A 144,179-nucleotide genomic window follows, 5' to 3' on the forward strand; every position below is an offset into this window, starting at 1 on the left:
TTTGATATACAAATATCCAACATATGAAACAATTGACATTTTGAGGGTGATTATCACTTTGAAAAATAATTGATCATTTTACAAAATAATGCACTGCTGTTTCTCTCTTTTTTGCTTTTACACGGACGGTCCCCCGACTAAAGTTACTACACATTTATTTACAAAGCTATTCGCGGGAACGCAACCGCCACAAACAGTGAGGTACATCCGTACAGCATTCCTTCCTGTCAGTGGGCTTTTCCACATACATCGGTGGTAAATGAAGGGCTTCGACTTTACGTCAGTGCTGTTAAAATTAAACCGCATCTTCTGGACAGTCCTGCACCCAACCCTGGCGACGATGGATCAATGAATGCGGTGAGCACCAGGAACACGGCGCAGACAAAGGCGTGCGCCGGAACCCGGCGGTGTGCGGGGCGGTCTGTTGACAGGAAAGCCCCAATCACCCGCTGAAAGACCCCAAAACATCAGCCCCTCGCTTGCAGTGCTGCCGCTGTTCTGCACTGTCTTAGTTTTTCCCTCCTGCTCATCTTCCTCGACGCTACCTGAGACCACTCGTGTTTCGAACGATATTTGATGCTGGAGCATCTGGTACCAACAACACCCAGCACTTTGTCTAACTTCATGAATGCGCCTGTCCGGGCATCTGAGGGGTGTTAGAAGCCATCTTTCCTGTCCACACACAGGAGATACTAAGAACAGCAGCCAGGTCAGAGCGCCGTTCTGAGCAGTGCGTGTATTCACACGCACGCATAGCTCGTGAAACTGGCTGGCACCGTTCCTGCTGCTCTTCCCTACTTTTAAGGTATTATAAGCAGAAACTGGGTTTTTCAATACTACGTGACTTTTGGGTAATGCTAAACCATATACGATATGTCTGCTCCGTGGACCTGTTACTAATTTTGGAAGTCAAATGAACTCAGCCTTTTTCTACTGATTTGAATTACATGCTGCTGGCGTGCAGTGAGGAGACGGTGGCTTCGACAGATGCCAGTGACACTGTAAACTTTAAAACGTTCCAGCACCTCAGGGGGAAGCACTCCCCTCCAGCAGTTCCGTGAAGGAGGGGAATCCAGCTAAATTACCTTGAAAACAACAAAGAAACAAGCAATTAAGAATGTCCTCTCTACAGGGAAGAGTATATGTTTGTATCTACTGCTAAAATCAATCTATTTTCAGAAAGGTTTAATTGCCCCCAAAATATGTAAGTCACTGGAGGAAAGACGAGGAATCTGCTAGGTTTCTGACCATCTTTTGAATCGACAACGTTATCATCGCACTGATTAAAAATAGAATTTTATTTTGCTTAGATATAAGAGTGTTAGAATTAACATTCATCCCGATATTACGAGCACGCCATCCACCACCTTGCTCTGTTCAAGGTTCTTAAGCCATTTCGGCTGATCAGGATTCTTTTCTGACATTCAGAACATTTGCTGCCTTTCAGACATTCAGTTCTATTCATAAGGCCTCATATTTACACTGAGCAATTTAACCTGGAAAAGGCCATTAAAACACACACGCGCGCGCACACACACACACACACACACACAAACTTGAAGTGACACGTTTTTCTGGCGAAATGTTAAAAACCATCAGCCATCCAAATGGACTAGGACCAACACCTCTTTCCTTTCTGAAGGGAAGCCTGGGCGAACTGCGGCTCTGCCGCGCACCCAGCCCTGGTCCTAAGAAAGAGTTCGATCGTGACCCCACGAGAAGCTTCCTCGCGTTAACTGTGCACTACAATTATGTAGATGTTCTTAAGAAATCATTTGCTAATATTTGTGTTTTAAAGCGAAACTGTAGGGCTCTGTGAAAAGTCCTCAATGAGTACCCACCTCTAGGGACCCTAAAAATGTAAGAAAAGCACTAATATTTCAGCTATGTTAATTTTTGCATATAAAAATATCTACTGTTGGAGTCCACTACCACATGAAGTGAGTTGCACTGATTTTCCTTGAAAAAGGTAGCGACAAATATCTTGTGGGTTATTGCAACAGTACAAGAATACAAGGTGAATTTATTTATTAACCAAAAAAGATTGTCAAACAAATTGTGAAAGCAAAAGCAGGCTACAAAGCCAGGGGTTTTTGTCTTTCGGACAGCTTTTGCTTTAAAGATGTTACAGGTTATGGTGCCGCAGTTGATAAATGCTATACAGTGTAAGTTAACATTTGCTAATTTACTTCGAGACACCGGCCCCCAGCTCCGTGCCCTGCGGAAAATACGTATGACGCACGCCCCTCCTCCAAGCGTCACAACCTGGTGGTCACGTAATCTTCGCGGGCGACAGTGTCGGAGAGGGCGGCGTCGTAGTCTGAGCTGGAGTCCTCCCCCCGGCTGCGCCTCTCCTTGGGAATGATGGGCACGGTGTCCTCCACCACCGCCTTCTCGGACTTGAAGGGGCAGATCCGCCTGCCCACCTGCACGGGCAGGCTGTCCGTGCTCCGCTCGCGGTGGTCCACCAGGACGCACTGTTCGCTGAGCCCGGGGATGCCGCGCTCGCCCCGGGCGGCCAGCCCCCGAGCTTCCAGCTGGCCGGTTCTCTCCAGGGACCCCTCGGCCTGCAGACGGGCCACCTCCTCGGAAACAGATGCGATCTGGTTTGTGTGCTGTTGCTCGGCAGCGCTGTGTTTGGATCGTCTGTGAAATAAGCCGAAGTGCTTGATGTCGGTCACGAAATTCATTTTCCTCTGCTTCTCCCGCGGAGGGAGCTCCTGCCCCAGCAGGGCGGAGCCGTTGCTCACAGTGTGCCTTTCGGCCGTGATGGCCGCGGAGCGCGGGTGGATCAGGGTGGTCAGGTCGAAGAGGCTGAAGTTCTTCTTCTTGTCTCTGCCGGCGCCTTCGTCACTCCTGTCCTCCGAGTCCGCGGAATAGGAACAGCCCTTTGGGGCTGGATCGGGCTGGACCGGAGACAGTTTGCTTCCTCTTAGCAACCCCAGGACTTCGAAGCGGAAACTGGAGATGTCCTGCTTCAGTTCCTAAGTGAAATCGGAGGTGATGGCGTTAGTGGGCACCAGGAAACATCCCCGGCTCCTTTCCTACCATATACGGGTTTGACGGGTTCTCCGCATTTTTAAGAGCCACGACTCTGCTGTGGTTCTGTCTAGAATTTCCCATTCCCCCCGGCACGGCGTCACGGTTGATGTCCGTGAACGTCCCTGTGTGAACTCGGCACAAACAAGGAGGCGTCCTAAGGTCGGCACGAACGGAAACGGAGTGTTTTCTTTCCCACCACCGAGGAGTCGGTATCTCGGTTTGGGGGGGCTACGCTTTCCAATACTTGCCCTTCAAACAGTCGCCTGCTTTCACATCACCGCACACTCTCCCAGGGACACCTCCGGTAAAGGGTTCTCGCTCGGGCACACTTAGCCGTCCAAAGAGGCACATAAAACAGCACGAAGTGCAGCTGCCCTTCCCGGGGTTGGCGGTGGCGAAGTGGACTTTCGCCCCACGACTGGGACAGCCACTACGCCTCGCCAGTGGCTGCATTCTGCCAGACAGCCTTTCTGAGAGTCGTCCTTTTTCCTCTTTTTGGACGTGTGACTCCTCGGCACTCACCTGACGGGGCCCTTTGGGGTGAACCCCTCTAGGGTCCCCCCAAAGCACCAATTTCACTAAAAATTTCAATGTTGTGCCTGCGAAGGGTATCTCGGGCACTCACTGGCCAACGTTCAGAGGGCTTTAAGCTTTGCAGTTCGCCCATCTCCCCACCTGACCGGCTGCTTACCTTCGCTCTCCATCACAGTCGCTGCTTTTCTCTCTTAAAGGACCCTGGGGGGGTGATTTCTTTGTTTTTGCCTATAAGCTGTTATTGACTTTAACCGTTCCCCTACAATCTCTAAAAACTCAGGCAGAATAAGCGGTATTTTACACACATGAGTACCTATGTGTGTATATATATATAATAATTATATTATATATGATTAACTATATATAATATAGCATGTGATTATATATTATATATTATACTATGTATTCATTGTATATATATGTGTGTGTATATAAATATATATGTATATATACATATATACATATATATGTATATATGTATAGATGTATACATACGCCCCCTTTATATATGTGTGTATATATTTATATATTATATATGTATATGTATATATATGTATATGTATATATATGTATACACACACACACACACACACACACCTATATTTATACTTACTTATGTATTTCCCGTATCCCATCTCCTCTGGTTGAATAAAAATAAAACTCAGGGACAAACACAAAGTTTGTAAGTTATACTGAAGGTCAAGCCTAAAATCTCCCATCACCAAAGGCACACAAATCACAGAGGTCTCTGTGGCTGAGTTTAGCACGTTGGTTACTAACGGTTCAGGATCAGAAATCAGACTGAAGCTTCGAAAAGCGAAGCCTCAGCGAGTGTAGTTGGGACCACGAGCAGAGGCCCCAGGTCGCCCCCCCCGCCTCTGAACAAGACCTCTGGACATCCCAGGCTCATTGTGTCTGAGAGCAATGCATTCTAAGAGGAAATGTCACCATTTTTTTTGGATAAGTCAGTAGCATTTTAACTTAAAAACCAGGACGCCCACGGTCTCGCAGGCACTGGCCGTTTCATTTTGGCTCTGATCCCGACTGCACAGCGCAGGGCTCCGTGCTCTGCAGACCCCACTGCCGGGCGACAGCCCCGTAACCAGGACAGCCGGCATCACCTTGAAGTTCTCCTCGGTCAGACCCTCCTCCGTGCGGGCGTCTCGGATCATCGCGGCCACGTACCGCTTCACCAGGCTCCTCATCACCTCCTGGGGGTGTCAGACAAGGGGACCCACAGTCAGTGCACGGGCGCGGCTTCTTCCTCAGTCGGCCCAGAAGAGGGGACTGGACTTGACCTCAATGCACAGGTCAAGGTACGGGATAAGAATAACTTACTTGATACTGGTGGTGTCGTCTCAAATTATCAGCCGCTCGCCTCTGAAAAAGAAAAGGACGTGTGCTTTTCAGCTGCATTGATCTGGTTATGATTCTGGAGACTACGGAGTTTGTTCTTTCATCAAGAATATGTTCCCTCGTTTCTTCAAAGTCCACACAAAAGAGACAAGGGACAAAGGCTAGAGGGAGCATCAAGTGAATCCAAAAAGTGAGCGAGCCAAAGCTGCCAAGTGCAAGGTCGTAATCTGTATGGAACTCCATGTATGAAATGAGTTGAAAACTGTGGGGAAAACTCTGGCTGGCGTGGCTCAGTGGATTGAGTGTTGGCCTGTGAACCAAAGGGTCGCTGGTTTGAGTCCCAGTCAGGGCACATGCCTGGCCAAGTCCCCCAGCAGGGGGTACACGAGAGGCAACCACACATTGACGTTTCTCTCCCTTTCTCTCTCCCTCCCTTCCCCTCTCTCTAAAAATAAATAAATAAAATCTTTAAAAATGGTGGAATTGTTGCATTTCTAATATAAAGCTATGGAGAATTAGGCAATTCCAGTTCCCACATACCCCAAATCACTTGAAATGATACTAAGAGACACAAACAGGACATATCAATAAAGAACAAAATAGCAAAGAAAAATAAAAACTTGAGACTAAAAAGCTAGCATTATAATAACATAAAAGTCTTCATCAGTATCAACAGAGCGAGATGACGCATTTAACCGTGGTAGGTAACGCGACCGGAGCCTTGTAACAGACGGCCCGGCGCTGGTCTCAGCTGGACGGACATGAGGGAGGCCGCTAGTTTACTGTGGGGCCGGATTTAACGAAAATGAGTCAGAGATGCTGTCCAACGCAGACACAGGAAATACGCTTATTCGTGAAACCGACACAGCCCTGGGCGTCACCGGGAAGAGACCAGAGTGGTTTGGGAGCAGAGCGAGGACAAGCAGCCTGCGAAGGGAAAATGCTTAACGACCAAAAAGCCACTATAAACGGAGTTAAATACTAAGGGACACCAAAGTTATGTATTTGCAGGTTCCGCAAGTGTTCTAGAGGTTTGAGGGGAAAAGCTGCCATAACCCCAATTTTACAGATGCCATGTAAATATCAACATTGATTCCTAAAGAAGGAAACCAGCCAAAGTACCTTAAAATAAAAATATGTCTGAAATAAAGGCATGGATTCAGTAAACTGGGAGAAAGCAAAAGAATTAACATACCTTAGGTTTAAATAAGTCTTTCGATCTTGCTCTTTACTAAATATTTAATCGTAGGTTGATAGAACTGAATTTTGAGAAGATTTATGCATTCACCTGTGTGAAATGGTACTAGGGAAAATCGCACAACTCGAGAAGACACTTTTCATCCTGAGAGCTGGGGGATAATGGCATTTTTAGTGGCCCAGAGATGGATACACGTTCCCCGACTGCGAGACGCTTTCCGGAGCAGACGCCACAAGGCGTCCACCTCCTGAAGGCTGCTAATTACCTCAATGCCATTGGCTCTAACCCCAACCTTAAGAAACAAATTTTCACTATGATCATGGCATTCATTAACAGCTGGAGATTTGGAAACAATGCACAATTAGAACCCCATGAGAAAATGTTCTATGACTGGGCCACCGGAGGGAGGTCTGTGACTCTTCTTTGTCCCTAAACGCGCTCCGAGTGAGCGAACTCGGGTGCTGACACGAGCCGTGTGCCGCCTTCTCTAACACGCTCACCGTGAGCGTTGCACACGAGACTGGAGTCCCGGGATTCAGACCGAGACTCTGAATTTCTTACAGATTTAGTCGCCCCACATTTTATTAACTTAGGGTTCTACAGCATCTCACCATTCCGCTTTAGTCTTTAAAAAACCCATGAAAGTCAACAAAGAGCAGTTTGAAGTCAGAGTTTAACTTTAAATTTCCTTACTGTGAAACTAACAACGAGGATGACAGAATCAGAAACTTAGGAGTAAGAAGTGAAAATGATCAGAGTGTATTCTTATTAGAACCTTACTCATAGACAAATTTTAAATCTTTAAGACAAACATACAGAGATCAAAGATCCCACTCTAAGAAATAATTTCAGGTTCATTTTTATGAGGAAACTTTTTCCAAAGCACAATAGTCTGGCAGAAAGAGAGCATGGAAGTTGACTAGGTCAGCCTTCAGGAGCCGTTCAGTAGCCCCGGCCCAGGAGAAGACTATAAATAGTTCACTGCTTTTGCCCACCAACTATTTCCCAATTTATGTGATTAGACTATAAAATAAGTTTTAGTCTTCAAGATTACATCAGCCAACTGAACTTCGGTATCCCAGGAAAATAAGAATGAACGAAGTTCATCACCTTCTGAGTATTGAAAATCAAAATCAATCGCTTTACCAAACAGTGGTCACTTAAGCTCGGCTGTCCCTCATGTCCACACAATCTGTCCCCAACGAGATGGCGGGATCGATTCCTGTCTCGTCGACTGCGGTCGTGTCCACTTCCCTGCTTCCCGGAACATCGTGGGCGGGTGCGGGAGGGGCGCCCCGGGGCTGAGCCCAAATGAGGACTTGACCTCTGAGGCTCTCTCCCTTCCCCTCCTTGTACTTTGCAAGGTGAGGAAAGACAGGTCGGGAGATTCTGAAGATTAAATGAGATAATAAGTTTGAGGCTTCCATCGCTAACTCACGTTAGTTCCTATCATCTGTCCACTTTTTTTTTCTGATTAGTAACATGATTTAATAGCTTTAAAAAATATTCTTAAACCAAAGAAGCTGTGGGTAGTTTGACACACAGCGGGGTCACCTGGGAGGCACCTGGGAACCAAAGGAAACCATCACGGACAATAAAATCACGGATAAACTGTGCCCATATCTGTTAGGCGTGCACAAAACGACCCTCTTCTTTTTACGTTGCCTTTCTTAGGCGAACAGGAAAGCCAAGTTCATTCACTAGCCTCCCAGGATCTACCCAAGGTCAAGAAAAACAGGCTGGGACTTAATTCCAATGCGTGACAGTCGGCACCGAGGCATTTGGAACAGACACCTGGTGTATCAGAACCAAACAGCTGTCCCGTCTCTCTGCCTCATTCACACACAAGGAAACTGAGGCCCGCAGAGCCGAGTGACAGGCTGGATGCCCCGATGCTCCCCAGGCAGGGCCAGGGCCAGAACCCTCTGTCCAGAAGACACTGTGAGACGTCTCCCCTCCAAATTTAACCCCCACACCCTTAGGGTGAGAGCCAAACCCCTACCAGACTGGGTCCATATTTATCGTGACAAAAATCAGCGACCGCAGGACGGCCTGCTGCGTGCCGTATTTGTTCCTCACGCTGCCGCGCCACAGCACCCCCGCTGGGTGGCGTCCAACAGCAGAAATTATTGTCTTGTCCTTCTGGAGCCCAGAAGTTCCCATCGAGAGTCAGAGACACGTCTACTCTGTGAGTCGGCGGGGCCCTCCCTTCTGCCTCCCCGGCCCCTGGAGGCGGCGCTCAGTCCTTGGCATCTCTGGGCCGGCAGCTGCGGAATTCCGGCCTCTGCATCCGCCTTCCTCTGTGCTCTCTTCTCTCTGTGTCTCTGTGTCTCTTCGCACGGCCGTGTCCCCATGAGGACTCTACCCCGGTAAGGTCCCACCTTAACTAAGTGTGTCTGCAATGAGCTTACTGCCAAACAGGGTCACATTCTGAGATCCGGGTGAGGGCTTCAACATTCCTCTCTGGGGAGGTCATTCAACCCGCAGTATGTACTTTTTGCCATAAACACAATGATCATTTTTGACCAATAGTGACAACAGTAAATGTTATCTTCTAGAACTATGGTAATATGTTTGCCACATTTTTGTTGTCGAAAGACCACCTGAGGGACTTACCCTCAGATGGGAAGGCATTTAATTATCACCAGAAGTAACTGAGAACAGAATTGACTGATTTGTTTTTTATGAAAGCAACATAATAAAGGACATTTCTTTAAAAATTACCTAAGTGGGTAAGGGTTATTTAATTCTTTCAGGCCATTCCCAGGTTAAATTTGGACTGCTACAGGAATCGGCAAAGGTTAGGTGTTCTGTATGGTTACTGAAAAATAATAAACTAAGGAGAATGAAAGCATGGGAGACCTCGGTTAGCAATCACTTCTCCTGTGAATGAGTTCCGCAGCACGACTGAGAAATTTGTGGGGTCGCATTTTGCAGCTTTTAAAAAAATCAGACTGGTTGTCAATTATGTTTAAGACAAAAAAAAAAAAAGGACCTCACAGCCAGTGAAGGACTTTCCTTCCCTAACTCGGTGTCTCGGGAGAATATTTTGCAGGAGTCGTGCCCTGCAGTCGGCAGTTCTATTTGTAACGCAGTTCAGACCCCGGCACAGCCTGCAGAACCGTCCTCGGCAGGGCGGCTCCCCAGGAGCCGAGGACGCACACACCTCTCCGTGGGCAGGTGCCTCCTGATTTGCTGGCACAGGAAGACGGCAGTATCCGGATCACTGAACTAATGATCAAGGAAAATAGCAACCAACCAGCGAGGAGCCTTTCAATGGACTGTCAGGCTGCTTTAGAGCAGAAGGGGCTCTGTGACCGGGAAAGAAAGGGCCCCAGGGGAGCAGCCGTGGCACTTTCCGCACTGTTGTCTCGGTCTCAGCAGGTCCCGCGACCTGGGACGCCAGGCTGTCTTTACCGAGCCGGCTCCCTGCAGGCGGCTGTCAGAGCCTCTGCCTCTCCTTCCCACCCTGGGCTGGCTGATGGCGGCTTGGAAGCCCGTGAATTAGGCCTTTTATTCTCTGCTTGGCTCAGAAAGTCCCATAAGGGACGCGGCTTGCTGTGTTCTTCTTTTAACAACAGGGGAAAGGGCGAGGGGCCGTTCGGGGTGAGGCCCCGCCGTAAAAACGGCAGTTTTGTGACATGCTCTCCTTGACTACGCTCTTTAAACACACGGAAACAAAATAAAATACATGGGTGTCGCCTTGTTAAACCAAGTGTTCAGAATCTCACTCTTGAGACGCCAAGAATATGAAACAATTTATTCCTCCCTACCCCCACCGGGGACAGAAAATGTAATTAAAAGGCCCCGGCAGCAAATCTTTCGCCTGTGAACGAGGCCAGGAGCTGCTCGCAGATCGATGCTGCCGTCTCCGCAGGGCCTGCAGGTGGGCCTGCTGAGCGTGATGAAGACTCAGGCACAGTTTGATAAATTATCCTCGAAAGGACACTGGGAAGGCTCACACTATCAGCATTTGTCCCTGCAGCGGTGACAGCTGGCGCTCACCTGCACAATTTCTAATTCTTCTGCCAGGACCCTGGCTGAGCCCTTTTGTGGGCACTCTGCGGGTGTGAGTCCCCCTCGGCCCCAGAGCTGAGGGTCCTGAAGGGCCCTCATCAAGTGGAAAACATTCACTTAAAGAAGTAACAATCATTTTTAACGATCTTTTGAAAAGTCATCATCTTTTTTTGGTTCAGCACCCTATTAGCTTAAGCACCTCACTCAGAAACCCAGTCTATGGCATGAAACTCGCTTCACGTCGAGAGGGACCCACGGTGGCGGTGCGGTAGGTGGAAGCCACCCTCACCCCGGCAGCAAACCGGATGTGCCACTCGGCCACAGAGCGGTCCATCTGAGTCACCAGCTGACCACCTGCTGGACAGAAGTACACAGCAGACCGCCTCCTACACCATACTCAAGAATAAACTCAAAGTAGATTAAAGACTTAAAAGTAAGACTCAAAACCATAAAATTCCTAGAAGAAAACAGGCAGTAAAAGCTCGGACACTTTTCCTAAGAATATTTTTTCTGACCTTACCTCCTCGGGTGAGGGAAGGGAAAAATAAACAAAGGGGACCACATCAAACTAAAATGGTTTTGCACAGCAAAGGACACCACCAACGCAGCGAAAGGACAGCCCACTGACCGGGAGAACGCATCCGCCGATGATACATCTGATAAGGGGTTAACAGCCTGATTGTAAAGAACTCAGACAAGTTAATGCCAGAAACACAAACAGAAGTGGACAGAGGATCTGAACAGACACTTCTCCAAAGAGGACACACAGACGGCCAACACTCGACATCACCACCGAGATGCCACCCCACACCTGTCAGAACGGCCATCATCAGCAAGTCCACAAACCGCAAGTGCGGTGAGGACGTGGAGAAAGGGGACCCCCGTGCGCTGCTGGTGGGGATGCGGACTGGGGCAGCCACTGCGGAAAGCAGTGTTGGGTCACTCAAAAAATTAACAATGAAACTTCCTTACAGCCCAGGGTTTCCACTATGGCGGGGAAGGTTAGCCGGCCCATTAAACGAGAACTTGGAGACTCGGGAATGTAAGGGGAGCTGCAAACAGCGACGGGATCTGCAAAAGCTGTTGAGAAAACTGGCCTGGGAAGATGTCACTGCAGGGACAGGAGAAGGAACGAAAGGCACGTCTGATACAAAACAGAGACCTGGGCTGTGTCCCAGCTCCGCCACCAGGAGGCGCTGGCAAGGTGAGCGAGGTCTCTTCCAAAGGCAGCGGTTGAACTAAATGATTTCTAAGGTCCCTTTGAAGTGGAACAAGACAGTCCCAGCCATGTCTCGACTTTACAGAGTGACTGTGGCCTTTTTATTAATGGATATGCACAGGTCTCCTAGTCTTCACGTCTATGCAAGTAACTGTCAGGAAATTATCCCAACTGAAAGGAATTCGCAGCAAAGCCGATTATTTCTGACATTAGTCTCTCTTTCAGCTCCTCTATTAATGTCAGGATCATCTTAATTCACTTTTGACTGGGAGATAGATTTTTACAATTGATATACATTATTTATCTCCATCTAAAATATAACTGGACGGAGCTCAACCAGGAGTGTGCAAACTGAACTATTCTGCCCCTTCTGTCCTGGAAGTGCAGCCCAGATTAAGGGTGAATCCACGGCAGTGAGTTCGATGAGCCAGGTCCCTCCCCGACCCCCAGCAGGGAAGAGGCGGAGCCGAGGGTGGGCCGAGTGTGGAGCAGACAGACGGGCGTCCTCCCAGAGTTGCTGCAGGTCCCTGTGAGTCCCCAGAGCACCAGAATTCCCGAAGGTTAGTAAAACGGACAGGACTGAGGAGAGGAATGGCTTGACATCACGATTAACTGTGAAGTCCCTTTCTGTGCACCACCTGGGGTCAAAATATTTACATTTAGAGAGAGACACACACAAAAATGAAGTGTTTTCAAGCCCGGCCACATACAGAAAACAAAGCTAAACTTGACCTTTTCCCTCTGAAAGGGGGGAGTACTTGCTCTCACAAAAAAGTGAAGGTTAAGCCCCTCTCTGTGTCTGAGAAATGAGAACATATTCCCACCACCAGCAGTGGGCTGGTTCTACGGGGGGCGGTTGGGGGGGAGCAGAGTTAAAAGTCACATCCTGAGAGCGGTTGGTTCTCCAAATTCTGGGGACAGAACTCACAGATTTCTTACACTCCCAGAACAGACCCTCACGGCTTCCTAGGAGGTCATGGTGCCCGCAAGCCCAAGGGCCCCATGGCCATGGCCTACAATGAAAATATTGAAGAATTTCTTTTTGTGTGTGGCCTTTATTTGGGGGCCCAGAACCTCTTTTTAAATAAAAAAACTCCTATGACAGATAGCGTAAGATGGTATTATTCCCTAATATCTTTTTAGGGGTTCAGTAAATTTCATATGACTTTCAGAAAAAGATGAGGGCAAGGACCAGTATTTCGACGTGGAAAGGAGGAAGCCAGAGTGTGGCTTCTTTGAAACCGGCGCCCGTTCATTTGTCTCAAGGTAAACTTTGTCTTGCACTGTTTTCAAAGAACGGAACTCTGTGATAATGTTAACTATACTACATAAGATGAATTATAGGGATACATTCTCTCGGCTGCCGTTCCCGTATCAGAAACGTGAAGGCCTCCCCTTTGGAAGCCCCTGCCCCAGTTCCGAGCTCAGCCGCTAACACGCAGAACACCTGCGGTAATTAACTGCCTATGAAACGGACATAACTGACATTTACTTTACAACCCTATTTTTAAAAATAATTTGAACTTATTTTTTTTTAAAAGAGAAATTAAACAATTGGAGTAAACCCACTTCACTCTTCCTAGGACCAGCGCTCGGGCCTGTAAACCAGCGTGCAGACCGCAGCCCGAGACCCCACCCCCGTGGTAACTGCGTCTCTGAGCACGGAGACGCGCCCCGACCGCAGCGAGGGTGACATGGAGACAGAGCCCTCCCCTCACCGGCAGAGAGGAACACGAGACACAAATAACCGCGGTCACAACTCGGCTGCATCTAGTAATTAACCAGTGGGTCGGGAAGAGGCCCGGGTGACACGTGTGTGTTAAACGGGGACGGTCCCCAAGGTGCAGAACGGGTGTGGGAAAAGGCCAGGGGTTCACGCGGTGTCTTAGGTACGGGAGCTGTTCGCCAGAGGAAACACTGGGAAGAGGGTGGCCGAGAAGGCACAGGCGCCCACGCCAAACGCCAGCTCACGTCCGCTGCCGGACGGGCCAGGGAGGTGACGCGCCGGGCCCTTACCCCTATCGTCCCGAAGCTCTCGGGCTTTCTTCGCATCTTTTTCTTGCACAGGTGTGTCCAGATCCACTTGACCAGGTACCAGAGGGACTTGGGGCTGGGGATGACGTTGAAGGGCGTGGGCAGGGTGCCACCTTCTTCAAAGTAGCTCATCCAGAGCTTCGTTCGAGCGAACTTCCACTCGATGTCTGCGTGGTCCTGCGGAGGAGAACAGGGCAGCTGCTGACGGGCCCCCGGGTGTGGGTCGGGTGAGCCCGCCTGCCTGCCACCTGGGAACACGTCACTCGGGACACCCCACTGAGCCCCGGAGAGAGGCCTCTGGACGTCCCGGATGATGGCTTCCTCTGGGGAGGAGCCACGGTTCCCTCGTCACCATCACCTCGTCACCATCACCTCCCCTCTTCCTCATCTAAACAGACATCTGAAATCAAATCTACAGGGTAAAGAGGTGCGGTGACGGCTGCGCCTGGCGGAGGAAGCTTCCTGCCCTGTGCTATGGGGTTGCACTAGCTCAGCATCATTAGATTCTGGCCCCCAACTAGCCTTGAGCCACCCGTCCCCCGCCTCTGTGTCACCCTCTGGGTGCTCACAGCTTAGCCTCCCGCTGTTCCCAGGAAAAGCCCAACTTGCTACACTTCCCTGGGAATCACCACTGTCCCCTGCAGGCAACAGACATTAACTCAGAGACGCGTTCCCGTGACCGAGGCACAGTGGGGGCTCGGATATGACATTGAACCTTGACATCGCCCTGGCCTGATGGCACCAGATTGGGGTCTGGCTGGTGGTCCTACAAGCCGGAGGTTATCCCCACAGTCATCAGTTCCGTTTGTCTCCAGGGAAAACTGCGGGAGACACGTGTCCATCAGGGAGAGAGCGGCCGGTCTCCTCTTACCTTAGCCATGAGCTGATTTAAGCAGAAAATCTGGGAAGTGGGAAGTGCCAGCAACCAGGCGCACACACAGTGGAAGAATTCAGAGGACTTCATTTCAACCCGTGACGATTGAAAGAACTCAGGCTTAGAGGGGGTAATATTGGACCGCGTGGCATTCTGAGATTCCCCAACTGCGCGTGCCAGTAAAGGCGCAGGTTGTGTGTACATTTCTACTGAGGGCAACAGAGGGCCGGGTCCTGGCCCGGGGCGCACTGTGCTTTCAACGGGGACCACCGTACCCTGGCCGCCGCTGCTGCGTGGGCCGTCACAATACACTTATTCAACTCACAGCAATAAGTTGGTAGGAGTTGTTCATCATGGCTATCAACATGTTGAGCAGGACAACCAGAGAGATGACATTGTACGTCCCGAACATGGTGGCGCCCACGAACTCCGTGAACTCGTGCTGGGCCTTCACGTTGGTCACATACAAGTTGATGAGCCCGAATATGGACCAGAACAGGGACTGGAGCGTCTCAAAGAGCCTGGAACACAGACACGGTGACACCCACAGCTCTATCAACACAACCAGGACACAAGTAAGATGCAACAATATAGGACCTGAACGCTGTTGTGTATGTTTCATTAAAAAATGTAGGTCCTGTTCTGGGTGCCCACCCGAAATATTTGAAAACGTTTATTCACAAAGATTTATGCGCCCCTGTGCTCACTGCAGTGTTATCTGCGGTGGCAGAGGCAAGGAGACAACCGAAGTGTCCTCTGTACGGGGTTGGACAGAGAGGACAGGCGCACACAGACACCGTGGAAAACCACGTCCTGACGAGAGGCCGGAGAAGAGAAGCAACACTGCCATTTGCGACAGCAGCACAGACGGACCTTGAGAGTGTTATGCGAATGAAATAAGAAAAAGTCAAGAACCACGCGATTTCGAGACTTGCATGTGGGATACACAACTGAAAGCAACACGTGAACAAAGACAAACAAACAGAACCTCACAGACGCAGACAACAGTGTGGCGGTGACCAGAGGGAGGGGGCGGGGATGGAGCAGGGCAGAGGGGGCAGATACACGGGGACGGAAAGTGGTCTGACTTTGGGTGGCGGGCCCGCGATGCCACGTACGTGTCGTAGGAATGTGCGCTGGGAACCTACATGATCTTTGTCACCGACGCCACCCCTACAAACTCAATAATAAAAACAGTGTATGTAGCTCTCCCTTTGTCGGATCATTTTAACAGAAATGACCCTTTTACTGAAACTTAAAATAAATGTACTGGATTTTTCTCCTTCACGAAGGAGCCTCACATTCTGAGGCCTGCTGACTCTGTGTTCTGCGTTAAGCATAACTGTCTTTGCACCATTCGTCATGGATTTTTCAAATTCCTAATGTGCCACCCGGTAACTCCTGCACCACGTCACCGGCGGGAATGCCAGCTCGACTCACGTTGAAAACGCGTTGTTCTGCTTCTCACAGCGGATGCCCTTGCAGCTCAGCCCCTTCGTCTCTTCGTAGTAGAAGTACAGCTGATTGAGGCCGTTGGCAAAGGCCAGCAGCACGAGGCAGTAGATGAACAGGAACTTCAGGATGTCCAGCAGCATCCGGCCCAGCGAGATCTGCAGGGGCCCCAGGTGCGAGTTGGCGGTGAACAGCGAGATGAGGCGCAGCGAGCTGAAGATGTTGGCGATGGCGAACAGCGCCTCGGCCACCAGGGTCGGGTGCCACATGTCCCAGGACTCTCGGGGGTTGAGGGCGCTGTACTGGGGGCGAGAAAGGCACAGAGGGAAAGTGAGACAAAGCCATCCCCGTGCCAAGGTCAAGTCCAGGCCAGGGCGCTTTTTCAGGCAGGTCTAGCACAACAGCCTCTTGTCAGGAAGCCGAGGCCCTTCGTGAAAATGGCAGCGAGATGAGTTTGCACGGAAACAGAAGTTTATTAAGGTCGTTCGTAATGTATGAACTTCAATGCAAGTGCCTTCCTGACCTGTCCTTGTCACCTGTAGTATTTGTTCACATGGGAGTGACATCTGTTCTTGCCCTCCCCAACAGAATTTCAAAAAAAAGAAAAGCATGCCACAGGGGAAAAAAATCTGCTTTTCTATTGGGAAAATACAGCAATATCATTAGAACAAAGAAATCCACATCTCAAATGAAAGGCACTAAATTTTGAACACAATAACCAATGGCTTGACTTACCATATCTGACACACGTGCCCGGTCTAAAGGAATGCGTGTACGATACAAATCACGTGTAGGTGAGTGGAAGCAGCGGCTGCTGCCTTGGAAACAGGCAGGAAAACACGGGCGTAATGGGTCATTACACCCTAAATGTAGAAGGGGCTCAGTGCGGAGACCAGCCAGGGGGCCAACGAACCGCTCGTTTTTCATGTTTGATGTGTCATGTGATATTTATCTGAACGTTCCTTAATTATATAAAATGCAATTTGAGAAAAATATTTGCTATGTTAAAATTTGAGCAGCAATTATTTTAAGAATTAAAAAAGTCAGCTTTGAATTATCTCCATATTGAGCTATATAAAATTTGATTTTTATTGAGGACAATAAAATTGATTCTTTATAAAAAAAAAAGATTCCTTGTAGTATTGAAGTAAACTTGTTTTTTTTTTAAAAAAGGGTCAAATATGTTTGAAATATTGCATTATAAAAATCTGTATTTATATTTGTATGAGGAGTGAACAGGAAATTTACTTCTCTTCTTCATACCCATCACTAAAAATATGCCCAGTGATTGCACCATTTTTCCTGTCAGAACAAACATTTTACTTCCGTCTGAGTCTGTGCAAGGGCCGTCTTTCTCGTTATATAGTATTTTACACCAAAGACCTTTGCAGCTGTTAATTCATTTGAAACTAATTGATAGTAGCTTTTAATCTCCCTGGAAAAAGTACGGCACAAGCACCCCATGTTGTTGCACGACCAGACCCTTTCCTGCCCGAGTGACAATTCCCAGCGACCACGTTCACTGCAGCGGTGGCGCCAGCCTGCCTCCCGCCAAGGGCTCGTCCTCACCAGCACCTGTTCGTTGATTTACAGAAGAGAGGAGTTCCCTCAAAAAATTAAAAATGGAACGGCTTTATGACTCAGCGATTCCACTTCTGGAAATTTATCCAAAGAAACCTGAAACACTGATTCGAAAGAATATATGCACAAAAGAATATGAAAGAATGACAGCATCACTGCAGTGTTACTTACAATAGTCAAGTAATAGCATCACTGCAGTGTTATTCACAATAGTCAAGATCTGGAAGCAGCCCAAGTGCCCAGCAGTGGAGGAGTGGACAAAACCGCTGTGGTACCTCTACACAATGGGATACTACTGGGCCACAAAAAAGAAAGAGATCTCACCTTTTGTGACGGCGTGGATGGGCCGGGAGGACCTTAGAAGTGAAATGAGCCCGTCAGAGAAAGACAAATACGACACAATATATATGTGGAATCTCATGAACCAAATAAACTAACACAGAAAATAGGAACAGACTCATAAATACAGAGAACAGCTTTCAGAGGGGAGGGGGTGGAAGGCCGGGTGAGAACGGCCTGGGATTAAGCTAAAATCAAAGCAAGCCAACTCACAGTGACAGACAACAGCGAGGGGAGGACCAGAGAGACAGGGGGTGGGGGAGGCAGGGGAGGGCGAAGGGGGATAAAGGGTGATGGAAGACTTGACTTTGGGGTGGTGAACACACAACACGGTATACAGATGATGTATGATCAGCTTGTGCCCCTGAAACCTGTATCACTTATTATCCAAAGTCACCCCCAATAATTCAACCAACATTAAAAAATTAAGTGAAAAACTGAGAAAAAAAAACCCACTGAATTTGAGCCAGGGGGATATTATATTCTATTTCTGAATCCCCACAACTGTTCTCGGGTGTCCCCACACACGGCTTCGGCATAAAGCAGCCAATGGCTGAAGACAGAAAAATGACACACTGGAGATTTGATACATGTGCTGTCACCGGAGGAAGGGTCTGCGGCTCTCTGCACGTGGTCCCTGTATGTTGTCATCGTTGTCTTCCAAGACTGAGGCCACGGTCGCCTCCTTTTCTCACTGTTCTTGGAAGACACACGTGTTTCAGCAGAGAACGTCGCTGACCCCCACCATCGATGGCTAACTTCACATTTCTGTCTGTCTCTCTGTCTGTCTGTCTCACCAGTGTGGCTGACGACCACATCTCAAAATGCACCGAAAAGGAAGGAACCAGCAAGCGCTTGTGAGGGCAGGATCCAGTGGTCGGGACTTCTCACCACACGGAACGCAGTGCCCGCGAGCCCTGGCCGCAGGAGAACCGTGCTCTCCCGGCAAGAGTTCACGGTCCCGGGAGGCCGCGAGCGCTGCGGGAACGCCGAGCAGAAAGGGGCGCTCGGCCGGGGTCTTTCTCCCTCGAATGCTCACGTGTGGTCACGAGCGAGACAGCGGCCCAGGCCCCCCGTGCCCTGTGTAATGCAGCCAGGTCGAGGTCCTTCCCGACAGTGCAGGAGCCTCCAATGCAGACCTCCCGTGCGGAATCCCGGCTGATGGGCCCTTCTCTGTCCTCTGCCCGACGGTGAGCAGCTGGAAGGAGCAGGCACGGTCTCCGGCCACTCCGGTTCTCAGCGGCCAGATGGACCGCCGGTACCCCACGGCCCGGCACCCTGGGAATTCTTACTGACTGGTGCATGTCACAGCTGCTCCGCTTACGGAGGGCAGGGTCACAAATAAGCCACCCTCTCCAGAAGCGGTGAGTTGTAAGTAATTTAAAGTTAGTAGGAAAAATGGAACGACAGACCAGGAGACGGTAAGAACGGGGGCGTCCAGGCCCTGCCCGGAGAGCTCCGTGGACACAACGTACGGTGCGTAAACCGCGTGTCTCAGTATCAACATCGCATGTCAGAAATCTGATCCCCTTGGGGTCAGTGCCGTGGCCCTGAGCGTGGAGGGACCCGCTCAGCCCAGTGTTCGTCAAGGGGTCTCCGCAGACCAGCTACACCGGCGCCAGCCGGTGACTTTGCTAGAAACGCACACGTAGGCCCCTCCCTAACACTCCTCCGTAGAATTTCTGGGGGTGAAGAAAAGGCTGCTGGTTTTTCACGCCCTCCAGGTGATTTTAGGCACCTGGAGGTGTGAGAAAAGCTGCTAGAGTCATATAATACCAGAATCTCCTAACTGCATGGGGCCGCCAAGACCAGTCACACGGTGCTTCAGCAGGGATGCCAAACACAAGTTCACACATTTGCTCACGTAAGGACCCTCGCGGGGAGACGAGGAACTGCACAGAGAGGCGTCAGAGAGAGACTGCCCCCTCGACAAGAGCCACAGCCCCCTGGGCTCAGACGGCACCTTCTGCCATCCCCACACGGCCTCCAGGGCATCGACCTCAGTGCTACCGAGAAAATGACCAAATTACGTTGTCCTTAAAACATGGCTCGCTGTCCAAGAAGGAGGGAGAAAATGCTCTTTCTTAATGTTTTGATGAGTGCTGGAAACGTAATTGAACAAATTCTAGAAACCGTGGTCTTTCCAACAGGGGGCGACGTGGACCCTGTTTGCGTTGCCCCCCAACACACACACAGAAAAACTGGGGCTGCTATTCTGAAAACTCTGGTAAAGGAATTTGTTCACCTAGATGTCAGCGTTTTCTAGTTCAGATCACACTAAATTGCATGAACCATTCCTGTAGAACTCGACATTCTTCATTTTTTACTGACTATTATTTTGAAACACGTTTTTTAAAATGTGTTTCACATTTTAAAGGGGGACGAAGGCAGGTAGGAGGAGACGACAGGCTGTGCTCGGAGTGACACCCCCCGACGTGCGAAGCAGCCCCAACTGTCACTGCAGAACAAACCCGTGTCACGTACGTCGTGCGCCCCGGGGTGAGACCGACCCGTGTGCGTTCTGGGGAGCAGCGGGTGTGGGCGGCTTCAGGCTCTGTCACGTTGGATCGGATGGAAGAGGAGAAAAATTGCACTCTGCTAAAACACTGCCAAACGACACTCATTTAAACGGAAGTACTAATTTCCATGCCTTGGAAAAATAATATTTTGATCTACGTAATTTCATCAGTTAGTTATAACTCATAAAAATAGATTTTTTTTGCCAGAATTGGAAGTGTTTGAGGTAGAATTTCATTAGAAAGCAAAAGAATGAGAAACACAAGGAGCCGATATGAATAATTCTGAGGCATCTTTCAATTTAGATAAAAGAAAATTGGGTGAGGGCTTCAAATTGTTTCTTAAATTGGTTTTATGATTCTAAATTGTGTATCAACCCATGCATTTTATACCTAGCAATAGGTCACGAGCTGGTGACTGTCACACACAGATGAAGAATAAGTAGCCAGATTAACGACATTGGTAGCAACGGGAGGTGTATCGGTGTTTATCGGAAGTTAGGCTGTACCAGAAGCGAAAACGATAGATAGCTACCTTCACAAACGCCACGATTTTCAAGGAGATTGTCGCCAGATACAAGGAGTTCATCACGAAGTCCATCAGGTTCCACCAGTCGTGGACGTAATCCTGAAGGCCACCGTCCCACATCTGCTTGATTTCCCCCCAGATGAAACCTGCAACGATAGAAAGACTCCCTGTCAGGGCGATTTTCAATCCAGTTGCTCAAAATGGGTTCACCGTCCCAGCACCACAGCATCTTGGGGCCGTGAGAGACCACAAACCGTATTTTGCTGCGTATAACGCACCCCCGTTTTTTGGCCCAAACTTTGAGGATAAAAAAACATTTCGTTTTAATTTCTTAATTCAGTTTTGTATTTAGTTATATTTAGACACTTGTTTTTTGTATTATGAAGGGATTTTAGCGTATATGTTTGAACATGGCACGGTGCAAGAAATTTTATGAGACAGACAATTACAAAACATAAGGGCAGATACCCGGTATTTCAAGTACCGCCCATGGATGTTATCGCACATCCTTATCTTTCCCTCGAACATTTGGGTAAAGGCACGTGCACCACACACGGCAAAATACGGTCGCTGCAGCACTGGGTGCCACCCCCTTACGGCGGTCGGGACACCGGGCAGCGCTCACTGTCTTAAACACAACGTATCTGAGAAATTCAGACGAATGTGTCATTTTGAATCAAACTGTAATTCCTCTTTAACTACATATTTTTTCATGACAAATACCATAACATTCACTCGTAAACAAATACTTAAAGACATTCTTCATCCCCAGTCGAAGCAGCGTGTCCGGTGCGCACTGCTGGCCTCGCCCGGGGCTCCGGCACTTCGCATGCGTTCGGGAGCCACCGGCACCTGTGGGGCTCTGACTCCGGCTGCGGCCAGCACACGGCGACCACGTCCACAGCACCTGATTCGAGATCAGCAATGGCTTTAAAAGCCGCGTCCAGAGAAAATGAAAGCCCTGTTCTTCATGACGACTATGTTTTCAATAGGAAGTGTTTTATTTTTAAATTCTAGAAAGCACTTGTAAAATATCACTGTGTACCATTGCTCTATTTTCATAGTCTCATTACAATTTTATAATTCTGTTTTTGGAGCCTAGTGATGAGGAGGGTATACCAAAGCATCTAGAATCAGGAAATACTGAAAGAATAAATATGATTTTGTAAGTGCCGTAATAGAAGCAAACAGGAAGAGTCTTGTAAGGAAAATGGTAGCCTGGGAAATCAAATGGGGGCCCTGAGCTTCAAACGTGTCTGACACCAAAGGCAAGACAAAGTCAGATGAGCTAGCCAATCATGACTTCCCGTGAACCCGTGAGAGTGACCAAGGACGTCCCCCCTCCTGCCCTGATGGCCCCGCCTCCAAACCCCTGCACACTGGGGGTTAGGATTTCAGCGTGTGACTCCGGGAGCACACAGACACGCTGGCCACACCGCCGGCCACGCCACTGCCCCACGCAGAGTGTGCACCCACTCAGCTCCTGACCACGGCCCTGAGTCCCTGCGCTCACGTCCCGGCAGAAGCCATGCATGGGTTTCGGGCACCCAAGCCGTGGGCTCTGCCGAGTCTCCTGCATGGGCAGAGCCGATACCCTCATGACCTGAGTTCATGCTGTTTTTAAAGAGATGAGAAGCGCTGCAGGCATCAGGGTGGCCGGGGCAGGGAGCTCAAGGAAGGAGGCGTATCCCTGAAGGAGGCGTATCGGGGACTGTCCCTTGCATCTGAAACTCCGTCAGACCAGGTGGTGACAACGTGCTGAGAGGGAAAGGCCATCAGAATCCCACGCACAGGATGGGGAGTTCTCACAAGTGAAAGTGGACAAGAGCCGTGTCCGGGACCGTCAGAAACCCAGAGAGCTTACTGCCACGAGATCCATGCCAGAGGATGTTAAACAGAAACTTAGGCTTTATAAAAGGAAATAAAAATCTCTATATCCAGAAATGGCTAAATTAAAAATAAATGGAAAAGATTTTTTTAAGTTGAATTTCTCTAACATATTATTGACTGCCTAAAGAAAAACTAATAGCCATTTATTGTGGTGTAACATGTATGCAGTATATGTAAACATAAAATCTGTAACAGCATCAGACGGAAGTTGAGGGAGTAGAATTTGAAACACACGGTCAGAAGGTTCTGATATTACATGTGAGACAAAATAATATTTGAAGTTAGACTGTGATAAATTAAAAATTCATACTGTTAATCCTAGGAAAGCCTCTTAAAATATTTGAGTGTATTAATAAAGACTAGAAGTGTACAAAGACATGAAGTTATAAAAACACTCAATCCATGAAAATGGATTATGAAGAATGAAAAAACACAACGAGGAACAGATGGAGCAAACAGGAAGAACAATAGTAGCGGGTGGATTTTAAATCTTCTCGCATCAGGAATTACACTGAATGAAATATATGGTCTAAACACCATAATCAAGCGATGAAAATGCATAATACCACCACATCACAACTCATCGATAGGTTAAATGTAAGGATATGCTAAAAGTACCATGAAACACTCATGGAAAGAACCCTCCAGGGGCTGGGCGCGGTCGGAAGAAGAAATGTTGCCAGGTGTGTCGAGGGAGTAACAGAAGGGGTAACAAGTTCAACTCACTGAGAAGACGGACGTGAGCGACCAAACGACTTTACGGTGCAAGATGCCATGATGACGGGGACTGGAAAAAAATGGGGGTGCAGTTACAGTCAGAGGTTTCCTTTCTCCCTGTAACCAGTGGAAGCGGCAGGCAGAAATGGAGGAAGTTACAGTACTGGACACCTGACAGCTGCAGAATACACCCTTTTTTGACTACAAGTGGAACAGTTACTGAGACAGACCATGTTACGGGCTGCAACACAGACCTCAGATCCGCACACAAGGTGACATCTTACCAAGTGGCTTCTATGACAAGGTGATAAGCAATAGATCAGTAATGATTTCTGGGAAATTCCCAAGTGTTTTGCAGTTCATCAATATACTTCTTATAACACTCGATCAAAGAGAAATTTACAGAGTAGTTAGACAGCATTTTGAGTTGATCGAAAGTAAAAATACAACCAAAAACTCTGTGATCCAGCTAACACGGCGCTGAAAGTGGCACTTACGGCCTAAATGCTTTGCCAGGACAGGGGCCCGACCGCTGATCTCCACGCAAACAGCAGGGGATTAGGCCCAAAACGAGCAGAAGGGAGAAATCAGCAACAAGCAGTCATCGATGATTCTTAAAGCATAAAACTTGAGCAAAAAAAATCAATGAAAACCAAATGTAGATATTTGAAATAGTCAAAGTTGATAAAACTACCGAGAATGATGGGCAGGAGATAAACAGAGAAGATATTCATGGCCAATATCAGGAATGAAAGAAGGGCCATCGATACAGATTATAGTGATTTGGGAGGGATAACAAGTAAATCAAATGAACAACTTGGTCCTCGCAAATTTCACAATTTAAATGGATTGCACATTTTCCCTGAAAAACACAAACTTCTCAAGTGATTCAACAACACAGAGTAACCTGCATGGTCTTATACTTATTTAAGAAGGTGAATTTATAGTTAAAAATCTGACAAAGACAGCTTCAGGTAGAGCTGCTTCATGGTGAGTTCTACCATACATTCAAGGAAGAAATAATAACTGTGTGAATCAAACACTTCCAAAAATACAGGAGAAAGAAACATTTAAGAGGGAGGTATTATTCTGATAATTTCAGACAAAAATAACACACACTCAAGTACACACATATAATCCTTAAGAATATGCACCCCCAAATCCTCAACAAACAACAAATATTAGTCAATTAACCACAGTAATATGTAAATTAATAATAAATCATGACCAGTGCTGGCTTCCCTAGGAATGCAAGGTGGTGTCAACAATGAAGAATCAATTTAATATATAGCGTTAGCACATTACTGAAAAATGGAAAGATCGTCACAGTAGATGCAGTAAATATATTTGAAAAAATGTAAGGTGTATTCGTGGTTAAACAACTTTCAGCCAAGCACACACAGAGGGCAATCTGTCGACTTGGCAGAGCACACCCATTCACATCTGCGACGAACATCACGCCTGCGCTGCACAGCCCAAGAACAAGCAACTTCGGGTGGGCCACTTGTGACTGGGTGTGGCTGCCACAGTGGGACCATTCAAAGGAGCCACCGAAGGTCCAGACACCACTCCAGGCCACCGTTTGCCACCCCCTGGTCCCACATCTTGACTGTGGTGATGCTCACAGGGCAGTAACTGTTTTATCAACATCTTAGATATCTGTACACTGAAAAAAAATAGTGCTACCCCTTCATTTGAAGGCAGCAAAGTTTATGAGAGATTGACGTGGATGGATGCAGGGATGTAGGGACAGTTTAAAAATAGAGAAACAGCCTTGGTTGGTGTGGCTCAGTGGACTGAGTGCTGCCCTAAGAACCAAAGGGATCGCAGGTTCGATTCCCAGTCAGTGCATATGCCTCGGTTGCTGGCCTGGTCCCCAGTAGGGGGCGCATGAGAGCAACCACACATTGATGTTTCTCTCCCTCTCTTTGTCCCTTCCTTCCCCTCTCTCTAAAAATAAACAACTTTTTTTAAAAAAGAAAACCCTACTGTTTTAAACAACAAAGAAATAAAATATCAACTGTAACACACTGGTGACAGGTAACACAGCATTCACACACACGTCCCTACACTTTCCGTATGTTGGGAAAGTCCACAAACTGAAAGAAATAAAAGTACATTAGACATGAAGGTCTGTCTTTAATTGTAGGAAAGTGACAATAGCTATTTAATGTTTTAAATAGAGTTTTATTAACTTTCTGTGTTTTAATTAATAACAAAGGAAGACGGACTCGGCTGAACCATCGCAGTGTGTATTGTAGAGTCCGCGGCAGACCCTGCGGTAGTTCGGATGCGGGGCTTCCACCCTAGCTTCCCCTTCAAGGTCACTGCCACCAACAACTCTCGTTTGCCCGCTTCCCTGAGACTGGGGGGCTGACAGTAGCCACCACCTCCCTTTGAAGGAAGGACGCGAACAGAACTGAATAAAACACATGCAGGCACTGGAGCTGAGCTTGTGGTCAATTTAGAATTTCTTTACCCGACGAGAAACTTCTGCGGCCCTTCTGGCCCCGGGTGCGGGCTCAGCACCTGGCACAGCACAGCACACGAGAGACAAGCAGGCCCACGGAGGCAGCGGGACCGGTGCCATCGCTGGTGAACAGCCGGAGCAGGGTGGGCCCTCAGCACTTCCTCCTCGAGGTTTCACACACAGCTTGTTTCGCGTGACACTCTGCCAGTTCCCGGAGACCGGAAGATGTGTCACTGATTGGACACGGGATGTCAGACTGCCCGTCCTCAGAAGGCCCAGTGGCAGGCACGGGCCGCCAGGGGTGCCAGGTGGCAGGCTCGGTTCCACCGGTGACCGGCTTTGCATCCCCGGCCGGAGGGCTCACCTTCCCAGGCTCCTGTTACCTCGTTTCGAAGGCGGGGAGGTTCGGAATACACACAGAATCCTGTATATAGAACCACGCGGGACGATCCCTCCACCCCATGACATAAACAGCTGGCCACGGCTTCTTCCTGTTTGGATTATCAGAATCGCTCTACAATCAGTCATCGCCGTAGCTGCCACGAGAGGAGGAAAACCGCCCGAGGCTGAGATGCCGACTGGCTGTGTCCTGCCTCCGAGAGCAGAAGCTGGACCTCTGACACGAAAACCACAGAAGGGAACCTTCACGCCCAAGGTGAGCAAGGCAATCTGAGCTGTTCCCAGACCACACCTGGAGGGTCTCCCACCGGTCACCGTCCGGAGAAACTCCCTGGACGCCTGGAAACCGGGTCCCTGTGACCTCTAAAGGTCATGCTGACTCAGCATCTGTGGTTCTGATGTTTCCGAATTTGCATGATTCATAAAAGGGGATGCATTTTCCATACCTGTCTAGCCGACCAGAGGGTTGGTAGTTTATTTTCCTCCACAGGTAAAGCGCAACTCTCTTTCTGCTCCCACCAAACTGGAATTATTAACCAAATGTGATTATTAAGAGTCACCAAAGTAGAGGATGCCAAGGATTTTGTGGGTGATCATGCAGAGGAAAAAGACATCGGAGGGCAGGGTGAGGGCCACGGGGAGGAGGTACAGAGAGGCAGCGCTGAACCGACCGCTCCTTCGGGTCTGAGGGGACTCTGTTCTCAGCAGACGGGTTCAAGGGCAGGCAGGACGCTTCAGGCAGAGTCTGGGCCAGAGGCCTGTGGGTGTCCTACAGAGCAGAATGGCAAAAACTCACAATTCAGACACATTCCAGCCCCTCTGAAGTCCAAAGAGGAGACTTTAAACATGACTTTTCTGACAACATAAAAACAGTTTCACTTCCGACCTTTGGGAGGCCCCATCCTACAGGAAAAACAGAGACTCTGATCAAATTGAGAACTCACGTCGTCATTTTTGTTTTAAATGTGAGCTGTAAACAGGACTGTAGACCAGTGACACTGAGCTAACGGTGCAGGGGTCTCCTGTCTTCGAAGCACAGATTAGATGCTCACTCCACATGGCTCTCGTCCCCACACATCTGTCTGAGGACGGACAGTGTCTGTTTGCTCCGAGCATGTTCGTGAAATACCGAGTGTCCTGTCTTCTGGCCACGTGCTGTGACGTTTTTGAAGAAACGAGCCTTTAGGAAAAAAAATGCAGAAAATCGACTGTTCCTGGTAACTAGAGTCTGCAGAGAACAAAACGGGAGGGAGCTTCTGTCTCCAAGTGTTCGCCCTGTTCCCACAGCGGGGACCTTTCCAAACGGCTCTCTGCGGTCTGCGAAAGGACGTCAGGCTTTCTCGGAACCCTCTCATCACAGGCAGCAATGACAAGCCTGTGTGACCCAGCCGGGGCAGATCACGGCCCAGATGAGTCAGAAAACTTCCTTTCGGAACTACACGTGGCTGCCAGGAAGTCTTTACTCCATTTTCCCAGCTTTCCCACGGGGGTTGTGGCCAGGGCTGGGGGGGGCGGTGACGGCCACCCTGTGGAGCTGGCCCCACGTGAGGACGAGGGGAGGCGGCCCCCCTCACCAGGCCCACTGAGCACCTCCCGCCCTAGAAATGTGTAACTGCAGGAGGAACACCTCTGGTCTGGTCCCTTCTTGCTGCCGGGACTCACAAGGAGCAAATAATCCCAAACAAAGGGGGAGTTGCCTTTGGACCAAGGGCCTGTTCTGGACCCCAAAAGCTCACTGAGGGGTCTGACCCTGGGGGTCTCGTAACAACACCCAGCCCCACGCCATGGCACCAAGTCGGTGAAGACGAAGAGAGAACGGAAGGGATTCCTCCTTGCTGTAGTCCTCCCCCGAAATCAGGGAACAAGAGCGTAGTCAGAACCCAGCCTCCGCCCCAGGAGATGGGCGAGTGTGGCCGTTCTCCCCGGGAAGCCCCCCGAACGCGGCTGCAGGAAGCACTGAGTGAAGGGGCGCCTCGTCGCTGTTCTACCTGAAACTCAGCGGTGAAGACAAGAGCCCCCTGGCTGCTTTCTGAAGACGGCTCCCAGGAAATCTCAGCCGCCTCAGCTTCTAGGGCTGACCCGGGGCACGAGGACACACCTGTCCCCCGCCACCTGCGCCCCAGCCCTGCGGTTCGCACGGGGAGCAGCTGGGCAGAGGCGACAGGAGAGCCTCGGGCTCGGAGGACGTCCTGTGGCAGGGGGGCTACTCCCCAGCACCGCCACCTCCCCAGTGAGGGAGGGACAGTCCACAGAAACCGAGTTCCACCAGGAGAAGCGGGCCCCCCATCCCAGCTTGGGCCTTGGCTTGAGCAGTTGTCCCGCCCACCCCGCCGTCTCCCCGTGGGTCCGGCTCATCGGGGACGACAGAAGAACCAAGGGGCCTGGCGGCGGGCGGCCTGACCCCCTGCCGTACAGGGCTTCGAGGTTCTGTCAGTGTTTGTGGAGTGACCGCCTATCACAGGAAGAAGCTAGGACTGAGCCGTCTTGCCTGTCTGTGCGTGCGGGGTCACCGGACCCCCAAAAGGGTCCAGCTGCTGAAGACGAGAGCGGAGGAGCAGGAAGGTGTCAGGCGAGCGGATTCCAAGAGCCATGTAGTGCGGAGGCACAGGGGGCCCCTGAAGGACACCCGCCTAGGCACCCATCGGGGGAGTGGGCGGGTCTCGACCCGTCGCCCAGGCAGCCAGTGACGCAGACGACCAGTAAGGCGAGAGCTGGGACCAGGGTCCCCGTAAATACAGCAGACGCTGGGCTCTTCCTGCAGCCAAGGAAAGGGGAGCACAGGGCCTGGGTCCCTCTCTCCTCTGCTCCAGCGTTGGGTTGAAGGACGAGAGAAAGACGATGGCGTGTCTTTGAAGCCGTGCACCAGGGCTTTGGGACGAAGAGAGCTTTAAACTGGTAACACGCTCCAAGTTTTCATCTGATCTGGGACTACTTCTTAATAACGCCGAATTTCAGGACCTGTCGATGCCCGCCAGACGGACCGTGAGAGACAGGGAGAGTCCAGGGCCGTGGGGAGCGGGGTCGGAGGAGGCAAACCGCTCCACCTGCAGATTCTAGCTGAGACTCCGTGACAAAGTCCCCACGTGAACACAAAACTGGGCTCCCAGGGTTGTGTCTCAGTCTAATGTTCAAAGACCTGGGGTTTAGGAGTCAGTCAACAGGGGAGAAAACTCAAAATCTAAATTTTTTTATAAAACTCCACAATAATTATGACTTTATTTAGCAGACGATGCCTCAAAAAACACTGACTTACAGGGGCAGTGAATAGTTAAATATGCTTAATTTGACTTCTGAAAACCCTTAATTACTATGGTTCTGATATCATCATATTAACATTTAGAGAAAAAAATTAGGAATGTACAATTAAGGAAGTAAGGATTTTCAAAGTATGTCAGGAAAGGCTATCATGATAGTTTTGGATTAAGACGCAGGATGTAGAACTTAGAATTCTGGGTCCTCTGACAGCTTGTGACCAAAATACAGTAACTAAGAAACCAACTAAGTTCCTATCAACCCCATGACATACTTTTTATAAGATGTCTGTTTAAATATTTCCATAAAAACCAAGGCATGGAGTGTTTATGAAGACAGGACAACAATGAATGAATCCTCCCCCAAATCTTTGCCCACGGCAACTCTTCGACAAGAGGCAAAGGCTCCTCAATATGTGGAGTGACTATTAATGTATTCATTATGAAAATTCCATTTTTTCACCAAATACAAACCTCTAACGATTTTTAAAATATTTGCCTACAAAGAAAACATATTTACCCCTACCCTTTCCTAAGGATGTCCTACACATCTGCATACCAATGAAAATTTTAAAAAATAATGACATCCTCCGAAGCAAGGAAATTGAACTTTGGGTCTTAGTATGTGATCACGAAAACAACACTAACGACAAAAGCCTGGGGAGGGCCGAGTCAGAGGACTTTACTCCTTCTTTGCTGGAACAGACGGCTCCTCCCAGCCTTAGGCGGCCACAAGTACCACACTCGGTTTAGACTGGAGTCGGGGTGGTGGCGGGGGTGGCGATGGGGGCGACGGTGGTGTGGTGGGCGGTCGTGATGAACTTGGCACATTAGCCAACGTGATAGTCAACCGTAATTTACAGCAAGTGTGCGTGTTGAAGTGTGCTGCATCCTTAGTGAATATTAAGCACAGTCCATCCCAACCTGACCTGGGTGAAGATCAGCGTTGGCAAAGAGGCAGAGAAGAGAGGAACCGTATTCACGTTTGGAGACCCGAGTTCCGGGGCTGTCTTGGCCTCCTCCGCTTTTGCTCCGCACCTTCCAGGGCAGGATTTGTGGAGGACGGAGGCTCTGGCTCTGCGGTCACACCGCCTGGAGTGTGAATCTAGTACCTCGCACGTGCTGCCTCACTGATCCTGGGCGAGGGGTCTCATCTGTCCAAGCCTCTTTCTTCTCTGGAAAACGAGATGCTAGCATCATGGAAGGCAGCTGTGCTCACCACTATACCACCAACGCCGCACCGAGCACCATGCATTAGGGTCCAATGAGAGGGAGTCGTCCCTGTGCAGTTCCAGCGAGAGCACACATCCACATCCCTCAGCACAGAGCTCAGCTTCTCCACTTCCGCCACTGTTACCTCCCTCACCCTGCTGCCCTGCGGCTGCGACTATGATTCCACGGTGATTTGGTGATTCGCAGCTCCCAGCGACCACATCCGCTCCCCCCGTCCCCCCCCCCCCCCCCCACCCCCCCCCCTCTTTCGCTTTGACCCCTCCTCCTTCCTCCTTTGCCTTCTACTCTTCTGCCCTGTCTCTGCCCCCTTCCCCCAACCACCTGAACACCAGGCACTCTCTCATGGCCTGTAGATTTGACTTGCGGTGCATCAGAGGTGTTACCGCGTTGTCGTGACCGAAGAGACTTAATTTCCTCTCCAGAAAAAAGTCATTTGATCAGCAACAGAATGTGCACAGCCAACCACTAAATCTCTATAAATATTTTGTTGTGTGAGATTATAATGCTTCAGTCTTGATACATCTGTAAAAGTGACCTTAAAAAAGTTATTCCATACAGATAAACAGGAAAGTGAGGGAGATATGTCATACTGTAATAATTACCTGGTTTTCTGAAAATTAAAATACCCCTTTACATTAATAAACAATGTTCTGCAGCGGTATGTGAGTGGCTGCGGGTGCCTTCGGCTGGTTTGCTGCGGAGGCGGGAGCACCTTGCCGAGTGAGAGAGCGGGGGGCCACCACGGGCTTGTTTCTCATCGCCGTGAGAATAACTTCGGGGATGTTGGGGAGGGAGTTCATTCAGGGGCAATGCAGGAAGCATGCGACGACCTGAAGCCGTATGCTCTTAATGCCTATCAGGCAAAAGATGAATAAATTGTCACAAAAAGGAAGAATATATACATGTATATGTATAGACACACACATATATAAAATCTGGATGAAAATGTGGTCACCCTTTTCTATTTTACACTTTCAGTTTGGCAGGCCTTGTGAACATTTTCAGATTTGTTAACATCAACCTTTTACAAGATAAAAATACACAATAAATACGGAAACAAGAGGCAAGTTTTGTTACAGAAACACTGTTAAATAAGCATGTGCTATAGGAAAGATGTATAATCCGGATATTATGAGCATTTCTTGGCTTACGCCTAGGAATTCACTAGAGGTTATTTTTAACAGCACTTAGATGTCTCCGATGGTGCATCTCTGCCTCGGTTCACCCCTCCCATCACGCTCAGTGCGCCCAGATTCGTACACACTCAGTAATCACTGAGTGCAGGGTCAGGCCCCAGGACACGGCAAGTCGCTACAGACACCACTGCCCATTTTCATTAAGAACAAAGTGTTCCTGCCTCACTAATATAATAGGCTTCATCATTATTCTACTTACTGTACATACAGTGTTATCAATTTCATAACTCAGGCTAAACTGCTATGTCTACATCCAGACATTTCATATGTGTGCACACTTTTCTGATGGAAAGAAGCTCTGATGCAAATGTCATGGTCGCCGCGGAGTTATGCTGACGTCTGTGGAAAAATAAAAACCGGTTTTTGGAAGGCCTTAGAAGTTAGCACCCCAAAGTTTTAGTTTTCCGTATTTTACTCCACATTCTCTCCAGAAACGAACAACATCTACCTGAGATGAAATTGCTACTGTAATTCAGATGAGTTTTCATATGATACACACACACATGCTACTTAGTTTGCATGTACATTTTATGTAAAAAGGGAATTATTCGAGTGACCATTTTAGTCATTTTGGAGCCCCAGCATATATGTTAAAACTCAACCCCTGAATTAAACCCCACCCCGTGGCAGGGCCACAGCCAACAGGAGGCAGAAGCAACAAGGTCTCCAGTCTGGCCCCAGGGTCCTTTTACTCCATCATTTAGTCTTTCTAGTGACTCTTTTTTTAAAGAAGATTTTATTTATTTTATTATTTATTTTTAGAGAGAAGGGAGGGAGGGAGAAAGAGAGGGAGAGAAACATCCATGTGTGGTTGCTTCTCACGTGGCCCCCACTGGGGACCTGGCCCACAACCCAGGCATGTGTCCTGACTGGGAATCGAACCGACGATCCCTTGGTTCGCAGCCCGTGTGCAATCCACTGAGCTACACCAGCGAGGGCCCAATGACTGTTGATAGACACTTAAAAAGTACAGCTCTGTTGCCAGGCCCATGCGCATGCTGGACACAGCTACTGCTTCCGTTTTCATCCCAGTTTAAAGGGTAAACTGACAGTCTGAGAGGTGCACTGGTGTCTGTCTGTGTAGTGTCTGCCTATCTGTTGCGAGAGTTATAACCTAATCACCTCCAGTCTGTTTTTCTGCTAGTTATCTTAAGATGACCAAAATCATGAGTTGGATTCCTGTGTGAGGCTTTCAGGTTCCTTTGCTTATTTGCTTCAGTTCGTCCTGACAGCAAACACCTGCAAGATGAGAACGGCTGCTTGATGGGACAGAGGAAGAGTCAACAACCTTCAATACACGGCGGGAAAAAGGCAGGGCGACAGCTGTTCCGTGAAAATCAGCACAATAAGGGCAGATCAGAACTCCAGAAAAAGAACGAGACAAAATGAAGAAAAGCAACCTATCACATGCAGAGTTCAAAACACTGGTTATAAGGATGCTCAAGGAACTTGGAGGGGGCCTCATAGCATACAAAAGACCCAGTCAGAAACAAGAGATACACTGACTGAAATAAAGAACAATTTACAGGAAGTCAACAGTAGCGTGGATGAAGCCAAGAACCAGATCAATGATTTGGAACATAAGGAAGCAAAAAACAACCAATCAGAACAGCAAGAAGAAAAAGGAATTAAAGAAAAAAAACCACCAAGGACAGTGTAAGCAGCCTACGGGACAAGTTCAAGGGTCTCAACATTTGCACCATAGGGGTGCCAGATGGAGAAGAGAGAGAGCAAGAAATTGGAAATCTAATTGAAAAAACAATGAAAGAAAACTTCCCTAATTTGGTGAAGGAAATAGACAGGCAAGTCCAAGAAGAACGCAGAGTCCCAAACAAGACGGGTGTGTAAAGGTCCACTCAAAGACACGTTATCGTTAAAATGCCAAAAGTGAAAGATAAGGAGAGAATCTTAAAAGCATCGAGAGAAAAGATGTTTGTTACCTACAGGGGAGTCCCCTAAGCCTGTCAGCTGATTTCTCGAAAGAACCTTTGCAGGCTGGAAGGGACTGGCAAGAAATATTCAAAGTCACAAAAAGCAGGGACCTACAGCCAAGGTTGCTCTACCCAGCAAAGCTGTCATTTAGAATCAAAGGGCAGATAAAGAGCTTCCCAGACAAGAAAAAAACTAAAGGAGCTCATCATCACCAAACCATTATGACATGAAATCTTAAAGGGACTTATTTAAGAAAATGAAGATCAAAATACGAACACTAAAATGGCAGTAAATACATACCTATCGACAGTTGAATCTAATAAACTAAGCAAACAAGAAGAACAGGGAGGCCCATGGACACAGGGGGGTTTAGATGAGAGGGGTGAGGGGGGAAGTACAAACAGGTGGTCGCAGGGCGGCCTGGGGGGTGTGGAGTGCAGTGTGGGAAAGGGAGAAGCCATGGAACTCGTACACGTGACCCATGACATGAACAGGGGGGGGGGCCTGAGGGAGTGGGGGGTGATGACTGGAGGGGGGCAAAGGAGGAAAAATTGGGAAACTGTAATAGTATAATCAATGAAATACAATTTTTAAAAAAGGAATTCAGGAAAAACACAATAATTAATCAATAGTAATACAGGAATAAACTCTGTACTTTGTCCTCACAACTGGAAACCTACTTTTGCCCCACCCTGTATAAGAAAGTCTGAAGAAAAAATAATTTAAAAAGGTTTGCAATATTATTGACTATATTCTCTATGCTGTACACCTAAAACTAATATAAAATAATATTGAATGTCAACTGTAATAGGAAATACGTTTTTTAATTGAAAACATAAACGAAAAGTTCTGTTGGAGCCGAGTCCAAGTCACCAATGACAGCGGAAGGATATAAAAGCCGTTACGGATTCGAGGATATAAAGCTCAATAGACTTGAGTTTAAATACTCAACGAGATGTTGAACTTCAGCAGGAAAGATAGTAAAATTAACACAGAAACAAGATATTTGGATTTGTAAGGCTGAGTCTGTTCTTACTGTTGAAACACAGAGAAGTGCATAAAAAACAAATTCCCAAGGGAAACTGTACTTCTTCAGGAGATGAAGGGACTGATCTCAGAGGACAGGTGGTAAAGAGAGAAAACTCACAACGTGAGCACGTAAAACAAACAGGTCTTTTTCCAGGATAAACAGATGGGAGGTCTAAAAGTAATCATTTTTCATAAATCCTGGTATCACAGGCCCAGGAAGCACCCTCTGAATACAGAGAACAGCACATTTAGCAGGAATAAAGGAAAATATTTCTTTCCACCACAAGAACTGCATGGTTGTGGCAGTAGCTGAAGATCGAAGGTGGTTCGAGAAGCCTTGGGAGAAGCCCTGAGCTTCTATGTCTCAGTAAAATGAGCAGAGGGGGGACACGCGGACAAGCCACGCTCTTCTCTGTAAGGTGTTCAGTCCTGCGGTTACAAACCTGAGTGCGTAAAGGGGGGCACCACCGACTCCACCAGGCAGGAGGAAGGGAGACACGGAACAGGCTCCGGAGCACCGGCACCCAGTGAGACCACCCCTTTTGTCTCCATCACACGTTCGGGAAGAGTCTGAGTCACCGCTACCCATCGCCTTTAATCCTCCTGCTCAGTCCCTCCTTTAAAATTAAATTGAACTAATTTAATTTTTTTTAAATGACCAATTTTCTCTCCACTGACAAAGACAGCTGCCCGGCAGTCCATGAACGGACACACAAACACTGAAGGATGCCCTACTGTTCAATCTCCTATTATTCTGACTTACTGTGTAATTCAAAAGAGAAAGGGTTGAGTGTTAGAGAATGTTCACCGTCACTTGGTGTCCAGAATGACTAATTCTGACGAGGCGTTTCTACTTATCTTCCAGGAGGTCTATCTATTACAAAATCGGACCGGTGACTCCTGCACGGCCCGCAGCCCACGCTGAACGCCTTTAAAAGTTAAACGCACAAGCAAACACCCAGAGAAGCACTCTCGGGACCTCGGGTCCCCTTCCCTAGACCGCATGCAGGCGCGGGCCCGACCAGCTGGGGAAGCATTACTTCGCGGTGGGGCCTCGCCTCGGAGCTGGGGCGGAGGGAGCTGCGGGGGGCGCCCCGAGCCCCAAGGCGTGTTCTTCGCTGAGCGACGCGGTTTCGCGGCAGGATCACGCGCTTATATGTTCTATGGGAGCACATTTACCCAGGACCCACGGTAATATCATCCACTCGACGACGGTTGGTGGCGGCCCTTGCCGGTTCAAGTCTGACCTGTCGATGTGCTGGGAAGCCAGCAACAGCAGAAACAAAAACGTCAGATAGGACGCAGTGTGGCAGATGAACTTGATGAATGGCTTTCGGATGAACAGTCCCAGGGGGCTCTTAGGAGCGATCAGGTAGCACACGGAGAAGACGGGGAAGAGCAGGCCTATGATGAAGCAGGTCACCATCTTCACGGCCCAGTGTCTCCGCCTCCACCCGGGGAACTCGTCGTACCAGCGGGAGGCCAGCAGCTGTTGGCAGTTGGGCTGGGCCACGAACTAAACGGGAAAAGGAAGAGGAGTCAGAGCTGCGTGGAGCTGCGGTTCGCAGAAATCTGATCGTGCGTTGGGTCAACGCTGCGCACGACCACGGTGGCATCTACAGATCTATGCGCTCTGACACGGACGTGTGGGCACACTCGGACGTCCATCTACACACCTGCACAATCACAGTTGCACACCCAACATAAAACGCCTTTCCCTTTCAGCATATTACAGAGTATTGTAACCATGCCATCTTATAAATATTTACGGATTATGTAACCTAAGCTTAGTTAAAATAGTGTCACAAAGTTGGGGATTAATTTTCAAAGATTTCTGTAAGAAATGTGCATTCAAAAGATAATACTTCAAGCCAAGGGAAGAACAATAAAATAAGGAGTGAACTAATTAAGTTCTCATCAGCCTTATTAAAAGGTTCAAAAGTAATTAAGATGTAACCATATCTGAGAATACACGGGCTGAAAAGCTTAAGATCGGTCACGAAGACGGATTGGTGCCCTTCAGATTCCGTCTTCCACGGACTGTCCTGACCCACCACCCCAGCCCCAAGTTCAAAGAATCTTCTATCCAGTCATCGAATCCCCTGACTACTGTCCCTGGACATGTATGTCACATTCAGATTTGCAGACTGGAGGTCAAGGCATGTATCACTAGGGCACCAACCACTCTTCAGATGTCTACCAACCCAGAAGGGGCGATGACAAATTCCATCTGGCAGTGCCGGTGAGGCGGGGGCAGGATCCAACTTCTTAAATCATTTCTGGGCCTGGATTCAAAATCGGTTTGGCAACCGAGCCGGAATGATGAGTGGGCAGTAATGGGAAGTGGAAAACACAAAGGCAAAGGAAATAAGGTGGGCGGTGAAAAAGCAACATTGCATACATTAAACCATTGAACTTGGCAAACAAGCAAAACCCAAATTAGGTGGTGGGAAGGGAAAGTCAATCGATGTTGTGAGTTCTCTGAACATGACAAAGGGCAGCAGCTGGTAGAAATTCCGCATCCACTCACCAGTGTTCCTCCTCAGGGAGCCTGTGAAGAATGATTTAAACTATCAGGAAATAACAGAGGAAAGAAGCTGCCAACCATTGCTAGGTGGCCACCCAGAGGCCTTCTTAAAAAGGAAGACAGATGTGAAAGCAGCAGGTCACACAGTCTTTAAGGTGCCACCATGTGACTGCTGGCCGTCGGTGAACAGAGGGGAGGACGGTAGCTGGAAAACTGCACAAGGCTTGGTCTTAATCTTGACCCCGCCACCCCCACAATGCGCTGGTTCCCCTGAAGAGCCGCCAACGCTTTCGGCACTGGGAGGGGCGTGTTCAGAAGGGGCGCCCACTCCCACCCAGAGCCTCCTGGTCTGGAGGGCTAGGCTCTGCTGCGCCATCTCCCATTGGGACAAAGACCCAGGGGAGGACAAAAAGACAGACTGGAGCGAACACTACCTCCTCCTACAAGGTGGAAGGATGTAGTTGCTCTTCCCAGAATGTCAAGACCACTTATTTCTGAGGACATTAAACTGTACAAGACCCGGTAAAACACGGTCTGCCTCGTACGTGCGTTTCCGAACCAGCAGCCGATGCCACCGGCAGAGTCTTGCCTCTGCCCGGCTGACTCACACACACACGATCGAAGGGAAGAGTCCGTCTGTCCCAGGCACGCCAATCGCACGGAGCGGTCAGTGTTTGGGGTCAGGAGACCGCCCTCTCTCACGCTCCCTAAACTCTCCGCTTCCCTGACAGCAACTCCTCAGACCCTGGGCTCACACATCTCCGAGGCTAAAAAAACAATACTCAGTTGTTCCTTATCTAGGGAACGAGGTTGGGACAAAACCAACCAGTCCATGAGGAGTGAGAAACGTCGCGTTTGGGGAGAGCCGAGCCCACGCTGCCACCGCCGGCAGTGCGGGCAGCAGAGGGCAGCAGAGGGCAGCAGCGGACACAGGAGCAGGAGGCACAGCCCAGAGGGTTCCGAGCACTGGCCCCGCTCCGGGTGGAGGAGCGTGAGACAGGAAGGGCCTGTCAGAGGGACTGTCCCTGCGGCCGGGCCTTCTCTCCCTCCGCCGTGCCCCAATGTCTCCCAAAGATTACCGAATAGTGGGCTTCCCTCTTCCTCTCTCTTTAAAAAACTTTTTATTGATTTGAAAAAGAGAGAGATTTGTTCTTTCATTTACTGATGCACTCATTGGTTAACACTCGGATGTGCCCTGACTAGGGATTGAACCCATGGCCTTGACATACTGGGACAACTCTCTCTCTCTCAAATGACCTACACGATGTTCTTCAGAAGCAGAGATGTGTCACTTCCTCTCTCCCCATCAGTGGCAGGATTTCTGTTTGCCTCGAGTTCAGGGTCCTCTGTTCCCGTCCAGCTGGGTCTACCCCTAGGATGGCCGCCTGAGCTAACGCGCATCTCAGTGGGAAAGGCCAGCTCACGACGAAGCCTGTGTGGAAAATGCCTTACAAACAAGGACCGGGCCAGGCACATGGGGGCCTGTGCGAGAGAAGCAGGAGCTGCGTCCCGGGCGGGAATCCCCAGCAGAACGAGCCTGCAGCCCAGGCAGCGGCCGCTGCCCCCACCCAGCCCCGGGCGCTGCTGTCCAGTGCGCGGGGAAGGGTTTAGTGCACGCGCTGCACCTCCACTTGGCCCCTGAGTTTCCATGGAAAGACAGAGGCTGGTCGTGTTGGGGTCCCGGGGTCCCGGGGCCCCCGTACCGAGTGCCGCGCACCCGGCGGCAGAAAACAGCAGACACTTAGTGTCTCCTTATTACCTTTGGACTGGAGGCTTCCAGTCCAAAATCAAGGAGTGGGCAGCGTCGCGCCCCCTCCGGGACCCTGGATGGAGCCCCCGACCCGTGCGAACCTCTGGCCAGATGCCCCTCGGCTGGCAGCTGCGTCCTTTCACCTCCTTCTCTGCTGTCACTCGCTCTCTCCCCACGCGGCTCCTGTCACATGCGTTCTGTCATCCGGCAAGGACACGGGTCACACTGGATCAGGAGCCTGTCCCGCTCCAGGGTGACCTCGCCTAAACTACTTTGATCGGTGTGACCTGTGACCCTGTTTCCAAATGCAGCAGAATTCTGAGTTTCTGGGGTGAGGAGCTGAAGGCTTCGTTCTGGGGGGCACATAACTCACACACGGCACGGACAGTCACCCGTGTTCCGGTGGCTCCCCAGGGGACGGGTCGGGGTTCCACGGTTTTCATAAACATCGCTATTTCAAATGCATTACACGTATTTCAAGTCCGTAAATACTTTCCTTCCATGTTTAATTTCCTTCCCTCTATTCTATTTTTTTATTTCCTTATTTTCTCATGAGGACTGATGATAAATGATGCACCTTTAAGATTCTCTGAGACGAGAAGGTCCTCTACATAAAACCTTCTCCCATACCAGTCTGCTACTGTGATTAAATCTTCTTCCTAAGGGCTTCCTGGGAAAGGGTATATTTGAACTGACATAAATTATTCAGCTGCTGAGGGAAGCAAGGCATTAAAAATCTACACAACTGTTACCTAGTTAAACTACAGCTTTCGTGTGATGGAATTTAAAAAGTGAAGTTTGGGGGCTGGAAAAAACGAGAGGCATGAAACCTTGATCGGACTGCGGGCTAAACCCCGAGGGAAGGACTCGCAGGGCTCAGGGAACTCGCAGGTGCCGACCTGAGGAAGCGCACCTGGGCTGCGGTAGGTGACAGGAAGTGCCGACATAAGAGGAACTGTGACTACCCAGGGATGTGCCTGGTTTGACCACATTCCTGAGTTTACATTATCAGACCATGTTTTCTTCTATCAGAAAATGATCACTTGAAAGTCATAGAGGCACAAAAAGCGAGAGTCCCTGGGCTCCAAAACACTCTGTTGCTCGACCCTAACTCCCTCTGACCATGTGTACGTCAACCATCCAAACACCAGAACGAGAAAACGACTCAGATGTTTAGAAATGGACTCAAGGTTTGAACAGACACCTGTGCTGAACAAGCACATGAAAGACGCTCAGTGTCCCTTGTCCCTGGGGACGTGCGGGTGAAAACCACAAGCAGGTGCCATCACACACCCACGGGAAGGGCTGGAATAAACAGACGGTGACATGTGTCGGTGGGAATTCAGAGAACCGAACCCTCACCCATTGCCCATGGGGAGGTCAATGGCCAATCAGTCTGTGAACAGTTTTCAGGGGTTTTTTTAAGTTAAACCTGCACTCACCATAAAATGGCCTCGTTTTGATCCCAGGCATTTACAGTGATTTGCATGGAAAGTGGTACAATAGTTAATAAATAATAATGCAGAAAAAGAGAAAACAAGGTGTATGTCTCTTCTTCAAAGACGTTCACATAAAGGTCACGGCAGGTTGGAGGCGACAGCTGAAAACAAGGACCAATCCAAACACCCAACGCACAGCAAACGGAGAAACAAAACGTGGTGTGTTCACACCGTGAGTGACTCAACCATTCAACACAGAGAGAAGGGATGACGGACGGACGGACACACACACGGCAGATTCGCGGAGTCATTATGAGTGAAGCAGGCAGAGTCGAAAGAGCACCTGCTGGGTGAGTCCATTCATACGGACTCGAGACTGCGAGGTGGCCCACGGTGACAGCGGCAGGGCGCCAGGGGCCGGGGGAGGGGCGGGTGTGCAAAGAGATCATTACAGGGCAGAGGAAGCTGTGGGGGCAAGAGGTACGCACCTCTGTTCACTGGGTGGGAAGTGCCCACGGATTCACTGCAAATACGTCCGGTTTGTGCTGTGCCCCCTGTGCCTCAACAAAGTTGCTGAAAAACGTCCCAGACTTGCCGGTATCACAAGCACGTTCAGGATGACTTATCTGCCTCGACCTGTTACCACGTGGGCCTCCTCACCTTGTGTTCGTCTCTTTATTTCGTGGCCAGACCCCTCCTGGTTCAGACTGGCCCGAGACACTGCCGACACCTCAGAGGTCGTCATCACAGGGCTAAGCTCGGAAAGCAGGTCTCCTTTCTGCCCCAGCCGTTAGCCTCCCAGCCTTGCTCCCCCCACCCCCGATCCCCCTCCCCCTCCCGACCCCTGAACCACAAGCTGAGAGACTGGGCCTTGACGGATGCAAATCTAACTGTGTCTCTTTCCGCTGTTTCCCAGTCCTCAGGCAGAGGCCCAGGTGGCAGGCGAGACCTCCAAGGCCCCGAGACCCCTCCCCAGGCCCTTCCTTTCCCAGCCGGCAGCGCTGTCCTCCAGGTTCCCACACTTTGCAGGAGGCTCCGACCAAGGCTGGGCCTTGGCTACTGTTGTCGGTTTGAGTTTGTCCACAACTTTGCCTGCAATCACCCGCCTCTTGTCTTCTGGTGGGGAGTCAATCCCCCTGCCCTCGGACGCGGCCTCTGCCGGCACGCCCAGGGCCTCCGGTTCTTTTTCTCCAGGCGTCCTCTGAACGCACCTTACAATTCCCGATTCCCCTTTTCTCCCACATTTCAGTTACGTGCTACGTGGGCCGTTGTGCACGGGTCTGCCTGCCCTCCCCAGGCCCGCCACGGGCGTGTCCACGCGTGTCCACGCGTGTTCACGCAGTCGAACTAACGGTTGGACATTCTCCAGGCTAGGGGCCCGTTTAATCAGGAACTAATCACTCCTGTGAGTGCCACGGAAAAGCCCCTGTTGAAGTCATTAACGTCAGCGATGAGAAGGACACTTAACATTCTTGTCCTTATTTCCAGAAATTACAAAATTAGCTGCTTGTGTTTCTTCCTAACAAAGAGATTTTCCACCTCTCCCATCTCATGGCACATAAACTAATTACTAAATTCTGTGGCACAACGAAAATACATTTTTTGCTGATCTGACAAAAAATAGATATAATTTTTATTCATTCACACTGATGGCTCTTGTTGGGTTGGCTGGTGTCATTTTTTAATTTGACGATCCGAGGGAACGAGGTCAGTGCCCCTGACTAAATGCAACTCAGGAGTTGCATGTCTGAAAGATGCTTTCGGGTTGACAATCGCTGTCTTAACGCCACATGAAACAGCCCAGGCGGTCCCGCGACCCTCACGGTGTTGTCTGAGTGGGGGTGGAGAACCCTGTCTCAGCCCAGACCTGCCCTCAGTGCTCGGAAATTATTCAAGACCAAGTTGGTCTTGGAAAATCCATCGTCACGCAAGGAGCACCGAGACAGAGTATCTCAAACAGTTGCCAAGGAAAAGCAGTTCAGAGAAATGCAGTCCAATTCCACTGGAATCCGTGAAAGGGGGACGAGGGAAGGGCAGATACGGGGTGGACTGCTCTCTGATCCTCGCAAGATCGCTCTGAAGGAAGAGGGTGAAGACATTCCTCCCTCTAGCTTATTCTTCTGTGCAATCAGAGACGTTCAAGTCTGATGGAGAACGTAAGAAACGATAAATCGATCTCCAGGAACTTGTTTCCTTGATAAAACTACTGATGATTTCCAAAACTGGGAAGAAAATGTTGGACTCACCCAAGAAAATGCTGGTGTTCAAGTACATACGTATAAAATACTCATCTTTTAAAAAATCACTTTGAGTCTCTACACAGAGGATAAGTATCATTCACTACTTATATCAAATTGAAACAGTTTAAAAGCAGACTCGAAGTTTTGTTCTCTACGCCGCTGTGAACAGGTGGAATATCCCCGACGACACAGGCTGATCTTACATGTTTTGGCTTGAATTCTCAATACTTAGTACCACTCTGTTCCAAGATACCCAAACTGCATTTTATCAATCTATAAATTTCTGTAATACAATCTGTTTGGAGATTAGGGATTGTCTCAATTTTTTTTCATTACTTATCTTTAAATATCAGGAGATGTGAACATAATGTTCAGGACTTGGTTGTGCATATATAATCTGATTACAAAGCCCAAGGCCAATTCTATAATAAGCCTAGTATTTGAACATTCCCAGAGTTCAATTCCTATTCGTTTTCCAGGCCCGCACTAGTAACCATTCTTGTCCCCATCCCGCCCCACGCCCACCCCACAGCACCAAGTCCACCACGGCATGACCCAGGCGGTCCGGGGCCCAGAAACCAGCAACGCGGGCCTCCAGCTCCCCGGCATCGAGGCCGCCGCGTGCCTGCTTCCTCGGCGGCAGAACCTGGACCAGAGCTGCTTGCATTTCCCTGGGAATGGCTGGTGACGAGATGGAAACCATTCGTTAAGAAATCGCAGCCAACTGGATTCGCCATACTCTTTCACGTGAGTTTAAGAAATGAAGACGTGATGGGAGTCGGTGAACGACAGAGGTTCGGGGCCAGATGTGAAGGACCTTTGCCTTTCCCCGCCGGTGCTCCCCGGGGCTCTGGTCCTCGGGCTGCTTCTCCTGGTCAGAGAGCAGGAAGGTCAAGCCCTCGTCCTGTTCACCTTCAAAGCAATGGCCGTCCACCTCCCAGCAGGGTTTCCGTGTTTGGGTTCAGACAGGAGGCTGCTAGTCTTGACAGTAAACAAAGCCACAACCTTAGCATAACAAAGATCACGGTGATTATACAGAATTGCCTTTCTTTAGTGCCTAGACTCTCAGTGCAGACAAATGAAAGCGGCCAGGATGTTCACAAAGGCTCAAAAAAGGCTCAACTCTCCCCTCGGGTGGAAAGCCCTTCTGAGAGCAAACAGACCCCACCTGCTTTGGCTCACCCAGACACACCACGGCCAACTCTGAGTAACTGTCTAACCGCCTCCAAACATTCATAACGCGGCTTTTGGTCCATCACCTGTATGAGGAATAGAGTCAAAATATTTACTTCTGTTCCAGTCGGGATAATGTTACCTCCCCCAGAACACTGTTGAAAGCCGGAGACAGTCTGAACTTTTATCTGTGACTAAATTCAGCCAGACCATAATATCCTGGGCACTGGTGTAGGTGTCTGGCTCCCCAGAGTAACCCAACACCGTGACAGGAGTCCAGAAGGGGGTACTTTCATCTCTGGTCCCAGAATTCGATACCAGGAAGGTTCACGGGAAGTCCTGACTCCCAACGCCGCATTGCATGTATTAAGTTAGCTGAACGTTAAAAAGCTCAAGGTCCAAACAGTGGCAAAGGAACTTCTTCTTCTTCTTTCTCTGCATAAATAAATGGCCACCAAGTAACCTCTGCCTCCTCAGCAAACTGAAAATAGCTCATTTAGCGACAGGTTGGGAAACTTTTATATTAAAATTTCTTGGGATTGACGTATTCTCTCAATTTCGTTCTCACCACAACCACCTTCTGTCACATCTGCACAAGTCACGAGTCCCCGTCCAGCACGACATGTCCTCCCCCAACCGCAGCCACAGCCGAGAGGAGATGGCCGGCCCCGGACGCTGCGGCGGCAGGGAGCGCTGGGCGGGGAAGCGTGGGGAGTCTCTCCTGCAACCTTGACCTCAACGCGTCGCCAACTGTTTAAAGACTGAGAATCCTGGGCTGAGGACTTGGAACATCCGTCACCCGTTGTCTCAGAGGCGAGAGAACCTTCTGGTGTAAACATCGCCGACCAGATGCTGCCCGGACGCCCAGATGGGAAGAGAGTCCGAAACACCCCGGGAGCTGTCAGCCTTCACTGCGGAGACGTCAAGCACAGGAAGTACGGGTAACCTTGTCTGGTAAGAGTCCAGAATTAATACTCAAAGTAACATCCTAACTAGTCAGCGATCGCTAGGACTCCTGAGTAACTGAGGAAGGCCAACCCTCACCCGTGCAGCAGCTAGAAAATGCAGCCTCATTTCCTCTCCCTCCTTGCACACGTCTGAGCCCCTGCAGCCGGGTCCCGGCGCGGCGCCCCCCACACCAAGCCTCCCCGGTCACCACTTTCCACAGCTGCTGGTACAAAGAAGATTCTGGAAAGTACTTTTAGAATGAACAAATAAGATAGGAATAACAACATCAGAAACACACACTTCATCCACTACCTTTAAAACCGGGCCTCTGTGTCCGCGTGGCTGTGACGGCCACCCAGCAGCGGGAAGAGGCCAAGCCTAAACAGATGGCCGAAAGCTAAGGCGAGAGTGCGAACAGTGAGATGTTCTCACTGAGGGAGTCACAGACGCCTCCCGCTTCCCCACCTCGTCCTGAGAACGAGGAAGGAAACGGTTTCCTCCACGCATAAGCAGGGCCGATGTGTGTGCTAAAAGACTAGTTCATTTTGCTACAGATTAATGCTGACTTCTTACTCTTGTTGGATTATTAGACTCTACTCCCCTGGTGTGTGTAAATATTGAGATAAAATACTAATCCCTGTCTAAAATACGTATGAGACTTGGGGTCACAACAAACTGAGTATTGATTATGATGTGCTTTAAAGGACAAAGTACAAACAACAAAATCCATAAACAATGCACAAAACCTTTTCACTTGGTAACTGGTTTTAGTTTTAAAAGCAGCTGCTTGTTTATCTTTCTCAGATTTCGAGAGGATATGTTACGACTCTGACTCCCAAGAAAACGCCGTTCATAAATATCTTCACTTCTGTATCTTAACTGCGGTAAGTTAATTTTATAGCTTTGGTGTGGTAATTATTCTTTTTACATCAGAGAGAAAGACACAGCTTAGAACTATGACTATCGGGTGATTTCGTTGCCCTAAACATGCTACAAAAGTGTACATCCTGCTACGTACGTATCAGCCAATGGCTAACCCTCCTCATGGGTCTTGAACTTCTCTCATCTGCAAGGTAAGCATGTGTACGACAGATACATGTGGCTCTGGATATCATCACTTATAGGTTTTCTTTTAAAAATTGTTGTTGGATTTACTGTGTTCATTGGTTAATAAAATCATGTAGGTTTCTAGTGTAAGTGACGGATTCTTCAATCAGTGAGGAAACGCCTTGTTCATCCGGCCACTGTAACCGAACGCCACAGGCAGCGCGGACGATAAACCACGAGCCCTACTCGTCACGATTCTGGAAGCTGTGACGCCCACGATGAAGATGCCCACAGGCCCCAGGCCCCCGTTTCTGACTCAGACGGACCTCTGCGCCCCGAAGCCCCCCAGGGCAGAAGGGGTCTTCGCATCGGGCACTGACCCCCTTCCCCAGGGCTGCAGCCTCCTGGGCTGGCGCCTCCCAGAGGCCCCACCACCGACGCACCACACCGGGTCTCCACGTGGGGACAGCCGGGTGGGGAGGGGCAAAATATCCAGTCCGGGGGGGGGGTGCAGGGGAAAGGCAAAGGAGTTCTGAAGGGAAAGACAGACTGTGACTTTCCCGTCGAGGTCACGGAGTGAGAAGTGACTACAAATGGTTTGCTCTGAAACACTAAGTGGCTGTTGTCTCTCTCACACCGAGCGAAGGTGGATGTTATACTCCACTGACCTGAGGTTTTATTTAAAAATGCCACTCGCAAAATAACCCTAAAACAGTCTCTTGTGAATAAAAGAATTCTGAAGTCCGTGTTCTAGAACATCCCACGGAATCGAGGGAGATAAAAGGACACTACCCACCCTTCGGTTGAAAGCTGTGCGCGTCTCACTGGAAGTTCGGTTCCTGTTGTTCAACCTCCAACCCTTGTTTTGTGCAAACGCACGAGCAGCGAGGATGTGTGTCATCAGTCACTGGCCTAGCGGACGGCTGACCGCAGGAACAGGCATTTCCAGGGAGAGAACTCCTGGGCGGCGTCTCCTAAGAGCCCAGAGCGCCGGCCACCGGAATCTTAGACCCGACCCGAACGCTGGGGAGACAATCAGATCGTAACTTCACTCAATTCAAGTTCATTAATTAGCTGCGGGAACAAGCACCCCATCCTAAAGATGACTAACTTCTGTAACATTTCCCCCGAGGACCACGTAGACCAGAAGAAGTAGATCACTCCACTGCTGATAAACTCGATTTTCGCTTCTTTCCCCTGCGGTCCCAGACGTGTGTCTCCCTTGGCGCTGTAACGCACACGCTTCGGAAAGAAACCGGTGGAGTGTCGCGAGATTCGAACGAAGCAACTGCCTGTGTGTCCTCACACGGGTCCCACCCTCAACGCTTGGCTCACTGCTGCTGCCGCCGACTTTTGACAGAAGCCACTTTCCTCGGTCCCGGGTGCTGCTGCCCTTATCAACACAACGTGCACCGTACATGTAATTTAGTATTAAAAAGGGGCCAAACCGGCGAAATCGATCTTTGCAGATGTCATCTGACCGAAGGACTCTGCCATCTAATTTTGAGATGTAAGCGATCTAAAATTTATGGGCGACACATTCCTCGTCTTCTTTGTGCCGAGCCTTGGAGAGCGGGCGGCATCCGACACCGCAGTCGGGCCCATGGCGTTTCAACGGCTTCACGCGGCCGGCGGCTGCTGCCCACAGCGCAGCTCGCGAGTTTTTCAGATTATAGACTACAGATACCTTCTGAAATCCCTAAAGAATCTCTAAGCAAGTCACCGAGTGCTGACTGTGGAGAGGAGTAATTTTGTCGTTTCAGCGGCTGTTAAATCAAACGTCTGTTCCGGGAAGAGGTGACTGTGCCTACTTCCCTGTCCGCCCTGGTCTTTGACTGGTGACAAGCGGACGGGCCATCACGTTGAACGATCCCCACACGTCTGCCTCCGCTCCCGCCCCCAGGGCCACTCAGCGCTCGCTCCGCATCCTCTGGCCCCTGTGCGTCCCCCCTTCCTTGTGACACTGTGAGAGGTGACGGGGCAGGGGCGGCCGTCAGATTTCGGAAGGGCAGGTCCAGTCACACCATCTCCATCGGGGATGTACCCTGGAGGCAGGTGTCCCGGTCTGGACAATGGGACCTGCTCCCGTACGTTCCTTCCGTGACCCAATCCGGACGCAGCGCTCTGGGGTGAGCAGCTCCCATTTTAAAGTGTGAATAACACGGGTGGTTGAGTCCATCAGTGGTGACACTTTTGCACACGATACTTCACACAGGAAATCGGATCCTCGCCTCCTCAATCAGACGCCCTTCAGGAGCGTGGGTGGGCTGTTCGGCTTTGACTGGGGGGCGCCTCATCGTCTCAGGGGTCACCAGGAGAGAGACCTGGGGCGCGAACCGCCCTGGCCGAGGTGAGGGAAGACGTGGGCGAGGGGCGAAGTGCGTGAGGGAGGCTGAGGGATGTGGCCTGAGTGCTAGCAAACCGCTCAGACGCTTAGGGTCTTAAAATGCCAAATGCCTGGGTTGTTGTTTACCTGTTTTCATTCCCCCCCCGGAGAAAGAAAGAAAGGATGTTTTCTTCTAACACCTGTGATGCACATGATTGAAAAAAAGTGAATTAAAAAAACACCACCACACCCCCACTTCGACCTGACACTGCGTCAGACTCACCGAAGAGTTGCCTTTGTTAGAAATTAAGGCGGAGGCGGGGGCGGTGCTCCAAAGACCATCCGGCCTCACCTCTTTGCTTTACAACCAGGAAGGTGAGGTCCCTGGGGGTCGGATGGGTTTCTAGCAAACAGCAGGGACAGAGTTAGGTTCCCATCAGATGTGGTGTGGATCGGGGTCAGCGGGCTGAGAGCTGGGGGCTCAGGACTGAAGTCAACCCCCGAATGAAATCCGAGTGTCCAGCTGTGGTTCCCAACTCAGCCGTGACAAGTTCTGGGTGCTGGCATCAGCAAGCACCATTTCATGCCATCTGGAAGCTTCCATGTAGACAGTGAAAGACATAAACTCAAGGATGCTAGTTTAACCAAGCTCTGAGATCTAGAGGCACAAAAAGCTAAGCATTCAGTGCCACATCCTGACTTCAAGGTCAGAGAATTTTCCCTTCCCTCCTGATTCCCTGCGTCCCTTGAGATGGTGAGACTGTGCTCCTCACCATCTGGGCACTAACAGTCTTACAGGACAGGACAGTCCTCCAAAAAGGTGTTCACACGACGTGTCCTCTAAGACGCCCTGGGTGTCCCTAAAGGAGGTTGGAAGGATGTCTCAAGCTCAAAGGGCTGCGGAAGAAGAGCAGCTTCATGTGGGATGAGACGCAGTGCTTTGGGGAAAAGAGAAGCCAGACAGAAAAAAAAAGCGAATGTTTGGGTGCTTTGTTTTGCAGTTTTGCTTTTCTTGAACTTTCCGGACAGAGCACAGTTCCCGGGGGTTAAGCAGAGGAACCCCTTATAGATCTGAGGGTCACGGGGCAACCTCGTCTCTGAGGAAGAGACGGGCTCCAGGCGGGGAGGAAAATGCGCTCTCTGCGCAGCGGCCGTGGAAGAACCGGCGCGTCTCCTGCTCCAGTTTCTCCTCTCCCGCCACAAGCGTCTGGGTGTGTCCCTGGTGTCCTTTCTGCTCACCGAGGGGCAGGACTTCCCTGCACCTTTCCTCTCTCGCTCTCGGTCATCGTCCTTCCACCCCAAGGTGTTCTCATTTCTCACCAAAATGCGTCGGTTACTTTCTCGCCTCCAAACTCAGCACCAAAACACGGGTTCAGTGATGACAATCTCCTGCGTGGGGCCTTTTATTTTAACTGTTTTATGTCCTTAATTTTAAAATTTTATTTTTCAGTTGCCGTTGACGTTCCATATCACCTTGTGTCAGTTTCAGGTGTACGGCACAGTGGGTAGACGGTGACACACTTTACAAAGTGACCCCTCGATACCTCCGGTGCCCACCTGGCACCGTGCGCAGTTAGTGGAATGTTATCGACTCTCTCCTCTACGCTGCGCTTCAATGCCTGTGACTGCTTTGTGACGACCAATTTTTAGTTCTTAATCCCTTCACCACAAAGCCTTTTAATAGCTCCTCGAAGACTTTGGGACGAACCTAGCTTTCTTAATGAGGACGTGCCCGCTCTGATCCTCCCCACCCTCTCCAGCTTCTCCTGTCCTCGGTGACCCAGGCACCCTGGTGGCTCCCACCCCAGAACTGCACACAGGACACCTCCTTCTTTGAAAGGCCCCTCAGCACGCCCCCTTCCCAGCCCACTCTGCATTGCTCTACCTGGAACACCTGGACAGGCTCGTGGGGTCTCCGGCCACACTCTCCCTCACTACCCTCTTCCCAGACCACGCTAATACAATATGAGTGTGCACTTCTGACATCATCTTCTCCCCCTGACACTGTCACACCCGGACAGGGCGGCCCTCCCTCTCCCCTCCTCTGACCCCCGGTGCCTCACACTGCCTGGCACGCACGGGGGAGCAAAGGCCATGTGTTTGATGAGTAAGTACATGTGAGGATGCTTGCAGAAATAAATGAACACAAGCAAAAGGGTGACTCTTATCTCTCTTTTCCTAAAACACTTCTCAGTGTGCCAAGGATGGGCAGGCACCCCCTGGTCAGACCTGGAGGGGCTCGTCCACGTTGAACTTCCAGACTGTCCAGCTCTGTCCTGGAATCTCAGCGGGAACCGGGTGGGGCCCCCCCAACGTTCCCGAGGTGGACGGGCACGTCATTTGCAGGCTACTGTGCATATTGTCTGCGCCAGTGTACAGACCTCCAAGGACACTGACTTTTTACCTGAGGTTGAATAGTAGCCAATAAATACAGAAATTTTCTGTTTCACGCAGAAAATAACATTGCGTGACATGAAAGGTGTAGGCTCCAGACCCAGAAAGACCTGCCTTTAAAAATGAAGATTATACAAATAGCTGCCCCTTTCTTCTGAAGAATGAAATAAAATAAGAAGTACTGGGTAGATCCCAGTCAGTCAGTCGGGAAAAGTTAAGAACCATACGATTTCAGCCCCGGGGTAGGATACGAAACTGAAACTCTCAGACACAGGCCACGGCGTGGCGGTCACCCAGGGAAGGGAGGGATCGCCCGTGTGGTGCTGGGAGATGGTGCGACGGGGGGGCAGGCACACAGTGCAACAGGCCGGTCACGCGTCACAGGGACGTACACGTGAAGCCTATGTGGTCTCATTCACCAATGTCACCCCCCCAAATTTTCTTAAATGCCAATAGTACGTTTCACAGAACTAGAAAAAATAGTTTAAAAATTTACGTGAAACTACAGATAACCCCAAAATGCCACAGCAATCCTCAGAAAGAAGAACAAAGTTAGACGTCTCATGTTACCTGGTATCAGACTATACTATAAGGCCACAGTAATCAAAACAGCATGGTACTGGCATAAACACGGACACCTAGATCAATGGAGCAGAATAATGAGCCCTGAAATAAACCCACGCCTAGATGGTCAATTAATATTTCACAGAGGAGGCAAGAATATACAATGAGGTAAAAACTTAAATGTGAGATTTGGTTCCATAAAAAATCCTAGAAGAAAACATAGGCAGTAAAGCAAGACATTTAGTAATTTTTTCCTAATATATCTTCTCAAACAAAAGAAATAAAAAATAAATGGGACTACAGCAAACCAGACATTTTTTTGCACAGAAAAAGAAACCATCAATAAAATGAAGACCACCCTTTGAATGGGAGAACATAGTCACCAATGATATATCTCATAAGGGGTTAATATCCAAAGTTTATAAAGGACTTCTACAACTCAACATGAAAAACAAACAAATAGCCTAATCAAAAACTGGGCAGAGGACCCGAGCTTCGCTCAAGTTAAATATCTTGTTTTTGTGCATATTTTAAAGACCAAGAGGAACATCATAACTTTTCTTCTCTTCCAGCTGCAGATCAAAAGCAGAGAACAGAAACTGTTGGGGTAGATTGTAATTTCTTCCCCCCTCCCCCCGGAGAAAGGACCCTCCGTGGTTGCCGAGACACCCTGCAGAGTCTCTCAGACCAAGTAACACCCGGGTCACCACCACCTTGACCTCAAGGTTTGCAGAAGTTAACAAGTTCCTGAAAGACTGGGTGGTCCCCAGCATAGGAGAAAAATAACTGGAAAACCTTTAAATTGGTGAGTATGTTTGATGAGGCAGAAGTGTAGAGATACATCTCTCTCTTACTACTAAAAATTCCTAGTAAAGCCTAATCAAAACGAAAGCCTAATTATTAAATTAAAATTAAATTTTAAATGAAAAGTGTGAATCATAAAGTTACACGTCAATTAAGCTTAAGACTGTTCATGTAAATGTTCACATCTATTTTACACCAACATTTCGTGAGCAAGGACTGCTTTCCCAGACTTTCGTAACGGGTAGTTTAGGCCTCCAGCTCTGGCTTTGCATTCCTAGTTGAGGGTTTTACAGAGAACCTTCTACACCGAGTTGTTCTTTTTCCAGACGAAGCTGAACTCCAGACCCCCCAACCGTTCAGGAAGTGGCTAGTGCTGTGTGTGCACGGGAGGGAAGGAGACTGATTCACTCCAAGGACTTGTAAGAAATTACTGATGAAATGTAAACTTTGATTCTTAAATATTTTTGACATAAAGTCTCAGATAAACAGATCTTAAAAAAACATAATCTCTCCACTGAAGTCTATTTTTAATCATTACAAGTTTCAACAAGCAGGGTATTTTTAAACTAGGAAGCTGGAAAAATTTATTTTTAAACTGTCCTCTGTGAGTTTACTTTCCTCATAGCTGCTTCTCTTGGGTTCTGTGGGTTTGTGGGGGTTTTTTTAAAGAGGTTCATATGGAAGAATTCGGGGAGAGAGAATGGCACGGTGGCCCGGATGACTGCACGCTTAAGTTCACACACGTGCAGTTGGTTAACCCCTCGATGTGCAGACCGATGGGTGAGGGAGGAAAAGTACAACATCACCCCAAGGCTGCCTGGGAGGTAACAGCTTATTTCCATGGCAACGGTTCATGGTCCCAGCATTTTACAGGGAGCAGTAAGAGGAAGCAATAGGTTCAGACACAATTTTCCCAATTGATAATAGCATCTACTTGTCATCAGCAAATTGCCACGACCTAGAGAGATTTAGGGTGGTTTACGCTGCAGTGCCCCACAAAAAGTGACTGCTAACAGAGGAAGATTCTAGAAAACAGTTTTGGAGCAGAGAACTGCTTCCGTCTGACAGCCTGAAAGCATTTCAATCTACATTTTAAGTACTGGTGGTGCATTAATATTATGTTAAAAATGCCAAAATAGTTCAGAGTTAAAATGTTGCCGGTAAGCCTGGACTATAAAGCAGCGTCACTAATATCGAGGCTCACGAATGCTTTTCAAAGGGCTTTCTACACATGCGATTAGTGGTCTTTGAAAAATCACTAGTGTTTTCTGTGTTTCGTTTGAGCTGCTGTTCCTCAACAACACCACGCCAGTCAGAGGAGACTGTTGGGAAAGCTAAGCCACGCGCTTGCTGAGGTGAAGTTCACAGATATGACACCTGTCAAGTTCCACGTTGTGTTTCCGAGTCTCAGATTTTGCAACGAACAGAAAAGACCTGTCTCGGTGTAGTTTATTTTCCGTTGTGGGGGGGAGAGGCCGCAGTGCCAGATAAAGCAACACATAACGGTACCTGAGTGCACGATAGCGCTAATAAAAAATAGTGTGACTAGAGCACAGTAGGGTTTGGGCCCCAATCCAGGAGAAATCAAGAGCCGAGGGGGCACTGTGAACACAGCACAGTGAGCAATGGCAGTACGGAGGGGAGGCCTCAGTTCAGAGGCCGGACGGACCCAGGCAACACTGTGAAGATCCATTCAACGGAAGTCGGTCATTGGACACGAGGCATAATGGAGAGAATACGCTCGTGTTTGTGATACTGGTATTTACTGAGGGTAGATTGCATTTAGGCAGCAATATGGACTTAATTTAGACACTGGCCTTGCACTTGACCTTGTAGATATTGTTGGTGTCCAGGAACAGGGGTGGGAAATGTCTGTCATCTTGCAGGCCAGCCTGAGCTTATTGGTGACGGTCCCTCCGGCCACGCATGGAAGAGGAAGCTGAGACTAACTCAGAATTCAGGGGAAGGAGGGACCCTGTCCAAGGTCTCTCACCGTCATGGCTTGACTGTCCGTGTGGGGTGGCTCTGCATTGCCTTAGGTGCTGTTTGGGCTGAACCGTGTTCTCTCAAGATTCGTAGGGTGAAGCCCTCACCCCTGGTATCTCAAATGTGATTGTGCTTGTGGGTAAGGGCTTTTGAAGAGGTAATAAAGTTAACTTGGGAATAGAGGGCAGACCATGTGAAGGAGGAGGAAGAGGACAGTTGTCTACAGGCTGAGGACACTGGTCTAAGGAAAACAAAACAAAACCAATCCTGTTGACGCTTTGCTGTCAGAGTTCTAGCCTCCAGCATCGAGGGAAGTCAAAGTTATGTTTTTGCACAATTCATGGTGCGTTGGCAGCCACAGCCAATGAATAAACAGATCAAATCTCTTGAAAAGAACAACTATACCTTGATATAAAACAAAAAAACTATTATATAAATCTTAAAAGGGAAAAACAATTTATGGGCAGATTGTGGAAGAGAGAGGAAAGTTGGGAAGAAAGACCGGGAGAGTAAGCTTACCCATCTACCTACCTCCCCAATCCATCCATCCATCTCTCCTGTATTATAATATGCAGTGGTACAGACTCTGAAGACTCTACGTAACTGGTCTGCAGGAACAGGTGACCATTTAGGGCCGCCAGAGCTGGCGGAAGTGGAGAGAGAATCCCAAAGGGGTGGGGCCAAAGGCCAGGGCTCCCGCGTTGTGTGTAGAATCCGAAACCAGGCGACTGTAGGGCAGGTGGCCCTCCCGAGTGGGGCCTGGGGGGGGACTGAACTGAGATCTTAAGTAAACTGGCCTCAGCTTTAACAAAGGAAGAAGCTTGAGATGATCATCTAGGGTCTCTACATCACCATTTTTACAATATGCAGGTTATAATGCAAAATCTCTTCATACAGAAAGAACCAGAGAAATGGGAGCCATTCTCAGAAGAGAATGTGGTCAGTGAGGGCTGAGCCCCGGATGATTCTGGTGGTAAACGCGGTGGACAAGGACTCACAACCCTGCTGAAGAAGACGGGGGGACAGGTGAGGATGATAAATAAAAACATTAGGTGTCTCAGCACAGAAACAGAAACTACAGGGAAAACAAATGGAAAATCTAGAACTGAAAGTAAAGTATCTAAATTTAAAATATTACTATGAAAAAGAACAGGATGTATTCAATGAGTGTTGATTGCAAAAAAATTACTGGATGAACTTCACAGGATAATGGAAATAGCAGAGGAAAGTATGAGTCAACTTGAAGATAGATCAATAAAAATTATTCTATCTGGAGAAAGAAGTAATATGACTGAAATAAATTAATAGGACCTCAAATTCTGTGCAACAAGATGTGTAACTGGAATCTCAGGAAAATGAGAGAAAAAGAATGAGTCAGAAAAAATATTTGAAAAAATAATAGCCTAAATTTTTCCCAAACCGTTGAAGAAAATAAATTGATAGATTCAAGAAGCTCAGAAAACTCCAAAAAGGATAAAAATGAGGAAAACCAAGTGTTAAGACACATAATAGTCAAATTTCTGAAAACCTAAGAATGAAGAAAAAATCTTAAAAGCAGTCTGATAAAAATGATATATTAAATAGAGGGAAATGATGATTAAAATTATTGCTGCCTTTTCATCAGAAATTATAAAATCCAGAAGAGAGTGAGATAATATCTTAAAAGGCTGAAAAAGAAAAGAAAAGAAAAGAACAGTCAACCCAGAATTCTATACCTAGCAAAAACATTCTTTAAGAATAAAGGTGAACCAGAGACATTTTCAGATAAAAGAAAACTAAGAAATGTGTTGCCAAAAGACTCTAGTCAAGAGGAAATGGTGCCAGAGGAAAACCCAAATGATCCAGAAGGAACAAAAAAACATCAGTAAAAGCAAATACTCAGATGCACCCACAATTTGAGGGACATCTTTTATATGTGTAAATACGTGTATAATCAAATGCTACATCAAGTTCATTAATGCATAGGAACATATATAATCGAATGTTAATAATGAATAGTAAGTCCTTTGAGGAAACCTAAGCTCAGCGATCTGTGGGAATCTCTATAAAGGAGATTTTATAAAGGACAGAACTTACAAAGGACAGAACCAGAGTGCTCAGTCTGAAAATTCTAAAATTCATTCGTTTTTTTTTTCATTGTGCCAAAGTAAACGTCTCCATTTTAACAGATACCAAAGCTATCACCGAGAATGAAACTACTTACCACTTTTCGGAGCATTTCATAGCTATCAATCTGACAAATAAACAGACATCGAACAATAAACGCCATCCACGTCCAGCTACCCAGCAAACGCTCCCGCCCGACTCCAGAGTGGGTGAAGCCTGGCGACACTCACCTCTTTCTGGCGGTACTTAATGGCCAGTTTGAGTCTGGCCAGGTCATTTCCACTCTGCTCTTCTATGAGGCTATTGTCATCTCGGTAATTGAGGATGATCTCTAGCTCCTTGGAGCTCCTCGTCTGATCCAGGAGGTCTTTAGCAAATTGTTTGCACTGCCGAGACAGCTCTTCGTACTCAGACTTGAACTCGTTCTCCACCTTGCTCAGCTCCTGGAGCTCCCAGCTCAGCTGGAAGGCGGTGAGGAAGGGGTCCTCGCTGGACAGCGCGATGAGGGAGGGGCTGGCCAGCGCCTTGTAGATGTTGAGCCTGGAGCGCGAGTGGCGGAGGCTGTCCACGTCGGAACTGGACACACACTCCACACAGTTGCAGCGGACCTCGTGGGGTCTGGGCACCGAGACTCCTTTCTGAACCAACAGTTTTATTATCTCGTAATTATTTGTGTGGGCTGCCAGAATGATCGGCGTGATGTCCGGAGTGAATTCGGAGAACTGCTTATCGAGGAGTATGGGGGGCACCTAGGAAAGAGGAACGCACAGGTGGTGAGCACCTCTCCCTTCGTCCGCACCTGGGCGTCTCAGACAGCGTGCTCTGCCGATGCTCAGCGGGGCCCATAAATCTTTTGCCACTTTTATGCGGGAGATATATGGCTCTTTGTCCCAGAAAGACAAGAGGAAATCACAAGAAAAAAAAAAAACCTTTCCAATACACTGACTCGTTATTCTTTCTTTACTCTGAATTACATTTTATGAAATCTTCGAATAAGTGGCTACGGAAACTCTCTTTTTGATTATCACCTTCCTTGCTCCCAACTTATTTTCTGGCTGACAATCTTGGAATTTCTTTCCCAGAGTCCTTGACTCCCTAAATAGTGAAGAAATGTATTTGGGAAATAGTTATTGACTCATTTTAAAACCAAGTTTTCCTCTGTAATCCAAGTACCTTAATTCTCAGTGTGTTTGTTTTTATGTTTTATCTTCTGCACCGCTAACAGCCTACTAACGGTCAAATTCGGCAGCAGAGAGGGAGGGTGCCAGCTTCACACCCGCTGTTTTCTTCTGTCCCTCTGCGGCACATTTTCCGGGTGACAAGAGGTGCTAATGTCATTGCTTTATCAGAACTAGACAAATGCTCCCTCGTGAGTAGGTCACTAGTGTGTTTATGAATAACTTCCTTTGGGTTATGCTCTAGGAATGGGAATGATAAAAGCAATGAACAGGCACTACCGGGTAAGCAGGTGCTAGGCGCCCTCACTGTTCATTGTCCCCGAGTTACCGGCGTGCACCCCGGCAAGCAGGTGGACGGGCGGCTGCTCCCTGAGCCAGGCCCACCTGGCGGCAGCTGGGCTTGTGCATCCCACCCTACCCCACGCTGCTCTGCAGTTGGGGTTTAATAGTTCCTCCTGCTGATCAAAAGTCACAGTGGCATCTGTGAAAACCAGAGCCACATGAGAGAGGTCAGCACACACGGCAGAAAAAATAATGGCATGTCCCGCAAAAATAGGCTGCTTGCGAAATGTGATGGAAATGACAACAGGATCTGCAGGGAAAAACGGCCAGGAGGAGAAAGCGGTGCTGACGGCAAGTTCAAGGGCCCTGCTTTCAAGTGGAGGACAGGCTTGCTGTGGGGATAAGGAAACCCGCGTGTGCGTAACGCAGCCCAGGTGTCCGATACCGGGCTCTAGATGAGGATGAAGAGAAGGAAAGGTCTATTTGACACACATGCAATCCGTTGACAAAAAGGACAGTAGCCACACGATTCCTAAAATGTGCTTGTCAGGGAAACCACACTGCCTTCGGAGAGAGTGGGGTGGACACCTACTTCGTGATTTCTTCAGTTATCTGTGACGACCCGGACGAAAGATTGATTTTAGTCCTACGTATGAGTCACACCGGAACCCAACACACAAGGATCTGGCAAAAGTCATCTCATCCCATTGACACTGTCAATAATACCAGCAGGCTCTGGTCCTGATGACGGTGACACAGACAACAGCTACAGGGACGTGGCCCTTAGCCGCTGCCGGGCCCGTGGCAGGGGCTTGAAGCGCCCCAGTTCCCCCTCCGGCTCAGCTCAGTCAATCCTCAGAATCGTTTCTGGCAGTGGGTGTTATTATTACCCCCCTTTTTACAAGTGGGGAGAGTGCGGTGTCTGAAATAGCCCCAGCTGGTGTGGCTCAAGTAGATTGAGTCTGACCTTGAACCAAAGTGTTGCGGTTGGATTCCCAGCACAGGCCTGGGTTTCCGGCCAGGTCCCCAGTAGGGGGCGCATGAGAGGCAACCACACATTGATGTTTCTCTCCCTTTCTCCCTTCTTCCTCTCTCTCTAAAAATAAATAAATAAAATCTTTTTAAAAAATCAAATTCTGAATTAATAGATTGTGTCTTGTGTGGACATAGTTCAGCATGAAGAGTAAGGAGACACAGAGTAAACCCTGCCCAAACCATCTGTATTTGTGTGAAAATGGCAAAGCCCATTCACTTTCCTGCTTTTCCATTTTCCCATTGCGTAACGTAGACATTTATTCAAGATACTTCTCACTGTGGAATAAGAACTGGAGAACCATCTACCACAGGCTCCTCAAGGCTAATTCTCCCAGGATTTCGAAGATTAAATGTAAAAGCGTGTTGGACTCTTTAAATGATGACATCACAGGAAGGCTCTGTGACGACCTCAGATGGCTGGGAGACGGAGCCGAGACCTGTCTGACTCGGTTCTGCCGATTCACCTGTCTCTTCTCACACCGACACTGTCCCCATTTTAGCGCTTGTTCCATCTGACGGGAACTAGAATTTCCCGGCAGGGCCGGTTTGGCGAGTGTAGGTGTCAAGTTTGGACCTGTCCTTCCCGTTCCTGAACATTTAACTGCCTGTGCTCTTCACCCTGCTCTGCGGTGGGCACGTCACGAGGAACAGCTGTGCACTGATTCGCATCTGCACACACCACTGGAAACACCTTTGCCGATGCCCCCGGAGACATCAAACGAACGGCAGCTTTAAGCCACCAGCTGCTCGGGTGAGTTTCCGCACGAACGTAAGCACAGGGTTACCATCCCAGCCCCAGGCTGTGTGGTTCATGGACATGGCTTTTATTTTTAAAGCTAGCTCTCTTCATATCTGTCACATCGAAGGAAAATCTACTCAATGGCATCTAAGCAACACCTTTTTTTTTGTTGGAACGCAGCTAACAGGCCAGGTTTTTAGTTAATTTTGTAAGAATTAAATATTAATTCTGATAGACGATTCTGCTTTCAGTCTGACTCGCTGGTGTTTATCACCGTCTCCTTTTTAAAGCCCAGCCCTTGAACTTGCCGACTGCGTCCTGTGGCGGACGCTGCGTGGGCTCCACTCTCGGCAGACACGCCACCCACGCGCAGCTTCAGAACACTCCTCACTCCCCACCCCTCCCCAAACTTCAATGGTCTCATCTGTAACTGGGAGAGACTGACAGCCTTTGCCTCACAGGGTTCTCTTACGGAGTAAAAGTAACGATGAACGCAAGGGCCGTGCACCTATTTGCTAAAACATAATCTGCCCGATTATGACCGTTGTCTTCCTCACAGTGGTCGTCACTCTCTCTCTCCCCACCCCCCAGCCCCTGCTCCTGTTCACACTCACCTCGAACACTGCTCTGTCCCAGGGATCAAACCCAAGCCCAGTGTCCCTCTTGTTCTACATAAAGACTAGTTCACACTAGTTTTTCTCTTCAGGTTAATTAGTGTCTATGTGCGCTCATTTTTATTCTTTTTATTCCACGCATCCAATAACACTTCAGAGCACAGACTTCGTGGCAGTCACTCCTCGGGGCTGGGGAATCTAACAACGAGCAAAACAGACACAGTCCCCGCCTCTGTCCCCCTCAGTGGTCACGTCCATCCGTCCTCCACCCAACATCGCCCGGTGTGGCCGAAGTACCGGTTCCCCAACACAGGCCCCTGGTCTGGGAGAAAGAACGTCAGGCCTCTCGGGGGGGTTTACAGACCGAATATCCGCCTGACTTGCCAGCTCAGAAAGTCTTGTCCACGTGCAAAGCCGCAGCTCTGGGAAGAGACCTGGTACTCACATCGTTGAAGTTAATGACCGTGTTATTTATGTCATCCATGTGGAATTCAGTTATTTCATATTTATTTACCCCTTGAGAGATTTTAAGTCTTATCATCGTGGTGCTTGTGTGATATTTTAATTAAAAATTATACTGTAATTTACTTAATCGCCTCTATTTGAATATAAGAAAGAAGGAATGATTAAATATGAATGCCTTTTCCCTTTGGTTTCGTTTTTGCTCAACATTGCTAAATTACTTTTCCAAAAGGATTCAATTCCAACAAAAACAAAGAGCGCTGGTTCCCTGTACTGATGGAATACAATATAACACCGTGTCATTTGTTGATTTATCGTCATTCACTGTTAAAAAGAATTGTTTTTATCAAATTTTTCATGTTTTATAAATTCTTTCTATATCCTTTTGACTTTATGATTTTATTTAGAACACACAAAGGAATACATATTATTAAATCATGACAGAGAGAATCTTGAAATAAATTTTTCCAAGGTTAAAAATACAAGTTTAATCTTCATCTTCTTCTGTCTTACAGTTTTCTTCATTAGGTGTGATTAGAATGAGCTGCATGTCAATGAATGTAGGTTTTCATGGAGGAATAAAAGAGAATTTAATTATGTCAAGTCCTATGATTTCAGGTTCCAGTCAAGGCTCCATCAAGTTCAACATCTTAGTTTACGTTAAATTTAAAGAACGTTACCGAGTGTGGCGGCTGCGGTTTTCAGGTGGCCCGTGACTCTGGCAACGGTAGGAGATCGAGTCTAGGGTCTGTGCCCCGCACCAGATGGAGCCTCGGTGGCGGGAACATGGGGACAAGGGACATGAATCCCCACCTCTGAATCCACTTTGCTTGAAGGACACTCAGAATGCGGGCCACGCAAGTACAGGAACAGCCCTGATGGCTCTAATTGGGCAACGGGCTTTTACGCACTGGTGCTCACACTGAACCTCCCGCTGAAGCCCCTCGTTACCGTGGGCGTCTCCCTCCCAGAGCTCTCTCGGCCACAGCCCAGCTGACACAGGTGCGATGACCAACAGCTTCGTGGGGGCCCTTTGTCGCAGTGAGAGAAGCAGCAGATTCACACTGACGGTGTGTCCTCAGGACCAACAGGTCCCCAATGTCCCCGAAGCGAGGTGAGGCCGAGTGAAGGGACGGTGACAAGAGGACATAAATGAAGGGCTGCAAGCGGGGGCGGGGGGGAGTCTGGCCCGCCACCCGTCCCAATGGCCACCCGTCCCAATGGCCTGGCACTGGGCCTGCGATTGGCTCGGTCACCTGTGATGGAGCAGAGGTCCCGCCGAGGACACAGGTGACCCTGGCTCATCCGCCAGCTACCAGCCTGGCCTCCTCCCGCACATCGGTCCCCAGCCTCACTGTCAGCAGTGACAGCACCGCCGGTCTGCTCACCGGTCAAATGTCAGATGACCTTGACCCCAGGGAAGCGCTGTGACAGAGCTGGAGCGGCTTATAAATAAACGGGAGGGGGAGGTGCACTTCCCGGACACGATGTTGAAAAGGAAGACATGGATAATTATTACAATGACAGTGTCCGCTTTTCTGGGGGTAATGGGGACGTAAGTTAAAGTGACTAGTCACCAGTGCCACCCCCATAAATACAATAAAAATAAATAATAAAAATACGAAAGAAGTTTGGACCTAATTTCTCAATACTAAAAAAACTGGCCTATGGAGGCGTGGTATCTCTGAACTTTGTCTCTTTGACTGACCGCCATGATGGCACAGTTAAAGACTTCCAAAGAACCAACTCCAGCTCGGTATCTAAGCCTGATCCACCCTCCGTTTGGCGGTTCCCTCCTCACCCACCGACTTTCACACAAACACTACAACCTTTCAGACAAGTGCTGGCTTTTCCTGTGCGAGGCTACACACTCTTGTTGCCTAAGGACACTTTAAATGTCACAAGTACAGGAGGAGAAAAATGTTACCCCACATCCCACCATCCAGAGATGCATGTTGTCTTTATACATACATGTACACATGTGTGTACCTCATATAAAATATCTGAACGGTGCTTTATATTTTTTAAGCCGTTACGGGCTTTTACAGAAATACTGCAACAGCTCCGCAGAAGTCCGCTCGCTTTGATGTCATGAGGCCCCTCACGCACCATCCTGGCAGCAGAGCAGTGACACTGAGGACACACTTGAAACGCGGGCACACCCCCAGAATGCTTCATAGCAGAGATGAGACTACTCTTGCTCACACTCTGACAGTGATCTGAGTCAGAATCGGACGCTCTCTGACGCTTGATGTTTTCATGCCAGCTTGTTCTTCCTGTGATTTGTTTTGATGAGCGACAGCAGGAGTTTTTAATCTGCCACATTCGCCCATCTACCTTCTACTCAACAAATTTACTCAATACCCAGGACGTACGTAGCATTATGTAGAAAGAAACAAGGCTGAGATCTCATTTGCTTTCAAGAGTAATTTATGCCTAAGGAACAGACTGGCATTCGGAAGCTGGAGAGGAAAGAGAACAACCTACCATCACAGTAGGACAGACTGAAAAACTATCTACGTCTCACGAAGGAACAACTTAAAGGGACTAAAAGCTTCATGGAAAAGAATTAGAGGATTAAAGTCCATGAGGAGGGTGGTATGTATGGTCTATCAATAGCACCGGCGTCCTCTACTGGTGAGCATGTCGGAGAGGCCACCGAAACCTCATCATTCGGAATTAAAAACACAGCTCCGACTCGAAGGAGTGCTACTGAAATAACTTGTTTTCTAAACTTCTCTGAGATTGCATCAAAATAACGGAGGTAACCCTTGGAGACATTCTAGGAATGGACACGTGAAGCTAATGAGAAAAGATGGGGCTAGTCACGCCTTCCACACAGGGCTGGCGGGCGAGAGACAAGTGGGGGGCACCCACCCCTCCTCCGGGAGCGGCGGCGGCTTTATTCTGGCTCCAGCTGATGAAATCATCACCCCGGTTGTTTAGGGGAAGCTGAGGGATGCACGTGGGAGGGGAAAGAATCCCTTTTCTTCTCCTCCCTTTTGTCTCTTTAGTAGTGAACTTGAATCTTTAGGTACAACGTGAACGACGTCAGCCATTCAAGTTCTGAAGCCACCCACCAAGAGACTTCACGACCTTGATGTTAATGTGTCAGGTACACTGCAGGACGGTGGAGGGCGACCTTCTGCTACAAGGAAACACGGGAGGTTAATCCCTCCTCTTTCCTGCCCCACGTAAAATGCACGGAAGGAGCCAAGTCCCACGAGACAGCAGGCCTGACTCCCACCAGCTCTGAGAAGTGACTCGCCCCTGCACTCTGCTTTGTAGGGAATGAATGGAATGTATTAGCATTACAGTAATCTTAAAATGCCATTTTTGTCATTTTGCTCTACAATTAAGTAAAGAAGAAATACAAAGAAGTTTCGATTATGGTGGTGCAAAAATTTTTATTGGTTTTGGGGGTAACTTTCCATCTGAATTAGGTCACCTATAAATGATGTGCTTGTACCGATTAATAAAATCAAGTACAAACGGAAAAACTTCACGAAAACTTGTGATTATAAGGCACCTTAACAAAACCTCTGCTAATATTGTGGAGTGCAAAAACCAAACCAACTCAAAACTAATATAAGGTGTATGACCATTATTTTAAGCTCATGCCAGATGTGTAAAACTAACACATGAATTTTCTTAAAGGCCTGAAATATTCACCAGGTGGCAGTCTTTTCCTTAAGTGTGGTCAGAACAAAGATCTGCTCCACTTCGTCTATTAAAAGAGACGGTGAGTTCAGCGGGCAGATCTCCCGCAGTGACTCTGACAACGGACTTGAACGTTGTCTCCTCTGAAACCACGAGCCCTAAGATGCCCCAAGGGGGTGTGCTTGTGCTTCACTGAGATCACCTTCACTCTGCTTCATCCGAATTTCTCCTCTTTTCCTCTCTGTTCAGAGTGAAGCTACGTCTCACTGGATAGTTAATGGCACGCTTAGGTTCGATCACTGAGATGTCCTGGAGCCCCATTGCCTGGTCCATTTTCTCCTTCTGGACTTTTCACGCTGAGGCACCAGTGGTCAAGCTCCCAGGCTCCATCCAACATCTCACAGATTCCCCACCCTCCCCCCCAGGACTCGGGTGAGTGGGAAGCCTGTCCTCTGATGTTTCGTCACCAAATTCAACTACTTGGCCTCCTGCGTTCTTCGCCGGCATATCGGAAAGCCAGTCGTAACAAGTTGGAAGCACAATGCAAATGGGAGTCTTCAGGCGCAGATCCAATCATCATGCAGGGTTCTGAAGCGAAGGGTGATAATGATGACGATGATGATGATGGTAACCGTGTGAAATCAACTGTGAACGCACTAGGCGCCTTATGTAAAAGATTCTACTTTCCTAATTCTCATGATAATGGGGAGAGCTGGCTGTGACCTCTCTCTGCTTCAAGTTGAAAAATGTCACCATTGGGTCACAACAGCAGTGTCACGGTGGAGCTGGGCGGGACGCAAATCCTGACCTGTCTGATTCAGAGGCTGACCCTGGACCACCAGGAAGCATTTTCTCTTCCTCGAAACTAAGACTTCACCATTTATTTATTTACATATTGTCATTACAGCTGGAATTATGGTGATATTTAGGGGAAATATGTCTCTTTGATTTTAGACAAAAACTGAATTCCAAGCCTGGCTCCAGAAGAAATCACCTCCACCCCCGGGGCCAGGTTCCCGAACTTCTCCAAGCTTCCTTTCCTGGTGGCCCTAAGGAGACAGTCCCCGGGGCGACAGCGCGTGCGGGAGGCGGTAACAAAAGGCTCCTGAGTGCTCTCTGACACCCGAGTTACACGATGAAACTCTGCCTTTTGCTGTTGTTGTTTGTTTTGGGCTTTTTCAGGTTTTATTTATTTATCTGTCAATGACAGTGCACCCTCCATATTATTGTGTTGGTCTCGGGTGCACAGTGTCACGCGCTTCCCGAGGTGTCCCCGACCCACACCTCCCGCAGCCCCCAGAGCCACACACGTGCTCCAGACACTGGCTGTGCCCCCCTGCGTTACCCCACCCCTGCGACTGTGTTCTGATGGCCATTTGCGCTTCTTAAACTGTCCACCATTTCTCCACCCGGCCCTTTGCTTTTTAATTGGGTGCTTGAGCAAAACAGGCAGCCGAGGTCGGGGCTAAGCTGCACATGGTATGATGATGCAAAAGTCACCCGAAATAGGTCGTCCTAGCAAATAAGATTTAATGAACACTGCCTGTGAGTCAGGAGCTCAATCCAGGCTGAGAAATCACTGAACAGCATATACTCGAAGCGTCCGCTCCTAAAGCTGCTAGTTTCAAGTCAGGACAGGGAATCAAAATGACTCCTCAGATGATGAAGGATTAACAAGCTCCGATACTCTAGGATAAAGTCTGCAAGAAAGGTACGAATTAGCAACATCTAGTATGTATTGAATTTATCGTGCATAACATTTTTATAACTAGAGCTATGAGTTATACATGTGTAAAGCAAAAGTATTTCATGTGGATTCCACTACAGTGAAGAGTGCATACATATTATTATCCACATGATATGTAGTCCCCTCCCCTCTCCCGAACCCCCCCCACACACAGGACACTGAGGGAGACAAGGAAACACTGGGCTGCTGTGTCTGTAACCTGAGCACCAGCGGTAAGTGTGCCCGGGGCCCGGAAGCGGCCGATGAGCAAACTTTTCCGAAAGGGACGGAGAGGCGCACGGAAGTTTCACGAAGTCACATCTGTGCCTTTGCCAGTGCATATGTGAGCAGGGCACGCACGTGTGTGCACATGTGTGCGTGTGTGTGCACATCCCAAGGGCCACAGAAGAGGATGGTGGCAAAGGGGAGGGGCATTTAATTCCATAGGGGTTTCATAATTTATCTCGCACTGAAGTGAGGAAAAGGACTGGTGTTGTTCACAAACCACCCTCCTCCAGTCGGGGAGGCGGGGCCTGGCCCTGCAGGCTGCCGGCCGCCAGGTCTGAGTTCAGAGCCAAGTTTCTCTCCGAGTCCCTCAACCAGGGAGGTCAGGCCCGAACACAGGAAGATGCTGAAATGTGGTTGCACCCAGTTCACGTGCTCGGCTCCCCTCCCTGTCACTAGCCAGGTCTCAACACGGCCGAGCGCGTCCTTCGTACCGCCGTGCTCTGCCTGCTGCAGGCTAGGGGGACCTGAGGGCGTAGAAGGCCAGTGTGGTTAAATCAGCCATCTTAAAGCACTTGAGCTCTGGCCCACCAGTTGCTCCGGCTGCAGGAACATCCGATGCTGCTGGAGAGTCAAGGAATGTTGATGTGGCAGCAGGGAACGGTGACCCACCCACTCCCTCTGACCTTGCTTCTGTACCCGCCGACTCTGACTAACCTGTAGCCTGTGCATACACAGCATGTTTGTATAAGGGTCCCAGGAACGAGTTTCAAAAGGTGTAAGTTCTGACCATAAGGCATCCCCGGCTCTGGGAGCTTTGCCGACCCTTAACTGTGGGGCCAGAATGGCACAAAGTCGGGGTGACGAGAAGCCGGGGTGACATGAAGCCAGGATGACACGGGACCCTCACTTGTCTTACTGGGATGGACTGTGCTCACCTGCACATAGAGAACTTTTCAACTCCCCCTCCTCGATCTCTTTGTTCTGCTTTCCCTCCCTCTCCCTCCTTAAAAACCCCTCTGCCCCCACCGAGAGGTGGGGGTGGGCTCTGGGACAAGAGTCCTCCCTCTCCTCAGGTGGCCAGGGCTTGAGTGGACCCCCTTCCTCCTCACCAGCACCTGCCTCCCGGGTGGCTTCCGTTGCGGCAGCCGGGCCTGCACTCAGTCACACCGAGACCTCTCTCTGCGGCTCCCGGACCAAGTTCACTGGCAACTTGCAGCCTGTTCTGAAGGATGGAGATTGCTTGGCACCTGGCGGCCAAAGAACCAGGGAATCTGGCAGAGGACAGCGAAGGCCGAGAACACCGAGAACGCAGCTGTGCCCTCTGGGGCAGCTGGTCCGCTTTCCTGGCTCTCAGCTCCTTCTCCACGATCAGGAGTAACTGGGAGGGGTCCGTGAAATAAATATAAAAATACATACTGCACATCAAATGTTAAAAAGTGGTGTATTCCCTGCTAATGTACTCATGTATGTTTATTCCTCACCGAACCCCTAGAACGTAGGAGTGACCGCTGAGACAAATGTTAAACAAGGATTTACGGCTGCATTTTAGCTCGATGAAGAACTCTGCAATTCCCGGGTAGTGCCCACGGGGGCTGCTGGAGGGCAGAAAGGCAAGTTCAGGCCTTCCTTATCAGTGATGGGTTTGGGCAAGTTAACAGGAAAGAACTACCACAAAGGTTGTCATGAGGTTTAAATGAGACAATGGCGACTGTCTCCAGAAAAGACCTGGTACAGTGTAACGCTCAATCGCTGTTAATGATTTTTATTGTCCTCCCTTGATCTACAACCACACTATGGTAAATGTAACGGAAATTTGCAATGCACACCAACCTATTTATTTCTCTCAAATTACATATTGTTTTTGAGGAAAATTATGCAGTATACTGCTCAGTGAGAATTTTTTGATATTTTGGATAGTGGGAAATACACTTAAAGTCTCAATAAGTGTCTACATAGTTATTTCTAATTTCTACTTTATTCATCAATTCTTGTATTAAAAATTCACATTTGTATCTGATGGTGCTAGTGCTGCTTAACAATTGATCCTCCTCCAGTTCAAACAAATCTACAGACTTCCCCTCGGAGGCTCCGGAAACCAAGCAGGAACCGAACAGTGAGCGGGTGGAGACAAGGCAAAGTGAAACCCACTGCACTCACCCATCGTGATCTCACTTGAGGGGAGAACGGTTAAGCATCCTGTTGATAAACTGGCAACTACAATATCCTCTTACCCTCCCCAAACCACCCACTCCTGGGCAGGGTGAACACTCACTCTCTCAGAAGGGCGCATTCTATGTGGGCTTAAAACTCAGTGTGGAAATGTTAAGTGTTTCCAGCACATGATTCAAACAAGAACAACTTGGAACACTGGCATATCTACAAGTTAATTGGTCCAGAGAATTATTTTTAAGTATATTTTATTGACTATGCTATTACAGTTGTCCCAATTTCCCCCTCTGCACCCCTCTGCCCAGTACCCCCTTCCCTCCAGCAGTCCCCCCTTAGTTCATGTCCATGGGTCATGCATGTAAGTTCTTTGTTTTCTCCATTTCCTGTAGTATTCTTAACATCCCCTTGTCTATTTTGTACCTACCACTTATGCTTCTTAATCCCTGCACCTCTTCCCCCATTCTCCCCCTGCCACCTCCCAGCTGCTAACCCCCAAATGCTCTCCATGTCTATAATTCTGTTCCTGTTCTGGTTGTTTGCTTAGCTTGCTTTTGTTTTTTAGATTCAGTTGTTGATAGTTATGAATTTGTTGCCTTTTTAAAGGTCATAGTTTTGATCTTCTTTTTCTTAAATAAGACTCTTTAACATTTCATATAATAAGGGCTTGGTGGTGATGAACTCCTTTAGCTTTACCTTGTCTGGGAAGCACTTTATCTGCCCTTTCATTCTGAATGAATAACTTTGCTGGAGAGAGTCATCTAGGATGTAGGTCCTTGCCTTTCATCACATTGAATACTTCTTTCCAGTCCCTTCTTGCCTGCAAGGTTTCTTTTGAGAAATCAGCTGACAGCCTTATGGGGACTCCTTTGTAGATATCTCTCTGCTTTTCTCTTGCTGCTCTGAAGTTTCTCTCTTTATCTCTCACCTTTGGCATTTTAATTATGATGTGTCTTGGTGTGGTCCTCTTTGGGCCCAACTTGTTTGGGACTCTCTGTGCTTCCTGGACTTGTATGTCTATTTCCTTGGGTAAATTAGGGAGGTCTTCTTTCACTATTTTTCAAATAAGTTTTCGATTTCTTGCTCTTCCTCTTCCCCTTCTGGCATTCCTGTGGTTCGGATGTTGGCACATTTGGAAATGTCGCAGAGTCTTCCTATACTAGCCTCTTTTTTTTAACTCTTGTCTCTTCTTTCTGTTCTGCTTAAATGTTTGTTCCTTCCTTATGTTCCAAATCATTAATCTGAATCCATCCTGGCTTTCTTCCCTTCACTATTGGTTCTCGGTCAATTTTTCTTCATTTCACTTAGTGTAGACTTCCTGTGTTCCTGGGTCTTTTTTATGCTGTTGCCAAACTCAGTGAGGTATTTGAGCATCCTGATCACCAGTGTTTTGAACTCTGCATCTGATAGGTTGCTTGCCTCCATTTTGTTTAGTTCTTTTTCTGGGGCTTTCTTCTGTTCTCTCCTTTGGGCCATGTTTCTTTGTCTCCTCAACTTGGCGGCCTCCCTGTGTTTGTTTCTGAGTATTAGGTAGAGCTGCTTTGACTCCCTGCAAAAGGCACCTGTAAACTGAGTGGGGCGGAGCCTCAGGTAATCACCAGGGTGGGGCACCCGCACCACTGCTTTGTGCCCCTGTTGGGGGGGGCGCTCAGAGAGGAGACTGTGCTGCTGCCTGGCTTCTGGGGGTTGGCCTGGCACGCTCCCCATTTCCAGTCGTCTCACCTACTCCCCGTGTGTGACTGGTGCTCTTCCAGCTGTTTCTCTGGTGTTGAATCCCAGACTGGGTGGGTTTGCCTATGTTTTAAGACTGTGCGGGCCCTTTAAGTGAAGCTTCCTGAATCCTGCAGTCTCTTCTGCCATCCCACCCCTCCTGGTCTTTACAGCCAGAAGTTATGGAGATTTCTCCTCCTGGTGCTGGAACCCTGGGCTCTACAGTCTGGCCTGGGGCTGGGAACACTTGCTTCCCAGGTCTCCCCCCCCAGTTTTTGTCCACCACACGTGAATGTGGGGTAGCCCACACCCATTCCGCCACTGCTGCTGCCTCTCCGTCCTGTCTCTGCCTCTCCTTCCTACCCATCTGGAGGAGTGTGGCTGTTTTAAATCCTTGGTTCTTGGACTTCCAGACAGTCTGGTTTTCTGACAGGTCTGGGTGTTGTTTTGAGATTTAGTAGTAATTCGTTTTGTGGTTGTGCAAGGAGGTAAAGCCTGTCTCCCTGTACCTCCATCTTGACTAGAAGTCCCAGAAAATTATTGCAGAAAGATAAATGAGAGAGCTCTTTCTTTCTAAACGCTTGCAAAATGGGTTTTCAAAATACTTAAAATGCTATACTTCATAAATCCTTATTTTCTTGTGGTCAGAAGCAATAAAACTTTCCTTATTTCGCCTCTAATCAGAGAATAAGTAAATATTGTAAGCTAATAGAAGAGGGCATTTTTTATTTTCTAAAACTGTTACTTAATTTATTGGGCTGGTCTTGGTTAATAAAATTATACGGGTTTCAAGCATACGATTCTGGAATACATCACCTGTACACTGTGTGTCCACCACCCAAGGTCAAGTCTCCTGCCACCAGCATTTATCCCCTTCACCCTCTTCTACCTCTGCCATGGTTATGAGACATTCTAATTATAATACATATGCTTTAATATTCCCAGTTATATTAACACCTTACCTGTTCTATTAATTACAATGATAAAATGACTCATTGTTACTTCTTAATGATTATTTCAGTACTATATTTAAGGAAGTCCGATTGGTTTATTATTTACCAACATGTTATTTTCAGATTTAATCCCAACATTTATGATGGAGTGGGGGGATTTTAATAAATATAACCACCCCAAAAGACTTCACCGAAGCTCATATTTGAAAGGTTAGTTTTACTCTTTTTTTACATAAACTCACGCTTCAAAATAACATATATCACAATGCATTTGTTTTAAGAAATATTTAGCCTCTTCAAAGCACATGTGCATTTTAAATTAAATTAAAACTAATAAATGTGACATGTTCCGATGGGATCGAGGTGGCGGGACTTCCAGAAACAGCTTTCTTCACTCCAGGCACTTGAGTTTGTGAACCACTTCACCTTGAACGTCCCTGGTGAGCAGGGACTGTGATCCACTCTTATTTATGAGAAAGTCAAGGCTCAAAAGACCGAGATTATAAGACAAAACAAGACTTACATTCTCAAATCTCTCTCTCTCGGCCTTCTTCATTATACCTTTTCCTTCAGTCTAACCTACATGTGTTGCCCTGGCCGGGTGGCTCAGTTGGCTGGAGCGCTGTCCCGTACACCTGGATCCTGGTCACAGCTGGATCCCCAGTCCCTGGGAATGTGGCCAGGGCACAGTCCTGGGCTGTGGGTCTGATCCCTGGTTGGGGTGGTGCAGAGGCAACGATGGCTGTTTCTCTCTCCCTGCCTCCGTCCTTTCCTCTCTCTCTAAGGTCAATGAACAGATCCTCCAGTGAAGACTGAAAAAAAGAAAACCTATGTGCCTCAGTTTCTCTGTCCGAGAGTGGAGAACAGGCTCCTGCCACGCATTTCCTGACTGAGGGATGAAAGTGACTGAGCGCTTAGAGCTTCTGTCTTCTTGCTTTTTTTTTTTCATTTGATTTTCAGAAGAGATTAATAACCTTTTATTCTTACAGGTTCGGAACATGTTTAGTGATGTACTTTTAAAATTACATAGTAAGTGTGGTAAGCTGAGAGGAAAGAGCAAGAGAACATGTTCCAGAGGAATTACTATTTTTTCCATAATTTGTTGGTCTTTGAGAAGAATAAAAGATTAGAGAACACCTAGTTCTGCCCCCCACACCTACAGGAACATTTGATCCAAAAGTCCTGGAAATTTGGCCTCCAAAATATCCACGAGCAGGTTGGCCCCATGCCAAACGCTCCTTTGGCCCCGTCAGAGCATTTCCCGGGGCTGACGCAGCCCATTATCTACAAGTGAACTCACACGCAGGGGTTGCAGAATCAGTGCATACAAAACACTGTTTTATTGGCCCGATAACTGTGCTGCGGCTGTATCACCGACAGTAACCCTTCTCGCATCCCAAGCACTGCCACTCATGGCACGTGGGACGAGGCAAACGAGTCAGCGTGGACCCTGGGTGTTTTGGACCCACGATGAGGGACCATTTGGTGGGGGCCAGACGTCTCTGTGGACATTTCTGACAGGACCAAATGTCCTGCAAGGGAATGAAATGTCAAAGTGACCAAGGAGATAAAATAGTGCATTATTTTATGAGTCAGATTGGCCACTTTATTATTTAAATGGTGCGACACAGTTCACCTTTTAAAACTTTCTCATTTAGGCCAGAATTATTCAGAATCTCTAATGACTGCCATTTTCATGCTAACTAAATCCAGTCTACGTTATATGATAATAGCTTTTAAACTCCCTGTTGTGACATTGGGAGAAGATTCCATTTCAGCACATTCAAAGAACTTTTTAATCAGAGTATTTTACATTGGTTACCACTCTGTGCTATAAAGATCACACGTGTGGGTGATTTTCAGCTTTCTCATAGGAAAGGTGACCTTAGACAATATTGTAAACCACTCCCCTATGATAGTTTATGTGAAAAGTGTAAAGAAACCGTAACTGATCATTTATCTAGTTATGTCTTACAATTGATGTCCATTCTGGGGGACGAACACCTTTAATGCTTTACTGTAATGCCCCACCCCTCTCTCTCCCACCTGTTCTCTCTCAATTTTTATGGCCCCTAGGGTGGCGATCACCCACGCATTTAGGGTCCTGCACTGTGACTACCCCAGAGGCAACAAAAACAAACGGAAAGGGGTAACCCCAGCTGGCTACGCGCTAAGGAGGAGGAAGCATTTTCAGCCTGCAAAGGGCAGCTCCAAAGCCGGGAGCACGCTGGCGGTCTCCGCCGACAGTCCTGCCGGGCCACCGCGGCCCTCAGGGTTCCAGGAAGCAAACCGCTCTTCAGAAGGCCGGTGAGAAAAACCAGAGGAATGCCAGAGTTTGGAGTAAATGGGGGGTGGGGTAGATATGAGTATTAGAGCACAAGGTCATTGGATTCAACCTGAAAATTTCAGACTGTCCAAAGAACACAGTTATGTGCCGGCAGCCGGAGCAGAAGAGCTGTACGCATTAGCACCCAGAGCAGTGAAATGACCTCCTCATCTCAGTCGGCAGGGCCCACGCTGGGCTGGAAGCTCGTTCGCATTAGCTGGCTGGTGCCAGCCCCTGCGTTGGGCTCCAGGACAGTCTGATCACCTAACAGGTGCCGTTTCGAGAGCCGCAAACTGTGTCAGCAAATGCACTGAAACTATTTCTTAGATCCCCTATGGGCACTGAAATTTTAAAAAAGCAGAGTAAACTGAATTAAATTCTCCTGAATGCTCTAAGATCTTTGCAAGGTTTCTATTGCCAAGGATTGTATTTTTCAGATAAAACATAAAAATGTTTACGCACTGTAGCGGGTAAATTGCCAAGGCTTAACCTTATCTTGTCGTCCTATATTATGTTCTTAGTGTATTTGTTTGTCAACAGAAGGACAGCTATGGTAGCATAATGAGTGATAATAGCATATTGAGCTGTTAATCACATTTCTTTATAAAGCACGATTACAGAATCTGACCACCAGGAGACTTTAAAAAGCAAGTCTATTAATACCATAATCCTAACTGACTGCCAAGACTCCCAGGCTGTGAGCGACTCCGAGACTGTCCTGTTAGGAAATAAATGGCCGACGGGCTGGAGTCGGGATGTCTCCGCCCCCCTCCCAACGTTAAGCTCTGCCTTCGTGTTTATTGAGCAACAAAACTGTAAGTGGCCTCATCGCGCTCCGCACAGAGACACAGCCTGACATAGGCACCTACAGACTCTTCTACGTCGACCTACCTGGCACCCTAAATGAGGATGATTAACCAACGGTGCACATGACTCCCGTCTGCGTGGGGCCGACAGCAGCCACGCGGCCCTACAACTCACAGCACCCTCGAAGGTAGCTGGTCTCAGCATGCTGTCTCCTGACCAGCGCTTCCCGGGGGTGGGGGGGGCGGTGCAGGGCGAGGGAGGGCTCGTTGGAAATGCAAACAGGGTCCTGCCCCAGACCTACTGTGCCAGGCTCTCTGGGTGGGACGGAGCATCCGAGTTTCCACCAGCCCACTGGGGACTCAGATGGAGGAGGAGGAGAAAGTTCTGTCTCTGATAAGCGTCCACCGAAGCAGCTGAAACTGGAATCGACTTGGCTTCAGAAGACCTCAAAGAGAAAGGTCTGCTGGAAAGAACGACAAGTCAAGTAGCCACTCAGCAGACTAGGGGAAAAAAGGGCTCAAAAGCCACTCAATTATTTCCTGCCTAGACAGAAGGTGTGAAAAATGTTAAAGAAAGGCTCAGTAAAATTATCAGAGATTCTCAGAGTAATGAGCCTGGCAAGGAAGTCGTCCCAGTAAAAACACACAAGGTTTCCTTTTCCTGACTTGTGTTCAGAAACACCCGTTCTCCACCTGTCTCCTACATGAACCAAATTAATTACTTCTTTCTCCATTTTTCGATAATAAAAATAAAAAGGCTTTGATCTGAGGGTCTACATTAAATATGGAAGGAAAGATTTAAGGTTCTAGGCCCAACAGGCAAAGCCCAAATATCTTCATTAAATCCTCCACTGAGAACATCTTTTAAGATACTACCAACCACAAACATTTAAACAATATACGAGGGAAAGGAGAGAGAATGTCGGAATGACAGGAAGACGCCGGTTTTGTGTGCTTCGATGTCCTCACTCTCACTGATGCATGGACCCCAGACCCATTTCTTAAGTCCCAAGGGTCTGATTTCCTCCTGCTGCAGTTCAGTGCATCGACACGTGAGTAGTTCCAGTCGGGTCCTTGACCCCTCTCACACAGCATCTGTGCCAGTCACCGGCGTCACCGTTCCCAGGTGGAAGCCCTCCTTCCTCTCTTTTCCTCGGGCCCTTCTCCTTGTGTCCCCGCGGGCCCCTCCCCTGGGTCCCAGGTGGTATTCGCCAGGTCCGGTTTGTTCAAATCCACAATCACCCGAGAACGCACTTCACTCTCACCTTTCCCGGTGTGACCACAAAGGTGACCCTACTCCCACGGTATTTTCCTGTCTGTCCACAACCGGACGGGAAGACTCCGGAGAACTGGGACGACACCTCCGCACCCAGAGCCCAGCACCTGGCCGGCCCCGTGGGGGGGCCCGGATGTTCCCCGGGCCAATGCGACCACACGGCCACTGACACCTCAGGCCACACCCGTGCTGTCAGGCCACCATCAAACCTGAACCTTCTTCCAGAGAAAGACATTCCTACGTGACAGATTTAGAAAGGAAGAACAACCTAATCTACAGTTGTCACACTCTAAACTCTAGGTGTCTAATAGTCACACTGGCATGGTTTTTCTGTGAGATCCTCTGTCCTGAGTCATTCTGTGATGAGTTATGTGTGTTTTGTCCACTGGGATATTATTGCCCTCAGGTTTCAACACCCGGCTTAGCGACCTCTCCAAATCAATGGCTGCATGTCCCGGGGTCCTCGGGGGATGCCCACGGGACTGAGAACTAGGCAATTATATTAATAGGCAAAATGACTTTCAAGGAGCAGTTGATGAGAGGAAAGATTCCTGTCCGGAGCAGAGCTGGCAACTGCACAGCGGCGATTTATGGAGGCCTGTTCCAGAAGAGGCCGGCTGTGCTCGGGGCCGCGCCGCCTACGTAAATCACAGGCCTGCAGCCGGGCTCCCATGCAGCGGGCCCCTCCAGGTCCAAGGACACGTTCTGTGTGCCGTGCACCGTCTGCCTGGTGCGCTGTGTCAGCCGCACGCTCACCGTGCGACATACCAGGTCTCAGAGGTGGGTAGACTGGATTTGCTCTTGCAAAAGCATAAAGCTCAAACAAAAAGACACCATTTTTTGTGCATTTCCAGTGCCTTCCCGGGAGAGGACTGGATTCTAAAATGTACCAATAGAAAAGGAACATCTTTGGCCAGCCCCTGAGACAAGAGACATCTTCCAGAAACACATGGCCTGCAGTATTTCTGGCTCTTGGCAGATTTCAAACCTGTCCTGCCTTTTATTAATAAGCACAGTTTAGATCAAGTGCCTCGAAGGAGCCAGGGCTCACTTGCAAGATGAGAGCTGAGCTCGAAAGTTTAACGTCTTCTAACAAACACCCTGTAACGACAGACGCCCTCCCCAGGCACCAGGTCGCTCTGGCCAGCACAAATGTCGCCGCCGAGAGACACACTGAAATGCATGGCCAGTGCGCTGTCCAGACCGCCACCACGGAGGCTACTTTGTAATTAACGAGAAGTACAGATTTAATAGCAATTGTTTGGCAGACTTACTGCAATCTAAAATAGACCCTCATCACAACGTCTGTCTTACAGTGGCCTCTGCAGACACACGAAGACAGGGTGTACAATGCGAGGCCATCGTCGCTGGAAAACGCAGTTACTTCAGGGGTGGGACTGTGGGAGGAACTCCAAAAGCCCCAGGGCACTGCGGGGCTGCACCTGAACTTCCACAGATAAAGACGGACGCCTGGTCACTCCTAAGTGCCCCACATCCCCGTGGTGGACACCTGGGGTAGGATGTCACATACGTCATTAGAATTACAATCCCCTATTCACAATAGCCAAGTGCTGGAAGCAACCTAGGTGCCCATCAGTAAATGAATGGATCCAAAAACTATGGTACATTTACACAGTGGAATTCTATGCAGCAGAAAGAAAGAAGGAGCTCCTACCCTTTGTGACAGCATGGATGGAACTGGAGAGCATTATGCTGAGTGAAATAAGCCAGGCAGTGAAAGACAAATACCATATGATCTCACCTTTGACAGGAACCTAAACAACAAAACAAACAAACAAGCAAAATATAACCAAGACACTGAAAGAGAAAACAGGCTGACAGTGACCAGAGGGGAGGGGGGAGGGAGTTTCAGGGGGAAAGGGGAAGGGTTTGCAGAAACAAATATAAAGGACACATGGACAATGACAAGGGTGGGGGTAGCAATGGGAGGGAGGTGGGGAGGGTTGGGGGGGGGGCTGGGATGGGGGTAAAAGGCAGAAAACTGTACTCGAACAACAATAAAAATAAAAATAAACATAAACATAAAAGAATTACAACCACCTGTGTACCCCACCCAGGTTCATACAACTTTGAAAGGACGGATCGGACAAGGACGTTTTTCTATCGGTAAAGCTCAGCAATGCGACAGGAAGGTCACACGCAGACACCTGGACAGGAATCAAACAACAGAAAGCCAGCGAAGCAGCAGCACAGAGGCGCTGTCACTGTGGACTGCTGTTCGGTCACAGGCGGGGGTCAGGGAGGCGGAAGGGGTGAGTGGAGGCAACCGGTGAACCGGGGAAGGCGGGCTTCTGAGAAACGGCGGCAGTTCTCCAGGAGACACGGGCCAGAGTCCCTCTCCTGAGAACAGCGAGGAGTCCGGTGCGAGGCTCCGGGGAAGGCGAGACCACAGTGGCTGCGGCAGAGCCTGCTTTACGTCGGTGGTCTTCGACCCCTCCCTCTCATGGCACACACAAACTCATTACTGAAATTCTGCAGCACACCCAAAAATATATTTTTTGTTCATCTAACAACAAAAAAAGACCAAACAGGTATCATTTTGATTGACTTACAAAAAAAATAATAGTAATTGCCTACCCATTTTGCTTCTAAGTGGCATTTTAAAAAGCCAGGTGCCTACACTTGTATATAAGGATTTCTGCTACCAAGAATTAACCAATGAGATGCAACCTTATTACGCAACATGACCAATAAGAGGCAACACTATTATATGACCCACACATTTGTGGTTCAAGGGCATTCACACCAGACAGTTCCTGTTGTGTTGGCTGGTGTCATTTTTTTAAATTTGACAGTTTAAGGGAAAAGAGGTCAGTGCCCCTGACTAAGTAGTCAGGTACTGCCTGTTTTCAAAACTTTTTCGGCACACTGCCTGAAAATCACTGCTTAAAAAGAACGTGTCTCCTAAGAGTGTATCACTTTCAGAAACAGAGATTTGTGCATCGCCAAAGAGGGCAGAAATGGAGAGAGCCGTAACGACACTCACCTTCACTAAGATTTTACTTTAAAAGGCAAATTGTGAGCCCCTGCAGGACAGTCAATGTCTCTGCAATTAGTGAGACGGGCCTGATGCAGGGAAGCGAGGGGCGCGGGGTGGAAGGAGAGGGGGTGACACAGGGCGGAAGCCGAGGGAAGGATCCGGAAAGACAAGAGCAGGTTCCCTAGTCACTGCTGACTAGGATTCCTCTACTTCCTTAGGGGCAAAAACGGGGAGATTACCAAGGGGAAAAAATCACAGTGTGGGACATTTTAGTTTATTTTCTACTAATGATAAGATGTAACTTACCATTTCGTCCTTAATACATCTGATATTAAGTTTGCAGTCGAGTTCAGTTATTTTCCAGTCATCTTTTTAAACATTTAAAATATCAGAGGCTCCCCTGGGGTGGGCTAAAAAGATCGGCACCAAAATCCGACACACTCTCCAGATCGGCAAACAGTTTAAACAGAAACATACCGAGAGAATTTGGCCGGCGCCCGCAGCCTGTGAGCCGGTGACAGGCAGGAGGAAAACAGCCACAGACACACAGAAGGGTCCCGAACACCGTCTGTGCTGCGCGTCACACAGAAATGCTTCCGGGGTGAAGGAGCCAACCTGGGGCACCCTGCTTCGGTCCGTCCTCACTCGCGGTCTCATCTGCCCGGGGAGAGGTGCCGGCGGCGCCGGCAGCCGGTGTGGGAGGGTATGAACTTGCACTTCACAGTTTTCCACCACAATGGTCCTGATTTCAGTGCTTCTACTAATACCTGCAGGGGGTCCAACCTGCAGCCCGGCGGCCGCACGCGGCCCAGGACGGCTGTGATATGTGGCCCAACACAAAATCATAAACGTACGTAAAACACAATGAGGTTTTTTGTGATTACATGTGACAATGCATTTAACATGTGGCCCGAGACAACTCTTCTTCAGTGTGGCCCAGAGACACCACAAGGTTGGACACCCCTGATCGGGGGAGGTGAAGCTCTCTAGGAGCCTTCTGCAGGGAACAATGAGTGAAAACCCGTATTTTCGCACGTACCTGTTTTTCCCCGCTGGGCTTCTTGTGGTTCAGCAGCAGCTCGACGGCGCCCACGACTTCTTTCCTGATGGCGTGGAGCAGGGCGTCCCCCACGTGGACGTTGAAACTCAAGAGCAATTCGATGAGCTCCAAGTTCTCATTCTCTATCGCAATCAGCAGAGCAGTTCTTCCGAGAGGATCGATGCAGTTGATATTGATTTTGAAATAAATTTCCGCTTCCTCCAGGGACTTCTTGACACTGGCATAATCCCCCTTTTCCACGGCGTTCAAATAGGCCTTTTCGGACGGCGAGAGCTCCGACTCCGCCCGGACGATGCGCAGAGGGATGCGGTCTCGGTAGGGGGCATTGGCGTTTCTTTTGTAGTAAAACTGAGCCATGCTTCATGCCACGCGCTTTCCTTCTGTCTCTGAAAGCACAAACAGACCAACAGAAAAGCCCACAAAGATTAGTGTTAGTGCACTTTTTAACTATTAAGCATCATGCGACTCACAATTACCTCAGTAACAATGACGATGCCATTATGATTTAGTAATACTAGTGAAGTTTTTTTTTCCCCCTTCAACAAAGGAAATGGATTTATCATTTTCCAGGTATCTGCAAACACAAGGTACAACGTCCATATCTAAGAGGAATAAAAAGAGGTTAGTATTTGCACGTTATTTTCAAAAGTTACTTTGCAAATGACATGGCTACCTCGGTTCAACAGTAACTTCAGTTAGGAAGCAGTTTGGTTACTTGCCCTTTGATGTCCAGGTTATTTGTCATGACTTCTCCATGCCTAAGTTCAGGAGCTGCTATTCAGAACTGCTGATTAAACTCATTCGGTCTCACGTGTCACTCAAGCTAAGGTTTTCCCGCTGATTTTCTCTCGGGAACCCCTACCCATTCACAGAAACGAAGTGACAGCCCCTTCGACGGCCGTGTTACTGTCTGTCTCTCCCTTTAAGTTCTCAACGATACTTACTTTGCACGTCTTGCTGCACCTCGGTTTTGCGCACAAATGTTTATGAGATTTGTACCTTCTCGTTAGAGTCACGCCTTCACCAGTTGTCACCATGGAGTGTCCTTCTTTGTGTCTCATGCCAGCCTTCATTTTAGAGTCTATTTTGTCTGGTATCAGTATTGCTCCTCAGCCTTTTCCTTCCTGGACATAAAATGTCCCCGGCCCTTCCCTTTCAGTCCGAGTGACTTCTAACCTGCAGCAGGTCTCCTTGTAGGCAGCACACACACGGGGTCTTGCTTTCTTATCCATCAGCCTCACTGTGCATTCTGATCGGAACATTAAATTCATTTACACTTCAAGTGATTATTGAAGGGTATGTAGTTATTGCCAGTTTGAATCATACTTATATCTCTTTTTTTTCTTTTCTTCTTCTTGAAGAAAGTTGCTTTAACCTTTCCTATAATCATGGTTTGGTGACGATGAACTACCTCAGCTTTCTGGAAAGCTCTTTATTTCTCCTTCAGTTTTTAAAAAGATTTCATTTATTTATTTTTAGAGGGGAAGGGAAGGAGAGAGGGAGAGAATATCAATGTGTGGTTGCCTCTCGTGTGTCTTCCACTGGGAACTGGCCCGCAATCCAGGCATGTGCCCTGACTGGGAATTGAACCACCATACTCTGGTTCGTAGGCCCACACTCAATCCACTGAGCTACACCAGGCAGGGCTCTCCTTCAAATTTAAATGACTGCTTTGCTGGGTAGAGTCATCGAGGTTGAAGGTCCTTGTTTTTTATCACTTTGAATATTTTTGTCAATCCCTCGTGCCCTGGGAAGTTTCTGTTGAGATACCGGCTGTTCATCTTCTAGAAGCTCCCTTATAACTAATTAACTGCTTTTCTCTTGCTACTCTTAAGAGTCTGTCTTTGTCTTTAATCTTTGCCATTTTATTATTTTTTTAAGATTTTATTTACTTATTTTTAGAGAGAGAGCGAGTGAGGGAAAAAGAGAAACATCAATATGTGGTTGCCTCTCACGCGCCCCCTACTGGGGACCTGGTCCACAACCCGGGCATGTGCCCTGACAGGGAATCGAACCAGAGACTCTTTGGTTCACAGGCTGGCACTCAGTCGACTGAGCCACACCAGCCAGGGCAAATCTTTGCCGTCTTAGTTACGCTGTGACTTGGTGCGGATCTGCATGGGAGCCTCTTCTTTGGGACTCCCTGTGCTTCCTGGACTTGTGAGTCTTTTACCCTCCCCAGGTGAAGGAAGTTTTCAGTTACTATCTCTTAGGTAGGTTCACAATCTCTTGCTCTCTCTCTTCCCCTTCCAGTGCCCCTGACACGCGGATTTTGTCATGCCTGATGTCCCAGGTGCCCCCTAAACCATCCTCACTTTTCTAAATTCATTTTTCTTTTTGCTGCTCTGATTGGGTGTTTTCTGCTACCTTGTCTTCTAAATGGCCGATTCAGTGTCTGCTTCTTCCGTTGATTTTTCCTAGTGGACTCTTCGTTTCAGATACCGTACTCTTCATTTCCGACTGGTTCTCTTTTTTACGGTTCTATGTCCTCTTTGGAGCGCCCACTAAGTTCCTCGCGCGTCCTCTAGCTGCCGACAGCAATGTCGGACACAGTGCGATCCCTCCCTGCTAACTTCCATTTTAGTGCAAATCCAAAGGCGGCCTCTTCGTGGTGCCACTCCACACAACAGGAAAGTGAGTGCCACTGAAGACAAAAGAAACCATAACGCAAAATCTGCGGGGTGCGCTGTCCTCACACCCCATGGGCGAAGCGGTGCCTCTCCAAACCCGTGCCCATACCCATGAGGCCCAGACACCACCGCCATGGAGCGCCCATTTAGAACACAAATAGGGGACAATTCCCCAGACACCGGCAATGACATGTGACTAAAAAGTTCGCACCCTGGCCCCTGTTAACCTCCCCAGCTGGTGCACCTAAACGGTGAAGCTTTCCTGTTTGGGGAACAAAGAGGTTTATTCAGGCTTCAGAGCCTTTCCCGGCTCTGCCAGAAAAATCATCATCATCATCGTCATCATCGTCATGTTAGCAGTAATGTTGCTTTAATTTGCTGGAAATTAAGAACTCCATCTAATTATACCTGAGTCATAATCATAATAATTTCAGTGTCTTTTTTAAGAAAAACAAATCAGCACTGTAAAATGTGGAACAGCGTGAGCTCCCAGAGAGCAAGACACCGGGTCCCTCGCCCTCCGTCCCTCGCATCGCTGGGGAAAGGCTCTGTCTCACACCCACCGCGAAACGTACACCGCAAAGGGGATGCGCCGTTCCCGCAAGCCCGGGAGAGGACCGCCCGCGGCGCCGGCCGAAGGGAGCAGGATGTAAACGTCTCTCCTTCCTTCCGTGACGGGTTCTGAGCACCCCCGCGCCCGGCCGCTGGTGCTGGTTCTAGATAAAGGACGCGCTGCTTCAAAGTAGGAGAACGATACCTAGCCTAAGGCCAACGAAGCCTCGGAAATGTCATGTTTTGAGATCTGCGATTATCTGCTTTTGTAAATTGCTGATTTGAAAATGTGATTTTTCCTTATGTTCAAAAGAAGATACATGCCTTTGGTCATTGGAGGAGTCGCACGTTCTCTCACTACGGGCCCTCTGCAGTCTCGTGGGTGCTAAAGAAGGTTGTCCCTCACTCATCTACCCCCTTTCTTCTTTAGCTATGCCGGGGATCGAACCTGCAACCTGGGCATGTGCCCTGACCCAGTATCAAACCCACAACCTTTTTGGTGTATAGGACAATGCTCCAACCAACTGAGCCACACTGGCCAGGGCACTAACTAATTTTTTTTAAAAACACTGAATTGCAAAGTTACAGTGGCAGAGTGAAACTGAGTGCCTAAGATATCTTTTTCCTTCCCTGGCTGGTGTGGCTCAGTGGATTGAGTAACAACCTGCAAACCAAAGGGTCGCTGGTTCAATTCCTAGTCAGGGCACATGCCTGGGCTGCAGTCCAGGTTCCCAGTGGGGGGCGTGTGAGAGGCAACCACACATGGATGTTTCCCTCCCTCTCTTTCTCCCTCCCTTACCCTCTCTAAAAATGCATAAATATTTTTTAAAGAGATATCTTTTTCCTAAGTGATCATGGGTCACACAGTCTAGATAAATACTGCCTTTCACTTGGTAATTATGCAAATACATGTCAGCTGAGTGCAGTAATCAGATAACGTGTCACCTCTTTTCTTCTCGTTAGTGACATGTTAGAATGCTTATGTCTTTGAAAAGAGGAAGCAGCGATAAGATGCGGCCGTGCTCCACCCGCCTTCAGTTCGTTCCGCACGACGCACACACCACCCCGGGGGGACGGCGCCCACTTCTCTGGGCCCCGTCTCAGTTCTGACTCTGTTCTCACGCGGAGAGACGCTTCGGAGGGCAGTGAGGAGTGTCCGTGCTGAGGCAGGTCCTGGACCCACACATACTCACTGTAAGGCCTCGGCCACAAGAGCAAGGACCACACATGCTCTCCATTCGCGGGACAAGAACAGAGGCCTAAATTCAATGCACACCCAGCCTAAAGTGACAGAGCCGGCGGGGCTGAGATGGGGACCCTTGCAGGGCTGACACCGTCCTCTTACCTACTGTGTGTCACGGGCTAAACAGAGCTCAGGCAGGACGGTCTCCGTGTACTGAGCACACGACACGCACCCAGTGAATATTAACTACCAGTAGTAGTACTGCTACTAGTGCTATTACTGCCAGGCCAGAGCCGAGAGGTCCCAGGGACCCGAGGGTGCCTAGTGCCCTGCCCCTCCCTCCCCCTCCCAGCCCACAGCAGAAGCCACGGATCCTAACCTCCAAAACTGCATCTTGATCACATCTGCTTCTCTCTCTCCTTAAAGTTGAAGTCATATGGTGAGGGTCCAGGGCATGACTGACGTGTCTTATAACGAGGCACAGCCAGGGTTAAGCCACATTCCCCCGCCCCCTCGTTTGAGACAGAGAGCATGATTTCCATATGAAAGTCTCAGTCACCCAGCTTAGAAATAACCTGTGAACTGGAACTCGATTTTCATAACGTCTCGGTAATAAATTACGAGCTATGATCCTTTCACTTAGTGGGGGATTATGATGTTTCTGACTCTGCGATATATTAGCCTATACAGCTTACCCACTGCACTATTCACCAGGATTGTGCTTGAGGATTAGGAATGTCGAGTAATTTATGCCAGGTTACCCAGCTAGGAAACATGAAGGTTCGAATTCCAACCAGGGTCTAGGCGACATCAAAACTGAGGCTTTCTGTCGCTGACCCCCAAGTGACTGGCACGGTCTCACACTGTTCAAATGTCATTGTGCCTGCATTTTCCTCAGACGCTGTAAACTGGAATATTTCTGCAGCCAGAATACACTCTCCTGCAATGGGCTGCAAAGACAGTCACACGTGAGTCTGAAATATGATCTTTTCATTAGCTAGATCATCAATAATTAATTTTCGGACACAAATTTTGCCTCCAGCAAAATTTCTGCCAGCAGGAGGTAACACATGTCTCCTGGAGCTGAGATGGATCGTTTTGGGGACAATGCTGTTGACAGGTCGCACCCGTGAAGATGCTGGGGGCATAAATCAAACCCGCAAAATAGAGGTCGGTTCCAGAAAGTAACACATAACTTATTGAATTCTGCTTTCTCATTGCTCCTGTCGCCAGGTATCTGCTACTGCAGGAAAAAAATATTTCAGCTTTTTCAGACCATGGGCCTTTTTCTGAAAGGCAATGCTTCAAATAAAGAGGATTATTAACAGTGAGAAACGTTTCATGGAATTGTTTATTCTAGAAAGATGGCAGAAGCGTCTATCTAGAAACATATAGGCACTTTCTAAAAATATTAAAGACAGAGCTGCCGTGTGACCCAGTGACCCCACTCTGGGCGCACGTTTAAAGGAAATGGAAAGAGGACTCTGTACCCCCACGTCCACCGCGGCAGAGTCCCAGGAGCCCAGGCAGAAGGCACCTGAGTGTCTGTCAGCAAAGGAGTGGCTGAATCAGATGACACACGCACAAAGCAGCACATCAGCCACGAGATGGAGGAGACCCTGCCACCCAGGACAACTCAGAGAGACCTTCAGGGCCTGTGCCAAGTGGGATTAATCCGACAGAGAAAGACAAAGGCAACTATTACATGGCATCACTTCTACGTGAGTTCCAAACAAAAGGTGAACTCATAGAGAGAGAGAGTAGAAGTGTGTACCAGGGGCTGAGGGGCGAGGGCAGGGAAATCAGGAAGGTGACGGTCAAAGGGCTCAAACGTTCAGCTCTAAGATGTGTAAGGGCTACTCTGCCCGCTGACTGCACTGAGCATAATGCTCTCCAGGTCCATCCTCACTGTTGCAAAAGGCGAGATTTCCTTTTTTACGGCCGAATAGGATTCCATTTGTGAAAATGCACCACAGCTTTTTAATCTCTTCGTCTACTGGTGGGCACTTGGGCTGTTTTCAGATCTTGACTATTTTAAATAATGCTGCTGTAAACATAGGGGTACATGTATTCTTTCAAACTGGTGTTTTTCAGATTCTCACTATAAACTCCCAGAAGGGCACCAACAGGCAGCTCCATTTTTAATTTTTTGATGCCCCTCCACACTGTTTTCCACAGTGGCCGCGCCCGTCTGCATTCCCACCCACCGCACCCCAGGGCTCCCCTTCCTCCACGGCCCCTCCAGTGCTTGCGGTTTGTTGGTTTATTGACAGTGGCCATTCTGGCAGGTGCACAGACGCACCTGGGCCAGAGAGAAGGGGCGCAGGTGGGCAAAGGCACGGGGGAGAGAATGGGGACATCTGTTTCAGTGTCGACAATAAAGTTAAAAAAGGATGTGTAAGTTCTGAGGGTCCAATGTACAGCATGATGAATATAGTTGATAAAGTTGTACTGCATAATTTAAAAAGTTGCTGGAAGAGTAGAATATAAATGTTCTCATCCAAACTGACACATACACGAGGCAATGGGTATGTTAATGAACTTTTCACAGTGTGCACACATGTCAGCTCACAAGGTACATGTTCAACAACTTACGATTTAATTTGTCAATTATAGCGCAGTAAAGTGGAAAAACGGTGACACAGTGGCAATATGACACCCCCCCCCCAGCCCATCCTCTGGGGACCAACGGATCCAGTTAGAACCCGTTGAAAGCTGGGTGACATCACTGTCTCAGAAGCCTCTGATCAGCCCAGGGCGGTCCGAGAAAAGGGGGTCCCGGCCACAAGCACGAGTGACCAAAGAACAGCACGATGACCGTCTGGCAAATCTATGAGGTTCGTAAAAAAGAACAAACCCTCACATCGGGAAGAGCCAGGCCTGAAGTTTCGGGAGGAGAAATGAGATGGCTCTCTGTGTTGGGATGGAGGGACCCCCAACATCTGCTCTTCCCTCAAGGATTACCTTGGTATCCATGGTCCCCCGAAGGCCCCCAGTGCCCCCCCACAGCTTTGGGGGGAAGCACGGTTGCCTCCCTCCAGGTGTCCCGGGACTTGGCTGCCACAGCCCACTGCCAAGGCCTGGACCCTCATTAGACAGAAGCCACGGGCGTCCTGGGCTGGCGGCGGGCGTGTGGTTGGTAGCCTTGGGCGGCGTGCAGGGACGTGCCGGCGCACTGTGCCTCCAGCTTGTCCGTGTTGCTTCTCCTGCTGGTGGGGGGCTGCACTCCCTGCGCAGCCTGGACCACCACAGGGGTGAGCGGTTAAGACGCACGACGTCAGGTGAGCCTCGGGACGGGGACCCCGGCCATGCCCCTGGAGGGAAGCCTGGGTTTGGGGTGGGTTCCCCAGAGGCCCAGCGGTGACATGCTTGCTGTTGACCATGAGAGGGGCTTGTTTCCATGGTAACAGATGTGGTGTTGAGAACCATGGTTACTCCATGACATCAGGTTTTGGACAAAAATACAGGTTAGAAACGTCAGCCCAAAAGATGAATGGGAGTCCCTCTTCTGGGACATGACCCCCCAGCCCTGAGGCTAGAATCTCATCTCACGCCTCACTGTCTTTTGATTGAATCTAAATGATCATTCACCCAGGCCACCCACAAGGCCTCAGGGCACCGGCAGCCGACATTAAACTGGAAAGAGCAGAGGGAAGACACTGGGACCCTGCGGCCCCTGAAGGCTCAGGCCGACCCTCCCTCTGCCGGGCGGGGTGTGAACTTGCTGTGTCGTCGGTCCGCTCTGCTTTGGGGACGTGGCCACACCCCCACCCCTGACTTCTGCATCCCTTTAGCATTGACTAAAAAACTGCCACGTACATATTTTTAAGAAGACAAATAATGCACATATCAGGGCACACGAGTGTGACTTGGACACGCGAAGCCAGCAGCAGACCCAGGAGTCTGCACAGCAACAAGGTGAACCGGGAAGGCAGAGCCACTGCCTCTCTCACCGGCAGGCTCGGGTGATGTCTCAGGTCATAGGACCTAGTGTAGAACTACAGGGACCGACACACGGCAGAGCGACTCAAAGGAAAGACACTCTCTCCAGCCTCGGGCAGGCTTAGCAGTAAGTGTGTAACACAAGCAGCAGTTTCCTGTCCTTTCCTGATGGACTCGGGATGGGGGAAATGACGATCACGCAGAAATGCCCCAACCCCGAAGGAGAAGCGCCCCCGCCACAACGGAGGTCCGACTGCCACCCAGAGTTCGCTCGGCTCAGCGGGTGGAGCAGTCGGTCCGACCTGAACTACGGCTGATCCCGGCCACATTGACGCAGTTCTACTCAGAATTAATTTCTTAGTACAGAACAGCTTTGAAGAGGTGATGTAGGTTCCAATGTCAAAGACTGGGTAGTTGTCCAAGAATAATGTTACTTATGTGCTAATAAAAAGAATCGGGTTAAAGATTCCCCAACTGTTTTGCAGTTGCTATAATTGTCCCTCTGTGGGTATAATCAGGGGCCTGTACCAGGCAACATGAGTGTGGTTTCTTTAAAAAAAAAAAAAAGCATTTGGCCTCACTGTTTCAGTGTCTGAGTCAAAATGTAAGCTCAGGACTTGAGTTTCTGGCTCTGGTGGGACAGCGTGTGCAGGACTGAAAATCCTTTTGGCAACAAGCAGAAAAGGTGAGCAAATCCAAGCAAACAATTCCATTAACAAGCTTCTATCTAAAGAGTGTCACAGGGCTAACCAGGGCTCAGGGGCCTGGCTCTGAGACAGAGACAGACGCTGGAGAGAGAGGAGCGGAGCTTCTGCAGACTGTGTGCCCCTGCAGGGCACTGGCCAGGGCAGCCTGGACGCACGGCCCCTGTGCCCCGTAAGAAGAAAGACAGACCAAAGTGACATTTGGCAGCTTTCCACCTGAGACGTCTGCTAAAATCTTAAGCTTTGCAGGAAAACGAGTAAGACACTTATCAGAAAGCTGCTGAAAATTAGGGCACGGTATTCATCATTCAAGCTAAAATCCTCTACTCAGGAGCATGCAAGGAGAAGTGGTCTTATTAAACAGCCTCGGTTCTCAGACCTCGGGGACCGGTAACATGTTAATGGGGTCGACCAGGGGGTCACAGAGCAAAGTCTGAAAATTAGCCTCTCGTTAGCTCAGCCTGTGCCTGTCTTAATGCTTCCACACCATCCCGTCTTTCTGCTGAAGGACGGTGTATCCTCTCCCTGGGAGAGGGGGGCAAAGTTGCTACAGTTTTTAAATACACTTTTTGTACCTTTAAATTAAAAAGTATGAGACAGTTCAAAAAAATTAAGAAAACAGCAGACCAGCATAGAACTCTGGTATTGGAGGCATCGACCTCATGCTTTAAATATTCAGGGAGGTTCAGAATTTAGACAGAAAAATGGAAAACTTTTATCGGGAATCTAAAACCTCCAAAAAATAATAAAAGTGAAAGCCTTGAAGTGAAAAGTGCAGTAATTAAAAGTAAAAACTGAAATAAGTTGAAGAGCACACAGAACACGGCAAATAAAAAGGATTCATGAATGGAAAGATAAGGCTATAAAAAGTATCCAGGTTATAGCCCAGAGAGCAAAACCGAATGCAAAATACATGAAAAGGAGCATCAAAAGAATAAGAGAGAAATATGGCACAGGATAAAAAGATAAAAATGTGTTAATTGGAGCGGAGGCCTTAAGGGAGGAAAGTGCAAAACTGACTCTGAACAGATGATGACAAAGAATTTTCTAAGACTGATGAAAGATACCAAGCCAAATTTAAGAAATATTCCAAATGTCAAGCAGTGGAAATCCAAAGAGATCACCTAGGTACATGATTGTAAAACTACTAAAAACAAAAGACTAGAAGAAAAGAGAAGAGCGACCACAATGGACAGCACTTCACTGCCAACAGAGTGACAATTAGACTGACCGCTGACTTCTCAGCAGAAATGATGGGATGCAAACGTCGATTGAGGAGCCTATTTACCAAAGAAGATAACGTCCAGCCTAAAATATTCTGCCCAATGAAAAGAGCTTTAAAAGTGAGGTGAAAATAAAAACACTTAATTAAACGAAAACTTAGAGAATTTGTTGCCACTGACAAAATCCACGGACATGAAATACAGTAACATTACCTTGTGGTTCCCCACAGAGGCTCGGGTGTGTTAGAAGGAACTCAGGCATCTAAACATAGCCACTGTGGTGTCTGCAATTATGAATGAAAAAGGAAACTAAAACAGAAAATAAAACAGATATGATTGTTCTTGAAAAAAACAATACATTAAATCTGTCCAGCTCAGCCCGTTGTCCCCCAAAATGCACGGGCATGGACATATGTAAAATTTTACTTTTTAAGAATGAATAGACTAACCCTCAAACTTAATTAAACCTATTGTAGACTAAGAAATAAAGGCAAAAATAACTTCAAAAGTTAGATAAATATTGTGTATTAGATGATCTTACATTTATTTTTCAAATAATTGGCAAACACTTTCAAAGTGCTGCTAAGAATTTTAGAAAAATAAGTTTTTAAAATTAAAATGTTCAACTTTTTAAAAAATAGTTAGCTATGGTTCATAAATCAGTAATATGTCTTGATTATTTATTTTACTGTTTCAGAAAAGATATTTTAAAATAATCATATGTAGTAAATATTTAGTATTTATGATTACAGTGGCATTCATTTATTTTCAATTGCGAAAAAGGCCAGAAACCCCAGCAGCATCCCTGCAATGATTTCTTCCCTTGCAGTGGGGCAGAGAGGGCAAGGAATCCTTTTTTTCTACACGAGATTAAATTCACTGTGCCCTTCCTTGTACACGAGGGAGAATGTCGCAACGTGAAACCTCCTTTCTTACATTCTTTCCCTTAAGCCTTTTTTGGCTTAATTTTTCTTGAATGTGTTAGGAGACACAAAACACTTCTATTTCCAACCTAAAGAAAAGAGAAACCCATAATGGTTATTTTATGAGTCATACCATAATAGAGATTGCAATTAAATTTCACCATGAACACAGGACCTTAGCATGATTGTATCAACGTTTAGAAAAAATAAACATGCATCATCCCTGCTGTCTACCTGGGGAAGCGCCCTGCTCTGGTTCAGGCGGCGGCGATTTGCACGAGGCAACTCCTGTCTCAGGCCAGGACTAGTCTAGACAATGGGCCGCGTCCGCCTGTACGTAGGGGACCAATGGAATGGGAGCGGTAGGTATTACTGAGCGTTCCATTGGAGGTGGCCCAACCCATGTAGGAACCTCTCTGCGCCGTCACTGACCCTTTTTAGTTGCTCATATACCCACTTCATTATGGTGAAAATAATCAGAACAAATCCTGACAGATCCTGAAACACTTTCACAAGCTGAGAAATACAATTCATTTGATGAGTGGAGATTCTCTTAAATCACATTAATTTTGATACATAATCCTTGAACATTTTTATAGACGAGATCTTATTTTGACCCGTAAGACCAAAAGTATTATAATAATGTAGCTCATCTTTCAAACAACATTTGTTGAATAAAGTGAAATGAGGCAAAGTTACATCTCAAGCCTGTCTAGATTAGCCAACAATGCATCATTTCAAATACTTAATGTGTTTACAAATTAAGGTGCATTCTTCTGAATCCACTTGTATCCTGCCTCTATTTTTACTTTGTAGGTATCTATATTTTTAAGAACATCAGAGGCTAAAATATTATACTATTAAAAAGACCCTTTGCAATTTTTGTTGCCAAAAATTATCACCATTAACTATTATTCTGAAAGAGGGAATTTTTCAGTATTTAATTGCATCCAATATTTCCATTACAGCTGTGAGATGACTGGTAAGAAAGCGTTTAAGTATACCAGAAAGTTATGCTTTAAGTTCAGGTTTAATGGTCCACTGCTATGTACAACAGAATACAAAACAGTTTTGATCCTTCAAGTTCAAGTGGTTGATATTTTATATGCTGGAAAAACGCTCCATGAGAACTACTGTTATAATGACATATTTTTTCATTAAAGCCTCTGTCACCCATGAAAGGGCAAAGCCATTTGCTGGTGCGCTTTGTCCCGAGAACGTGCCGAGGAGCTAATGAAGGCGGGCCGTTCTGCACACTGCTCGTCCCGGAGGGAAGCGGTGAGGTTGAAACACACCAGACAAGCAAACGCGTCCTCGTCCCTCCAGCACTTTCTTCCTGGGCAGCACACGCGCAGAAGGACACGGCTTTTGTTTTTTTAGATACAAAGCTACATAACATCTTACAGAGCAACGACAGCCCTAAATTTGAATTTTCTTTAGGAATTTGTCTTTCTTCCTCATTGTCAAAGTTCTCAGAGACAGCCGTTCTTCTGATTTCACAGAACGCCCCTCCGAAAGCACCAGTCTGGCAGAGGAGGTAGTCCTGGGAATGTAGGTCCCGAAAATTAATTTAAAAAGATGAATGTGGCCAGCTCAGTTCCTTTTTTTGTTCACAGTGTTTAATACCATGGAAAGATGGCCTATTTCTGGGTCTCCAGTGCATGCTCAGCTCTACAAACCGCTGACTAACACCAGTGGTGCCTATGGAGACCCAGCTGCCTGTAGGATGGATCCGCCCTTCCAAGACTATCTTGCGTCAGCGTTATGTCCCAAGGCCAAGGTGCAGGGCACGGGGACCCACGCCACTGCACCCCTAGCTCCAAAAGCGGCTGCTTCTCTTAGATTTGCCTCACTGGTCCCGGGGGGTGGGGGGAGGGCAAACTGTGAATGGAGCATCACGCATCCATCAAGACTCTGGAAAATGCCTCGCCTCCTAAAACACATGCTTCTGAAGGGTAGGTTAGTAATATCTGCATGAAATGAAAGCACCATCATTAACAATACTAATCATGCTGTTCACAGTGAATACAGATATGTACATAATAGTCAGAAAACCTAAGTCCTACTCTTACAGAAACAATAATTTCAGGCAATAAGGATGCATTGGAATTTCTTCCAACATGACCCAAGGTTTTGGTCTTTTTTTCTTTTTAGTCCATGTGTAGACTAATTGATTGTAATACAACTGTATTATTTCCTCAGTGACTTCTCCGCTCGTATGAGAAAAGGGAGGGGACAAAGGAGTAAAATGTCTGTGAGATACTACGGGACACGGAAATGCCATGATGAGGGGGTTATGGGGCTTCTTCGTTTGAAATCTTACAGAAAAAGGAAAAGTACGAGCCTCTCCTATTCTTAGTGTCTAGACCAGTGACTGTTAGATAAACCTTTAATGAAGCATCCTACATGTGTGTACACAGGTAATATATGTATACATGATCAAAGTCACTTAGTACAATGAGTTTTGCCTAAAACCAGAGTTTTGAATTAGATGACCTCCTACGTCATTTATTTACACCTAATCGTTCTATAGGTGCAGATGCTGACCAATAACTTTGATTGTCTTTCATGGGCTTCTCTGCACTCTTGGCTTACATATCTCATCACGGCCGATGTTCCTCCGTAGGCCCTACGGACGAGCTGACCACCGGGAGCGGTTTTCCACTCTTCCACAGTCTTTGGCTCTGACACAGCAATCCTCGTACACACGTGCAGAAGAAACTAAACAAGGCCAACTGTGCTTACAAACTACAACTGCCAGAGAAGGGCCTTCAGTTAAAGTCTAACCTTCCATCTGACCTTCAAGGTCCCCAGTTTGCCGCAGCCAGCATGAAAAAGTCCTTCACCTAAAATGACACCCGTGCCGTCACAAACGGGGGATGACCATCGATAAAGTGTGACAAACTCGCCATTCTTCACGCCACACGCACTAGGCGGCCTGCCTGTCCTCCCCCCGTGTTTCGGGGGATGGTTATTGGTGTGTTTTGGAGGCAGCTACTGGTGTGTGCGCAGTTACTTGAAAGAGCAGCGTGTTAAGACAGAGGAGTTAAAGGTGACAGCTGACAGCGAGCGAAACCACTCATCCCCGCATTCTTTCGTTCCATTCTCCATTCAAAAAGCACATGCGGAACACAAATCACACTAATTCTGTGAAACAAAAATTACAGTGCCGCGTGCTATGGACCACGACCCTGGCAGACTCAGGCTGCCGGCTCACACCCTTGTGCTGCTTTTCCGTGCAGGGGCGCCCCACTGCGGCCCGCAGGCTGCACGCGGCTGTGAGTGCAACCCAACACAAAATCGCAAATCTACTTAAAACAGGATGATTGCATATCCCAATGTACTGAGTGTGTGGCCCAAGACAACTCTTCTCCCAGTGCGGCCCAGAGACGCCACAGGGCTGGGCACGCCTGCCGGAGGCGACGAAAACTTCACACGGGGTGGAGCATCTCCGCACCTCTCCTCAAGTTCCACGCAGAACAACCCCACTCCCAACCAAGTAGAAGGAAATGACTGTGACAAAAAGCACTCCTGCCACCCTCGAGTGGGCCTCAAGTACTGCCACATCGCTGACATCGATTCTCAACTTACTTTGACAAACACAATCAGTGCAAAGAAGTCTCTACTTTGTCTGCAAGAAGCAGTGGCGTCCACCCTCCTTCTACTCTGCCCACAGCGCTCACCGTGCAGTGGAACGAAATCTCTCCCTTAAGACTTCCAGCTCAGCACCACTCAACTCAAGCACATCAATAACCGGTTCTATAAATCCCGTGGAAACGAGCAGTGTGGGGGGACCAGCTGCCTGGATGTCAGGGCCACTGAGTAACTGTGGGTTAATTACTTTTGTAGTGTATGGAATAATAGGGCACCAATATAAGACATAAGTGCAAGGTTGTTGTTAGAACTGGTTTCATCATGCAAACAAATATGCTCAGATTCAGCCAACTATGGTACAATAAAACTGTGCAACAAATTAATTATGCTCAATTGCAAAAGCATAATATCTACGACAATCTAAGTCGGCTGAAAACGTGAGCATTTTTTTTGAGCATCCTCTGGGTCTCTCTTTTTTTTAAAGATTTCATTTATTTATCTTTAGAGGGGAAGGGAAGGAGAGAGGGAGAGAAACATCAACGTATGGTTGCCTCTCATGCATCCCCTGCTGGGAACTGGCCTGCAACCCAGGCATGTGCCTTGACTAGGAATCGAACCTCTATCGTCTGGCTCGCAGGCCCACGCTCAATCCACTGAGCTACACCAGCCAGGGCTGCTCTGGGTTTCTTAAAGGGGCCTTACTGTCTCGGTCAGGAGACAGACCTCTCCCACGTGCAAGGCAGGATGTAACCGGGGTTTTTGCTGGTTTTACTGGCGATACCCGGGGACGGGAAGGAAACTGTCAAGCAGACAGTAACATGGAGGTGGGCTTAGGGGTCAGAGAACTTTTGACGAGAAGAAATTGCAAAGCTTAGTCGTGTGTTATCAGTCTAGTCACTCAGTTATTCATTTACTAATATTCAACAACTATTTACTGAATGAGTACCCCTTCAGTGCTCATTTTCGTCATGGTTCCTTTTCAAAGACTCTAGACTCAACTTCAGTATCAACAGGTCTTTGGGCCTAAGCACTTCCTATTGGCTTTAACTGCAGGTATAAGTTTAAAAAAAAAACATGGCAAATTCCTTAAAACGTGCCACCAACTAATAGATGTATCAATGAGAGCTACCTTAGTAAAATCCCAAAGGACGTTAAAAATAAATAGGCAATTAACTTCAGACAAAATTAAGACAAAACCACTTGGGTAAGAATTCTGTACAACATTGAAAAGAGGTAACATGACCCTAACATGTCCTGACATGGCTGCTATTTCTATAATCAAGGATATTTTATTAACAGCCTACGGATGGTTTAAGATTGAATGGAAATTTTTATTTAGAAATTAATCATGTTTGTTTAAAGAAAAATGTGTGAACTTGAGTTTAGCCATGAAAATAAACCTTTCATCCCTTTCTGCGTGTATTACGTTTATATTCAAGAGTAAGGAACAAAATAATTTTGAGAACAACCTGCCCCACCTTAAAACTTACAGAGTTAACACAGCATCGTTTCAAATGCCAGCCTCCTAATGGGTCTACGCGCCAATGTTCCATTAGGTAAAACATTAAAGAAATGAATAGCTCTCAGAATCAATGCATGTACAAATCTTGTTAGAAGTTTACTGACTTTATCTTTGAAACTATAAAAATTATGTACAGAGTATTGGCTGTAGACCCAAAAAGACATGGTTTCAAAGCCTGACCCTCCTACAGAGCGCCTTCGCCGATTTTTAGAAATTTAATCCTTTTGGATTATTCAAAAGGTGGTGATAATACTTCAGTTTTAACAGATGTGAAGATAAACATTAAATTTTTTTCTTTGTCTCTAGCAGAGTGCCTGGAAGATATTAAGTAAAAACAAATACTGGCTCCCTCATTTTACCCTCCTTTTATTTTCTTTTTTTTTTTTAAATAATAGCTCCTGTTTTCCTGTCTAACATAAATTTTAACTCTTACTGGTATTTGTTCAAGCAGATTACGTATGGTGACTTGTTCAGCATATTTCAAAGATATGATAGCAAACAATAATCAGAATATAATGAAGCATTTCTGACTCATGTCCCAGCAGCTGCCATTCCCCAGACAGAAGGCAGTGCCAGATAAAGCTACCGAGGTGCCCTTTTCAATGGGTGTTTTCAGCCCCATTTCTAACTTCCAGTGAGAAACAGTGTCCATGTGTCAGCTGTCACCTCCCAGGGATTCTGGGGCACTGTTCTGTGTCACAGAAAACAATTTTTTAAAGGGGCAAAGCATAGACTGATATTAACGGAACATCATCTACAGTTTGAAAGAGCAGATTGAGTACTGAAACCATTCTCTCTCACATCCTAGTTCAGTAAGATGGAACTTCCGGAAGGATCAGTACATTTTTGAGAAGTTTAAATAGATCGCTTCATCTACCAAACAGTTCATGGAAGCGTGCAGTTTTCCATGGACCTATCTGCAGGGCCGGTGTCTTCAATTTTCATCCTCCCGGTGAACAGCATCTTCCCCCAAATGCACTTCTCATCACAGAGTCGTTTAGTGATGGTAATGTCCTCAGGGACCAGGCCGACGTGTGTGCTCATCAGAAAGGTACAGCCAAGATACATCCATGACACACTGTGATATGTACACATATCCCTGAGCGAAATATTCTCATGTCTCTTCAAACACTGAGGCCTCCGCACAGCTGAGAGGATTAGGAAGAGAAAACAGAAGGGGAAGAAGTTCTAAAGCAATTTTGTAAAATCACAAGTAGATGGAAGTAAGCGTCCCCCTGAAGTTGCGTCGAGTTGACTGGTTTTAATGTTGACTTGGTACAGAGAGGTGACCGGGCAGGATCCGGGAGAAGAGCAGGTCGTCTTTGGATCTGTCTCCTCGGCCTCACGTGATGTTTGGCAATCATAACTTGGGGGGGGGGAGAACTTAAGACTTTATTATCTTTTCCTTCATCCAGCTTGTTTTAAAAAAATGAAACAATCACATTTTTACAAGAAAATACTCAGTCCTAGCCATTGTTTAGCATTTTTAATGTATCTATCTTTATTTGCAAAACCCTTCATCTCTTTAGCACTGATATTTACATTATTAAATATTAAACAAATGTGTGCCTACCTTTATTTTTGTTCCAAGATATGTATTAATTAGAAAAGGTAAATTATTTCAGTTTGCAGCTGCTAAATGTAACGTTGATCATCTGAATTACCACCAATTATCCTGGCAGTTAAACATGCAGGTAGAAAAATATGACAATCTTTTCAACGACATGTTTATGAAAGTATTTTTTAATTCAGTAGGGTTAATCAGTACACATCCTAAGGGCTATTGCTTTCATAGAAATTTCACCATGTTAATAACAGGGTTTAACAAGTTTAAAATATGTGTGCTGGACAGGATATTCAAGTTTCCCCTGATCAGAAAGAATAGAGGCAATGTTCCTGGTGACTCCGAATTGATGTAAAGTATCAACTGACTCAGGGTATCTCACATGGCAAGTTGTCTGGTCTCTTACTATATCAACGACCAAAGAGGGCATACAATTCATAGAAAACTTTAATTTTATCATGGTTTTCTCTGTGCATTTTGATCTTGACCTTCCGAGAGTAACTACAACAGAGGAATAAATAACAACAAAAATTACAAAATTGTCGAGGTTAGAAGTAATGGGAATGTATTCTGCCTTTTAAGCCAGTAAACTGAAACTCATCTCAGCTACCAAGGGCAGAGATTTTAGAAACAGCGTTAAGTTGCACAGCTTTTACAAGAGAGGCGTCTGCTCGGCCTGCAGAGTTAGATGCTGTGTGGTCTGGGGGACGCCTGTGTTCACGTTCTTGCTTAGAAAGAAATTTTCTCAATTTGCAATCACGAATCTTCTCACTATGCCTCATTTGCATGCCCTCTCTCTCTCTCTGTTTACTGGCTCAGTGACCTGGAGCACCTCTTCCTACCAGTCTCCCCGCACCCCTCAGTGTTTCTCCTGCTGCACCTCTTTCCTGGCACCAGCCTGCGAGCTCCTCACTCCCCAGCCAGGCGCTGCGCCCAGCCGCTGACCCCATCGCGGCCCTGCGGAGGGGGCCTCCAGCTCTGTGGGCTCCTGGCCCACCAGCCACGCGAGAGCGTTCTTTTGGTCTGGACCCAGCGTGGTCAGCCCAGACGTCGCACCCACTGCTCTGACCAAGTCCACTCAACGTGTCCCGAGGAGCTGATGTGCCTGCCCTGCACCGACCCACACGGTTCTCAAGGATGTCCTTAAGGATGCCATTCAGTTTCGCCTCCCGCGTCTGGAGTAGGAGTGATCCCTGTATCTCACCGATTTTTTTTTTTTTTTTTTTGCCTGAAATCCTTAAGGGGGGAGGGGTTTCCTGGCCTGCTGTCCAGGTGGATAGAAGGAGGTGTGACGAACATGACGAACGTTCACAGGAAACCACAGCGGTGCCGACTGCAGTGTCCCAACAGCCGCCCACGCCCATCCTCACCGTCTGAATCAAAGTTTTCCTTCAAAATGAAAAACTCTAGTTAATCTTTTCTCTTAAAGGATGTGTAATGTTTAAAAACAGATAGGATACCTGAATGGGTTTGTTTTTTTTTTTTTTTCAGTGTTAAAAGACTCTCAGTTTATTTTTAATAAAACAAGCAAACCCTGCGGCTGCCCCCACTTGCTCCCCTGGCTGGGCTCTTGCTCCGGGAGCATCCCGCTGCCTGTCGTGGGTGTGGAATTTAACCGCGGAGGGTCCCCCAAGGCGCCCTGCGAACAGGGATGCGACCCGGTGGACACGGCAGGAGCGGAGGGCCCCGTCCCGCTCTCTCTCAAACTCGCCGGTCCCTTCCAGCACCGAGGGCAGCCGAACGCGCAGCCGGAGCGCGCGGTGCAGCCGGTGCCGGCGACCTGCCCGAGTAGTAAACAGTCGCCCGGGGTTCGGTTGCCCAGCGCGCCTGGAATCCCTAGCGTGGGTCGCGCGGCACGGGTGGCAGTGGTTCCGAGAGAATGAGAATGACGCAGAGCGTAATCGATCGACAGGGCACCGCCTGCCGCCACCCGTTCCTCCGTCCCCCCGAGCAGGTCCCCGAGTGGCCGGGCAGGGCCCCCTGACAGGCTCCCGGCCGCCCCCGAGATCGCTGCGTCCTCCCGACGCAGGAAAGGCGAGCGGCGGCCTCGCTCAGGGCCCCGCGGCGCGGCCGCAGCGGCTGTTTACCATATAAGTCACACCGGGGTGCGCCCCGAGCCCTCGCCCGGCGCGGGGGGCGGCGAGGGGCCGAGGCGCGTCCCCGAACTCGGGCTCAACACCCGACACCCGCCGAGCGCCTCGCAGACCCAGTCGAGCCTCCAAGAGAAGCCGGGCAGCGGGGCCTTTGGAACTGCTGATCCCCGGGGACGTCGGTCCGCCTCCCCGGGGAGCCGGCTTCGCAGGCAGCCTGGGAAACTTCCCCGCGGTCCCGGGGAGGACGCGAGGCGCGGCTCGGGGCAGAGGCAGCTGTCGGAGGCGACGCCCGCCTTACCTGCAAAGTTGCGATCTTCGGGCTGTGGAGGGGTCGGCCCGAGAATCGGAGCCTCGGGCGAATTCCAACGGGGGGCCTTCGTCTGGGCCGAATTTCCCAGCGTCCGAGGAGGAGGACGCCCGAATCTGGGGCCCCCGCCGCGGGCACCGCCTGGGCGGAGAGAGGATGTTCCGCGCGCGGCGCCGGGGAGCGGGGGAGGGGCGGCCGCGAGCGGGAGGACGCGCCACCCCGCCCCCACCGGTCCCTCCGGAGCAAGTTAGCGTTCCCACGGAGGACAGCGGGTGAGCCCAGAAGCAGCAACCCCGCCCGCGGTCCCGGGCGGCCGTCGGACTCCGTGTCCGCACGGAGCCAGCTGGGCAGGGACGGTCCCTGAAGGTGCGCGCCCCGCGCACGGCTCTGCGGGGCGCTGGCGGGGACCCGCGCGCCCGCGAAGCCTGCGGGTGGGTGCCCGGCTCCGTGCGCCGCGTCGCCTCCGCGCCCCTCGAGGTCGGCTCGCGGTCGGTTCGAGGTCGGCTCAGCACTGGGCAGTCCGCGGCCAGGCAGGGGAGCGGCCAGAGCCCCCGCGGCGGTCCTGGGAGCGAGCCAGACACACCTCCGGGCTTGGGCGGGCTCCGCGGAGCGTCCGACGCCGTGCGCGCCAGGACTCGGCTGCGTCCCAGCTCCCGCCCCGCTCCTCGGGCTCGCGGGAGGCAAGCCGCCCGACTCGCAGAGGCACCTCGCCCCCCTCCGCAACTCTCCGAGCGTCTCCCACCCCGGCTTCTCGGGGCTCCCGCACCCCCTCTCCAGGCCTCCAGGTGTCAGGCTTCCCCTGCAGGAGCGGGGTTCTGCGGCTCTGCCACCGGAGCCAACAATAGAGAGGGTCTCGGGGAACAAACCGGGAGGCGCGGCGGCCCCCGCCCCCGCCCCCACCCCGCTGGGGCTTCCCAGCCGGCGGGGGGATCGGTGAGTTTCCAACTGTGAAATAAACGCCGAAACGCGCCCCAGCCTGGGGAGCCGAGAGTCGCTGGCCGCGAGGGGTGCGCGCGCGCCCGTCTGAGCGAGATGCGCGCAGGGCGTCCTGCGGTTTCGGGCGAGAGCGGTGTTCTCCCGGCCCGGCCCCGGGGTCCGCGCAGGAAACGAGACCCGGGCGCGGAGAGGTGGGGCTGCCTCCCGGCAAAGTTGGCGCCAACTTACTCGCTGGACCTGCGACTCCGTGGCTCCCAGCCGGTCACTCCCAGAGGCTCGGTCGGTCTACATCCTGGGACTCGAGTCCATTGTAAAATAGAGTGGCCTCCACGCGTCGTCTTAGCCAGCGAGTGTCCGGCTCAAGGACCTTCGGCTTCCACTCGATTCCCTTTATTTCCCTAAAGCCCCGGCAGTCGCCACTGGCCTCTGAGCCGATGCCCGGCGGCCCCAGCTGGGCGCTGGTGCAACAGATGAGCGGCCTCCTGGCCTCGCGTCTCAGCCCGGGGTTGCTGCACCTTCGGGGAAGCAGCGCCCTGCCGGCCGCGAGGAGGACCGACTCCTTCCCGAGGAACAGTCCCCGGAGGGAGTCCAGGGAGGCGGCAGGCCGGCACCCCCACGCCGCCTCCGAAGTGCAAGCTTAATGCATTTCCTTCTCGGCTGTCTCCCCCACCCCCCGACTCCCCTTAGTTCTCAGGAGTCGAGGGTTTGCGGAGTATTTACAGGAATCAAGAGGATGTCAGCAGAGATCGCCGGCTGGTGTGGGTTCTGCTTTGTTTCCTTTGAAATCACTTCTCTTATTTCTAAATTTGTCTTTCTCTCCAGCCTGCGACTCTTCTCACGGGCTCATCGCAAGCCCAGCCTTGACCCCGGTTCTCCACGCCTGGGAGCACACGACCTCTAGGTCATCTTCTCCAAAATATTGAGGTGCACTGAAGCCAAGTCCGTTCCTGTTTTATCTCCCAAAAAAACAACCAAGGGGAGATAGCAAAAGATTTCCGTTCCCTCCCCAAACCTCTTTTCACTCTTACCACAAAAAGTACATTAACATCTCGCCACTGTTCTTAAATCTTCCTAATGTTCAATGAGGGCTTTTAACAAATATGAGAGAACATATTTATCTGTAGACAGAGGAATGAACTTGCTAACACATGTAAGCCCACTTCCTAACAACAGAGGGGGGAACAGTGTATATGAAAATCTGTTTCATGCTATGCAACTATATTTTTGTATTTCTTCATGAAATAACATCCCCATCAATCATCAGTCACTGAAATGCTTTATTGCCTAAGAAACTCACGTTTACCGATGTCGTGTTTTGTCTCGCTCTGAAAAAACAGTGTTCTACATATTCTATTGGATTGTCTCTATTTTTTTATTGTATATTTTCCATTGCCTTTTCATGCCCTTATAACCGGCCCAGTCACCACACTGTGGTCCGTGTCCGTGAGTCCTTCTGCCTTTTTGCTCAATCCCCTCCCCCGAGACACTCCCCCCAATAGAATTCCACATACTGGGGTGTGTAGACGTCTTATAATACATTCAGAAGAAAGTGGCACCCTGACATCTGTAACCAGTGATCAGAGATTAACAACGTCTCCGTGTAAGCTGAGCGTCCGTGACAAATGGTTCGGGCCCTCCTGCCTGTTCTGGGCCATCTCAGCCTCCATGCTGGTGAGAAGCATTTCTTCTCTGCCCCGAATTTGTTATTTTTCTGATCAGAAAAGTGCCCGGTTATCTACAGTAAACACAGAACAGAAAGGAGCCACGGGGGCGGCCACCTGAGTGGACTGTTTCCGTGGGGGGAAGGCGGCGCTATTGATCTGTGAGCCGCATTTTCAAAGGTGGCCTGTGATTATTGATCGATAGCCTTCTGCCATCTGCTAAAATGATTAGCAGTTACAGGGAAATTGGAAATACGTTTGAAACCACAGTAAACTGCATAGACCACAGCCATTAGCAATAGAAGGAGGAAGGTTTGCTTTTGTTTACAACATTAAAACACAAATTTGGCATCATTCCACACACCTGCATTCTGCTTAACACGCAGTGTGACTTAAAATTGTTACACACAGACCAGAAGTTTCAGTTGGGCAGCTGAGTCAGAAAAACAAGAAGGTGCAAAACAAGGGGCTCTTATTTTGAAGTTTGCAAGACACAAGGTCACCCAAGAAACGATGGCACTAAGCCTGTTCTCTATAACGCTCGCTCGTGGATAAAACGTGCCATGGAAATGAAAGTACAGTTGTTTTAGGAACTCGACTTTCGCCTTACTGCTAAGTATCACTCTTACCCCAAGGAGCTGGTGGTAATGTGGGAGGAATTCCAAAGCTGCTGTAGGTCAGACTTAGAATCTCAGAGCGAGGCGTGCGGCACGCTCTTCACTTAGCATTTCCCGAGAGAGCAGTGCTTGGCACTCAGGCCAGCGTCAGGTACAGGGCAGTGGCCGTGCCTCATCTCGGGCAAAGTTGGGACACATGTTAGCTGTGTCTTTGAGGCCCCTGTGACCTGTGTCCTCCCTGTGTGACCAGAACTTTCCCTCATTCTGCACCGAGACTCACCCAGGCCCCTCCCTGTAGGTGTTGGGTGGGGCTGAGGTGGAGGCGTGGGGGGCCTGGTAGCCTGTTCAGCTCCACCGTAGACACAGCCCCTGCTGCACCCGCCCCCACATGCCACCCCCAGGACTAGGCTTCCATCCGGTCTGTCCCCCCAACCCCCCCCCCCGACTGCGCTTCCAGTCCAGCTTTCGGCCTCAAAGGTACCAAGTGCTCCTCAGAAACATTTCTTTGAAACACTTAGGTCTTTTTCATCTTGCACGTGGGATTGTCCCCAGCTGTAACATTTCACAGCTTTTTGTACACACACTTTGTCTTCACATCTGATTACGTCCTTAGAAATAGAGTCACTGCCTCAAAACACGGGGACATTTTAAAAGTTGTGACACAGTTACATACGCTTCACTGAGCCCTCACCACGTGGGCGCACAAAGCTTGCTTTTCCCTTTTCTATATTTTTGCTGACTTCTTGTTTTTAAAAAATGTCATCTCAGTGTAATGAGTTGTATTATTAAAAAATCTAATATATATATATTTCTGCTTTGCTATTTCTTTATTTTCTTGTGAGATATAGGCCTTTCCAATACCAGTAGGGTTTTTCCCACTTGATCCATGGTAGGTCTTAACATACTAAGAGCATTAATCCCTCACCATATTTATAGCAGATTTTGCTTATTTTTATTTACTGCTAAAGTTTCAGATAATGCTATGTTTTTTAAAAGGCTCAATTTTTAAATTTTTTATTGTATTTATTGGGGCAGCATTGGGTAATAAAATCATGTAGGTTTCGGGTGTATTACTCCGTGACACTTCACCTGTATCTGTGTCATGTGTTCGCCACCCGAAGTCAAGTCTCCTTCTGCAAACAGGTACTTGACCCCCTTCACCCTCCTCTACCTCCCCCGCGGGCCCCCCGCCCCGTCACCACCACACTGTCGTCTCCATGAGCTTTTGTTTGTTTGCCTTCTTTGTCAGTTTGTTGCTGCTAGTTCTGTGTCCCACATATGGGTGAAACAGTTCTTGACTTTATCCGTCTGACATTTCACATAAGCATGATATTCTCGGGATCCGTCCGAGTTGTCGCAAAGGGCAGTGTTTTGTCTTTTCTCCGGCCGAGTGGTTTTCCACCGCAGAGATGCGCCGGGTCTTCCTGATCCGGCCCTCTGCGGAGGGACACTCGGGTGTCTCCATGTCCGGGCCACCGCGAGGAATGCTGCAGTGAACACAGGGGTGCACATATCTCTGCACTTTTGGGGGGCAGTTATCCGGAAGAGGGAGTGCTGGGTCACGTGGCAACTCCCCTCTTGATTTTTTGAAGAGGCTCCACGCTGTTTTGCATAGTGGCTGGACTCGTTCACACTCCTGCCAACAGAGAGCGAGGGTTCCTCTTTCCTCTCCATTTCTCCAGCACCTGTCGTTACTTTTCTTGTTGACAATAGCCTTTCTAACAGGTGTGGGGTGGTATCTTGTTCTAGTTTTGATTTGCGCTTCTCTGGCAGCTGCTGAAATGGAGTCTTCTCATGCACCTGCTGACCATTTGCATGTCTCCGTGGAAGACACGTCTGTTCAGAGCCCCCGCCCATTTTTAGTCGGAGGGCTCCTTTGCATGGTGTTGAGTTGTACGAGTTCTTCATTCACGTATTTTGAATATGAACCCCTTGATGACCTAGAATTTCAAATATCTTCTCCCATTTGGTTGGATGGGTTTCTCTTTTGTTTTGTTTTGTTGATGGTTTCATTTGCCATACAGAAGCTTTTTAGTTTGATATGGGCCCGTTCGTTTATTTGCGCTCTTGCCTCCCTTGTCTTTTAGGTCAAATTTGTAACATCCCCTCTAAGACCAGGGTTCATAAATGTAGTACCTATGTCTTCTTTTATGTATTTTATTGATTCAAATCTTACATTTAGGCCTTTGATCCATTTTGAGTTAATTTTTGTCTATGATGATGAATAACAGTTCACTAGTTTTATTGTATTTATATGTTTATTTTTTTGCACGTGGCTTTCCAATTCTTCCAGCACCATTTATTAAAGAGGCTTTCTTTTTTTCTTTTGTATGTTTCGGCTCCTCTGCCAAAAATTATTTGCCCACTGAGCTGTTTTTTCTGAGCTGTTAATTCTGTTCCATTGGCCTGTTTTTCTACCGACACCACACTGTTTTTATTATCGTTGCTTTGTGGTATAATTTGAAGTCAGGAAAGATGGTATCTCCAGCTTTTTTCTCTCTGAGGATTGCTTTGTCTGCTTGGGGTCTTTTGTGGTTCCATACACATCTGATTTTTTTTTTTTGGTTTATTTCTCTAAAAAAATGCCATTGGTGTTTTGATGAAGATTGCATGAAATCTGTATATCACTTTGGGTAATACGTCCATTGTAGCTATGTTGATTCTTCCAATCAATGGACACATTATTTTTGTGTGTTTTCTTCAATTTCTTTTAATAATGTCTTGTAATTTTCAGTATATTTGGTCCTTCACAGCTTTTGTTTATTCATAGGTATTTTATTCTCTTCACTGCAATTACAAAAGGAATTTTTTCACTTCCTTTTCAGAAATTTCATTGTTACCATATAGGAATGCAATGGATTTTTATACATTATGTTTATACCCTGCAACTTCATTATACTTGTTCATTGTTTCTAATGGTTTTTGGTGGAGTCTTTAGGGTTTTTATGTAAAGAATCATGTCACCTATAAAAAGTACACTTCACTTCTTCATTCCCAACTTGCGTGCCTTTTCTTGCTCTCTGCTCCCTGACTGCTCTGGCTGGGACTCCGGGACCACGTTGAAGGAGAGTGGTGAGGTGGGCACGCTTGTCTCCTTCCCGGTCTTAGAGGGAAAGCTTTCGGTTTTGCGCCAGTGAGCATGATGTCAGGTGGGGGCTTGTCGAGTGTTGCATTTGTCGTGTTCAAGCACTTTTTTTGATACCCATTTTATGGAGTGTTTCAGTCATAAATGAACACTTTAGCTTGTCACATGCCTTCCCTGCGCCTCTTGATAGGATCATACGGCTTTAGTCCCGACTTTGTTAACGCGGCGCGTTGCATCGGTCGTTTTGCCCACGTTGCGCAGCCCTGGAATGAACCCCACTCGTCAGGATCTATTAGCTTCTTAGTGGATCGTCGTGTTCAGTTCGCCGGTGTTTTGTCTGGGACTGTCGCATCTGCACTCGTCAGAAATATTGTTCCGTAAGGCCCTTTGTGCGTGTGTAATCTGTCCCGGGTTTTAGTGTTAGGGTACCGTTGGCCTTACAGCATGAATTAAGAAGTATTGCCTCTTCTCCGACTGGAAGATTTTGAGAAGCAAAGACATCAGATCCTCTTTGGCTGTTTGGTAGAATTCACTAGTGAAGCCACATGGTCCTGGATTGTCACTTTGGGGGAACTGTTGATGATTGTTTCGATCTCCTTACAGTGATGGGTTCACTTCTATTTTACAGTTCCTCGTGATTCAGTCTAAGAAGGGTTTCTAGGAACTTCTCCACTTCTTCTAAGTCATCAAATTTGGTGGCACATAGTCATTCCTGGTGTTCTAGTATGATCCTTCGTATGTCTGTGATAACGTCTCATCTTTCATTTCTGATTTTATTTGAGTCTTTTCTCTTCTTTTTATATTGAGTCTAGCCAGGGGCTCATCGGTGTTATTAATCTTTTCAAAGAACCAGCTCTTCACTGAACTAATTTTTTTGTCTTTTTGTTCCCTACTTAGTTCTCTGATTCTTATTTTCTTCCATCTGCTGACCTCGGGCTTTGCCCTCCTTTTCCTAGTCCCTCTAAGATGGACCGTTAGGTTGTTTTACTGGGATTTCTCCCATTTCTTGAGCTGCACCTGTAATGATATGAGCCACCCTCTCATTATTGCTTTTGCTGTGTCCCAAAGGTTCTGGCACGCCGTGCTGTCACTCCCGCTGTCCCCGGGTATTTTTTCATCTCTCCTATTTCTTTTTCTGACCCCGTCACTCTTTAGCAGCCTGTGGCTCAATCTCCACGTATCTGTGGGTTTCCCTCTTTATTTTTTTCAGCTGATTTTCAATTTTGAGGTGTTGCGATGGAAGAATGTTCTTCATATTATGGTTTCAATCTTCCTAAATTTGTTGAAGTTAATTTTGTGTTCCAATATATAGTTTACCATTGATAATAGAAAAGAACGTGTAGCCTGGTGTTCTTAGCTGGAAGGTTCTGTAAACATAGATTCTTTTCTCCGTTCGGTGTAACGTGTCACTTAAGGCCAACATTCTCATTTTCTGTTGGGATGGTCTGTGCACGGCCCTTGACGGTGTCGTTAGGTCCCCTGCTGTCACTGCGGTTTTGTCAGTTTTTTCCCTTTAGTTCTGTGCATAGTTGCTTTGCATTTTTTGGTGCTCCCTGGTTGGGTGACTATATGTTAATAAGTAAAACATTACATCTTCTTCACGTACGGTCCCTTTTATTATCGTAAAGTGTCCATCTTTGTCTCTTGTTCTCTGTTGCATCCTGAAGTCTATTTTGTCACGATAAGGACAGCCACGCCTGCTTTTCTCTGGACGCCATTGGCGCAGACTGTCCCCTCTCACTCTGTCCTCTCTTCCCGGCCCTGCGGTGAGCCCCAGGCTGCAGTCATGCCCCCGTCCCTGCTCTTCCCCCTTTTTGCTCTGATCCACTGACCGCCATCAGATGCCTCCATGGACGGATCTCTCAGACGCATCTGTGTGTTGGGAGGGGAGCCCTTTGTTCAGTGATGGCTGTTCGGCCTGTTGTAACTTCAGTGCGAGAGACCGGGGGACCCCTCACTGCCATGCCCGTTGGTGGCGAAGACAGAACACAACATACAGAGGATAGGTTCTAGAATTGCATGCCCGAAACCTATACAATTTCATTCACCACTGTCACCCCATACATTTAGTACAAATTTAAAATAGAATATGTTAACCGATCAAATGAGTTTTAAAAGTAAGTGAAATAAATGGACTATATTGTCCAGCAGGCAAGGACATATTCTACAGCCAGATGGCCCGGCTTTGGGCACAAGCGAAGGCACTTACTGGTCACGTGACTCTGGGACACCACCTGCCGCTTTAACTCAGTTCAGCTCTGAAGTGGGACGCACATTAGAGCCTGTCGTATAGATTTGGCTTAGAAACCCACGTGCATAAATGTAAATTAGTGCGAACTAGTCATTGCAAATTGCTTAAAATACCTATCATTGCAAGGTTACGCGATGCTTTATTTTTTCCTTTTTATAGGAATATGTTCATTTTATGATTTTTCATAGAGGGTGAAGGTGTTTCCCAAAGTGGTCATCGAAAAATGGTGTATTCAAGAAACTAAGGCTTATTTTGATACATTTCTTGCCATGTTTCAGTGCAGAAAATGTAGAGGTTTGCAATTTGTCGGTGAATTTAAGCAGAGAAAATAGCAAATTCAAGAAATTCAGAGCTTCGAGAGCAATTCTGTCTTGAGTTGTCTGGACTGTCTATTCTCCCGGCGATGCTGGGAAGGCGGGCTCCCCTGGGTAGGAAGTAAACCAGGCGAAAGTGTGTCTCCGAGTGAGCGCTGAGTCCTTAACCCAAAAAATGTGACTTTGATCTACTACCACACGTATATTTGTTTGTCTTCAGAAGCAAGAATGTTGGGTATCTTATCTTTCACGAGCTCTTTATGATATAAAGTTTTAAATTATTTCATGTTCTTTCCGAGTGCTAGATGTTGGGTTGAATCTCAGATCACGGTGCCTTAGAATCAGAACGCCGGTCTGCAAATCCTTTCTAACAATGTAAACCCCGTTCTTCATCACAATAAGTTTCTAAAAATCGTTTTGATAGATTAGAATGTAAAATATGTAGTTCCCTGGCTGGTGTGGCTCAGCGGGTTGAACATCGGCCTGTGAACCAAAAGGTCGCAGGTTCGGTTCCCAATCAGGGCAGATGTCTGTGTTGCGGGCCTGGCCTCAGGTCGGGGCCTGTGTGAGAGGCAACTGATCCGTGTTTCTCTCACACATCGATATTTCTCTCTCTCTCTCTCCCTCCCTCCCATGCCCTCTCTGTAAAAATAAATCAATAAAATCTTAAAAAATAATAAAACATGTAAAGTTGAAAGGGCCTACTTATGTCTATTGATGTACTTGCCCACACGGTTAAAATCATGTCACAAGCAGTGAAACTACTCAGAAGACACTCCCACTGGAGCTCCGCGACGGCCTGACAGAGACCCGAGTCCGCCTCGCGTAAGCACCGGCGGGGCGCCGCTGTCCGGACTCCGCGGTGCAGGCGCGTGGGGTGCCGACCTCGGAGGCTCCGTCGCCCGGAGAACCCAGTCGCCTGGCCGTAGAAGAAGTCGTTTCTTCATCGCACATGTATGCACACTGCCGACCATCACAAAACGGACAAACAAAGACAGTGAGGCTTTTCAATAAGATAAGACGCTTCCGTTGTCCTGGAACACAAATTCCAAGCACGCATTCGGAGAAACGATGACTGGGCCGGCCGTGCGTCTCGGTCCCCTTCGAGCCTGGCAGCCCCTCGCTGCTCAGCCCCGTGGTCCGTGTGCCCGGCCGACTGAGGTCAGGCTGATCTGCTAGATAATACTTCACGTCTTATTAATCAAAATGAGGTCGGTAAGAGCACTCTCAGGCCTAATGCTGCATAATGGGAAGAGCTATTTCAAGACGGTGAGAGGGGCTATTATTTCTCTTCTGAGTTGTAAGTGGAGAAATGCAAGTGAAAATCAAACACAGATGCAGTTACATTACCTGGTGTGGGTGGTTGTGCGGAAAGCTGTATTAAATGCCAAACGAGCTGTTTTCTGGTGTTAGTTCGGTTTTTCTGATAGTGCCAGTCTCTCATATGGAAGAAAATATAGTTATTAGTTCTTCTAAGGATGAGAGAGAAAGGAAAGGAGGGGAGGGAGGGGAGGGGAGGGGAGGGGAGGGAGGGGAGGGGAGGGGAGGGGGAGGGGAGGGGAGGGGAGGGGAGGGGAGGGGAGGGGAGGGGAGGGGAGGGGAGGGAGGGGAGGGGAGGGGAGGGGAGGGGAGGGGTAAGGAATTCGGGGCGGGAAGGAGCGAGGCAGGGAGGGAAAAATCGGGTCCCTAGGCTCTGGAAGTAGTTGATTTCTGACTGGTGAGTCCAAGTCCTTGAACTCTTTAGAACATCACAGAAGTATGGTCCTTTTTATTATTTCAGATCAGTGGTTCCACTTTCGTGCCAGAGGCCCCTGGAGTCAAGTTCAAAAGCCAGCTGCCGTACCCACACCCCCAGCTGGATCTTATCCAAGGCTGGTGCCGGCATGGGGCGCTCGTTGCTGAAAAAGGCGTTTTTGATGTAGCGGAACACAAAAACGCATCTCCGCTTCCCCAGAAAGAGAATGTCACGTCGACGTTTTCTGCTTGTTTCTTCTGAAGCCTCTTTGTCTTTCATAAGAAAATATAAGCTTGGTTGAATGCATTAAAAGCCAGACTTTTGCTGTTCCCATTTGGAAGGGGGTGGTGTGCATGTGTGAAAAACCAAAAACTTTTTCAGAAGGAGCAGCCTCCTCCCCACGGAGGCCGCCTGCCGCCCCCGGATCCCGATGCTTTGAGTGTTTTCATTGTTGAAATATTTGAAATTTCAGGAAAATAGTACATTTCCTAAAGAAGGCAGGTACCTGTTAGAGAACTAAGAACTATACATAAGAGGAAGCTCTTGTTCCTACAGCGTCAGGGCCCGAAGCTGGACTGCGCTGCAGGTGGTCAGCCTACCCGGCCTCAGCAGGTTCTCACGTGGGCTTCTCATCTGTAACTTGGAAGTTATAGCGTCCTGTGTGATAACCTCACAAAACTTACAAAATTTTGGTAAGTAAAACATTCCTACAAAATACGTAGAACTATATCATATCATACCTATCTAACATTGGATTAATTTTACTTCTTATTGGAGCACGTGAACTTTGTACTGTACCAAATTTTATCTGAGGTAGATTAACCATGGGTAGTGAAACTAGTTCCGAAGATTTCTTTTCTTTTTTCAAAACGTGTGGATGTGGAGAAAAACTGGGTTTTTTAGATGGAGCACCTTTCACAGCATCACTATTTAATGCTAATGAAAGAAAGAAAAGGAAGCGTGAGGTGAGTGTGGAAGGGTGTCCTCGAGAAACAGCGGCGACACCCACGGAATGAGTTCTGTAGTGGGGAGAGCGCGGGATTGCAACACGGTCTGAAGCGAGACCAGGGCCGGAAAGCCGAGAAATGACCGGAGGACAGCGCCCACCCAGGTCAGCGAGGGTCCTTCCCTCCCGGATGGGGGAAGAGAAGAGCGGCCTCCACCGGCGGGAGGACCCGCAGCAGCGCACCTTCGCGGGAGGGCCGGAACGGTCTTATGCAAATGGGACATTAGTGTCCAGCGCCCCAGCTGTGCAGTGCGGTCATTCCGTCGTTAATGACTTTGCGCAGGGCACGTAGCCCGGCTCTGCACCAGACTCCAGAACCTTCCTCTCGTTTGTTGCAGGGCGCTCCCCAGAGTGACCTAAAATCCTCACCCTCTCAGCTCTGAGCTGCCGTTCCACGAAAATTAAAATATAGAAAAAATCACTAGGAAGATGCATTTGATACTTGGAATTTGTTAAAATGTCATGCATGATGCATTTAATTGTCTTTTCCTGCACTAGAAGGCTGATTTCTGAGGAGTGCTTTGGAAATACATATATTTATAGACACACATTCGTATGTATGTACACACGGGAGTCGAGCAAAATAATTTCTAATGGAAAGTCAATGAGTCGGACCACGGAACACAGAAAGATCTCTTTTGCTTTCACACTGCATGTTAAAATGTGCTTGCAAGCAGAACCCAGTAAAGAACAGGGCTGTGCCTGGGAAGTGGTACCAGGAAGAGAGAGACCACTGTTCAGTCAGCATGAATTAGGCCCCAAAGGCCAAGCAACCGGCCCGGAGCAAACAAGTTCAGCTCTAAGAATTACAGTTATCTTCATTCAACGAATAAACAGTTCTATTTTAAAATTCTTTCGCATTGTTTACAAAAGAACACGATTTGAGGTAAACGCATTTCTGTATACCTGGCTCTCTTGCAAGATAGTGAAGTTCAATTGATGTCATTGTTATTGCGGCCCAGTTACTTACCAGATTTCAAGATGGGAAATTTAAAAAAACGTTAAATGAAAAAATGGCAAACAGAGCCTATTTCTTAGAGCTCACTGGCGCCGTCAGAAAACAGTGGGCTGGCCAGGCGTGAGGATGGAAGGAAGTCAGCGAGACCTGTCCCTGGACATCCCAGCTCCACCCTGGCACACAGACGCAAGAAGCTGACGGAAGACATTAAATTTAAAAAATTATCAGCTAGAAAATGTCCTAAGATATGTTCTAAAGTAGAGAAAAAGCATCTGGCCAATTATGGATGGATAGAAATACGTGAGCCAAAGGAGCAACAGCCCTGGTCAGAATTCCATTATCCCACAGGGCAAAGGGTCGCCGGTTCGATTCCCAGTCAGGGCACGTCCAAGACGCAACCGATCGATGCTTCTCTCATTGATGTTTCTCCCCCTCTCTCTGTCTCCCTTCCCCTCTCTCTAAAAATAAAGAAAGAAAATATTTTTTAAAATAGCAACAAGTAGGCTTAGTTGGTCACTGGTATGAAATGCTCATCACAAAATATAATTAATAGAAGAGCAACGTGGAAATTGCCGAGGGGCAGAGAACCATCCATCACCCAGGCGATTCCCCGACCGTATCGACAGGGGTTCAGTTTAAATCAGAGCGAGTCAACGGGGAGGAATGCAGCCTGCTCACTGGGGCACTGCCTTCATCTTGGTTCCCCGACCACGGTCACGGTCAGACCACTCCCACCAGCGTTTGAGGAGAGACACGTGAGCTTCCAGAACTTACGCTAAATCTGCTCTGTCTGACTGTTGTTCTCCCCATAGTGATTCGTGAGCGCAGGAGGTTATCCTAAAGGGGGAATCCTGGTAACCTCTGTTCTACTCAGGCTTAGGAAAAAAAACACCATCTACACTTTCCTCGTAGGGTTTACAGACTTTAACTGTTTCCTAAAATCAGTTTGCTCCAGGTTTTTTTTCTTATTTTAAATGAGCTGTTTTCGGCATGAAAGCTATCAAACAGCTTAATGTAACCAGTCAGTATTTTTTCTACATACAGGTTCTTCAACATACATTTTTCTCCTCTAAAAGCCAAATAATTATACATATTTCTTTTGGAATCTAAATTTACATTCTAATATATGTCTACGGATCGCCCATAATAACGCTGTTTCTTAGCCAAAATGAATCAAGATGCATTTGATATTTAGATCTTGTTAAAAGATCTTCTTTTACTTTTCTGTTTATTGATTTGAGAGAGAGAGAGGAAAGGAGAGAGAGAAACATGGCTTTCTCCTTCCGCTCAGTTATGCATTCATTGGCTGCTTCCTCGCCCATGCCCTGACCCAGGGGACGGAATTCTCAATCTCGCTGCATCAGGACGACACTCTAAACAATCCAGCTACATGGCCAGGGCCCACATGGGATCTTTAATAACGTCAGATATCACAGGAGAGAGAAGAGAGATGAACACGTGGTAAGGACATAAAAATTATCCACCGAAAAGAAAAAAGACAGAGGGTGGGGTGGAAATGCTGGAGTGAACAGAGTGATTACAGGGGGCGTGGGAGGAGGCCAACAGAATCGTTACCCAAACCTCTTGAGTGGAAAGCCTGCTTTTCTCCCTTTACAACTCTCACTCTTGCATTGACTACAATTAATCAAATGCTCCCTGCCCACGGCAGGAACTCCTACCTGTGGGAAGTGATTCGTACACTCCAGACTGGTTAGGGGACACAAGGACAGGCTGGAGCCTCGTGCCAAGACGATGTTCGCACTCCGAGTTTCATCAAAGCACTTTGCCGGAGCGGGAAGTTATCTGGTACATTTTTACTGCGTTTTCTGGATAATTGCTGTAATTTGGTTGTGCCCATGGAAAACAAGGACATCTTTTGTGGGGCTGAGGAAGCCATATCTAATAATTATTTTTAAATATAATTTCTGTCTTTAGCTCTGGTGATTTAATTAAAGTGAAGGGCTGAGTGCACGGCCTTGGTCCCTCGAGTTGTGGTTTTGCTACAATGAAGGCCATGTTCCCTCTCACGAGCTCTGGACCCTCAAACCCACTGCTGACACTGCAGAGAGGGACCCGTGTCCCCTGGTCTTAGAGACGGGTCCCGGGGCAGGAGGCCCAGGTTGGGCAATGGCTTCCCTAGAACTTACATGTAATGAAAGGGGAAGCAATGCCGTCCTGTGAAGCTTCTGGGATGAGATCATTTAAGCCAAAAGCTGCTGCAATGGGCAGCCCCCACTCGTGGAGGAAGCCCCGACTTGCCAGGAGCAGGAAGGGTCCCCGTCACCTTCAGGGAAGAGACAGAGGGAGCTGGGGGGACAGACATGAATATGCGGCAACAGACATCTCCGCACGGCAACCGCGCTGCACCTGCCCGTCCTCTGGGCGACTCAGTGTATTTTGCTTCTATTGGTCAGTTGGTTTGAATTTTTGTCTCCCAGGAAACCAGTCTGAGATGTGGGCACCTGCCCGTCGTCCCACTTAAAAAACTGAAGTCCTGACTGACCCAGGAAGGAAGAGCTGGTGAGAGGAAGGGCGAGAGGAAGGGAGGGCCCCTCCGGCCTCAGCGTCCAGCAGCTCCAGGCCCTGAGGCGCCGGAGAAGCCACTGTGCCATGTTTTGTATAATGAGCACCTGGCTTTGCCCAATTTTGGAGGGAAAAATAAGGATGCCCATTATACATGGGTAGTACCTGAAATACCTTGTATCTGTTCCTGTGTTTCATAATTCTCAGTTACATAAAATTTCTTGGAGTATAATATGTTCAAAATTAATGCTAAACTTCTTTATAATACAAAACACAAAATATAAATAAATAAATAAATAAATAAATAAACAATTAAAATGAAAGCTTTTTCCTAGAATATTTGGGCCAAAAATGTGGGTGCACATTACACACAGTGAAACACGGTATCCTGTCTGCGCATCAGTCATTCAGCAGTAAAATGGGAACGCAAAGCCCTGTTTCCTGGGATTCCCGGAAAACCTAATGTGATTAGCAGCGGGGGGAATATCTAAATGCCCTACACTGAACTGGGAAGTTTGCAGTCAGACCCTGCACAGGAGATGGAGCCCAGCAGAGGACGAAGGGTGGACACGGGACGAGTGACCGGAGGCTAAAATGCCCCGGCTGCCTCGGTGAAGACCCTCGTGGTGCAGTGCCGCCGTCCGTCCCAGGAACCAGATGCTGGGAAGCCTCCTGCCCAAGCAGCTGCCCGCACAGCTCCCACGTCGGGGATCTTCCTGCTTCTCCTTCTTCCTTGGTCATGCCCAGCCTTTCAAGTCAACAAGCCTAGGACGTCATCTTCTCAAAAACTTCATCATTTTTTTCCAAGGCTTTGCAGTTATTTTTTTAATCTATAACAAAGAATATGTTTATTGATTATTTTTGGAGAAAGCGGAATAAGAAGGGGAGAGAGAGAGACAGGGGTCAGTTGCCTGTCGTAAGTGCTCCAGTGGGGACAGAACCCACCCCCCTCTGGTGCACGGGGCCCGCTGCACCCCACCGAGCCCCCACCAGGGCGGCGCTGCAGCTCCTTCCCCTCTTACAGAAAACGGGCCCTGGAGACTTGCTTTTAGAACTCCTAGCAAAGCCTGCTTTCTTCATTTTCTTTTGTATTCGAATCCACATTATTTTGTGACATTTACTATACAGTATAGAACTTTTTTCTTTCTTTTTTTTTTAAATAGGGCTTTTTTTGTAGTGGTACTAATGGTTTCTATTAGGGCATCCTTCCCGGAACAAATAAGGTGGGGGGCGCCGGCCAGGTGTCTCTGGGTGTACGCCACACACCTACCACCAGTCTATTTTATGAACCCAGAGGAAGTGACATCTCTGCTGGGCAGGGCTGGGAGTTCACCTGTCACATTACCTTACTGTCCGCGGTTTAACGACTGCAATAGAGCAGGGTGCTGAGTGACCACAGAGGCAGCTGTGTCCTCTGAGGGGCCCGTGCCTCGCGTGGCCATCCCTCCTGTTTGTCGGTAGCATTTGAAGAACGAGCGACTGCTTGGCTTTTCCCATTTGGGGTCTGGCAGGAGACAGGCACGGCACGAGGTTCCAGTGGGTGCACCTTCCGCTGGAGGGTCTCTCTGGGTGGAGACGTCTCTCTCGCCAGCATTTCCCTGGCGGCCTGTGTGGCGGGCGCTGCTCCTGCAGAGGAGACAATGCAGAGCATAGACAACAAAAATAAGGAGGCAACATATTTTAGCTGTGTAAGGAACAATTTTAAAAAGTAAGCTCTTAAAGACTATTTAAAAACAGAATTCGGTGAGTTAGTAAGCTACACAATTGATATGCAGCAATTTAAGGTTTTCATGTGTAAAATCACATCAATACCAAACACCTGATGAAAGACAAGACCATCTCACATGCGGGCAGTCTCGACCTTCCACTGACGGTTTTCTAACTTTACGATCGTGCAAAAGAAGCATGCGTAGCAAATGACACGAGCTAGGTGACACCTCCGTGTAAAATAGGCTTTGTGTCCGATGGGTTTGCCCGACGGCAGGCAAACGTAAGTGTTCAAGAGACACACGTGGGGTAGACCAGGCTCTGCCGCGGTGTTGGGTGGATTAGGTGCGTTTTCAACTTCAGGATACTTTTCAACCTATGAGAGTTTTATCACGACATGACCCCACCGTAAGTTCAGGAGCGTTTGTATGGACAAAAATGGTGAAGTATGCAGGAACACAATTAAAAGGAAATCAGCAAAACCTATGGGGGAAAGTTGCGAAATACTGAAGAGCAAAAATAGAAGCAGGGCAGCGTTCAGCGCGACCGCGGTCAGACTCCCACCTCGGAGCGGGACACAGAGTCGCTTCTCCAGGGACCGGCCTCCAAGCCCAAAGCCCCGAAAGTCAATTAAACTGCCATTTTTAGCTTCAGCTGTAACATTTAAGTCACTGCCATAGACCAGGGACTGTTCAGGGAGCTCACACGAAAAGGAAGTCACAGCTTGACATTATCAGTATTTGATCAAGCAAACAGTCTATTCTTCTAGGGGGAAAAAAAAAACCTAAATTAAACAGGGAGGCCTGGACATATCGGAGTCGGATTAAACATGAACAGCAATCATAGAATGAAATTTGCTCATTTCTGGGAAGAAACAGTGATGAAGAGAGTGAAGGAAGAATGAAAGCAATACAGGGGCCGTAGATATGGAATCTAAGTGCTTTTTGCAAGAGAAACAATAAAGAACACTTGTATCATTTATGTTTTAGCAAGACAGCAGATTAACAGCATTTTCTGAAGTCACATGGAAAACTCTCCGACCCACAGTGCTGTGTGGGGAGGTGTTGCACCCACTTTACGAACATTTGTGGAGGATTTAACTGCACTAAGCGTTGCTCTCACACCAGAGTCCATGTTGAATGAGGCTGATCAAATCCCTCCTTCCCACTGAACTTCCTTCCCCACGGGATGGACAGAAATGCACAAGTAAACACAGGTGTCAAATTCTTCTTTAAAATGACGAGAGCTCGGAGGGTCACACGGGCCCCGGGACTGGGGCTCCCACGGTGGGTCCAGGTCACACTCGCTTTAGACCAGGCGGCCCTAGAAGGCCCCTCGGAGGAAGTGAAGAAGAGCCTGTTTGTTCTTAGAGTTCAGCTTCAACTTTTTAAAATTCTCACCCAAGAACTTTTTTTTACTGCTTTTAGAGCGAGAGGAAGGGAGAGAGAGACATCGATGTGAGAGAGAAGCAGGACCAGCGGTTTCTCGGACGCGCCCGAACCAGGGATCAGACCCACCGCCTCTCGGTGACGAGACGACGCTCCAACCACCAGGGCCAGAGTTCAGCTGTGAAATGAGAAGGAGGAAAAAGCAAAACAGTTCCCACCAGTGCTCATTAAACAAGAGGAAGAGGGCGAGGTGAGTTTACAGGAAACTTCTGGAGCCAACCTCGCAGCAGGGTCGGCCTCAGAAGCAGGTGTCGGCCACAGGCAGTTCGGACGACAAGAGAGGAAGGCTTGAACGAGGTGGCCTGTCCTTCTCCCTCTTCTCTTCTGGGGCACGTCTGTCACATCGTGATCAATATGGCGCTGGCTTCCCAGGGGTGCTGGGTTTGGGGAGAACGTGCCTGCTCACCAACTCTCTGATTCCAGGTCGTGACTCCTTCATCTAGAAGCGCTGTGACAAAGGCTCATGGGGAAGGGACTTGGGAGCCTTAAGTGATGGATCTGTACACAGACTGATGATCCCAGTGGAGACTCGAAGTGACGTGTCCCTGGTGCAGACTATAATTAACTCGGAGAACGAGACTATCAGGCTTTTATGAGACAAAAAAAAATTGCTCATCAGTTGGAAAGGTCATTTCACTAAGAGGAGAACATTTAATTAATTGTGAGCTTGGCTTGATGATAATTTTTCTCCTGTAAGTGAGGAGAAATAAACACAGAAAAAAAATTTTAGGATCGTGATTGTCAAGCAGAGCCATGTGCCATCTTATTAAAGGCAGAAAGTTCTCAGATCGGGAGGCTAAACCTCACTTCAAAAAGTGGTTTTAAAAATGTGCTACTATTAAAAAAAAAAAAAGCTAATGGCCGGGTTCTCAGTGATATCACTCGACAAGAATGGGGGAAAAAAACATAAAAATCTTTGAACACAGAACTCGAGAGAAGCAATCTGTGTTCAGTCTAACACAGAGGTCCAGAGGGCCTTCATGAATGCAAAGTTCAAAAATAGTTGCATGAAATAAAAAAAAAACAATTTTACACACTCCACAAAGCATGGCAGTGCTCTAAATGTTTACTAAGTAGTCAATATTAACTAACTAAAAGAAAGAGAAAATTAAAATTTATCACAAAGACGATCAGGAAGGCTAAAACCCATTTACTTGGTTGCTCAGATTACTGATTCCTGTAGATTGCTTCCTGTATTTTATGCATAAGACTTGGCATTTGGACTTATGAGGATTTGTACAAACTGATCAATAAAGTGATTTTCAGCTTGGAGAAAAACAAAACACACAAATCAAGCAACTGGTGACACATTCACTCCTTAAGGAAACTTGTATGATCTTATGAGAAAGAAAGAATGAAAAAGGCACAGCTCCTATTTTTTCACACATTGTTCCCCAAGGAAGTAGTTCTCCAACTGTAAATACGAAAAGCAAAACAAAACAAAACAAAAAAACCCACACAATTACTTGGGAATCAAAACATTGTGCATAAATCACTATTTGGCAAATGATCCCTGATGTAAACATTTCCACTTTATCTCTGAAATGCTCATCAGTAATATTGCATTCATCAGAAGTGTCTTGGAAGGTTGTCCACTGAAAAGGGGTGTGAGCGGAGCGAGCCTTCGGCATGGAGTCCCCATCACCGGCAGCCTCTGCGGTTGGAGGGGCACCGTCCCTGGGCCGGTGGCTGCCGCAGCGGTGTGCGACCCGGGATGCAGCCGGGGGCTGGCCCGGCCCGGCCCAGCACGGTCCTGGGCCTCCTGGCTCTTGACTCGCACAAGGTAGAGTTCAAGAACAAGTCCAAGCAAGAGCGAAGGCCCGCTTCAGTCAGGCAGCGGCAAAAAAGCTGGGACATGCGCTGTGACAAAAGCCTCCAGGGGAACGTGGGCGAGCTCACACGCGGGGTGAGCCCGCACGGAGGCCCGTTCCCACGTTCCCACGTTCCCACGTTCCCACGTTCCCACGTTCCCACGTTCCCACGTTCCCACGTTCCCACGGGCGGCCTGTTTCTGACTCTGAGGAAACGGGTTCTGACTCCACCTCCTGTTCGGGGGAGGGTCCTGTTCCTGCCACGGCCCCTCCTACAGGTGTGGTGGCCTTCGCCCCCCTGGCCCCCCTCCTACTGCAGAGTCGCTTTTCATTTTAATAATAGTATAACGGAAAAAACAATAGTATAACGAGTTTTGGAGTCATTCTCTGGTCAATTTTTCCTCCATCTTGGATTGATCTGGTTTTAGCCAGTCCTTCTTGGTTTTTGAGATTTTTTTAAGATACGTTTATTGACTTTAGAGAGAGAGACACTGATGTGAGAGAGAAACGCCAGTCAGTTGCCTCCTGCCTACACCCCAACAAGGGATCAAACCCACAGCCTAGGCACATGCCCTGGCTGGGAATCGAACTCCCAACCTTTCGGTGTACAGGACAATGCTCCAACCAACTGAGCCACCTGGACAAGGCCCTTGTTGCTGCTGACTTCCGCCACCACTGCAGGGGTCTCCTGGCATCAGCGATTTCCCTCTGATCAAGGGCGGAGAGGCCCTCGCAGCTCGTGGGCCTGTGGTGGCCGATAAGCCCTATGACGTCCGTCACTACTTCCTCATTCCACTCGTCCAGACTGTCCCCTAACTGCTTCCACCCTGCCTCAGTCTTGTCAGCTAAATGGTGACCAGAAAATAGTGGCGTGAGCTTCACTTGGCAGGCCCTTGGACAGGCCCACTGACGTGGACAGCATCTTGTGGCCCCCCCCCACCAGGGTCCCCCGCCCCTGGAGGCCGGCTGTGGGACACCCGGCCACCCCTTCATTCCTGAGCCCTGTGCCTGCCCCAGGCCCCTCCATGAGCCATCCGTGGGAACCCTGGGGGCTCCCCTTCTCTGCTTTCCTGCCGACCCCCCTGTGCACGACCCCTTTTCAGTGAACTCTCTCCGCCTGGTCTCGGGCTGCGCTCGGGTCGGTCTCCGGGGCCTTGAGGCCCAACAACTGCGCACTCCAAGTTCCGCAGCCAGTCGGGTGGGTGGGAGTTGGCAGCAGTGCTACAGCCCCGGTTTCCCGCACTACCAGGCCCCGCTCTCCCTGACCCCTCACCACCACCAGCATTTAAGACGCATTTCAAGTGTCCCGAGCAGGGCGCGGTGCCTCGGTTCCCCAGAAATGCTCAGGAGCAGCGGGCTGAGGTTGCCCAGGCCCACCCTGTCTGCCCGCTGAGGCGCGAGGGGCGCTGTTTGGGACTCTCCGTCAAAGCCCCCTGTGCCTGTGGCCGTCTGCTTCTCGAAGGTTCTCACTTCACAGCTTCCCCACTCTGGTCAGAAAGACCAGGGCTCGCAGGGGTGGAACGGTGCACAGGCAGATCGGCCACCAGGCGTGTGGCCGAGAGTCTGGGACTTGCCAAGCCGCCTGGTCAGAGCGGGAGGCCTGGGGCCTCCGCTGCGTGTTCCGATTTCTTGCTTTTACTCTGGGCGAGACTAAATTGCCTTCCGAGTGAAGCGTTGGCCTGCTCACAACAGGAGACCATAACACGGCTCGGCCGGAGGTGGCCCGGGGACAGCGCGCACAGAGGGAAAAGGGCGGACTAGTCTCTGAGCCCGCGGGGACGGCTGGGGTGGAAATGCAGACCTGGAACGCGCGACAGGTTCACGCGCTACACACAGCGCAGTAACCGAGGGGGCGGATGGGCCAGGCAGTGACCGGGAGACGTCTGCAGAGGGTCCACTTCATCTCTCTCTGCGGCAGCAGTAGCTGGTGAATTAAACAAGGCACTGGCCATATGGACAATCAGCGCAAGTCAGAGATTTCTGGGTGGCCTCGTTGGCTCAGCGCAGAAAATAAAGTTGGGAAATGCGGGTAGAACAGGTTTTTGTCCAGAATCCAGAAGAACTGCGTTGGGGGCTCACTTCTAACAAACCAGACAATCCTCAAACCTGACTTTGGCCTCCACACGCAAACCGCAAGTGAATAGAAAGAATTTCGACAAGAACAGTAATTCTTCTCTCATCTAGAAGGATTTTATTGGAAATGTTGCCTATTCTAAAATTGGGAAGTAAGAAAACAATGAACATTTTAATTTATGTGTGGGAGAGCCCTGTGGCTTCTGTTCCTAGTCCCCCAAACTGCTGATTTAATACGGAATATTTTCATGGCGTTCCCTCCGGTGGCCGAATGGGAGTGATTACAGATTAGAGGCGGGGACCCGAGGTTTGCAGGGATGGAAGTGCCAGAGCACCGCTGTCACCACAGTGACAGGCCCCATGTGACGTTCGCTTCTCATTCTGCATCTGCGCCCGCGCCGTCCCAGCAGGTGCCAAGCTCACAGGACAGGGAGGCTGGCTGTGGCTCATTGCCAAGTCCACGTTCTGAACGCACACCCTCGAACACCTGCGCTGCAGCAAGTGGTGAGTGTCACCCTGAGAATTTCTCCAGTGGGGCCCGTAACTGGGGCGGGGGTGCGGCCGCAGACTGGCCCGAGCCCCCGTAGTGCTCAGTCTGCTGCGTTCAGGAGACAGGGGTCAGCAGCCCCGCAGGCCGGGCCAGCCTGCCGGCTCGGGGCCAGGTCCGGACACCGGCGTGGGGGCCGTGGGAGCCGCTCACCACCTCCCACCTGGTCCGCAGTGGGGGCGGCAGCCGCTGGCTCGGCCTCACTGCCGGGTCGTTTTCACCGTCCGAGTGGGAGCAGGAGGGCCACGCGGCACCCCCAGAGCCCGCGAGCAGTGGTCTGAGGTTCCTGCCAGGGCCTTCCCGGGACCGTGGGTCCGGCCGGAGCTGCCCTCGGCCCAGGTCCCGAGTGACACAGCCCACTGAGTTCCGCACATGGAAATGCTCTCAAAACTCATTTCCTGGGGGGTTGGGGGGTGCTCGGTGGAGGGAGACAGAGGGGGAGGGGGCGTCTGCAATAGTATCGACAACAAAAAATAACTTATTTCCCGTTTTCATTTCTACAGTCGTCATTTTCTCTGTGTTCTTTTGTTTTTCCCAAAAGTATCAATGACTGGAATGTCAGTATCATTTAAAACAGTGCAGAAAGGCCGCGAGGGACAAGCTGAACGTGCCAGTCTGTGTCACCTCCCAGGAAGAGCCGGGGCCACTCGACGGGCGGCTTTGCGGGTTTGTCAGGTTGTGCGGAAGAAACACGGGTTTTCTGCAGTTGTGCCCGTTTTGTGTCCAGTTCCCGACGTGCTCTCACTTCTCCACGATATTGTACAAGCCTTCAGCTGCAGTGTATTAGCAAAGCTTCTAAGGGACACTTTTCAGATAATAAATATAAGAAGCATTTTATGCATGAAACATCATGAGAATAAAAATTCCTGGAATACAGCAGCATAACATATTCTTATGAAATAAGACAAGCCGTGGGGTTTGATGCTCTTATTCTTTATCCTTAGGGTTTTTGCAAAAATGAGAGACAGAGATGAATATAAACATATAGAAATAAAAAAACAATTTATAAATGCCTATAGTAATAAAGCAATAATTTAAGGACTTGTTCTTGAACACGAACAATCTAATTCTTAATTCTTCAATCTTGGTTTAATCGTGAGCTCTGGGAATAATGTTAGGTTAGGTTTTCAGTTCATTTGTAGCTGAATTGGAAGTGCCTCTGGCCCCTGCTTTGTTACATTTTCTCTTTTTCCTGAACTAACGTCCAGTTCGGAGTAACAGTAGCCACAGAAGCAACAACGCACCTAGACACCCTAATACACAGTATCAACCAGTATCAACAACGGCAACACCTCACACTGATTTCCAACTTCAGTTTTATCAACTCATTTGCGTGGCGTGACAACCCGATGAGGGAGCTGGTATTGTCACTACTTTTGTTTTCAATGACAAGCAGCCAGGCCACAGGGAGCTCTCTGCATGACTTACCTGGGTTTGCTCTGTCTTTTCCCCGGTCCCCTGCACTGACCCTGGCCCCACCTACTGGAATGAAGATGTGAAGGATGTAGGGTTTGGAGTCAGCGTGTGGCGTCGTAATTCACGCTGCACCAAGTACCAGCTTCTCCTCGACCAAAATGGAAAAGAACCAACACCATCAGGCCTTTGTGAGAATTAAATAGGATGATACACATTAAGTACTTAGCCCGGTGCCTGCACCCAGCCGATTCTCAGCAAGTTGTACCAATCGTTACAAATGCTTCCCTCCCCGCCGCTAAGCACAGGGAGGACGCGATCAACTACGAGTGTGCACCGTGGCAGCTGCAGCGAACTTGGTGCTGCCTCCCAGGAACCCTCTGGGCTTCTGGCTAAGTCAGCACTTCGCTGTCATTCCCACCGAAGCCTGCGTTAGGTCCTCTCACAGTTCATCGAAAAGCCCCAAGTCACAGCGTGAATTTCTTCATCCACAACGTGCCTGAGTTTCCCAGACGGCGGGCGGAGCTCAGCGTTTGGAGTCAGACTCCGGCGTCGCCCGGGACCCGCCCCTCGGGGCGCCGGTTTCCTCGCTTCTGAAATGCAGGTACTGGTGGCGGTCACTCAGCAGGTGCGCTGTGAGGCTCGCGTGGTTCCTACACAGAAGGGGGTCTGAGCGGGCCCCCACCTGACAGTGTTTTATACGGTCGGCTAATATCAATCAGTCTCTATAGATATCGGCTAGGACCCAATATGCTAGTGCCCAGGATTTGTAAAAGGTTGTAATCCGAGCCTACACTCAAAGCATGTGAGTCTCCAGGCAGGAAAAGAGCTGGACGTGCTCACATCGACCAGAACAGCAGGTGCGAGTGAGGCAGGGCGGCGGGAGAAAACACAGACCGTGACAGGAGGCGGGGCGGGGCGCCGCGGGGTGGGTCGTCGGGAGAGGCAGAGAATCACTACCGTTCTACGGAGAGAGGAATGAAAACTTAGGAAGATGAGGTGGTCCCGCATCTGCTGGGTATGAGGAGGCACTTGAGTCTGAACTTCCAAGTTGGCCCTGGCTGGTGAGGCTCAGTGGATTGGGTGCCGGTCTGTGAACCAAAGGGTCACTGGTTCGACTCCCAGTCAGGGCACACGCCTGGGTTGCAGGCCAGACCCCCAGTAGGGGGCGCATAAGAGGCAACCACACATGGATGTTTCTCTCCCTCTCCTTCTCCCTTCCCCTCTGTTTAAAAATAAATAAAATCTTCAAAAAATAAACATAAATTAAAAATTAAACTTCCAAAGTTGAACACCAATGTGTCCACTGTCTCTAATTATTTTCCCTCTACTTTTTTTTCTCACAAATGTGTCTATCTAAACAAGCCAGAAAAAAAAATTCAAGGACCACTGTCTCACCTTGCCACAGATGACCCACCTGTTGGTGTCTGAAGCCGAGCGTTCTCTCAGCGGTGCTCACTCCCACGCACCGGCGGCTCCTGAGGCCCTGGGCCCTGCTCTCTCTCAACCCCTCACGGTCTGCGATCCTGAAATTCTCCCCCGACTCGCCCACACCACTGTTTCCTTTTCCCGTTCTCCCTGGTGTCCTACTGACCTGCTATGCGTTGCTCCTGTTCTATTTTTCTGCTTCATTTCATGGCACCATTTTTTAAAATAGTCATAGTCACTGCCCCAAATTCCTCCTCTTTCATTCTCTCTTGAGCCCATACTGGGCTGTTTTCCCACTGCGCCGGTGAAACCACTTCTGGATGTCATTTCTGAACTCTGTAGGGCCCGGCCCATGGTGCGTTTTCCAGTTTTTAGCCCAACAGAGTGGAATAAATGGGTGAGGGAATGAAGACCCCGATGCCCTCCAGGCTCCCCCTGGAGCAACCTCAGATCGTGGAGCCCAGAATTCACAGTCTTGATGAGGTCCTAGCGCATCTCACCAGGGGAACATAGAAGTGGGCACTGTGAGGGCTTGGAGGTTGGGGTCAGTGGTGGGCTCTCCGTAAAGTGAACAATGGTTGAGTGTGTGGTGTAGGGACGGAAGCTCAGAGTGGGGTGAGTTCGGAACACGGGACTCCACTCAAAGTTTATCTCTGGTCTTGTCTTGGGAAACACGGATCTCAAAGAGCCGTGCTTGACACTTCCGAGCTTAGTTTGGTGCACATTACACTTTGGTACGGGTTATCCGTTTTGGGAATCGTGGTATAGTTTATCTGCAAGTTAGGGCTTCCATTTAAGGAACAGCTGGTCTGGCCACTGAACGGTTTAGCCCCTCGAGAAGGTTTTGATTTTTATCTTGACAGGTGCACTCACTTATAACAGTGCTCATCTTTACATTTCCACTTCTAAGAATCCGTGGTTTCAGATGTGTTTTCAACAGGGGGCGGTCCTGTTAGGTGCTGATCTCAGTCAACAGTGAGCAGTGGTTATCGAGTATCTACCGGCAGAGAATGGTAGAAGAAAGAAAACAATCCAAAAGACTAGTAAAAACATTTGTCGGACTTCTGGCCAAGATGGAGGCACAGGTAGACACACTGTGCCTCCTCGCACAACCAGAAGAAGAACGAAGACCAACTTAAAAACCAAAAATAACCAGAACTGCCAGAAAACTGAACTATATGGGAGTCTGAAAACCAAGGAGTTAAAGAAGAAACACTCACCCAGACCGGCAAGCGGGACAAAGATGGGCAGCCGGGCAGAGAGGACTCCTGGCAAGGAGACTCAGTGGGAGAGACCCATGGGGTCTTAGAACGTACACAAGCCCACCCACCCCGGAACCAGCACCAGAAGGGGCCACTTTGCTTGTGGGAAGCAGGGGAAGTAACTGAAAGCTGGCAGAGAGGGGAGCAAGCGGCAGTGTTCCCTCTCGGACCCTCCCCCACACACTGGGTCACAACACAGCCACGTGGTTGCCCCGCCCTGGTGAACACCTGAGGCTCTGCCCCTTACCACATAACAGGTGTGCCAAGACAAAAAAATGGCCCAAATGAAAGAACAGATCAAAACTCCAGGAAAAATACAACTAAGCAACAAAGAGTTAGCCAACCTATCCGATGCACAGTTTAAAACACTCATAATCAGGATGCTCACAGGATTGGTTGAATTTGGTTGCAAATTAGATGAAAATATGAAGGCAATGCTAAGTGAAATAAAGGAAAATGTACAGGGAACCAATGCTGACAGGAAGGAAACCAGGACTCAGATCAACAGTGTGGATAAGAAGGAAGAAAGAAACATTCAGCCAGAACAGAAAGAAGAAACAAGAATTCAAAAAAATGAGGAGAGGCTTAGGAACCTCCGGGACATCTTTAAATGTTCCAAGATCTGAATCAGAGGGGTACCAGAAAAAGAAGAGGAAGAGCAAGAAATGGAAAACTTATTTTAAAAATTAATGAAGGAGTACTTCCCCAATCTGGCAAAGGAAATAGACTTTCAAGAAGTCCAGGAAGCTCAGAGAGTCCTAAAGAAGTTGGACCCAAGGAAGCACACACCAAGGCACATCATAATTCCACTACCCAAGATTAAAGATGAGGAGAGAATCTTAAAAGCAGCAAGAGAAAAGGAGACAGTTACCTACAAAGGAGTTGCCCTAAGACTGTCAGCTGATTTCTAAAAAGTAACCTTGCAGGCAAGAAGGGGCTGGAAAGAAGTATTCCAAGTCATGAAAGGCAAGGACCTACATCCAAGATGACTCTATCCAGCAAAGCTTTCATTTAGAATGGAAGGGCAGAAAAAGTGCTTCCCAGATAAGGTCAAGTTAAAGGAGTTCATCGTCACCAAGCCTTTATTATATGAAATGTTAAAGGGACTTATCTAAGAAAAAGAAGATCAAAAATATGAACAATAAAATGGCAACAAATTCACAGCTATTAACAACTGAACCTAAAACAAAATAAAACAAAAACAAACTAAGCCAACAACTAGAACAGAAACAGAATCACAGAAATGGAGATCACATGGAGGGTCATCAGTGGGGGAGTGGGAAGAGATGGGGAAAAGGTACAGAGAGTAAGTAGCATGAACAGTAGGAAATAGACAGGGGGAGGTTGTGAACAGTATAGAAAATGTAGAAGCCACAGAACATATATGTATGACCCATGGACATGAACTAAAGGGGGGAATGTGGGTGGGAGGGGGTGTGCAGGGTGGAGGGGAGTAAAGGGAGGGATGGGACAACTGTGATAGCATAATCAATAAAATAGATATTTTTAAAAAGCACATTTGTCTTTCTAACTTGTGTCATACATTTTATGACTCATAGTAAGGTTGCATATACTGTAACCATATTTTCTCGATGATTCACAGTTATTCTCATCATTATAATAAACGAAAGACCTCAGAATCTGGCTGAGAGAGCTTTACTTTCCCCCAAATAACTATCTTCAAAAAAACTCACTGTTTTCTGTGAGTGTAACAATGACGATCATAGAACTATAGAGTGTATTTTAGAAAGATTTTAACAAAAATGAATGTAATTGTAAAAAAAAAATATCAGGAATTAAATAAAGCCTTACAGACATTGACGTACATTGGTTACCCGGAAATAGTTTCTGGGGGTCAAGTGGTCACTGGCCAGCAGCGGCAGAAGGCCAACCCCTCTCTGCGTGGTCACTCACAGTGTGGAGAACACCACGAGTGTGCTCTCGGGCCACCCAAGTGTATCGTGGCCGGTCCTGGTCCAGCCCAGTGGGCCGTGGCCACCTTCCAGCCCTTTGGACACCTGACACAGTTTCTACGAATAGATGACCGCTATTTTAATGCAACTCTAACGAAGCATTTGCCATAATGAGCTACGTAGGTCAGCTCTCTGTCAACCAAAAGGCTCAGCAGAGGGCTATTGTAACCACTGCCCTTTAGGATTTTCAACAGCGGCTCTGCAGCTTGACCAACGTGAGGCCGGCCGGCCACACGATCTTTTTCTGCCGGTGGTAAGTGTGTTCACTCGAGCACAGTAATCACGTGAACGAAGGAGCTACACACCTTTGCACTTTAACTTCTGCTGCAGCTGCGCTTCCTTTAAAGCTGACGGGGCTGCATGGCTGCCTCCCAGGGTCCTCCCCTCGGTGCTGGTGGGCCTACGGGCCCTCTGAGCTAAACGGGGTATCCCGCTTTGTCATCAGCGGCCCGCCATGGTATTTCTTCACACCATCAGTGCCAATTCTGCAAGCCCGGGGTCCGATTATGTGATAACCTTTGGTTCTTGCCTGTAAACCATAGTTCGAAGGCACAGTATTTTGATTCCTCATATACTTGCCCTTTATCGAGGCACCATTACCTGTAATCGTGAGACACTGTATTTTTACCACCTGAAATGGTGGGATAGTCTCGAGAATTGGCCTGAGGGCCCTTCAAAACAACCAACGTGGACGCTGAATCAGCAAAGCACTGATCCAAAAGTATAAACATTCTTGTGGGCTGTACTTGATGGGAACACACGTTAACTGGAAATCCATCCTCTAGAAATGAACTGGGCGCCATAGGAGAAACGTTAATGAAATGAAAGAAATCATTTAGCTGGGGAGAGGGCGATAAAGCAGTGCTTTATTTAAAAACTCTGGTGACAGGAAGAAATATTATATCTGCGAACTTGTAATTCTGCGCTTCTGTTGACACGCAATTACAAAAGAGGCTATTTTTAAATCGGCATTTCTCTTTTCTGAGCAAAATTAACAGTCACTCAGGGTGCAATCAGCGCGTCAGCGGGCCCGACTCTGCTTGTACAGTGACAAAGGACTCACTGTCAGGCCTGCCTGTGAGAGAAAGTCATCGACTCCACGTGGCTTGTGAGGCTGACTCAGAGGTGACCGGCGGACCCCGAAGGGCTTGGGGGTTCACCGAAACGTGGGAGTCCTTGTAAAATGCACCGTACACGCCTCTCTTTTAAAATACAGCTTCCAACAGAACGCGAGCGTATGAGACAGAAGCACGTGCTCCGAGGTAGAATCCCACGTGTCGACTTTTGACCACCCGCAGGGCCCTATGGCTCCCTGAGGTCCTGTCAACGTCAGGAGGCTGTGCAAAGCCGGGCCTGGGGCCCGCACCTGGGGAACCAGTCTCTGGAGCTGGGTGGTCTGGTTTCCAATCCCAGCCCCTCAGTTTCTAACTTACGCTGGAATTCTCCTTCTTGGTTTCCTCACCTGTGATACAGGGTGATAAGAATCAAAAGGACTAACCTTTGTAAAGCACTTAGAGTAGCCACATACAATTTTTTTAAATTTATTTATTTTTAGAGAGAGGGGAAGGGAGGGAGAAAGACGTGGAGAGAAACGTCGATCAGTTGCCCCCTTAACGGAGACCGAACCTGCAACCCAGGCACGTGCCCTGACCTGCTCACACCACCGACCTTGCTTTGCCGATGACAGCCGGCCAACTGAGCCGGACCAGTCAGGGCTGCTCCTTCCTTTTAAGTCTTACTTCGTTCATTCATCCGAATGTTCTTTGGAGTGAACGCTGTAAACAGTGTGGTGTTATAGGACGAAGTTCTACGGCCCGGGGTGCTGTGCTTGCTCACCAGGTTACTACCCTTCAGCCCGCCCTTCTCGGCTGGCGCTGTCCTGGGCAGACTGATGACCGCGATTTCAGACCAGGACGCGCGTGCCGGGTGCTCGGTCCTGGCCGACCTTCTCCTGGGGGACATGTCCCATGATGCTTATTTCTGGGGACTCACGAGGATTTCAGAATAATAAAAATAATTATTTCTAATTTAAGACTAGTTTCTCAATCTGCTTTTCTCTGACTTTCTCTACATATTAATTCAACAAACACCTAGATTAATACAACTTCACACTCTCTCAAAAAAAAAAAATCCCAGGACATTTTCAAGGGCTCCAGCAATTCTTGGACAGTTTTCCTTCAATATGAAATAGAGGCCAAGCAGGAGTCCTTCTCCAATGCAGCCACGGCTGTACTTTTCTAAATGCAATGTGAATACAGCCATCCTAAATCAGAAAGGGTTAAAATTTAGGCAGCACTCAGAGTCTAGTCTCCATTAGGACTGTGTGGGTACGGGGTCACCTGTAGGCATTGATTAGACCTGAAGTTAAAACGGCCAGGCACGGCGGGGGCCATGGAGTGTCACGCTGCCCGTCACAGGGAGAGGGACCCCCCGGCTGCCACCAAATACCTGCTGCAAGTTCCCCTCCAGGCTGACAGCTTTGGTTATTTGGGGTCTCTCTCTCTAGCTTACAGCATAGATTTTTAATTTTGAAAAAAATAAAGCAAGTGGTGTGATATAAAGCTTCTCACATAGGAGAGAAAAACAGGGCGTTTAATAGCATTTTTTCTGGAGAAAAGGACAAGCATTTGCATTCAGTTGGAGAAAATGCCTTGCAAAACAGGGAACGCACACGGCGGGACCGGGGGCTAAAAGCACATTCAGTCCTTGTACTTTCGTTACCCACTGAGTTTCAGCGGAACACGGCTCTTTGCACGGAGCCGCCTCCTTGATGAGGACTCGCAGGACGGTGGCTCAGGAAAATAAGCAGCTGATTGGGAAAATTGCTACTTGACAGAATGCACTTTTTTTGGATTTATTGCGGATAATAGGCTTACATAATGCCTTCATTACCTGTGACCCCCTCTGCACATACTTCATTAGAAAAGGTCGTTTAATTTGAGTCTTTTTACAAAACTGGCTACCAGAGGAAGGCAGATAAATCCCTGAAATACAGCCATAGGTTTTGCAAACCGCATGCTTTCCTTTCCTCTAATACTCACGTTCTCGGCTCAGAACAAACCCTTCCCACTTCTTTCCACTGGAAAGACGGTTTCATGTTGGAAACTAGCAAACGGGAAAACAAACAAACACCACAGGAAAACGTTTTAGTTAGTGATCTGTCCCTTTCTAAAACAATGGCGGTGGCTCTGATCACACGGGTGGCTGGGTCGTGTAATGTGGGGGAAAAGCAGCCACTGGGGAGGAGGAACCGCTGTTAACGCGCTGGCGAAATCTGAAGCAGACTGTCCTCCCCACTGGCGTGTGGGCGTGCGTGTGTGTGTGTGTGTGTGTGTGTGTGTGACCGGGAGACGTGAGACGTGATAGTTCTACATCCTTGTATTTTACTTCAATTCTACCATCAAACAGTCCCCCGGGCTTGGCCACATGGCTCAGTTGATGGGATTGTTGGCCCATCCACCAAACGGTCGTGCGTGCGTGGGCACAGGTTGCAGGTTCAATCCCTAGTCTGGCAGCCAATCTCTCCCTCCGCCCCCACCTCTCTCCCTTCTTCGTTTCTCAGACCTTTCATGCGTGCACGCAGGTACCCACCGACTCCCTCATGCACCACACGTGTTGAACGCCTGCGCACTTGCGTTAGGCATCAGGGGTGTGTAAGCAGACATGCCCTCAGTGAGGCAGCGGTCAAGGGCAGGAAAACCGTGTGAAGAAAGTGTCGCCCAGGGCAGGAAAACGGCTCTAACAGAGTCAGCAACGGAGCGCGGCACAGAGGGACAGCCTTTTACGGGCCGTTGCTCTCGCGTAAGTGATGACGCGCGTGGCTGAGGCTTTAGTAGCATTTCATTATTTCAATGTTCTTTATGTTCCCTCGAGTGTCGGCCGGTACAGCGTCTGGGTGCAGAAATGACTCTGCCGCACTAGTCTGTTTACGGGAAAAGTGTGGCAGGCCGTGCGAGGCAGGGCCACACCCTCCGAAGACCTGGATTTCAAGGTGTGAGTAAGCTCGTGGCACAGAATGAATCACCTGCCTACTTTGGGGTCCACTGACTCCCCTGTAAATTGGGGCTCGGCCCTTTCTGTACCAGTGAGTCGCAGCTGCGCATTCGGCCGCTGCGGCACCCGCCCCAGTGTCCAGGTGAGAACATCGATACCAGTTCCAAACAGGTGGATTCGAATCCGGAACCTCGGGAAAGGGCAGGGTTTTTCATTTTGTTTTTGTGTCCATTTCAGGCGTTCAGCTTAGCGGTCAGGCAGTCGTTATGTTACACAGATCTCTGCACACGGCTTCCAGTCCCCACCCAGCGCCACACACAGTTGTCACAATATTGCCGACTGTTCCCTGGGCTGCACTCACGTCAAGGCTTCCATTTCTTGCTCTTCCTCTTCTCCTTCCAGGACCCCTATGATTCAGATGTTGGAACATTTAAAGATGTCCCAGGGGTTCCTCAGCCTCTCCTCAATTTTTTTGAATTCTTGTTTCTTCCTTCTGTCTGCTCCAAACCATTGACTTGAGTCCCAGTTTCCTTCCCTTCACTGTTGGTTCCCTGTACATTTTTTTTATTTCACTTTTCATAGCCTTCATTTTTTCATCTAATTTACAACCAAATTCAACCAGTCCTGTGAGCAACCTGATTACCAGTGTTTTAAACTGAGCATCTGATAGGTTGGCTAACTCTTTGTTGCTTAGTTGTATTTTTTCTGGAGCTTTGGTCCGTTCTTTCATTTGGGCCATTTTTTTTTTTTTGTCTTGGCACACCTGTTACGTTTTAAGAGGCAGAGCCTCTGTTCACCAGGGCGGGGCAACCACGTGGCTGTGTTGTGACCCAGTGTGTGGGGGAGGGTCCGAGAGGGAACAATGCCACTTGCTCATCTCTCTGCCAGCTTTCAGTTACTTCCCCTGCTACCCACAAGCAAAGTGGGCCCTTCTGGTGCTGGTTCCGGGGTGGGTGGGCTTGTGTACGTTCTAAGACCCCATGGGTCTCTCCCACTGAGTTTCCTGTGATGCTGGAAGTTTCTTCAGCTGCTGCCTCAATACCCTCAGCTGTTTTTAGTCAGAGGTTCGAGGGTTTATTTCCCCGCGCTGGAACTCTGGGTTGGGTGGTCGCTCTCGCTCCCCAGGTGCTCCCCCCGGCTCATCCACACGTGGATGTGGAACCGCCCTCTCCACCAGCTGCTGCCTCGCTGCAAGTCCTCTCTGCCCGGCTGCCCATCTCCGCCCGTCCCACCATCTGGGTGAGTGTTTCTTCTTTAACTCCTTGGTTGTTGGACTTCTATGCAGTTCAGTTTTCTGGCAGTTCTGGTTGGTTTTTGTTCTTAAAATTGTTGTCCTTCTTTTGGTTGTGTGAGGAGGCACAGTATGTCTACCTACTCCTGCATCTTGGCCAAAAGTTCACTTTTTAGTGAAATCGTTAGGGTTTTCTATACACAGTATCATGTTGTCTGCAAATAATACGAATTTTACTTTCTCCTTTCCAATTTGGATGCCTTTTATTTATTCTTCTCATCTGATCACTGCAGCTAGGACTCCCAATACTATGTTGAGTACGAGGGGTGAAAGCAGACATCCCTGTCTTGTTCCTGATCTTAAGGGACATGCTTGTAGTTTGTGCCCATTGAGAATGATGCTGGCTGTGCGTTTGTGCTCCATGGCTATGAAACACACCGGGGCCGGGCTTCCTCACAATTATTGGGGTTGCGAGGTGTCACAGGTGCTCCCCCTCCCACGGGCTCCCTGCCGCGGTGGCCGTCTGGGACTCGAGGGAGTGGGCTCGTCGGAAAGCAGCCTCATCTAGGGCCCTGTGTCCTTCTCCCTGGGAAGGTCACAGCTGGATGGGGAAGTGACTTTCCTGCTGGGAAGGTTTATAAGGAGTCTGCTCCATTGGTTGGGAGTGAGGTTAATTTATTCTCGACTTGAGATAGCGGCTCTCCATCCGCTGGCGCCCCCACAGCCGAGCGCGACCTCCTTTTCCATGTGCCTCCTTCAATCCTTCCGAGGCTGTCTTTAATTGTGATATTTTTGCCCACAGACAGTAACTTTCAGAAATAACTCATCTCTCCTTATGAATGTTTTAAAGTCTTTCCCTGATTAGAGAATAGTTAGACAGAGCTCATTCCCTTTACCAGGGTCCGTTCATTAAACGCACGTAAGTTCGACATTCACCTCCTATGCGGGCAATGAGCGTTCAGGACACACGCAGCACAAAGCTCCACCACCTTTGTCACCAAGGTGTCAAGTGTCTTTGTCCATGAAGAACCTGTTCGGGTTACTCGTCTACGTCCCGGATGCTAAGTAAGACTCTAAAATGAGAAGGAAAAACAAACTGGTTAATATTAAGGAAAAAAGTCCATAATTGAGGTGAAGGCCCAATGTGGGGCCCTCTCTCTCTCCCCCTCCCTTCCCCACTCCTTCCCTCCCCCTCCCTCGTCTTTCCTGCGTGTGTTTCTGCTGTGAATTAAAAGACAGGTGAACGACGATGGAGAGGGGGTGCTGAGCAGAAAGGAATTATCTGGGACTCCACATGGAGAGGAGGGGATTTTCTGTATTTAAACTTTACACAGTGTCCTCCCTGACGTGGACTGGAGGTGTCGGTTGTCACCTGTTTGCAGGATGGCGATGCAGGTTATGGGGTGAGTGACTTTTCAGGATTCTGGCCACTGCACTGATTCGCTCTCTCGCTACGTGACTTCTGGAACTTCCTCGAAAACTGTGACTCCTTGGGACACGTGTGAGCACCAGCCAGAATCCAACCCTGTCCCAGGCCGGAACGGAAAGGCCACGGCTGGTCCGGGTGGGGAAACCTCTCGGATCCCACAGGGGCAGGACCTGCTGTGAGACAGAGAAAGTGAACTGGTCCCCCAGTCGGGTCTGGGAGGCAGAGGACCAGGCAAAGTCAGGGACCCCGCGAAAAGTTCCAAAGGAGCAGAAACATGAGGGGCCACCGGGAGAGTGAGGAACAGAGAGAGAGATCAATGACCAAAAGACGAAGCTGGGAATAAAAAAGTAAGTGATCAGCAGAACCGGCACTGGGAATGAGCAAGTATGAGGTCCAGGGAGAATCCTTGGGCCTAAACCAAGGGCCAAATGTCATTTCAGCTCCTTAACAGTTAAGGGTAGGTACATTTACACAGTCCTAAAATTATTTCAGCCCCTAGAAGGCAACCGCGAGGCTGATGTGGCCCCCAGTGAAAAGGCGTTTGACACCCCTGGTTTAGGCCCTTTCAGAGCCTGCGTTCACTCGCTGTCTTCGGCTGGCGGGCTCCATCTAAAGGGCCAGAGACTTAGGACCCATTGTGCCAAGGGACCGCGATAAGACGAGTGGATGCCCGGAAAGGGATTCTCATCAGGAGGAAAGAGGCCCTGGGCCTAAGGCAATGGCGAGATCTGATGGGGAACATCGTTTCACCCAGAATAAATCTGAATCCTAAAGGAACAAAGATTCTACAGGTGACAGAGAACATTACCTTGAAGAAATAGAGTACTCGAGAGTCGCTAAGGCAGGAAATAAATCAAGGAAATATTAATGGACAATGAAAGGCCCAACTTCAGTGAGATCAGAGAAATAAAGAGACTGGAAGCGGGGCAGACACATCAAAGGCGAATTCTTCTCTTCTCCGTCTTTTACGCTCTAAATTATGTGTGGGACCGAGGACCTCTGTTTGCAGCAAAAGGCCAGAGAGAGCCCCGTGCTGTGATAGCACAAAACGCTTAGAAACAAATCTTTAAAATATCAGTGATTCTCTCTTCTGTTCTTGTGTAAAAAAATTGTTTAATTTCATCAACAATACATTTACATGAAATGCTGAGAATATAGATGTATTTTGTAATAACCAAAAAACATCCTATAACAGTTTAAAATCGGGATTCCAACAGAAATATCGTTTTCCTGTCCGTGGTGGTGTTTCTCACCAGCGCTTGGATCCACCTGCAAACCCCGCCCCCCACCTGGTCTGGCGCCGATCGTAGCGCTCAGTCGCCATCGCCGATCAGGGTGGTGGGTGTGGCTCAGCACGCCCTGGGACCTGCACGGGAACAGTGTGTGAGTGAGTCCAGGCCTGTCGGGACGTCTTCCAGATTTCCCACGCTGAGCCTGGCACAGCCCACCCGCTGATACCCTCAGGCAGAGCTGAACAGGCCTTGTTCGCAGGTAGGAGCGCCGTAGCCCCAGGGCGGCCTGCGGCTCCGTCCCGCCCCATCCCGGGTGTGATGGAGTTCAGTGGAGAAGAGACTGTGCCCAACGCCCAGGGTAGTCGGGGAACCGGTGGAGGCCAGTGGGATGCAGGCTAAAAGACTTACCTCTTTAGATTCTGGGGCTTCTTTTTATATTGTACTTATTTTTATCGCGTTTGATTGATTATACTACTGCAGTTGTCCTGATTTTTCCCCTTGGCCCCCCTCCACCCAGCACCCCCCCCAGCTCCCTCAGGAATCCCCCCACCATTGCTCACATCCGCGGGTCCTGCGTGTAAGTTCTCTGGCTACTCCCTTTGCTGCACTGAATTTCACATCCCCACGGCTGTTCTGTAACTGCCTATTTGCACTTCGCAATCCCCTCATCTTCTCCCACACCCTCCTCCCATCTGGGGACGGTTTTCCTGTTTATTTAATCAAAGGCAGGTAATCATAAACCCAGCGTCCCAACTTCAGATCCGTCGTCCTATCGCACCCGTGGACGGATGCACACCCTCTGAAAGAACACTGGTGAGCCCTGAACGCATGCAGCTGGGCCTTCCCTGGCTCGGAAACAGAGAACAAGGAGAACAAAAACGCAGGAATCCAGAATCTCATCAGCACACCCTGTCCTGTGACCAATGATTCAGACAAATGTGAGCAGTGGGCGCAAAGAACCTATGTGCTCACATACGTATAACCTGTGAGTGGAAAAAACAAAAACAAACCCAGAGCTTAGTGATTAAGACACATTCAGTTACTGATACGAGCCATTCCCTGGAGGGCGCACCGGAAGAGGGAACCGTGGCACGGAGGGAAGCTATCGAAACTCCCACGGTGGTGATCAAACAAACAGCAAGATTAACACCGGCGCTGAACGCTGGGGAGAATAACCACAGCCCTCTGCACTCGGCTAACACCAGAATGGCCTTAGAAGGGTGCTCCTGGCAAAGTGTACTTGAGACTTTTCAGCCATAGAAACTGCCATGGAAATAAATTGTCCAGAATCGTTTTCCAAACAAAAGCAGCATCTATTCTTCCGATGGCACGCATGATTAAAAGGTCCATGCGCAATCCAATGTTCTGCGTGCCCAGTGACGAGGGAACAAAAGCCTCGGCAATTTTTAGTTTGCAGATGGTGAGGGGATTTTGTGTTCCAGCAGGACGTCCAGTCTCCCAGATCTTCTTGCCAACAACGCCTGGGTTTTCTCCACAGCTTTGGCCCGTAACCGGCGGCGCAGCTGCGGGCCTCGCAGCCTCGCAGTCCCGGGGCGCACCGCCAGCAAACCTGCGAGTCCCACTTTCTTCCCGCACGTTAAGCAGCCACTGTTCTTCTGTTTTGGTTTTTTGAGAGACTTGCTTTTCAAGCCTGAGAGAGCTTGCGGCTCTTCTGTGTCTGGCGTTGCTTTGTGTGCAGATGTGCCGTCTGCTGGGGAAGACACCGCCAGTTCTGACAGAAGTGGCTGAACGGGTGCAGGGCTCGGCGGCACAGACCAAGACGTGCAGTCCAGTGTCGCCTGAGCTGCTGGGAGGCCGCCACCCGTGCACCAAAAGGGCGAACGTTCAGACAGACCACGGGCAGGAGTCGAAGGTGGGCTTCCCCTGCCCTTGCTACCGGCTGAGGAGCGAGCCAATGGGGGAGACACAACACTGAACAGAGGAAGCAGTTGGGCCTTCCCAAAAGTCAAATGGATGATGCAGAGACGTGACGATGACCATGCAGCTGAAGGATCCTTGAAGTTGTTGACTTCCCACTGCACTTTCCTTCTGACGTACAGGAGAATGGAGGTGCTGTGTACTTTAAAGGAAGACAAAAGGCCAAAGCTGCAACAGAAAGAGACCCTTAATGTGGCAGGCAAGGGGAGGAATGGAACCGAGTGGCAGGGCAGCGCTGCTTGGCTTTGGAGAAAAAAAAGGATAACTCTTTGAAATGGGAAGAAGGAAGAGATGCTGTGTGACCTACAAATTTATGGTTCAAGACAGGACATTCACACTGGACAGCTGCTGTTGTGTTGGCTGGTGTCATTTCTTTTTTTAAGATTTTATTTATTTATTTTTAGAGAGAAGAAGGGAAGGAGAAAGAGAAACACCAATGAGTGGTTGCCTCTCACACGCCCCCTACTGGGGACCTGGCCTGCAACCTACGTCTGTGCCCTGACTGGGAATTGAACCCGCGACCCTTTGGTTTGAGGGAAGACACTGAATCCACTGAGCCACACCATCCAGGGCAGTTGTCATTTTCTTTTAATACGACAGTCTGATGGAAAAGAAGAAACGGTGAAAGAAAAGGAACTTTTTTTCAACCAGAAGAAAGCATTGAGGGCATTGCATAAACTAATAATTTTTTAAGTCAATGTTAATTGGCCAGTGGCAATAATTTTATCATTGTCAAAAAGATTGAAAAGGTAGAAGTGAACATAAATGTACAAATAATGTCCTTTTATGATGTGATTGACATACAGTAAAAACTTTGACACTTACAAAATCTTTTAGAAGCTCAGAATATTCCTCTTTAGCTTTTTATTATCTTAGTATTTTAATATTATAATTACAGTGTGTCAGTGCTCTATTTAAAGGGTAATTATAGACGCGCCGAGGAAACTGATTCTTGTGCATCCATAATTTCATACAACATAATTTTAGAGCTCGCGCTATTTTTATGCTATCATTTTAGTCATAGAAACGTAGTTGAAAGTCGAGAGAGTTGTATTTTTTGTTTTTCAATAAGCTTTTAAAGAGAATCTTTGCTTTTGAAGTGGCCTTTGTCACTGTTTATCTGAAGTAAATCAATTTGCTTCGGATGGAATGAAATGGTTCAAGTAGTTTTCATAAACATGTCGTAACCACAAAACTATATCTTCTAAAAAGCATGTTTGATAAAACACTTTGATAAAAGCTGTTTTGCCCTACAAGAAGGAGGAAGACATTTTTAATTTTGTTGGTTGATGTGTGCATTATTGATATCATCTAAGTAGTAAATATCATCTCTAAGTAGACTCCCCAACCACCCTATTTAAAATAGCCTCTCAAGGCTGGGGGTGTGCTCAGCGGGCTGAGCTCCAGCCTGTGGACCAAAGTTCACTGGTTCGATTCCCAGTCAGAGCACAGGCCTGGTTTGCAGGCCAGATGCCAGGTCACGAAAGGCCATCAACCAATGTTTCTCTCCCTCTCTTTCTTTCTCTCTTACCCCTCTCTAAAAGGTAAATAAAAATCTTTTTTTAATGTTTATTTATTTTTTTAGAGATTTTATTTATTTATTTTTAGACAGAGGAGAAGGAAAGGAGAAAGGGAGGGAGAGAACCATCAATGTGTGGTTGCCTCTCATGTGCCCCCTACTGGGGACCTGGTCTGCAACCCAGGCATGTGCCCTGACCGGGAATTGAACTGGCAACGCTTTGGTTGGCAGGCCCACACTCAATCCACTAAGCTACACCAGGCAGGGCAAAAATCTTTAAGAATAAAATCAAATCTCCTCTCAAAAAAAAGTCAGCTCCTCCCCATCTCCGGCTCTGCTTGCTCAGCAGTGCATTCTGGGACCTAAGAAGGGGGCTCTTTCAAGCCGAGTCCACAGCTGCTGTTAGGAGATGCGTGCAGGGCGAGCAAGTGAAAAACAACTCTACCATTAATAAGAAATAATAAAAAGAGACTGTTCTGCACGCTCACCACTGCAAACCTACATTCGCCACGCCCCGTAGGCTCAAAGCCAGTGCTTTTCCGCGTTTTCCGCGTTTTCCATCCGGTGACACACGTAAACTCACTACTCAAATTCTGTGGCACACTCAGAAATACACCTTTCGACAATCTGACAAGAAACAGGTATAGTTTTGATTGACTGACAGTAATAACAACCACAGCACTGCCCGGGCCGGTGCGGCTCAGTTGGCTAGAGCGCAGTCCTCAGACCAACGGTGCAGGTCGGAGCCCCGTCAGGGCGCGCACCTGGTTTGTGGGTTCTGTCCCCGGTCTGGGTGCGAACGGGAGGCAAACAGCTGGTGTTCCTGCCTCTCTCTCTCTCTCTAAAAATCAATGAAAGAGAAAAATGTCCCTGGGTGAGGATTTTTTTAAATAGTATTTACCTAACTTTTCTCTCCAAAGTGACTTTTTAAAAAATCAGGTGTCTATACTTGTATAGAGGATTTCTGGTACCAAGAATTAACCAATCAGCTGCAACCTTATTACATGAGCTGACCGATAAAGTGCAACTCTGTCACGTGACCTGCGTGTTTATGGCTGTTCGTTCTTTCACTGGGCAATCGAAGGGGAACCAGGTGAGTGCCCCTGACCACGTACGTAGTCAGGTCCTGCTCTAAAAATTCTTGTGGCGCACTGGTTAAAAATCACTGCTTAAGAGGTGACCATGACTGGGCCGGCGGTTCTTCTTAAACCAGCCGGTACCAGAATCACCTGGAGAGAGTTGCTGACCGTGAGATGCCCAGCGCCAGGGACGCCGCTGTGGTGGGCTCCAGGAGGAACTTAGGACTTTGAAAACATTCCCTAGTTGTTTTGCAGTATCGGTTGGAATGGGAATGACTCTTACAAGCAGGATCTAATTTCGTTTTTGTAAAGAATGGCACAGGGTATGTGTCCCCCCTCCTTCTCTCCCTTTCTTTCTTGTTTCCTTCCTTCCTTCCTTGAACACATATTAAGCACCAGATAGTAGTCATTGTGGTTATCAGTCCACAGTCCCTGTCCCGAAAATGCACACAGTTCGCAGTGGAAAAGGTTTACCTTGTAGGAGGGGCGATGCTTTGTGCAGAGTCCCAAGGTGCACAGGTAGTGAGTGATGGAGCTGGTCAATAAAGTGTGTATGCACCCCCACACATTTCGAAAGGCTGTGTAATGAAGCTCATCTGCTCCTGAGATTTATGACAGACCTGTGAGACAATGCCAAAGAGACACTTTCAACACACGGAGAGAAAGAGCGCAGCTTCTGGAACAACTGGAGAAAAAATTCCCCAAATGCCTTGAGCCAGCCTCCTGCCTAAGCACCGACTCTGTTTACAGGCTCTTTGCATAATTTACCAGAAACCTCACGGACAGTGCTAGGTTCCGGGACCAGCTAAGTCCCACTGGTTTATGAGCTCCTGGCAGCGGGTCGAGCCCCGAGCCATTCTGTCTGACACTGTTTTCCATCCACTACATTCAAGGCGCAAGTACGAGCCGGCGGAAACCTGCTAATGTTTCCTGAAACTCTGGCCCAGAGTAGGATTGTTTCCCTTTCTTGTGACTTCCCTGCTCAACAGTTCTCATCACAAACTCCATCAGGTGGCACCGAGTGTCTAGCAAGGTGACTTGGGCACAGCCACGGGCAGCAGAGGGCTGGCTCCTCTCCTCACTTCCTTCGCCACCATTTCTTCTGTGCGGACGTCCCCTCCTTCACTACTTGACCAGCCCTAACGTAAGGCAGCGGGGCTAACAGAGGCTCGGAGGGTAGAAGGGAAGGAAAGGGAGGAGGGAGGGCAGCCGATCGAACCAGCAGCACATGGGATCGGCCATTTCTGAGCATGACGCAGCGACCAGGAGCTACCTGTGGGCAGCAGAACAGAGTGTCCGAGTGTGTGAGTTCGGGTAGTTCGGGTGAGTTCGGGTGTGCCCGCAGCAACCAGCGTCGTTGTTGAAACAGCTCACAGTTGTGTGGAGAGTGAGAAAGGGTTTTCCGTTTACAGTAAAGCAGGTGAAGGGAAGCTATTTTGGGTTCTACAAAAGGAGACAGTGTTTAAACAGGGAGTTTTATCTTCTTTTGTCTAAGGGTCACTGTGTCAGTGTGAAGTCAAAGCGGTTGACCACAGACTGAAACGGAATAACAGAAAATTCCAGAAATGTTCGGTTTTCAAAGAATGTCACACTAAGAGGCACAAAGAGTTACTAACATCAAAATGGGGGAAACGGCCTCGATTTCCTTCACCTCCCCGGTCCTCTCGTGGGTCCTTCCTGTTAGTGCTTGTCACCGTGAATTAAATCGAGTGGGGGGGGGGGGATCCACAAGGCTGAGATTCCTGCGGGCGGAGCCAGCGGTGTGTCCCGAGTGTGGCAGACGCAGCCTAAGTCCCTGTCCCAACTGGGAGAAAACGCAGCGCCATCGCTGGTTTTGGAAACCAGGGTTGTAGCAGTTGCACCACAGACTCCCGAACCTCCCACTGCGGCCTTCGGCGCAGGACCGACTGGGCCCGAGTCCAGGTGCCGTCCTGGCCGTCAGGGCCGGGCTGCCGTGGACAACGGCTGAAGTCCAACCAGGGGGTTGCACAGCAACACGAGGGGAGTATCGGCCTTCCCGTCCTCCGAGGCTCCACGTCAGGGCTTGCCAGACTTCATGTAGCAATTTCACTTTCTCCAGCCCTTTCACGGCCGTGAGAGATGAGAAGAGAGGGTTTAAGGAGATATATCCTAGATGCTGCACCATGAAGTCCAAAGCGTTTCCAACGGAGTGGCCATCCAAGGCGGCTCTGACGGCTGCGGCCCGTCGGTCTTGTCCTGAAGCGGATACCCGGCAATCATAGAAATGGGCTATTTCCAGATCCCCTGCAGCGAACATTTTAATTACACAGTCCACATTCACGGGGAGGGTGTCTGCCTCTTTGTTACCAAAGAGGACAAAGCGTATTTTGAGCGAACTAAAGGCACCAGGACTGGTTTCATTCTGCATCTGCTGCCTCCTCTTCTACAAAAGGAAACAGCCCCCTACGGACTAAGTTGAACAAGTAGGCGACTGCAACACCAAGAAGAGGAGAACTACTCTGACCGATTTCCCAGGCTTTGCAGGTGCAGCTGGGAGATGGACAAGGGTCTAGACTTGGCCTACGGAAGCTGGGCTCGCTCGGCTCCTCAGCTTGGGGCTTCCAAACGGGCCAAGGCACAGCACCAACGGAATTTAAAAAGTCAAAGAGAAGAATGAACTCTTCTTCCTGACGAAGATGATGGCCTCACTGCTGGGGACATGTCCAGCCCTGGACACCAGGAAGGGCAGAGGCAGGGCCGGGTGTCGTTGCAGAGAAGCAGAGATGGAGGCTGAGGCGTGGGGCGAGGCTCTGTTGGACGGCGCTCCGGGGGGCAAAGGGGAAGGAAAAGATGCTCAGAGGAATTTTTATGGAGTTTTGCAGCATGTCGACAAATGCAATTCTCCCCACACCCTCTGCCCTGCTGCTGGTCTAAGAATTCAGGAGGCATCTTCCCTAATTATTTTTCAAGGCTTTGGAGTGAGATGGATGTTTCATGAAAGGCACGTCCTTGAGGGAGGCTTGCCTCGACATAGTTCCATTTTACGCTGCTGATTACTAATCAGAATGAAAAACAGAAAAAGAAAGACTGCTAATGACTAGTTCGTGGGAGAACTAGAACACCACTTCTTGGATAAGTGAGTGTCAAGTGTCTAATGCCAGCTATTTCTATGATTTCATGCTTTTTCAACAGTGAACATTGGTATATATTTTTTAGTCATCATATTGTAATAATTACAAAGGAAGGACTGCAAAAACATAGTACCTTGGCATTTTTAGTGGAGTCATATGTTTGACGCATCATTAAAACTAAGTAACACATGAGTATTTTATCTCTTTTCCTGAGCAATACACTATTTTCCAGTTTAGGCCAAAGATCAAGTTGCTCACCATCTGTCATTCCACCTACGGTATGAGCCAGTTAATCTTTTTTATTTTCGCTTGTGAGTTCTTTTTGGCTTGTTCTTTATTGACAAGAA

The 144,179-nt window shown here is 48.6% G+C and overlaps 1 protein-coding gene across 2 annotated transcripts; it reads right to left on the reverse strand.

Moving 5' to 3' along the window:
* Positions 1–2,009: 2,009 nt before the first annotated feature.
* On the reverse strand, positions 2,010–101,318 carry TRPC4 (transient receptor potential cation channel subfamily C member 4). Of its 2 annotated transcripts, XM_053665644.1 has the most exons (11): positions 100,736–101,318; positions 79,314–79,720; positions 56,343–56,861; positions 35,988–36,324; positions 20,698–20,837; positions 15,715–16,028; positions 14,600–14,795; positions 13,383–13,577; positions 4,915–4,956; positions 4,698–4,787; positions 2,010–2,984 (listed from the first exon to the last, which is right to left on the reverse strand). In XM_053665644.1, the coding sequence occupies exons 2-11, from the start codon at positions 79,689–79,691 to the stop codon at positions 2,259–2,261; spliced, it is 2,937 nt and encodes a 978-aa protein (XP_053521619.1). In that variant the 5' UTR covers positions 79,692–79,720; positions 100,736–101,318; the 3' UTR covers positions 2,010–2,258. The 2 variants fall into 2 exon arrangements, with proteins under 2 accessions (XP_053521619.1, XP_036994608.2); XM_037138713.2 differs by lacking the exons at positions 56,343–56,861; positions 79,314–79,720; positions 100,736–101,318 and having other exon boundaries at positions 36,056–36,095.
* Positions 101,319–144,179: the final 42,861 nt, after the last annotated feature.

Source organism: Artibeus jamaicensis, unplaced genomic scaffold (assembly GCF_021234435.1).
Source record: "Artibeus jamaicensis isolate MK-2021 breed Jamaican fruit bat unplaced genomic scaffold, CSHL_Jam_final contig_415, whole genome shotgun sequence".
NCBI classification, from domain to species: Eukaryota; Metazoa; Chordata; class Mammalia; order Chiroptera; family Phyllostomidae; genus Artibeus; species Artibeus jamaicensis.

Bases quoted from the DNA above. Each gene is read 5' to 3' on its own strand.
- TRPC4 (XM_053665644.1), bottom strand. From the start codon at position 79,691: ATGGCTCAGTTTTACTACAAAAGAAACGCCAATGCCCCCTACCGAGAC. The intron at 14,796-15,714 runs GTGAGTCGAGCT...TCTGTGTTCCAG, and splicing joins CAGAACAACGCGTTTTCAAC to GCTCTTTGAGACGCTCCAGT. The intron at 13,578-14,599 runs GTGAGTTGAATA...TCTCCTCCGCAG, and splicing joins ACTCCTACCAACTTATTGCT to GACCACGCAGACATCGAGTG.